The sequence below is a fragment of the Paramacrobiotus metropolitanus genome, unplaced genomic scaffold (genome assembly GCF_019649055.1).
Source record: "Paramacrobiotus metropolitanus isolate TYO unplaced genomic scaffold, Prichtersi_v1.0 Parri_scaffold0000228, whole genome shotgun sequence".
Lineage (NCBI taxonomy): Eukaryota > Metazoa > Tardigrada > Eutardigrada > Parachela > Macrobiotidae > Paramacrobiotus > Paramacrobiotus metropolitanus.
The window spans coordinates 1-119,278 of NW_026570448.1; the positions used below are offsets into that span (position 1 = coordinate 1).

General features: G+C 44.9%; 13 protein-coding genes and 1 long non-coding RNA gene across 14 annotated transcripts; 6 read left to right on the plus strand and 8 right to left on the minus strand.

Annotated features, from left to right (window-relative positions):
* Positions 1-2,991: 2,991 nt before the first annotated feature.
* LOC129601304 (uncharacterized) lies at positions 2,992-6,517 on the minus strand (the record flags this gene model as incomplete). Its single annotated transcript, XM_055500079.1, has 5 exons — positions 5,975-6,517; positions 5,759-5,923; positions 5,360-5,659; positions 4,466-4,729; positions 2,992-3,286 (listed from the first exon to the last, which is right to left on the minus strand). Coding segments are annotated over exons 1-5 (1,567 nt in total), but the record flags the coding sequence as incomplete, so codon positions are not given.
* A 3,825-nt stretch (positions 6,518-10,342) lies between these two features.
* Positions 10,343-13,235, plus strand: LOC129601301 (uncharacterized). The gene is made up of 4 exons (XM_055500077.1): positions 10,343-10,667; positions 11,274-12,374; positions 12,436-12,685; positions 12,800-13,235. The coding sequence occupies exons 1-4, from the start codon at positions 10,579-10,581 to the stop codon at positions 13,034-13,036; spliced, it is 1,677 nt and encodes a 558-aa protein (XP_055356052.1). The 5' UTR covers positions 10,343-10,578; the 3' UTR covers positions 13,037-13,235.
* A 3,526-nt stretch (positions 13,236-16,761) lies between these two features.
* LOC129601308 (galactose-3-O-sulfotransferase 4-like) lies at positions 16,762-22,741 on the plus strand. The gene is made up of 2 exons (XM_055500084.1): positions 16,762-16,840; positions 21,658-22,741. Exons 1-2 carry the CDS (start codon positions 16,764-16,766, stop codon positions 22,739-22,741), a joined length of 1,161 nt encoding a protein of 386 aa, XP_055356059.1. The 5' UTR covers positions 16,762-16,763.
* A 1,048-nt stretch (positions 22,742-23,789) lies between these two features.
* Positions 23,790-29,999, plus strand: LOC129601306 (uncharacterized). The gene is made up of 5 exons (XM_055500082.1): positions 23,790-25,065; positions 25,235-26,014; positions 26,153-26,348; positions 27,463-27,708; positions 29,357-29,999. The coding sequence occupies exons 1-3, from the start codon at positions 24,140-24,142 to the stop codon at positions 26,292-26,294; spliced, it is 1,848 nt and encodes a 615-aa protein (XP_055356057.1). The 5' UTR covers positions 23,790-24,139; the 3' UTR covers positions 26,295-26,348; positions 27,463-27,708; positions 29,357-29,999.
* A 647-nt stretch (positions 30,000-30,646) lies between these two features.
* Positions 30,647-44,289, minus strand: LOC129601298 (histone-lysine N-methyltransferase EHMT1-like). The gene is made up of 8 exons (XM_055500075.1): positions 44,092-44,289; positions 42,721-43,127; positions 41,299-41,858; positions 39,784-40,177; positions 34,371-34,593; positions 33,231-33,604; positions 31,660-31,897; positions 30,647-31,103 (listed from the first exon to the last, which is right to left on the minus strand). The coding sequence occupies exons 2-8, from the start codon at positions 43,092-43,094 to the stop codon at positions 30,960-30,962; spliced, it is 2,307 nt and encodes a 768-aa protein (XP_055356050.1). The 5' UTR covers positions 43,095-43,127; positions 44,092-44,289; the 3' UTR covers positions 30,647-30,959.
* Positions 44,290-45,820: 1,531 nt separating this feature from the next.
* LOC129601303 (ecdysteroid-phosphate phosphatase-like) lies at positions 45,821-58,878 on the minus strand. Its single transcript, XM_055500078.1, has 9 exons — positions 58,034-58,878; positions 57,028-57,268; positions 55,842-56,040; positions 54,436-54,608; positions 51,918-52,199; positions 50,679-50,922; positions 48,109-48,324; positions 47,014-47,268; positions 45,821-46,460 (listed from the first exon to the last, which is right to left on the minus strand). Exons 1-9 carry the CDS (start codon positions 58,318-58,320, stop codon positions 46,159-46,161), a joined length of 2,199 nt encoding a protein of 732 aa, XP_055356053.1. The 5' UTR covers positions 58,321-58,878; the 3' UTR covers positions 45,821-46,158.
* Positions 58,879-59,043: 165 nt separating this feature from the next.
* Positions 59,044-60,345, minus strand: LOC129601307 (uncharacterized). Its single transcript, XM_055500083.1, has 3 exons — positions 60,151-60,345; positions 59,566-59,992; positions 59,044-59,476 (listed from the first exon to the last, which is right to left on the minus strand). The coding sequence occupies exons 1-3, from the start codon at positions 60,202-60,204 to the stop codon at positions 59,286-59,288; spliced, it is 672 nt and encodes a 223-aa protein (XP_055356058.1). The 5' UTR covers positions 60,205-60,345; the 3' UTR covers positions 59,044-59,285.
* Positions 60,346-66,720: 6,375 nt separating this feature from the next.
* Positions 66,721-69,743, plus strand: LOC129601300 (uncharacterized). Its single transcript, XR_008692207.1, has 2 exons — positions 66,721-69,193; positions 69,303-69,743. It is a non-coding gene; the product is annotated as an uncharacterized LOC129601300 (long non-coding RNA).
* Positions 69,744-69,772: 29 nt separating this feature from the next.
* LOC129601299 (uncharacterized) lies at positions 69,773-70,971 on the minus strand. The gene is made up of 2 exons (XM_055500076.1): positions 70,691-70,971; positions 69,773-70,542 (listed from the first exon to the last, which is right to left on the minus strand). The coding sequence occupies exons 1-2, from the start codon at positions 70,800-70,802 to the stop codon at positions 70,130-70,132; spliced, it is 525 nt and encodes a 174-aa protein (XP_055356051.1). The 5' UTR covers positions 70,803-70,971; the 3' UTR covers positions 69,773-70,129.
* Positions 70,972-72,276: 1,305 nt separating this feature from the next.
* On the plus strand, positions 72,277-73,896 carry LOC129601309 (neuropeptides B/W receptor type 1-like). The gene is made up of 2 exons (XM_055500085.1): positions 72,277-72,910; positions 73,298-73,896. Exons 1-2 carry the CDS (start codon positions 72,277-72,279, stop codon positions 73,648-73,650), a joined length of 987 nt encoding a protein of 328 aa, XP_055356060.1. The 3' UTR covers positions 73,651-73,896.
* A 594-nt stretch (positions 73,897-74,490) lies between these two features.
* On the plus strand, positions 74,491-75,658 carry LOC129601305 (protein D2-like). Its single transcript, XM_055500080.1, has 4 exons — positions 74,491-74,699; positions 74,927-75,050; positions 75,161-75,298; positions 75,382-75,658. Exons 1-4 carry the CDS (start codon positions 74,613-74,615, stop codon positions 75,567-75,569), a joined length of 537 nt encoding a protein of 178 aa, XP_055356055.1. The 5' UTR covers positions 74,491-74,612; the 3' UTR covers positions 75,570-75,658.
* A 6,045-nt stretch (positions 75,659-81,703) lies between these two features.
* Positions 81,704-83,349, minus strand: LOC129601310 (galanin receptor type 2-like). The gene is made up of 2 exons (XM_055500086.1): positions 82,808-83,349; positions 81,704-82,115 (listed from the first exon to the last, which is right to left on the minus strand). Exons 1-2 carry the CDS (start codon positions 83,347-83,349, stop codon positions 81,704-81,706), a joined length of 954 nt encoding a protein of 317 aa, XP_055356061.1.
* Positions 83,350-83,901: 552 nt separating this feature from the next.
* On the minus strand, positions 83,902-84,831 carry LOC129601311 (somatostatin receptor type 2-like). The gene has a single exon (XM_055500087.1). It carries the CDS (start codon positions 84,829-84,831, stop codon positions 83,902-83,904), a length of 930 nt encoding a protein of 309 aa, XP_055356062.1.
* A 579-nt stretch (positions 84,832-85,410) lies between these two features.
* On the minus strand, positions 85,411-86,349 carry LOC129601312 (alpha-2C adrenergic receptor-like). Its single transcript, XM_055500088.1, has one exon. It carries the CDS (start codon positions 86,347-86,349, stop codon positions 85,411-85,413), a length of 939 nt encoding a protein of 312 aa, XP_055356063.1.
* Between the last annotated feature and the right edge of the window lie 32,929 nt (positions 86,350-119,278).

Consider the following 119,278-nt stretch of genomic DNA (forward strand, 5'->3'; position numbering starts at 1 on the left):
TTGACTTTGGCGACTCGTACCTTCCATGTGTTGAAATGCTCCGACTTCTGTTGGTCGGTCAAGTTAGCCAAGGTCGGTTGTTCGGTTGACAATTGCTGAATGACGATTGTTGGAGGTCGGAATCGTCTTGTTCCGGTTTACCTCCTCCGAATTCCACAAAGCCTTAAGTTGGTCGAGTTCCTCCTGTTGTTCGGAGTCGACCGGCTTGGGCTGTTCAGTTTGTTTCGGTTGCTCGTCTATAAATTCTGTGTGAACTATAGACCGCAATGCTGTAGTTAGCCGGACATCGAAGGTCGGTTCTTCGTCCTCCGATGACGAATCATCCGAGTCGTTTATGCTCGGTTTATCCGTCTTACAGTGTCGGACTGCCAGATCGAATTCTTCGTCGTCATCTTCTTCGGATTCTTCCGAAGGTCGGTTATCGGAGTCCGTGTCCGCCGAATCGCTCGTACTTTGTATGTCCGAGTCGTCCGACTGATAATCTTCGAATTCGACTTCCGATCCGTTTTCGGGGTCGACTTCTGACATGTTTTCGAATCCGACCTTTGTGGTCGGTTCGAGTTGGTCGACTTTATCCGTCGGTTGGGTAGGTCGACTTGCTCCGTCCTGATTCTCAAGGTCGGTTGGCTGTGAGCCTATGTTGCTCAGCCATCGGATGCTCGTCTGTTGGGGCTTCCGAAAGCGATCTACCTTCCGTTCCTGTTGCGGAGGCGACGGTGACGACGGTCTGTCGTCCGACCAAGTTAGGTCGTGATGAGCTTTTATTGCTCGTACTACCTCGTCAATATTGTCTTGACAGATAGCACACCGATAGGGTTGATCGGTTTCCTCCGGGACTACGTTTCCTTGAGGCTTCGCCGGGCTACTCGCAAACTTCACATTGGTTGGAGTGTGCGCCATCAGTGGTGGTAACGGTCTAGGAACTTGCCGCGTTATGGCGGTGTCCTCGCCGTACCGTTGCCAAAATGCAGTCGTTGACGATTCTCCGTGCAACCTTACTCGCTGCATGTAGGCGAAAAGTTGGGAGCCTAGTTCCTGGCACGGCATTTCTAGCGGGGGTGGTATGGGAAGTCCGTATTCCATATACTGTCGATGGATCGGAATTCGTTCATCTTCCCATTCCCATGCTTCGTCCTCTATGTCGTTCGTGAGGGCGATTACCGGTTCACACGTTTGTTGTGCGTCCAGTATCTGGTCAGGGGTTACCGCTCCGTTCTGTTGCAGAGTGGTCACTATCTCCGACGTCCGTTGGTCGAGGAAGTGTCGAACTCCCGAGAACCAAGTTCGGTACTTTTGTCGTACTTCCTCTCGGTTCATGGCATCCGCGTCAGCGGATGCCTCTGGTATCGGGATAGACTTCAGTACAGTCCTGGCCGGTCGTAATGTACCGTCGCGTATCCGTCTCTGATAGTGCTCTATCACGTTATGGAGTGCTAGTTCCTCCAGCAGAGTGCGGTTCGTATCCCGGCAATCGCGGCAGATGTTACGTGTGGAGTTCGCCGGGTGATCAAGCCGACTAATCCGAACTTCGTTTCCTACCGTGTCCGATGCCTCTGGTATCGGGATAGACTACTACCTTCGTTCCTTCTGGTTGTTCCGGAATAGGAATCGGCGTCAGAATGAAGGTGAATTTCGAATGCAGGTAGTCGCATTCGAGTAGCACTGGGATGTCCGCTTCGGTCGGCTGGACGTGAAAAGTGTGATGGCTGGTAAAGCCCTGCATTGTTACAGGTGCCGTACAGCAATGAGACACTACGAAGGCGACTTGTCCGCCTACACCGAGTATTTTGGTGTAGTGTCCGAGAGGTTGGATCGTTAAGCCGTTCCTCTCGCAAAACCGTTGTTCGATGAGCGAGGTTTCCGCTCCGGTATCCAACATCGCCAGTGTGGGCGTGGATCCGACTTGGATTTCGTGTGTCCAAGCTCGAACTGTCTTCGGTTTCTTGTGTGTTCCCTTCTCAAAGGTAACTTCCCGCACCGTTGGTTTGATGGGGATTAACGACACCGGTCCGTGGTCGGCTGACTGTTGAGTTGAACCTTGTGTAGATTCGACTCCGACTTCAACCACTTCTTGTACCTCAGGTCGGTTAGCTACTCCGTCCTCCGGTATTTCGGCGGTTCCGAACCGTTGTGCCTGTGACAATATCCGTTCCTCCATTGAGACTTCTGTTGGCCTCAATGTCGACCACATGTAGTCGAGGTTGAGGAATGTTCGAGAACCAGCTACCGTTCTGGTCGGCTGCTCTCTTTGCTGAAAGAGGTCCGCTTCTCCCGGCCGAGTAAACGGGTACCTGTGCTTCCAATGGGACTGTTTCCCATTGCTCGAATCCTTCCGGTTCTTCGGTAAGGTCGATTGCTGCCATTGTTGCAGCGTATCTATCCGTTGCGCGTCCGGATGATACATTGGGGAAGTTTCTGTTGCCCCGGTGCGTGGATCGGCGTCCCGGTCCTCCACGTCTTGGGCCTCGTCTGGGCTGCTCGGTTGAGTTTGTCCTCACCGGCAATCCGGTCCAACTTCCGTGGCCGGGCCGTACTACGTCACTTTGTGTGACGGACGGCGCAGTCGCATTGGTTGCGCTGCTTGGGTCGGGCAATTCCTGCGTTCCGACCTCCGACGTTCCAGCGCCAAGTTGATGCGCTGGGTCGGTTGCCTCGAGTGCCTGTTGCATCCCGGGCCAAGCTTCGACGGTGCCATTGTTGGCGTACACGCCGAGCTGAGCGGCTAACTTCCGAGCCGTTTCCGCCTCCTTTGTGGAGGTCGATATCGCTTTTGCGAAATCCTCCTCGGAACTGTTTTCGTTCAGTCCGAGTAGTTGGAGGATGGTTGCTACCTGTTGATAGCCTTCCTCGATCGTCGTAGGAAAGTTCAATTCGTTCCGGTAATTTAGCGATTGGTTAGTCGCATTATCCTTGTCCGGTGGTTCGGTCGGATGTTGGAGGTCGAATGAGTCACCGGAGCTCATCGACCTTGGGCGTTTCCCGGGGAGTTACTCCGAGCTGGCCCGTTGTTGGGCGACGCCAAGCCGAAAGGCTGATGTGGCGGTAACTGTTGCCGCCGTTCCGGAGATCCTTGTTGACCTCCACCGCTATTCCTGCGGTTGCCACCCGACCCATTTCCTGGGCCGGTCTGCCGGTTTCCGTTACCGGCGCCGCCCGAGCCTCCACCTTGTTGGCGTTGGCGCGGGGGCGGCACGACCAGTGCATAGTTCGGGTTGGCCGATCCCAACGGTCCTCCCGTCTGGTATCGCGTATGCCAATCCTCGAACCAACGGCGATTCGGGTTGTCCTGTACCCGAGTGCCGATGAACGCACATCGTGCTTGGTCGTGATTGCTGAACTTGCAGAAGTTGCAAGTAAAGCTGTCCGCTAACGACCATTGGAGGAACAGTTGTTCCATCCGATCCACGTAGGTCGTGTATTGCCGAGCACTTTGTTGTGCCTGGGGAGGTCGGTTCCCTTGTTGGTTGCCGCCTCCGCCGCGGTTAGGAAAGTTGCCGCGACCGCGTTTCCCGCCGCCACGTCCTTTTCCGCGACCAAAACCTCCGCCGCCATATCCCTGTGTGGGAGGTGGGCCGTATGCGGAGTATCCCTGGTTCGGGTTCTGTCCGTAACCAAAACCTGTGTTGTTTTGGTTACCGCCCGAGCCATAACCTGGGCCTCCGTAGTTGTTAACGGGGTTTCCAATTCCAGGTGCCGGGGGATTCAGGTTTGCTGCCGCCGCGCTCGCCCAAGTCTGTTGCTGGACTGGTGCTTGTTGCACCGGTGGCGTCGGCGCCGGACTCCGTTGTCCGTACTGTGCCGTTGGAGTTTGGTATCCCGGCATCATATGCGGCTGATATCCAGTCTGTTGTGGTATCGCCGGAGGTGGAGTCGGGACAGGTGCAGGTGTTGCTGCCCGGACTCTGGCGTAGTCGCCATCGCGTTGTCTGCGCACCTCGTACATTTCCTTGCCATTGACGAAGCTCCGTAAGTAGTCGCGGAACTCGATTGGTGTCGCTGGCATCCTGATTTCCAGGGCTTCCCGTAGTTTGGGTTCGTGGATATTCTCCTTGAGATGGTACATTATTATTTGATCGGTAATCGTGGGGACTTGGGACTTCATGAACATCATTGCGTCGTAGTACTGTTCCGGCGTTTCTTCGCCGAAACGAAATATCCGTTTGTTAATTCGGGATATCATGTTCACTTCTTTGTTCTTGTCCGCAAATCGTTGCTCGAATTTGGTCAGCCATACGTTGACTGGCCATCCACCGAGTGGTTCTCCGGCGGCTTCGAGGGTGTGCCATTCTTCCGCTTGGCCTTCTAGTCGGGCTACCAAGTCGGACATGAAAGTCTGATCGTCTTCATACCATTGTTGGGCTTGACGATACAGGCTTCGGATCTGTTTAAGCCACCCGTGAAGTTTGGTGTGGTCTCCGTCGAACGGCGGTAAGGGTTGCCGACGTCCGTGAGACATTGCTCGTACCAAGGCAATGTGTGCCGGGTCCTGTGCCGGGGGAATCGGGTATGCCACCGGCGCAGCTTGTTGTGCAGCCGGGGCGGGTGGCGGGTTGGCATATGGTACGTGACCTTGTTGGTCTTCGTATGCCCCCTGTTGATAGGCTTCTTCGTCGTAGCTGTCGTATTCGTCCTGTTGCGGATACCGAGCCTGGGCCTGGTCTTCGTGACGAGGCCGTTGTGGCTGTCCTCCATGCTGTTGTGGAGGGGGCGCTCGATTTTGTCTCGGCGCCTGCGGATAGAATCCACTCGGTTGGTTCGTAGAGTCTTCCGTACCGGTTGGGCTGTGTCCCCTGAACCGGCATCCGACCTTGTATTAGTCGGTGTGGGGGCACCCGACCTTGTTGGTCGGAGCTGTCCTCTCCGTTCTGTCCGTCCTGCCGCTGGTCGGTCGTGTTGAATGACCGAGCCCTTGCTCGTTCAAAGTCGAACGGCGGGTTCTGGCGGAGGAAGTTCGGATTGAGTTCGTCCTTGGTGGGCGATATGCTTCTATACCCGGTCTCAGTGACGGGACTGGGAGACGTTCGGCATCTGTTGTCCGATCTCCTCTCGCGTTAGGTACCGGCGCGTACGAGGTGCTGGTATATGCACCGGCAGACGTCGTTGTCGCCACGTTCGACGTTGGCACCCGCGGTGCCGCGGTCGACGTATTGTGTTCCGGTTCCGGAGCAGCCGGAACTGTTGGTGGTTGTGGGATTGTTCCCACGCTTGGGTCGGTCGTTACGACTCCGACGAAGTAGGAGGTGTTGTTCTCCTTCCTCGCCATCTCCTGGGTCGGACTAATTCCCCACAGGATGTCACTGATTGTTCGTGACGGCTGTTGATCCTGTGCCATGGACGTTCGATATGAGGGAGGTTCAACCCGGCTTTGTTCCCGGTATGGGGGAAGTTCGACCTGGCTTTGTTCCAGGTGTTTCTTCTCCTCCCTCAGACACCGTGTTTCCGTGTCCATCTCGTCCATTTGCCGCATCATCTCTGTGAGATTGCGGGCGGCTTGTTCGCCGAAGTCGTATAGTTCGACTTCACGAGCTTCCAGGTAAACGATGCGGCTGTGTTGCGCCTCGTTTACCTTTCGAGCTTCGTTCAGGTTGTACTCCAGTTGAGCTCGGATTTTCTGTTCCTCCTTGAGGACTTGGTTCAGTCCGTGAACCTGGTCGGCTAGCTGAGCGTTTGCTTCCACCAGGTCGACATCGGCTGTCCTTTGGTTAGGAAAGCCCATGTCCCGAGCGTTCGCATCGATGAATCGACGTCCCGTTCTAACAAGGAGAAGTTCCATTTCCGACTCGAGTTCGTCGGTTCGTTGCGTTAGACGGTCGATCTCGTTATCGGCCTTCTTGAGTTCCACCACATACCTATCGACTTCGTTTCGATAGACTTCGGCCTCTTCGTTGGCCTGGTTGAGTTGCTGGTGAAACGCTCCTGCTGCCTGTTCCGACTCGACCAGTGCGGTCTGAACATCGGCCAGGTCTTTTTGTGCTTCTTCGAGCGCTTTGTGCGCCTCGTCAAGCTCCTTTTTGATTTCGAAGACGGCTGCGGTTGAGCGTTCCAACATGCCAGTAAGTATGGCGATTTGGTCGTCTTCGTATCGACACGGTAAATCAGCTCGCTTCAATATGGCGTTGAGCCGGTCGATTTCCCGTTGTTGGGTGGCGATGCCCTTGTTGGCATCGGCCATGTCTCGTTCCCATTTCCTCCGTTCGAGCTTATGGGTGTCCTCCGAGTTTCGGAGGGATCCTTCCGCCGAGTCGACGATTTTGTCCGCCAAAACGATCTGTGTGATCAGTTTGTGGCATCTCGCTCGGAGTAGGTCGAGATCGTTGATCTTTTCGGGCGGTGTTGCCGCGATCCACTTCTTAGCCGTGTATTCGAGTGCACTGGCTTGGTATCCAAGGTTCTCCTTATCGGACTTGGGTGGTGTGGTAAAGAATCCATCCGCACTACTCGGTCTTGATGCGTTTGTTGCATCAAAGACTTCGTTTGTCGGTGACGGAGTACTCCCAAGTTCGCCAGTTCCGAACATTGGTGGTGACACCCTTAGATTCAGGTCGACAGGTCGACTTTGTGTCGCCTTAGTCGACTTCACCGTTTGTTGAGCTTCAATCGCTCGAGTCGACTCGCGTCCGGTTGGCGAAGGTCGGCTCAGCGGTGAAATTACCCGTTTGTTGGGTGCCGGCATGTTAGTCGATGATCCGGCTGGGTGAGGGCCGCTTCGTGGCGGTACCTCGGAATCTTTCGTTCCGGCCGGTAGTTTGGTCGGCTGGACGGCCGCATCCGACTTTGTGTCGGCTGGTTGCCGTTCCAGGCTAGTCGGTTGCTTGTTACCGACTTCCTTTTCTCCGACCTCTGTGGTCGGCATCTGTTGTCCGACCTTTGAGTTTGGCGAAATCCTTCCGACCTGTGTGGTCGGTTGGACGTTGCCGACTTCTGTTGTCGGTTTCTCCGTTCCGTTCGATGTCGGTTGTCCGACCTCTTTCGTTAATGGTAGGTCGACCTTCGGTTGGTCGACTTCCTTTACTGAGGGCTGGTCGACCATTTGTTGGTCGGTTTCCCTAGTCGGTGATTGGTCCCTGACTTCTTTGGTCGGAGATTTTCGCTCGACCTGTGTGGTCGGCGATTTCCGTCCGACTTGGTTAGTCGGTATGTCCATGTTGGACGAGGTCGGCTTCGGCACTTCCGTCCTGTTGGGTGATTGCCGTCCTAGCTCGGTGGCCTTTGTGACCGTTACCGAGTCTTGAGCTCTGTGTGAGCTCGACTCCAGGTCGGCATGAGACAATGTGGTCCCTGCCTGCAGCTGTTCCACATCCCCCCCCGGTCGGGTGGGACGGGGCTGCTACGTCAGCTGGGGCTTCCAGGAATGTTTTATCCCTGGCGTCCTCGAAACTGTCATCCGAAGTCGGATTCGAGTCGGCAAGGAGGATCCGTTCGTTGCGTCTCTCCTTCGCTTCGGCCGACTTAGTCGAGTCGGTTGAGGACGGCTGACTTTTATCCTGACCGGCGTACCGGAGTGAGTACTTTCCGGTCATATTCGCACGCCGAGAATAGTCAGTGTTGAACTTTCTCGCGTACTCATTTTCTCTCTGGTTCGACATTGTGGTCAAATCAGGTCGGCTCTGGTGGAGCCTTAAAAGGTTTTATCGGTTAGAAAGAGGAAGTCGAACAATCTTCTGTGTGAAGATGTTCGGCAAAGTCAGGAACGTCTTTTAGTTCAGGAACTTCCGAGGGTCAGGAACGTCCGGTGAGATGTTGTTGTTGTTGTTGATGTGTCTGTTGGTGACTCAGTACACAGGGTTAATATACAGTACTATGGTACAGTACAGTACGTTATAGTAGTACGGTGTAGTACGTCCTATACTACTGTGCTGACCAGTATGACGTAACAGGTTAAGTGGTCTTGCACTTCTGCCTACGTCACAGAATGCGAGCCGCGTGCAAAATTTACAAAAAACGATGAATCACGCCTATGTTAGGCTATGGGAACTTTCCCCTGCACTCTGATTGGCTGCTTCTTAAGTACTGATAAGCGGTCGTTATGACGTCACAAGGAAGTTCGAGAATTTTCGCGCTATTTCCCGCGAGAAAAACAAATTATTTTTGCTCGGCTAGAAAGTTTATCTAGTCGGATTTTTGAGTTTTTAACCGTTAGAAATTAGTTTTATGAATTAAGAAAATTTTCTGATGGTCGAAGGACCGTTAGAAATCGAAAATAAGAGAATTTCCGACCTGTTGCCGGTTAGCCTTTGTCTAACTGTCTAGACAGGTTCGTTGACCTAGCAGGTCGGTTCTCGACCAAAAGCAAAATTCCGAGTCGGTTTCTCCGTCGAAAATTACTTTTTAACCGTTAAAAAGTTAAATTTTACGGATAGAAATCGTTTTCTACCGTTAGAAAATGAAATGCCGACCTAGTTTCGGCTAAAATCGACCTAGAACCGTTACTTTACCCGTGTCGGTGTCGGTGTCGGTTCCGCTCGATTTCCTCCGTCCGAGGTCGGAAATCCGTCGTTTCCGAGTGAAAATCCGCCGTTAAAGTTGCGGGTCGGTGTTCAAACCGATGGTCCCCGTATTATAGGATTAATCCGTTCGCGCTGCAGACTCTCGTTCGAGTCTGATCCGTCAGTTGGGAGAAGAAAATGTCCGTGCTGTTGGGAATGTGCTCTTCAGTGTGGAAGAGACAGAGAAACTGTGCTCACCAGCTGGGTGAGAATCACTTCAGTGATCCTCGTTTTCCTCAGCTGTAAGACGGCAAGATCAGTCCGATCAAAGTCAGGGCAGAGATTACTTCAGTAATCGATCTGACAGTGACTTTCAGGTTCCTCACGAGTTCTCCGTAAATGAAGCCTTCACCGTCTCCTCAAAGGTTCCGTAGGAAGGAAAACCAGAAAAGATGCTGCTACCATGTAACAGATGAGCACGAGGAGATCACGAGTGATGCTTTATTGACAAATAAAGGGGGAACAATGCTGCGTAATAGCAGGAAAGCAAGAACATAGCAGTGATGGCTAAATAGCAAGTGTGTGCTAGGAAGGTTCTTGAGCGTCTTCAAGGCGTGTAAAGAAGCAACTGGCGGCAACACGTGCTGTGTGCCATCAGCTGTGTGATGATGCGCAGACTGGACTCTATCCAACGCGAGCGTATGAACGCTGAGTCATACTGCGAGAGAGGAACGAGAGAGCAAGTGTGGCTCAGTGTATGCGCTGCGTATATCCGCTTCAGCGGATGAGTGCAGTGCAGCAGCACACGTACGTACAGCGAGAGAGGTGGTAACGGCAAGCAATGGTGCAAGTACGTCCTGTGTGGACCGTACGCACCAGGCGCAGTCGTACGCCTCTGACAATATTAATCGGAGCATAAATGGGAAATTGGTCATTCTTTTAAAAAAAGGCTATTGACGGAAAGCATGGGAAAATCAAAGAGATATTGCTTAATTAAATTACATCTCGATTTACGTAATAACTGCTGCAGCTGTTCTTAAATCAGATTATGTTGTCCAATTAAAAAGGTTAAATGTTTGTAACGTACTTATTTACTTACTTACTTCTTTACTTACCTTCCCAATTAACGTACATATCGAATTATTTTATTCAGTGCCCGGCAGAATCTGGATCGCCCTACAATGGTTTACGACAACACCATGGTTTACGAGCATGTCTTGAATTTCTAGAACAAGTTTTGTTGTTTTTAGTAGCCAGTAAAATTATCTATCAACTGCATCTTAGTCTTTCAGTGGTAGTCGGTGCGACGAGTGGATCACGAGGAACAAGCAAAAAGCCGGGAAAGCTGTCCTGCTCTGCCACCCGGTACAATTATTAACAAACCCGCCTATTTTCCGGAGGGATTTCAGGGATCCCGCTTATTGAATTAAAAAAAAAAACATCAAGTACTCGTCGACCGCACGAAACGAGCATATTCAAATACCCGTGGTTTCGAGATCATGAGACGTTTTCTGGAGACTTGTGGCGGCGAAGGGCTTTGGCAATCTGGCACTACAGGGCATAACAGCGTATCATCGGTCGGTTTCGGTAAAAGTGCGAGTTCTTCAAGCCAAAGCATAACCGAATTCTACATAATTAACGGTAAGCGGAATTTCCGTTCGTGCACTAAGTGCGTGAAAAGTGAAAACGACGGTGAAATCTCGGACTGCTGCTTCACAATGCCGAACACCGGAGGATTTCCCCAATGTAAAGACAGGAAAATCCTAAGGTATACAGATCATCTAAATACTGCCGACATAATGAACAACATGCGCCCCGGGAGTTTTTACTTAAGCTGCGTATGATATACCAAAACCTGATTCTGCACCAATAATCACTGTTTTGCTGGAAAATTTATTAGACGCTTACGGTGTGAAGTGCAGACATTTATTGTTTGCGTTAGCAACACGCCTGTCACCAGAAGCGATTTACGATGGGAGCTGTTTGATCGTAGCACACAATCTTTGTCATAAAATCTTCAATTGTCTGTCGTTAGCATCTTCCTGTTTTTTCATTAACAGAACTGCCTTTGGCCTTATAGTCTGTCCATTGCTGTAAAAAAAAAAGCTGACTGGAGTATTTTTGCTGCTTTGAAGAGGGCTATTGTGGAAAAATGGAATCGATACCGATATATGGTTGGCTAGTCGCACTAGCAGCCGCCATGGGTGGATTTCTCTTCGGCTATGAAATGGGCGACATTGGGTAAACACCTTACCTTTAATGTGAATAACTACCCTACTCGTATGGTCGTTTAAGTGAAACACTATGGTATGTGAATGAACGATGGTCGTTTAGGTGTACTTAGTAACACCCGGATTATCAAGTTTCAAAAACCGATTTCCTTCCGGTGTTTTTCTTTAAGCGATTAAGCTGAATGTGCCCTTAACAAAGTACTTGAAATTTTTCAAAAACTTGAACCGCTTTGTTGCAACTGCGTCGGTAAAAAAACGTGACGACACGTTAAAGCCACGCCATGCGAGCCACACGGCCCACACCACTACGCCAGATAACTCAAGTAGCTGCTAAACATGCGCGGCTGCGCTGTCGTTTTTATGTGACAACTGTTTACCATGATATTGGATAAACTTACCGACCCATGTTAAGAATTATATACACCACAAGAATATACATATTAGTGAGTAATATAATCGTCCGGATAAAGAGAATAAAATTTAAATAGTCATAAATGATTAATTAATTTTTTTGCGAATGTCTATTTACTATTTACCCACCGGGATTATATCCTAATTGGATATATCATATATCCTGGCGTTTACTCTGGTTGTAATTGTACATTATGATCTGCAGGCAAGTAATGGGCATGAACAGCTTCGGTGTGGAATTTGGCATCCGAGAAGACGAAATGCTTAATGTTACCCTAGACGACGGCACACTCCTCAATGGCACCGACGACCGTCCCGCGATGCAGTACGAAAACGGTACACTCTGGGTGGACTTGGATGGTTCCTACCTGGAACTGACCAACATTACCCTGCCGCGGCTGCCGGAGACCCAGGACGCCCCGGACATCATGGGATCCATCCCGTTTACCTTCCTGGTCGGCTGCATCGCGGGCGCCGCCTGCGCCTCCATTCTGGCTGACTTCCTCGGCCGGCGCTATTCCATCTTCACCGGTTCCGTGTTTTATATGGTAGGTGGGACCATGCAGACCGGCTGCAGTCATCTGGTTACATTGTACATCGGCCGGGTGGTCTCCGGTATTGGTGTGGGACTGATGAGCGCCGTAGTGCCGTTGTACATCTCCGAGACATCTAAGACATCCATCCGTGGACGGTTAATCACCACCTTCCAACTGATGACGGCTTTCGGGGTGCTGGTGGCCTGCTCCGTCAACGCGGCGATTCTGATGGTGCTCCGCGGGGATTTGCAGTGGCGGCTAGCGCTGGGAATGCAGCTGATTCCGGCGGCGGTTCTGTGGCTGCTGATTATCCTCTTACCCTTTTCTCCACGCTGGCTAATTGATCGTAACCGCGATGACGAAGCGCTTAAGACACTGGCTAAACTGCGCAACCTGCGGCCGGATAATGAGAAGCTCTTGGCCGAATTCGCTACCATCAAAGAGAATGTAAACTATGAGAAGACAGTGGGTAACGCCACGTGGCTGGAACTGCTACAGCCCGGCATCCGCAATCGCGTGGCCCTGGGGATAACCCTGCAGTTTTTCCAGCAATGGACCGGTTGCAACGTAATGCTGTATTATGGCGGGAAAGTGTTCAGTGCCATTGGGATGCCGGTTATTCATGCCTTTGTCACGCTGATAATTCTCAATGCTGGAGTTAATTTCCTCTCAACATTTTTTGCCATGTGGTTAGTGGAACGGATCGGGAGAAAACTGCTGCTGGTTATTGGTGGTTTTCTAATGTGTCTGTGCCATGCCCTTATCGCAACGTGAGTCCGGAGAGAATCCCGAGTGTAGCGAAAATTGATTTGTACGCGGTGTTCTTTGTAGATTTCTCGGGTTGTCGGTAAACGTACAAGAGGATCTGGTATACGGCGCATTAGTGTTCATATACTTGTTCACCATGGTCTTTGCTGCCACCTGGGGTCCCGTGGTGTGGGTGTACCAGTCGGAGATCTTTCCCATGCGGGTGCGCGGCAAAGCCACGGCACTGTGCACAATGTCCAACTGGACGTGGAACGCTATCGTTTCCAAATTGACACCCATTATGCTGGAAGATATAGCGTATTATACCAACGTGGTAAGCCGCTTGATATGGCTTCTACTTTCAACTGTCAAATGCTGTTACAGTATCACGATGCAAAGTTTGCATTATAACGTTAGGCACACTGAACAACGCCGTCTTGGATTGCAGGTATTTTCCTCTTTCTGCTTAGTAATGGCCATTTTCGTATTGATTTTTGTGCCGGAGACTAAGGGAAAGAATCTTGAGCGCATGGATGAAATCTTCGGATCCATCCCGGAAGCAGAAGCTCACCTGGACATTAATCGCAACAAAAAGATTCGCAACATCATGGCACAGGAAGCCGACAAACTGGACGGCGAGCAGCTATATGAGCTGCAACCAGCCGCTCAAAAAGTCGTAGTGTGAGGTAGCATTTGCTGGTGCACAAGCTGAATTTGTTGCTGATCTCAAAAATAATGATACCTAGGCCTTTTGCTTGCTCTGTAAGGAAATATTGGACGTGCCTGAATTAAGCAAAGTTTCGTCGTTCAGTCATTTAAAGAGCGTTGTACTGCCTGTGTTGATTCACAGCACATACTCAATCCTGTAGGGAAGTGACATAATTATACAGATCTGTAGAATGTACTATATACATGTACCGGTACATAACTATAATAATTATTATTGAACCAGTGAGATTTGTACTGGAAGGATAGTGATAGTTGTTAGCGCTAACAACACGCATGCAGCTGAAAAAGCGTGAATGCTTCATGTAATCAACCGGAGCGCAGCGAAGGTTTTCTAATTAGCCGTACCACTTGATAAACGCCGTACGATGGGTTAAACGCCTCCCGTGGTGGCTGCCCATGACACAGAGCCTCCGTAGAGATTTAACATTGTGCTATGCAGAGTTGCGCTGCAGTCTGCAATGGTTTCTCTGCTAGTAACACTGCAGTTCTTTACTCTTTTGTGTTCAATTTTAAATTATTGAAATTGATTTCAATTACATTAAAATAAATTTTTACTAAGCACGATGGAGAATTGTGTGTTCGATATAAGGATAATCCTTCTTTGTTGCGTTTGTAAAGCTGTACAATACAGTACTGTAGCGTGTAGCCTCTACGGTCTATCCATGGCGAACTTGTGAGCAGATTTTGCTGACTTTACTTACTGTCTTTACATTCGGAACCCGGAATGCCAAATCATCCAGCAAAAGAACAGCAGATCATCCAGGAACAGTACACCAAGCTATCAAGAGAGGGAACTTCTGGAGTTGGGCAAAATAAAGTACTTATATAAAAGTGAGGAAGTACGCGATGGAACATTATACATCCATTATCTCTACCGTACAATACTTTGAAAATTACAAAGGGAAACCATTTTACTCCACCGTTTCCTTGTATCACTGCCGTCACTCGGTTGCAGTGTGACCTTAGTCCTGTACGACAGTACATTTGGTAAAATATGTAAGCGTCATGCTCAGCCACAAGTGACCCACAACGTCACCCTCATCGAGTGTCGACGGAAGTCTACGGAAAGGGATGAGTAGAATGGTTGTCGCCTTGTATTAGTCATTATAAAAAAAGCTTACATGCACAGGTATATATCAACTAAACAGAAATGTGCTTCGAATTTCACGCAAGCAGGAGTTCCTGTTTATGCAAAGTTGTAAACGAACTCGGCACCATGTACAGTACTAGGTCACATTTGCTCTCCGAGTCCGCTCTGAGTATTGAGAGTTACTTGCACGCGCAACTGATACAGCGATAGCCCTGCGAAAGTTTCTCGGACAAATTCACTAAAACGTTCGAACGGCGCGTCCTAAACGAATCTAGTTGACAAGTTACTGTCAAGAAACACCACGTAAATTACTTCGCCGATTCTTTGGTATTCTGGGGCTTTTTTGTCGCCCTTCGATAAACACACTTCCGCAGTTTCGCGACCGGACCAAGTATCGTCACATGACCTTCGTAAACGTCATTGCAGCTGGATAAAGTGTTTCATGTGAGGGTACCAATTATTAATGTTGACCAGGATATAGTCATGCAGCTCTCCATTTTTCAGAAGATGGCGAGTTATGTAGTTCGCTTCCACATGGGCTTGAGCCTTGAAAGAATTCGCTTATATACAATTGTCAAAAAAGCGTGGAAACACGTGAATTAAACGGCAGGATGCTAATACAACCCGAGAGAAGCTTCAGAGTCCTACTCGTACCTGAGAATCGTTGCTTAAGAATTATTATAATTATAATAAATGTCAAAAATCTACCACCCGGCAGCGGTAGTTATCATGGTCTATCGTAATTGTGCTGAAACTTTGCTCGTGTTCTACAAAAGAAAACGTCGACAACTGGTGAAATAACGGCAAAATCGGAAACATATGCAATCACAGAAAAGATGTTGCACAGCTTTGCTGACTGCTGTGCTATGTTATTAAAGTTTCGTTTTGAAATGTCTGTTAAACAATGCATATGAAAATGTTTTTAAAAATTACTAAGTAACCAAAAAATAATAGAGTAGTTATCAAAACTTCCTAAACTCGGAAAATATGCTCTGCCAAGCGCTGCGCTCCGGTCTTACAGCGAACCCATCGGTGCATTTCCTAGTTTATGATAAATTTTATTCCGTGCCTGACTACGGAACCAGCGCTTAACTTGTACCTGCAAAGTGTGAATTTGAAAGAAATATAGCTGCATAAATGCAATATTATCAATAATATCAGAGTTGTACTTTGTACAATGTACTGTGATTCGGCCGCATGTTTCCGCTGGTTGTTAAATTTATAATGTAATGTCTTTTGTAGTTGTTTAATTGTTTCTGTATTCGCACGTTTAACGAATAAAAAAATGTGCTCGGTACGTATTTGTACAGTCTATGCACAGTAACGCACTTCGGTAACTTTGCGGGAATACTTTTATGCGGCACATTACATTGATTACAACACAACTTACTCCACGCCAAATACTTTTATGACGCTAATAAAATCATAAGGAAGTCATACGTTAATAAAAATATGTGTCATATTCACCACGTATATTACGGATGTAATGACAAAGAAAAACATTTAATCGATCACCATGTGCAATTTTCTGGCGCTTCCCGCCCCTGGAGTTGGCGTTACCGAGATCACCGACACAGTTGCAACCACATTCGTAAACTGCGTCCGTATGTGATTATGTGACGCTTTGTGTAATTCTATAAGACGGCGGAGACAAGCAGTTAATATTTATAATATATCAACTGGATCACAATTTGAATTAGTGTTTTATCGCTGAAGTCTACGGGTATATCGATCTTGCAACAGACTGCATTGATTAATTTACTCCGCTTTACCATAGTTCTATCTGACTTTGCATAAGAGGATTAGGAGCACTTTATGCTGGACACTGAAGGAAGAAGCTGGACATCGACGTACGGGGTACATGCATACGTACGTTGCGCATGCAGGACGTATGAGATATCTGTATGACTTGCAATATGTCCGACGCTGGCGAAACCTTTCTTTTCTTATGAAAGCATATTTATGCTGCTTTCGTGCCAGCAAGTGTGTCTTTTGAGATGTCAGTTGACAGGTTTACCATACGTGTGCACGTTTTATAAGTTGTAAATTCGATTCGAAGCTACCACCTCATAAATTTTTCAAACAGAAATCTTCTGCACAATATATTACCAGGAAATGGCAATAATTATTTGAGGTGAGTAGGCACCGAATATATTTCCTTCACGCATTTGCAAGATACGTATGCGCTATTTCCATATAATACTTTACGGTAAGTATAGACATTGAAGACTGGATCTTCGTATTAATATTATGGAACCATATATCCGAAGTTTAGGAATACGAGAAGCGTAAAATGTTTCGAATTCCAAAATCCGTAAAACGGTATTTGTTATTCCTGGTTCAACCTTAACAAGATGGGGACACTGGTGACTGTGATTCAGTAACCCACGGCGACTGTACCGACCTATTGACGTTTAATAACACTTAACGCACGCTGGTGCGCTGGCAGAAGTCATTGCTGGCAGACGGTTTTCGCCTTGTCCCTGTTATATCAAGGTCACCGTTCTCCATAATGGCCGTTATTATCAGTATTGCCATTTCTGCAACAAAAGGCATCCGCAGCGTAATCGTCGTGGGTTTATTATTCCTGTTGATGCTGCTTACCTTATCCCTGGCCAGGTATCGTGCATTTAGCTATCGAGAAATATTCCCGACATCGGAAACTCTCAGGTAAATGCACTACGCTACACTGCAATGTGACTGCATAGCATCGCATAGTTAGCTTATGAAATACCAATAGCTGGAAAAAGGTATCGAGGACGCGGGATAGAGTGCAGTGCGCTAAACTGCTATGGAATGCGAAACTGCTATAGAGTGCTAAATTGCTATATGATTTTTTTATTATCAACTTGTACAAGCCAATGCCATTTACGTTAAAACTTTAAATACCCAATAATCAGAACAAGAAAAATAACTCTTCTAACTCTCGAGAACACTCGACCGTCCCCAGGACAGAAGCCGCGTTTCCGCGCTGAATTTCCACACTTATACGTTGCCACAAATACTGAACAGCGCGCGCTTCTCCCGTTTGTTCTTTGATACGCCGGCCGACTTCATTGATGAACTGGTGGGTACTTTCGCTACAACTTCCCATAGTTTCGAGTGCCACTGGCTGGAAAAAATGCCGATCAGTGAGTTCGGAATATAGGTTCCGCTTCCGCACTTCCGCGTCTTCAGCAGCCGATCCCGCTGCTTCTGAACAGCCAGCTATATACGAAGTAGCGAATGTGTCACAAACTGTTACATCCCATATCAGAGGGAGGCCATTTCTCCATGGGAAGAGTGATAAGCCGTCTGGCCGCTTCCCGTCCAGTCTGCACAGTCCGGGAGGCTCCAAGATTGACGGCACCTTTGCTGATCCCAGGCTACGCTGAATCACGCTATTCAGACTCGCATGCCTCCTGAACCTTCCTTGGCTTTTGACGCACGACAATCCATGTAAGCCGCATGTATCAACCATTTCACCACACCGACATTTATGCTCTTTACAAATAGGCGCCCCCATCCGCAAAGCAACAGCGATCCGCAGACCGGCATCGTCCAGCAGTGTGCCAAGGCTGGCGACCGGCAATGCAAACAACCAGGCACTGGCATCCTTAGCAGAGGCAGCCAACAGACGAGCAGAGGCAATAACGTCGGCGCTCTCTTTTAAGGCTTCCAGTTTCCCGGCAGTCAGCATATCCGACCACAAGCGTTGGTTGCTCCGGTCTTCCATCGCAGGTGCACTCTTTCCTGTACGTTCTTCCCAGCACAGCTCAACGTCAGACCGCTCGTCGGGGCAATCTTCGGGCACAATAGTGCGTACTAGCTCGTCGGTAAAATAAAGCGAGGAGAGATAGGCCGGCGTAGCGATTTCTTCGGCTTTAGGCAAACCCAGGCCACCTGATTTTACCGGCAGAGAAGCTTGCACGTAAGTACAGTCGTCCATCACAACATTCGTAATCTCCTCAGCTTTTGACCTAATCACTTCGTCAAACTCCCTGAGCTTCTCTGGATATTTGTAGCAAGCGGCCGCTCTTAGAGTGTACATGAGTCGCGGTAATGACAGACTGTTTCTTAGGAGAAATAACGCTTGCTGCGCCGGCAAAACGCTTAATATAAAAATTCAGTTCTGTTGGTTTATCGCAAGTCAGTCTTACCGAAAGCCAAGCTGCTGTGAGTAACAGTAAATGATGCGTAAAAAATGCCCCAATAATGTGATACCATACCAACTGTCACTGCCACGATAAGTGAATGACCTGACTTATAATAAGTCAGACTGTTGATAAACAACCGAGTACGTGTATGCATTCTCACATCGCACATGCAAGAAAAGCGCGCGAAAAATCAAAAATGCATAATTTGTTTGTCAAAAATATATCACTTCAGCAGGCGACTGTTACAGCTTCACTTGAATTTTGAAAATGCCGCGCAAAAGTAAGCGCAAATTAGCAATAGACCTGATAGAAAGGTTAATTTTGCAAACTGCCGCATACAGCAGAACAAGTTCTTTACTTCAACCGGATGATGACACTTCGCTATCTATTTTTTCCCGCGCCAGGGACGATGATGAATTACGCTATTAATTATTCGGTTTTATCTCGAGCACACCCGCTATCCCGATCCCCGATTAACAGTGCCAAAAAGTGCTCATTTTACTTTCCTTGCGCGGATTGTAGGCAAAGCAGTTCGAACTGGTGTCGACATTTAACTTACATGTGTTAGCAGTAATCCGATAAAATACCAATAATCGCAAATAATAACGAATAAAAAAAAACAGCAATCAGCTTACTCTAAATATTTAAACTGCACAGTTTTTGTGTAAAGCATTGAACGAAATTGTTGGCAATTTTGTTTACACTGGTGTTGGTAATAATGCCACAAATTTCCATACGTACAAAACAACTTGGCAATGCTAGACTGAATTGGATAAGTCAACGATGCCATACGGTAAATCTACTCTAGACTAGATTATCTTTTGGCATGTTTGCCTTAAAGGGGGCATGTGTTGCCGATATGTATCATATTTTGATATCCAATCTGTGGTCTTCTTCTTATCTCATGGTGATTCACATTTCATAACTCATATCTGCCCAAGCGTTGGGCACACTGGCCACATCAGAACTGAAGGACCTAAATGAGTCTGTCAGTTTTTTGATTTGGCCAATTTTACCGTCCAAGCAGTGGCCGATGGACGAGTCCGTAAGGGGAGCACCGAGCAGTTCCAACGTCTCTGGGGTTATCCTCTTAATACCAGGTGCGACTGCGGCAAACCGGTCGTATATGTCTTGTTGTTCCGCTTCAGACCCGCCATAAACATACAGCTCGCACTTTGCGAAGTTGAGTTCTAGACCGATTGTTGGCGCATCATTACAAACTCTGATAAAGACTTCCAAAACCACTTCTGGGTCTCCTCCTGCTGTCCCATCGTCGAGAAACCAGGCACTGAGATCGGACTAGAGACTTTTTGCCAGCTTGTACGAGGCAAGGCAAAACAGCAACGGGCCAAGTGGGTCACCTTGCTGCACCCCATGGGCGGATGGCATCGTAGTTTCGCCGCAGAACAAGGTAGAGGAATTCCTATAACACTGGGAAATGAAATGGAAGTATTGCGGTAATTTGTCAGCAGCTTCTTTCAGAACGACATCGCGACGAATGGTGTTGAACGCGTTACGAAAATCAAGCTTCAACAACACGGAAGGGCTGGCTGGGTGGGCTCGAAGAAATTTCCGGGTGGCATGAACAGCTGCTTCTGCTCCTCCCGGTGTTCCGTAGCCAAACTGCACTGGGCGAGAAAAGCCGCCCAGTTCCGACTGTACACGTCAGCTAATCAATTTACCACACAGGCGTCTTATAGTGCAGCCAATCGCTATGGGCCGTATCCCGCCCGCTTTCTTGTTGAAAGGTATCAACGTGGCGCCAAAAAGCACTGTGCGGACGCTATCGGGAATCGGGTTGAAAACTACGTGATTCACTAACTTTGTAAGCGCCGCTAAAAACACTTCTCCGCATTCGCCAGGTACTTTAACTAACTCTTTTAAGTGCTGTGCTCGCAGTCCGTCAGGGCCAGCTGAAGAACCAGCAGGGAAAGATTTCAACGCGGCTAAAACTTCTTCTGCCGTGAAATCTTGGGGAGAGCCAGCTGGAGGTGCAATGGGAAAATCCAGATCTGCAGGGGGACCTGGGTGTTTTTCCTTAAGAGAATTAAAAACTTCATCTGTCACCGCTGCCACACAGTCGTCTGACGTTAATAGTTTCACAGCGCCACTAATATCGCCATCTTGTAGCTTTGCGTTGACGGCCCTTCTCAGTGCTTCATCGTTAGACCGCTTCTTTTTTGATTTCTTTGGCTTGCTACTCAGACTGGTGCCTTGTAAATTTGCTTTCACGGATGCTGCTAACGTAGGGCCTCGACCAGAGTGCGACGGGGGAGCGTGTAGGTTCTCTAGGGCAAAAAGCAGCAGTTTTGCCCACGCGTCGTCATCGTTCTTTTCGACGCAGTCGACGAAAATCTTGCGTAAGGCTTCCGCACAGGCGCGTCTAGCTCCCGCAGGCACATGGCGGAGGACGGCATGGATTTTTCGTAACTCAATAATTCGATCCTGGAGACTGGAACTGACTGCTGGTTGTGCGAGGTTAGGTTCTGCTGCGGGTCCCTGACGGAGAGCTTTAACGCGGGCCTTCTTGCACACCAGTGAATCACGGTGCATGGACAGTCCATGAGCGGTTTTCACGACTTTTCCGCACAGATCGCATTTAAACTCCATGGTGCGTGTTAATTCCTAAAAACAACTGCCAAAGCCAGAAAAGGAACCAACAAAACCGAGTGAGAACGCATAAGCAGGGAACGACATACCCAGTTTACCGAGAGCCATCGCGATGGACTCAACGGTAATAGATAGCAAAAGCACGCGTTCTCCTCAGGGATAAGTACAAGAGGTTTTCGTTTGGAAGACACATGGGGGTTGGGATCATTTTAAAACAAAACAATCCATTCCCGTTGATGAACAAAACAATCCACAAACGAATATTATTTTTTTCAAATCATACCAGTATCATGTTGATTCTCTGCAGGCGCAACGATTAACAAAGATGAGATTTAGTGGCCTGTTATTTTGTAGTCATTAATTTCCTTCTTTATCGAAAATTAATTTAAAGTAAATGCTATATTGCTATGGAGTGCTAAATTGCTGTATTAAAGTAAGGATTTTAAGGAGAAGACCCGGTATATGCCTTTCCTGGGTCTTTTCCTTTAAATTCCTGCTACATTGGTATTTTATAGTACCCAGTATCATTTGGTACTACGCACAAGGCACACAGCTTTCGTTTTCACACTTTGTATACGAATTTTGCATATATCCTGGGTCTTCTTCCCTTAAAATATGTAATCCTGCCACCGGTGACTGGCGGGGAGTGTAGGACTTCGTTCTCGAAATGTGCAGTACTTGTGCTCGAGTATCACGCATACCTAGCGCTTTAAAAATCACTGCTATGTACGGTTTATACAGGGACATCCGGAAAGACAGTATTAATTTTGCTGCGGGCAGGATTTTTCACGGCTCACAATGCCAACCAACTCACCACATTATGTTTGTCAAAACCCACAAGTGCGGCAGCTCCAGTATCCAGAACATCCTGATGCGTTACGGGAACCGCTATAACTTGACCTTCGTTATCCCCTGGTTCTCCAACAATCTCGGGAACTTTGCGAACTTGGAGCGATTCCGTTCCGACATGGCACTGCCGGTTCCGCGACAATCTTATCCACACTATGACATTTTCGCGCATCATGCACGCTACAATAAAGACGTGATACCGTCACTCATGCCTAAAAATACCGTTTACATTGCCATCGTCCGCGAACCGACAGCCATGTACCAATCAGCGTGGACATATTTTTCTCTTAACCAACGATTCGGTGTTTCTCTGAACGATTTCGCAGCCGATCCACACCGGTTCTATTTCAACAGCACTGATAATCGTTCGCTACAGTTTGCCAGGAATCCAATGTTGTCGGATTTCGGGCTGGAGAAAGAAGATTTCGATAACATGACGGTATTGCAAGAAACCATTGATTATATCGACAAACGGTTTGCGCTGGTGATGATCAGTGATTATATGGATGAGTCGTTGGTATTACTGCGGCAGTTGCTGTGCTGGGAATGGGATGATGTTGTAGAGTTCCATTTAAACCGGCAAAATAACCATCCAACAAAGCTGACCAAAAAGGTTACGGACAATATTTTGGCTTGGAATAGTGGTGATAATATGCTGTACCGGCATTTTTTGATGCGCTTTCGGGAGAAATGGGCAATGTATGGCGATAAAAAAATGACCGAAGATGTGAAAAAATTGCGGTTATTACGGAAAGATTGGAAAGAGAAGTGTAGACGCGCTAGCGGATTGCATAACGCGGTGGGGGAAAAAGAGAGGGAGAACTGCTGGTTTCTATGCATGCACGAATTGGAATTTACGGACAGAATCCGTGTAAAATTGTGGCCGAATTATGGATTTGAAATTCAGTACGAGAATAAAAAATCTGATGGCAAATACTGTTACAAAAATTTCCGTGTGGCAGAGGCGGTGAGGTGACACGACGAGTATGCACCAAACTGTCAGAGACAATAACCTGTCGTATCGTTCCATGATCCGCATCCAGGGAACCAGCAACACTATATGGCCGATTTAGCGTCGAGTTCTCGAGCTGGTGATCTTCGATAATTACCAATAATACTCGTACATTCGAAAACAGCTTATAATTACATTGGTTACTAGCTGATTACCACCGGCTGCGTTTAACCGCGAAGCTAACATGTACAAAGGTGTGCCAGATATGCACTCAAGGTGTCGGCATCGCTATCACCTTAACGGTAGAATAATTATGCTACTTACAGTAATTGTAATTTCGTACGGACTGACCTTTCTGTGCTGTTGTGCTTGTTGGACTCCTACTTCCGACGAAGCAACAAGTAATTGTAATTATCTCTAGTATCTCTCTATGCTTATGTCATTTTTCTATTTTGTTTTGCTTATCTCATTCGGAATCGCATTCGGAATCGCATCATTATGCGTAGTTTCAGAACGTGACGTGACACTACCGAAACATTTGAGTAGTCATTCGTTAACCGTGGCAGCATAGTGCGACATTCCGTACTCCTACAGGAACGGCAGTGAGGATACAGTACATAACTGTACAATACGGTACATAACTGTACAGTATGTCTACTAAAGTCTCCATGCATTGTGCAGCATATGGCACACTGTAGGTAAGAGAGTAGGGACTGTAAGAGTATATTTCCGGCCCTTTATATTATGGGCCCAATCCTGTACCCTATGAGTAGTTAACTTCAAAGACACTGCACGTCCAGCAAACGCTTATCGGCGATCAATATCAACAAAATTAAACAGGCCTGCATTCTTGCCTCCTCCCACTGCGCCCTGGTGTGCTATGCCGGTCTTGGAATAAAACGAATTATTATTGATTGACATTTGTGCATGGCACGCATGCCATGCACACGCATCAATACTTCTATCACAGTACCATTACTTTGTATGCCAGCTGTTTATATATCCCGTCCAGCACTGGTGGTAACGTTATAAACAACGGCTTCGCACAGCTACTAACATACCAGCTAGGACTTGGAACCCGTGCTGCATTAGTGGCGTGCAACTTGTAACAACTCCTCTCCTTGTTTAAAGCGGGGACATATTCTGCTGGTTAACTGTCACTGTCACTTTTTCCATTGACTTTTGTTCACGTGCTTGTCTGGAGATCTCGGGTTGAAGATGGACTGGAATGGTGCATCTATTGCCGTGCAAAGCGCTTTATTATTTTCGCATACAAATCGCTGTGATGGACTCCGGCGAAACACATCACATAATATTATATAGATATGATATATCGTACCTCAAGTTAAGCACCGATACACCCGAATACAGATCAGCAATTATTTGCGCTGGTCGGACGGGTTGCAGCGCTAGCGCGGGATCATGGAGCTGGACTTGGAATTCCAACTGGAAGTGGGCTTTGAACCATGGCCGTACCGGCGCTTCGGCCGCAGTGTCAGCAGCGGCAACACCGTCATGGTGCTGCTAAACAACGCCTGGTACCTGGGCTTCATCGAGGACATTTCCGACGACCAGCAGCAAATATTTGTCAACTTTCGTTGCAGCGAATTACCGGCCGCTTGGTTGCCCGCCCACCGTGTCTTCCCCCACGCCCTCTTCACGGAAGCGGGCGGCAGCTTCTACACGGTGCTGGCGGCACTGCGCAGAGAGCCCAGCGCACCGCTGATCTTCCGGCCGGCCGCCGTTGTTGGCTTCTGCCTCAGCGGCCCCGGGTTAATGTGCTGCGTGCAGACAAGGACTGATGCCGGTGCTCAGCGCCATCTCCTGCATCCACTGCAGATTGCCGCCGAGCGGCCGCCCCGTCGACCGCTGCTACTGCTCCCACCATCGCCGCGCGAGTGCGTCTACGCCGCCTACACGACGGACACGGTGGACGTGGCGCACATCAACAGTATCGATGAGAACCGGCTGCAGTTTGAGATGCGGCGTGCGGTGTACGCTGCGCAGTGCCGTGCACTTAATGGCCGGCCACGGCAGACATACGGCGGGGTCCAGGACATACGGTATTACATGCGTCTAAGCAAGGATTCCGTCAAGTTTCTCATCTGGCAGCGTCAGGAAAGCGATTATCCGTGGAATCCTGAGATGCTCTCGGAATGCGTCCGTCGCTGCTTGGACAGTGGTATATTGGCCAACAAAAATATCAACGCTGCAGCTTTTACAAGGCTTGGCTGCAGTGCAATTTCGCATGAAGCCGACGACTGCGGGCGGTTGACTAGTCTACCGTTGGAAATCGTCGAGTGTCTGTTTGACATGATGGATATTGTCACTCGCACCACAATACAACGGTAAAAAATTTATGTGTTTTATAAGTTGTTAGCCACATCATTGCGCGAGGGCGAGTCGATCTATTGAAATTGTGGAACTGGAAAGTGTTACGTGACGCTCTTCATGGCATTAAGCAAATTTTATGCTCTTGATGAAGGCTTTAATTACAGCTTTTTGCTGCGCTTGTAGGGTTAGTCCAATCTGGAACGGCGTGGCCAAGCGCTGCTGCTTACTACAGCGGCATTGCGTCATCGATTTGGGCCTGCGCGTACGCAGCGCTAACATGTACGACGAAATGTACCGTCTCGGCCAGCAGCTGTACTACGGCCTGGGCAGTGCGGTGCAGACCCTGGTGCTGACGCGGTGGCGGCCCGGCGAGCACTGGCTGGCTGAGCGAAGTCACTACATTGGCAACAGCGACGTGACCGTCATTCGGCAGATCGTCAGAATCCTCCGACCTGTCCCGGCCGCCATAGCCCCAACGACACGGCCAGTGCAGCGTATCGTCTGCCACCGCTGTGTCGTCAGCGGCGATCTGCCCACAGACTGGTCGATGGTCGGTGACTGGCCGGCCAGCGCCGATACGCCGCTCTACTTTCCCCTCTACCACTTGTCGCCGCTCATGGACGTGTGCTGCGGCCAGCTGATCCTGCTGGATTACGTCCAGAACGACGCCCTGCAGCACTTTCATCATCTGCGGCCCTTCTGGCACCCTGCCGACTGGACCCCCTTGACTGATGAGCCCTATCAGAGTCGCGACCCGGCGCCGCCGCTGCGGGTGGCCGTGCCCTTCCTGCGTCTAGACTGCACCGACCAGGATGCTGTCGGGCTCTTATCCACCATGCGGGCGGCCATGGAGGCCGCCCTCTCGGAACCGTCCCCGGAGATGCGGCGGATGGCCACGGACATGTACGAGTTCTGGCGCACCCGGGACACCTACTGGCCCTTCCTTCGCCATCTCTTCACAGCGTAAGTATGAAAACATCCCGCGTCTGAAACGTTCATGTCTAATTTGTGAATCGGACCCGGCGTCCTGGAGTAAAAAGGAACGTCACCGTGTAAAGTACATGGCACTATATGCACGTAATCGCGTGCGTTGTTTTGCAGCACCGAGCCGGGCGGGCCGACATGGCAGCACGCCGACTTCCCCAGCACGCCACTGCCGCAGTTGAGCCGCTTAACCGTCTTCGCTCTGGACTCTATGTGGTACGCGTGCAACAGTGCCGCTGGCGACACGGAACCGCAATAATAATCTTCCAGTGATCCAATATTTTTGACCAATCGAGAACAATTAATTACAGAGGTACAAGCATATATTCCCCAGTTACACTATCAGTTTTATACTGTCCATCTTTTCGTTCTGCATGTTCGTTCGTATGTGCAAATTGTATATCAGTATATGTAGTCAGCATTTATAATAATGTACCTAGATACTCGTAGATGTTACCTCGTAGATCGGAAATACAATAACTATACGTCCACAATAATGCTAAAAACTCGTCATATACGAACTTACTGTACCGCATGGGATAGATTACACCTTAGCTCGAAATTTGTGGAATAGAGGCGCCGGCAGAATCATTTCCTAATCAGCATACTCTGTATATTATCACAAAGAACCTGTTTAGTAATTATTCCATTTAATGAAAAGCCCGTCGATTTAAGCTTAAAATTGTTATTTTGCTACAAATTTGTTGTAAGAAAAAAATTAGTAACAGTTGAATTCAACGAAAGCAGCTATAACTTGAAGGAGGCAGCCGGCGTAATTACTTAATGTTCAGCAGGTCGTAGCGCTTGCCGCTTCATAGTTCTTGGCGCCTCGGATTTTGACGCTGCCACTGCACTACCATATTTCACATTTTTACTTGGTGCAATTGGAGCCAGCGTAGTAGTTACAGATTAAAAAATTTATAACACGACTGCTTGTTGATGACTTCCTTCAATGTCGGTTTCAAAATTTCTTTCGTAGTAAGTCAGCAATGAATTAGACTTTACTTTATACCTACGGTGGCCCGTCTGTACTGCCGACGCAACTGATTAGCTTTGCTGAGTAGCTCTCCGGATTTTAACCTTTAGCTGTCCTGTTTTACGTAAATTAGCAAATAATTTTGCGAACAAAAAAATAATGAAGAAAAATATTGAACAAAAATAATTTAAGTTTTTCCCAAACCCCGTTTTCTAATATTATGCAGTACCGTAGTTAATCGATCAATAGAACTGTAGTTAAGTATCTGTTGGCTACTCTGCGGTACGGCATGCATACGCACTTCGTTAACTTTATACAACAAAATATAAGGCTAATAAAGACTTAGTCATAAGGAAGTAATACGTTAATACGAGTAAGAATAATATGTGTCACATATATCGCCATGAACATTATTTTACTGATAGTACACTCTCTACGGCACTCTCTATAGTACACTCTCTACGGCTATTCCAGTATACTGCGCCTGGAGAACTCATTGCTTGCCGACTTTCCGATGCCAAAAAGGACAGCATTGGTCAATATGACCGTAGCTGATTTATCTGGCGACCTCTGCAAAACGCCCTTGCAGTGCAGTTCTCCTGGGATTATCGCTGCCTTTAATACTCGTCACAGTATCCCTTGCCCGGGATTATGCATACGACTATCGAAAATTATTTCAGCCGCCGGAAGCGGTAAGGTACGTTTGTACGCTGTTAGAATGTCGCGCGAATTTTTTTAAATTAATGTATCCGGCAGTCACAATTCCCTTAATGTGCAAAGGCACGCTTAAGTACCGTTGCAAATTGTACCAGCGCCTACGTGGCTTTGTGTACTTCTTAAAACGATGCTCTTAACACTCGCACAATTTCTACTAAAGGCGCAATAAATGCTAACAAATTTGAGAAGAAATTCAGTAGCTGTGTCATGTTCCGCAGCCTTACATGTATTCCTAGAAAATTCCATGATCTACAAAACTGACTAAAACTTCATGAAAATATGCCTACCGTGGCAATGTTAGTAAACAAAAACGGGAGAACTTCCCAACCGGAAGTGATATGCCTTTTTCGTCTCAACAAGAATTGCTCATACAGCGCTTCCCGGGAGCATTCGGCTGTTCAGGTTTGGAAAGAATGCGAGGTCACGAAGCAGGTATGTTTACGATTACCAGGATCGAGAAAAACCAGTTTACTCTGCGGCCAGAACGCAGGCGAAACGACGTCCCGTAAGAACAGAGGAAGAAACGAAACTAAAATAGGTTCAGAAATAGAATGGGCAGCTTCCGATAATGCGTCTAGTCATGCTACGCTCAAGCGCTACGCTCAAGCTGGTCAGAACAGACAGTCACAACATGGTGAACCGCTTAGATAACACTCATCCGCTTTAATATTTGGTTGCGAATTTTGGGATCGCTATGACTGCGAAAAAAAAAGGCGGAAATCGGCGACAGCCAGCATTCTGCTACAGCTTGTATATAAAGCACAATAAAATATGTTCGGGCTTGGTGTTAATGGGTACTGGGTATTATTATTAAAATAGACAGATTGTCGATTTTAAAATAGACAAGTTTCAGTCGACTGGGTTCTTCTTTGTCTGCCACTGGACTACGATCATACTTCATACATAGTACTTTTCACTCACAGTAACAGAACGGTCAAGAAATTAGAGCACTGGACGCTGTGGGCAAGATGTGAGTGAGGAAGCGGAAGAGACAACAGGACCATTAATAAACCCCGCTACTACTTTGTCCGTCTCAACTTCATACTATTTTGAAAGTATTATCGAATGAACATGATTACTGCTTATTAAACAACCCGAATTTTGCGAAAAACAAACTGAAAATGTGGCTCTCATTCCTTGACCTTTAAGTTTTCGCATAGAAACACAATTACGAAAGGTGCTGAGATCAGGATCTCTCACGCGAAAATAGAAGGACTATGATGAAAGCGGGGGAATTTTCGTTACTGCCCCACTTCGCTGCCCTGGGTTGTAGTAGAATTACGTTATGTCATCCACCTTCCCAATCGGAGGTTGCGCAAATCCCTTTTACTCTAATCTACATGTACATTTGTGCCTGCAAAATGACAGAAAACAGCTTTGGGTGCGCGACAGTTGCCCGTGCATGTACATGAAGGTGGTACCAATATGTCCCTTAACCGTTTGGTAATCGAAATAGGTCACGATAACACTGCACCGAAATACCGCAACGTTAGCAATCGAGACTACAAAACCTCACACGGAAAACTGACAGCGTGACACACACCCCGCTGTCCGGGTACGGTTTATGTGACTGTCCGGTGGCGGTGCCCTACAAAACACGTTAATTTCTACTATGCATTTTTTTATAGGAATATCCGGAGCTACAGCATCAGTTTCGGTACGAGCAGAATGTCTTCCGGTTCACACTGCCAACCAACGCGTCACATTATGTTCGTCAAGAAGCACAAATGCGGCAGCTCCATCATCCAGAACATCCTGATGCGCTACGGAAATCGTCACGACCTGACCTTTGTCATCCCCTGGTTCTCCAACAACCTCGGATCATTTGCAAACTTTGAGCGATTCCGTCCCGACATGGCACTGCCGGTTCCGCAACAATCTAGTCCACACTATGACATTTTTTCTCACCACGCACGATACAATAAAGACGTCATACCGGCACTCATGCCTAAAGACACCGTTTACATCGGTATCGTTCGCGAACCTGCATCCATGTTCCAATCAACGTGGACCTGATTTATACTAAGGTCCAGAGTTACTATTAGCGATTTCAGCGCCAAGCACTTTTTTGCACTGTCTCTAGATAATTCCGGTACAAAACCATTCACATTGCAAGCATTGGGTCGCGTAACCGGTATTCTTTGCAGCTGTAAACAACGTAATACAAAACACATACTGACAGCAATTGCAGAGTAGTGACTGAGAGTACAGCAATTACCGTAGTGCAGTGGTACTGTTTTCATCCATATGTACTCCAACCGTTGTGCTAGTGAGTAGTAAACACAGGTTGTGGTCGGCCATTAATAAAATCAGACCGATTTCTACGTGTTTTTTTGCTTTTTCTATTACTCGCACATGAACAGAGCACACTGTATTAATTAAGGCTTTTTTGCAAGTTTCTAAAATTCGAAATTTTAATCGTGCAGTATGAGTCACAGCTGGCGAATTGATACGTTGATACTAATAGTTGATAATCGATACATAGTATTTCAAAATAAAATAAAACATGCCATAAATGTGAAAATGGAGAAATCTGCGCGAATTTACATGTCGACAAATAAGAAATCTGAACAAAAGCATTTGACCGGGAGAGAAAACAGAAAACAACCATAGAAAAACGTAGTTACAAAAGCCGGATAAAATATACCACATTTCTTTCATAGAAATAGAAACCTCAAACTGGCGCTGAAACGCGATAAATAGTCAAAGAATTTCTGGAAACGGACGCAGCGGGAAAATACGAGAAAATAATATGTAACCAAGAAATAAGAAAATAATTATAAAACATTAATATATATGCAGCGTGAAAACATGTAATACGAGAAAATACTAATGCGGAAAATATGTATTATCGTATTATTGGTTAGCCAGCGCATCGCGGTGATCCATGATTACGAAGAAAACACAAATTGTTTTTAATTTCTTTCTGAGAAAATTTCCCTGCTCAGTTGTAAACCTGCCACAATGCGTCTGTACAGTAAACAGTTAAAAGAACGTACAAAAAGTTCAAACCGATAAAAAAACGCGGTAAAACATGGAGAAACCGAGTAGCCCCGCCCCTGGGAAAAAATGTCCAAAAACAACAACCAGCCACGATCACAAAACTTTGCTGCAAACCTGAATGAGCAAAACGCCCCGCGACACCCATTGAAACAATAAAAACAACTAACAAACATTTTTTTAAACAATAAAACAATGAATAAATAAATTATTGCAGCTGCGGAAGACCACTCAGCACAGTCCGTCGTTCTCCTCGCATCTGAAATCCTTGAAGCAGTATTCGCGCAGTGCCCGCGTGATCCCGTCGAAAAAGGTGGTTTTGTCGTACGTTAACGGCTCATCTTTACCGATCCACTCGGCGGCGAAGAACGCCACCTGCGGCAGAAACGAAATATACTTAAAAAAAGCGATATTAAATTTTTAAAAAAATTTCCAATGGTATGTCTTAATCAAATTTTTCGGTTTGAGGAGCTGAAAAAAACTTACAATGAATAATTTCTCGTTCAGTTTCCTTTAGTTTCTAAATATATGTTGAATATTATAGAATATGATTTTATTTATGTATGTCATAAAATAACGGGATTTGTCAGCTTATAATTTAAATTAAACAATTTTGCTTCTGATTTGATATTTTATTTTATTTCAATTTACAAATCATCAATAAATTATTTCATATTATACAATTTATACTGACCTATCAAAATGAAGTACTGTATGTCACAAAATATTAATTTCTTAATACGGTAACATAGCACGGCTTATAATTGTGAATTAAGCAGTTCCTCTATAATTGTTGTGCATTTTACTTATTATTTCCATTTGATCCTTATTGATTGATCGATCCGTTCAGATAATTTCCGACAATTAATTTCGTAAGGAATTTTACTGTGTGAAGTGAGAAACGAGGAAATGAGTTGCCGTCAAAGGTCACCTGCGGGGGTTTGCGGCAGTCGAACTCCTTGACGACGCGGATGGTGAGGTTGGGGCGTTGGCTGTCGGCGAAGAAGCGGGAGGCGTTGGCGCGCCGCGAAATGTCCACGAGGAGGCCGCGCGAGAACAGCATGTAGCGGTGCGCCTTGTCCTTCTTCACGAAGCGCGCGTGCACCAGCTCCCCGCCCAGGAAGCTGACGAAGGCGCCGCGCTCCAACTCCACCTTCGATTTGGCCAGCCTAACCGACAAACGCGCACCATTGGACTATAAACTGCGATGAGATAAGGGCGCAAAAAAGGAAATCAACTGCCTAATAAAAAATAATTTATACAAAAATAATAAGACAAAAAATTGAAAGAATATTACAGAAATAATAATACCGGTAGAATGAATCACTAATCATACAGCTGAACGGAAAACCGTTATTTTGGCATCTTGACCGCTGGTCCAACAACTGCTCGCAACATACCATTGAACAGCAACAATATGTGATGGGGTACAAAATTGTAGTGTAATGGCACGAAATTTCGATCGTAACGATCATGGTTGTGCGTAAAAGAAATCAAAAACTGCGTTGCAAATTAAAATTATTTCCTTTTTGAACTTTTTGCAGTTAAACTGGACAACTGCTCAGGCAAAGCGAGTAATCCAACAAAACTGCTATAAAAACTTTCTTTTTTATAATAACCTTTCTTTCAAATGGCACGCCGGTGTTTAGTCATTCTGTACCGAACAACATGGTACCGTACAGCAACAATCAACACCAGGGCGAATATTGTAGTACAGAGGCTCACAATTTGGCCAGAACTCATTCTCCTCGCGCGTACACAATACATACCGAGCAAAATACCAATATTTATTTAGCTTAGTTTTTACAAAAAAAATTATAAAGTACCCGTGCTGCGTGCAAAACATAACACTCATTTTTAATTATAATGGTACCCTTTAAAACAATCATTAAAAAAATAATTTTGTTGTAAAGAAAGAACTGCAAGTCAACAAGTCAACAATTTCACTTCTCTCATGGTCAGTCCACACTCCATAAGCATCATAATGATACGAAATTAAGTCTAATCACAATAACCGCCCATCAAAGCATAACAAAATACGATTTTAATATAGAAAATTTAGTACACCATACAGAAAATTCACACACCCTCTTTCAAAATTACTACGCCATATATTTATGCGAGTAACGAGATTACCAACAATAATAATAACTTTATCGTAGCACATCTCCATGGGCGGGGCCAAAATACATTTTTATGTTAATTTTTATATTTGCCTATTTTAATGTACGTAATTTAATTTATACATAATTTAACTCTAATTAATAGTTAAATAATTTAAAATTATTAAACAAATTCGCGCTAAAGCACGGCCTTACCAGAGCCCCTTGACCTTATCGAAATAAATCTCCATGGGCGGGGCCAAAATACATTTTTATGTTAATTTTCATATTTGCTTATTTTGTTGTACGAAATTTAACTTATACGTAATTTAATTCTAATTATTAGTTGAATATTTTGCAGATATTATACATATAAATTCGCACAAAACCCCGGCCTTACCAGAGCCCCTTGACCTTATCGTAATAAATCTCCATGGGCGGGGCCACGGCGTCGTGGAGCGTCTTTAGCGGACACTCCGCCCCGCAACGGCACATGGCCGGGCACTGGAGGATGGGCCGGCCCTCGGGGTGGCTGGCCAGCAGCCGGCCCCGGGCGTCGAACACCGCTGAGCCGCGGTTGGCGATCTTGATGCAGACGCAGGTGCGCACGTTGCAGACGCCGCCGGCGCACTTGCAGTACAGCACCGGCCACTTGTCCTGCCGCGCCGGCGCCAGCTCGATGAAGGGCTCGCTGTCGGCGTGGATGGACAGGCCGAACTGGTAGTCGAAGGACGGACGCCGCTCCACGTCCGTGATGTTCAGCTGGATGGTGCCCTGCACGAGCCGAAATATCCCTGGATTAATCTGGCAAATTTTATACCGCAACGTATCATTATTATTTTATAAATGCATTACTTTCTCAGTAAAAATCCTTGTTTTATCAATTTTTATTTTTAAATTATTCTCTTATTTAATTCTTTTTGTTTTATTTATTATTTACTATTCATTGCTTCTTACCAGTTTAACTAGCTGAAATTATCATGCAGTATCTTCTGTTAATAATTATTATTTTAACTTTATTTTTTCTTTTTTCAGAATGATTTTATTTCAGAAAACTCTCGTATGTTTTCAAACATTTTTATGCTGTTATAATTACACCACCGAGCTGTTTATGAGAAAAATGTATACAATCGAAAGATCCTTATTTTGTCATTTTTACATTAAAATGTTGTTGTACATTAATGCTTATTGATTTATTTATTCACTGATTCGTTTATTCTCTTATTACTATTTTACTTTACTAAGCATTATTTTAAATTTAATCTTTCCTTTTTTAAAATTATTCTGTTGTAGAAAAGTTTCTTCTATTTTTTGACATCGCTATTTTTTTAGAGGAGTTTCTGAAAAAAATTAGAGAAAAAATGTTGAGAGCTATCTGCAACCTCAACAGAGCAATATTGTAACAGAATGCGATGTCTTCAAATTTTGGTGTGTACAGCGCCATTTCTCTACGATTTTCTCTGGATATTTTGACTCCCTCTGGTAATACATATATAGCGCATTTTGTCACCCCGTCGACCGAGCGCTATCTTTCTCCTACCTGCGAAGTGCGCTGTTTGGCGGTGCCGAAGGTGAGGTTGGGGTGGACGGGCATGAGGGTGACGGTGGTGGTCTTCTTGACGGGGGAGGGCAGTTTGTAGGGCAGCGGGATGCTGGCCGCCAGGTCGCTGGGCGCGTCCTTCTTGGTGTTCAGCGGGGTGGCCGGTGTGCCCGCCTCCAGCAGATCCAGCGCCATCTCCTCGTCAAACCCCCCGCGCACCAACCTACCCATGCAGTCGAATTAATCCGCTATACCCAAATGCTCAAAATTAAAAGATAATAAAAATTATTAAATAAAGAAGTTATTAAAAAATTAAAGATAAATCATTAACAAATTATTAACAAATAAATTAAATTACAAACAACTGTATAAATTATTAAATTGTTTGATTTTAAATTATTAACAAAAGTTAATCATTAAACAATTATTAATGTGGCTGTATTATTCATTAAAAATTGTTTTAATAAGTAAAAAAAGTAACAACAAAATTAAAACTGGAAGAATATGAAAAATATTAATAAGGTACGTCTACAGAATAATCCAATGCACAGGCTGTCCCAGTACCGACTGCGACCGCATGACATTTTGCGTTAATCGTCGATTTCGACGTCGCCGGCTACCGTGACATTCGATAGCGACGAAGCCATTGCAAAGTCAGATTTAATAAAACCGCTCGCATAAATTGAATGAAAAAATTTTAAAAAATTATTAATTTAATTTAGTCAAACAACGTATTGCGTTTACAACACTGCAACAACACTTTCTACAGGACTGCGCACATTACGCCAAACAAATGTTTTGGCCGTAGTGGATTGATTGACTGTTATGTCGCTGGGTAAACAAAATAAATATCTCGTTATATTAATGTTCATCATATTGCTAGCCCATTTGTTACATTGTCTGCCAAAATTCTCGGATACTTATAATGCTTTTATTCTTTAACGTACTGGTGGACAGTATGTATGAAAGAACATGCAAATAAAAATTAGAAAATAAAACAGATTACTTCACATAGAAATGGGAGTAATAAACATTGCAAAACTATAATCACAGGAAAATTAATAATGTTTTGGGTCTGGATTACTCCAAAGAAATAATCTGCGCGCCGGCCCCTATTTACTGCGAACTTTCCTTCGCGGTTCTGAAAGTGCACTTGAGTAAAATGTCGAAATTGCACGATAATTGACGGGCAAAATAGATTATCTCATTTTGTTATTACTATTAAAATTAATTCAACTTACCATTCAAAAAAATATTCACGATTAAAAAAAAACAACAGTAATGCTCACGGGAACTGCTTAAATTAGACTGGCAGTTGCCTTGATTTTTTTTGCGGAAGGACAAAAGTAAAGACCATGCAGATTCTGAATGTTATCACACTGCTGCCTGGACGATAATGTTGCCGGAAGTGCTGCAATCTAAAATGAATTCCGGCTGTTCGAAATTAAAGAAAACGGCCATTTGAATTCCGAGTAATCGGAATTATAATTGCCTTTTTCCAATTGCGAGTACTCGGAATTCAGATGGTACCGGTTTAATTTACGATTACTTGAAATTCAAATTACGGTATTTAAATTCCGAGTATTTGGAATTCAAATACAGACCATTTAAATTTCAAATACTCGGAATTCAGAGTAACTTGGTTCAGATTCCGAATACAGGCATTGCACATTTTTAGAGACTTTAATTAAGCATTATTTCTGGTTTTCATGCCTGGAATGTAAGTACGCGACGTTGTGTTCTTTTCCCACTTCTCCACTCTGTAATTTGCTACTGCGCGACTTTATGAAATGGTGCCATTCGTTTAATTAAAAGTTATACTGAAACTCGCTTGGTGCAGATGCTCGTTTTTGTGTTTTGTCGACCGGACAGTGATGTATCCTGACGTTGCGTATGTCCAATCTGAACGGGATGTCTGTTCTTGTGAAATATTGAAAACAATAATAATAACAATGATCCTGCATTAGTGCAAATATTTTCAAGATCATTTTAGTCGGAAAAATACAATTTATCGCACAAATATCTGCGGTAGTGCGCTGATGAACACATAAGAAATAACTGTACTTCTAACGACTGACCAAGTGCAGACATTTATTTTTTTCATATTCAGTAAAATATGGTTGTCATGTGATTAATTTGTTCACTGGACTTCTTATAAGTGTCTCCACCCACAGCTGATAGCGCTATGCGTATAGACTGGTATGCGTAAACATTATTTTGAGTCCAGTACGCACAGTTGTGTACGCGCGGGAACTCAGTACTCCGTTGTCGGCTCATTTGAGCACGTTTACTGATAAGAAATACACGAATCAGAGAATCGCGCTGAATCATAGATCCACGTGCTCGGACAAAGCAAAGCCGACCACATGCAATTATGCACATGAGCTGCACACGCTGGTGTAAGTCGGGTGTCACTTTCATTGACATCGGTCCAGTTGTGTGAGGTTCTTAATGAAAGTGTAGGAAATTAACGCATTCGCAAATTTTACAATGCCGTACGCGTGGAGTGCATTTTTTTTCTAAATTTCTACTGATTGTACACAATGGCATCTGAATCTCAAGAGAGCGCAGGCGGCAGTGAGGTTTTGCGCGGCAGAAAGCAAATCTGGCAACAAACTGGGAGATTTGAGAACGCATATGGTCGCGGAACGGTCAAGGTCAACGTTGGAAAACGAAATTGGGCGGTACAAAGCCGCCAGTTACCCGGAATTTACTGAACAGAGCGATGCTGTACGTTTTTGGAAGTCATCACATGGCAAGGGCTTTGAAAAGCTGTCGAAAATTGCTGCTGCCGTTTTAGGTGGGTAAAATATATAACACTCTGAAGCAAATAGTAATGTCATACAAGAAAACAAATCAAGCAATTAAGCAGTAAGAAATCTTAGCTGCCTAAGTACATTCTATGTTTATTCGTTACAAATTTACGTAATATTTCTGCAAGAGATAAACACAACAGGTGACAACACCATTGAAAACTTTCATTCAGTTCACTACCCTTTCACCCGTTCACAATTTCATTTTTACGTTTGAAACTGAGCAGAAGTGAGACAGAAAGTATTAGCCATTTATTTTCCACACCAGCCTTGCGAAGCTGAAAAATATTACCTAATAAAATTGCGTACCATTATACATACCGTAATTATCGAATTTGTGGCCCTGGGGTACAAATAGTTCAAAGGTCATGGTCGCGGGGGTTATTTCGGGGCGGGTGGCATTAATTCTCATACGGCATGTTTATGAAGGAAATATTATATGTGTTTCAAATAGCTGCGCGTCGTTTCCAAATGAAACTGAACATAAAGCTCACGGTATAAGCAACTAGTGCAACTACACAACTTTGGGGGCATCATTTGGTAGCTTATTTCTACCTATACTAGTGTTTGCTAACAAACACCACATAACGTTTATGTTCGCACAGAATTACCCTTAAGTTATACCAACTGTATGAAAACAAAAATTGAGGTATACCTATCTTTTTGCAGCACTTGAGATTTATTAACCCCCCCAGAAGCGCATTTTCAAGGGTGTTCTGATTTATTAAACACAACCGAGCAGCGGCGCTTTTTGTTCGAGAGGGACTGTTTATTACGAACGAAGCCGAATTACTTTACATATTGAGTTCATGGTTTCGGTGTCCATAACCTGATTGTAAAAACAACAGAAATGGCAGTTTTCGTACTATCTTTAAGGTAGCGGCGTCATTTTGTAACATGTTCACAGAAAGTGAATCGAAAACGTTTTAACACACAGCTGTGGCGTAAATTGAGTAACCAGTTGACGTAAATCGCTTAGTACTTGCCAAACAAACAATTAACGTGAGGATAAGTGAGGAAAAGATTGTACACGGAACGAAAGATACTGTCGAAAGTACTTGGTGCAAGGTGCTGTGAGAGGTTGTGAAGCGAGTGTAAGATTGTGAAAGGCGTAAACGGAGTGTCAACAAAAAATTATAGAGGTACCGTATGCTTGTGTACAAGTGCAAACACGTAACTGTAGTAAACCAAAAAGACTAAGTTATTATAAATTTAAATTGGTGAGGCCATTTTCACAAAGATTTTAAAATGCAGGTGGAGTTGCTACCAGCACATCAACTGAACAGCTGTTCTCGGTTTCCGGTTTCCAGACTGTTGGACGGAGAAATAGACTTGGCGGGCACCGATTGGAAGTAGAAACGCTACTGAACAAGAACTTGTCTTTCACGAAGATTCTGTGTGAAATTTCAGTTTTAGATTAACACCATTAAGGCGTCAACTAGATTCACCCGGCAGCCTAAGTAGCTCACGGCAGCCTAAGTAGCTCAGCCTAAGTAGCTCAGTATGAAAATGCCTGTACTTGTTCTTAAGTTTTTTGCACATTTATTTAGCGTTGAGTTTTACTGATAAAAGTCGGCAGAATTCGCAGCGGCTCTCGTGCTAAGTTACAGCCCTAAGAAAGAATCTTATAAAATCTCACAGTCCAAATTGACAATAAAAGCGATCGTAACTGCCGTGCATTTGCTAATAATATAGACTACAAGTACAGACTACATTGTTTCAACTACAGACTACAGTAAAAGGCTACTGTTATAATAATTTTAGGCTTTAATTTGCGTCTTAAGTATTAATTTGGTGCCGCAGAAACGTATAGTCGTCGTACAGGTCGTCGTGAATTATCTTAATAAATGGTATTTTAATAAAAGGCAAGCTTAAATTGCGAGCACTTGCGTTCGTAAATACCGCAATTTAATTTCGAATAATTGGAGTTCGAATTTGAGGCATTTTGAATTCCGAGTAATCGAAATTCAAATTTACATATTATAAATTTCGAATACTGTAATTGGAAATCAAAGAAATTTTTATTAGATTACTCGGAATTGGAAATACCCGAATTTGAATTCCGATTACTCGGAATTGATATCGAAATTCTTTCGCGTGCAATTTCGAGCACTTCCGGCAACACTACTGGACGACATTAAACATCTCTCGGCGCCACCACTCTACGATTCTCACAATATTCGACAAGCGGTATGAGATAGACAGACTTGTACGAAAATTTAACGAACGGCTATTTATACGAAAAGTTAAAAACAAACGAGCAACCATTTTGGAAAAAAAGGCGGTGTGGAAAGCAAATATCCTGAAGAACAGCAAAGATTTTTCGAAGCTGCCAAAACACTAAATTATCTTTTCGTTTCTATTTCAAAGACTCGTAGTAGGCTTTCCTGAAAAGCATCATAAAAACATTTCTAAGGAAAAATCCGTATAATAAATTATATAAAAAACATTTTAAGATAAAAAAAAATTCTTCAAACATTAAATCGTCCATAAATGACTATCAGTTGTACTAAAAACGAAGGATAAATTAGAAAGAAGCCAATCTACGCAAGGCTAACCTTAAGCCGAATATTCAACATTTCACCCCAAAAGAATCATACTTGTGCAGGACGGTCTCGTTCATCTGGTCGCGCGCAGAGGGATTGGCGCCGTACTCCAGCAGCAGCCGCAGCGTCTCCCGCGACAACTTCTCCGCGGACTCCATCAACGGTGTGCGCATATTCTGGTCCAGGGGGTCCACGTGCACCCGCGGGTATTTTTCTAAGAGGAGACTCAACGCCCGCAGATCGCCGCCGCGCGCCGCCACGTGCAGAGCGGTCTTCATGTCCGCGTCGCGATTCAGCGGCTCCGCGCCGTGTTCCATCAGCAGCTCCATGCTGGCGTAGTCACGGGCCCGCACCGCGTTCAATAAGGGGGTATCGCGGGTGGGCTCCGTCAGGCCGGTGTTGGCCCGGCAGAGGCGCAACAGGCACACCAGCAGGACGAATTTCTTTCCTGCAGATTTAAAAATAAATCAAATTAAAAACCTTGGACATGAATATCATTCTTGAAATAACAATAATATTTTTTTATTTATTTTTTATTCTCAGGGTTGTTTCTGATATCTGATGTAGTATCCGGACGAATTTCTTTCCTCGCAGCTTCACGGCGCAATACAGTCAGGCATCGACAGAAATAATCAGCAATTTCAGTGTTCCAATACTGCATGGTGTCGCCGCTATTTAATTTAAAATTTGCGCTACATCAGGCATATTTCTTTAGGCATAAATATGTTTACGTAAGTATGTTTACAAATTAAAAGCAGCCAAATACGAGTATGTACTGTATATTAATTTTACGTGAATATATACAACTAGCACTAGTACATCAACCGAACTACGCGGCAACCAAATGTAAGTTATGTAACACCGTGGACTGTGGTGACATCGTAGTGTGGTGGCACAATAGTGATTCGTATTACTCACACGTGTGCAGCGTTCTATGGTCGAAACATTACTCTAGAAAACTAAAACAGGAAAAACAATGAATTTTAAAAAAAAAGATTTCGTTAAATTAAAAATCCATTTGCAAGCTTCAAAATTTAAAATGTACTTCTATGGAATCGGCATACTCTGGCTTCCCTGTTCGTGTCCAAAACAGTAACAGAGTTACGAAACTGCGAAAATATAAATTTAAAAAAAATAAACAGATAAAAATTATAAAATGCAAAACAATTTACGCCGGCTGATCCTGGTATTCCTGTGTGGTGTTCAATAAAAGCAATAAAATTATGAAATTCAAAAAATAATAATTCAAAAAAAGATAAAAGACAAATAAATGAATAAAAATATAAAATACAAAAACATACGCCGGCTCACCGTGATCTTCGTGCTCTGTCTCCAGAAAAGTAATAAAAAATATAAAATTAAAAAATAAAAATTCAAAAAGTGTGAAAGATATGTATTTAAATAAAAAAACTGCAAAATATAAAAATTATACGCCGGTTCACCCTGATCTTCCTGCTTGGTGTCCATAAAAGTACTAAAATAATAAAATAAAAAAAATATAAATTCAAAAAACATACAAGATGAATAAATAAAAAAATTATAAAATAAAAAAAATATACGCCGGCTCACCCTGGTCCTCCTGCTCGGTGTACACCCGTCCAGCCCAATCCCACAACGTGGCCGTCAGCTGCGGCACCGGCAACCCCACGGTGGCCCGCGCATCGATCACCATCTTCAGAATCCGGCTCATCTCCCCGGCCTCCTCCCCGTCCCCCTCCTTATGGACCCGTGGTCGTTTCCCATTGACCAGCCGTCCTCCCATCCCCTCGCTGCTCTTCCACTCCCCCCGCCGCATCAGCTCCTCCACCCCGCCCAGGAAGCCCTCCATCCAGGCCACCGGCATGGCCTCGGGGGCGAAGACGTTGAAGTAGGCGCGCGCCTCGTCGGGGGTGCGGAAGGGCTGCACCTTGAGCGCCACCACCCGCTTGTCCACGGGCGGGGCGTGGTCAGGCGGGTCGTGGGCGGCGCGCGGGCGGAAGGTGATGCGGTCGTCGCGGTCGGCGCAGATGGTGAAGCGCTGCAGGAACTCGATGATCCACCATTCCACGTCGGCGAAGCAGGACAACGGGGTGTCGGGCGGGATGATGTACTCGCCGGTGGACGGCGCGAAGACTACGGGGATGATTAACCTATAAAGAATTCTTTTTTGGTAAAGAATTACAGCAGTTATTTATAAATTAGTATAATTTGAATATTTTTTTGAGCCGGTTATAATTCGGCGGGCCTAATGATCTGAATTTGCGCTGTTTAATTTTCAAACAAAAAATCGTTTGATCTCGGTTTCTTTTAAATTCCATTGATTCTCGGTTTATTTTAGTTTTAGAAACTGCTTAAAAATTTGGTTTCTCAGTTTAAGCACAAATTCTCTTGATTTTCAGGTTTTTTATTCAAATCGATTTTAAATATTTTACATTAATTTCTAACATTTTTTAATCAATTTCAGCCTTCAACTAGTGAAAAAAATTAGAAAATCCGAAAAAGCAGGCCAAAAAGAATCCGAAACAAGAAAGAATAAAACAACATACCGTGATAATAGAATCGGGAAAAGGTATACATATTATAGCGTAAGCAATCATAGAAATGTCGACAGTCGACTCGCACCAGACAACATACATCCCCTTGCTTGGCACTGAGCCACTACACTACGTGTCGCACGCACAGCAGTGCGTCGTGGTGCAACGAAGCTTGACAAACTCAAATATTTAATTTAAGTACTAAAATTAACTGAATAATTAATTCATTACAATTTATTACCATTTTTATTAGCATAAATACGTAATTCTTCCATTACCAGCAGAAAACCGTATTTACACCCGACCGAGCATGACTACTGCAGATGCTGAAGGAAATTAAAAAAATCTTAAAAATATTGAAGCAGGCTTGAACCTCTTAATGGAATTATACTGCGTTTTTCGCCTTGCTAAACCAACGACACATTCGACCTGTTTTTAACCGTCGAGCACGGATAAATAAAAGCGTTACGTATCTTACCTGAAGACCCCATCGACCTTCTTCCCCCCGATAGTGGGGAACTTGGGACCCCCGCGTTTATGGAAACCGTTCTTCCCGGGGGGATGATTCGGGGGCGGCCCCCCGCCCTGGAGGAGCCCCTGGAGGATCCCCGGGAGGGGCAGATTCTCCGTGTCCCCGCAGGGACGACGTGTGCCATAGCGTCGGGTAACGCGCGGACGGTGGAGGCGCGGGGGGAGGGGGGTGGAGGGGGTGACGTCGCAGCGCTGGTTCAACGGCACCCAGATCCAGTAGCGCCCCGGGGGCCGCCCGGGGGCGCGCTCCATGCGCATGGCGTCGTAGTACACCGAGAAGACGGGCTCGTAGTCCGCCTCCGCGGAGGATGCATCCGACATGATTGGCAATCGCGCTGCGCACTCAGGATGCGACTATCAACAGCGTCCATGTAACATCGTCGTAAAATTTGAATACTTAGTACAGCACAGTTCCTGGTCCCGCGGGAGATACATCGGGGAATGGCGATTGGTGTGGTTGCAGTTTTATACAATATTTACAGATGCAGACTAGCATATGCAAAATTTAACAAAATATTAAGTAGTCATTGGATAGTTTTGATTAGTGGCTACATGAAACTGAATGAAATAATATTTCGTACAACCTCTTATTTAGAAATGCTGTATGCAAAAATTCAAATGCAAATATCCATTCCGTGTGAAATAGGTAACTGCCGCCCGTCGGCAGCGGCTCTGTGTGACATACACTGGCATTGAGCGGGAACGCTATTTAAATGGGGTTAAAGTTATACTGTTAAATAAGTGTAATTTAACGCCGATTTTATCGACGCTCGTCCTTAATTGTATGGACAGTCTACAAAGTTTGTACTTTGTACTATGTACCATACTATGTACGGACTTGTACAAGTACTTCCTATGTAGGTACTCATAGCAGCGCTTTTCCTAATATGTGACTATACATGAATTATAATAATAATTTGTTATCGATATTATGCAAAATGACAAATAACAAATACTACATATCTGTGCTCACTTTGTCCCGGAAACTGAAAATCTCTGATTATCTGATTCTATTACAATATCATAAAATCATCAGAGATTTTTTGTTTCCGGGACACGTTATATTGTTTCCGGGACACGTTATATTGTTTCCGGGATTTTTTGTTTCCGGGACACGTTTTACTTCTCTACGTTATATCATATTATCGTTTTTTATAGGATTTGATTTTAACAATCCTGAGGTCGTAATTAATAAATGAGAGTGTAAAACTAGATTATATCGCATAAAGCTATATCACAGTGTAATTAATTATACCGTAAAAAGCTATACTTCTATGTTCTATCAGAATGTCTGTCTTTTTTACCATTTATCACTTACCCAGTACAGTTATGATCACTGGTGGAAAAATGCCACAAGAAAACGTGGAACTTCGGCGGAAGCACGTTTTCGCACATCAAACAAGTGGTTTCTTCAACTAACCGCCAACATCCATAAAAGCTGCTGCATTTCTGAAACTTCAACTGTACTGATCTTTTATTACAACCGCATCTCTTGAAAGATCGTTTGGAATCAAATCTTGACCAGAGCCATAATAAAATTCCACCGAGCCCACGCGCACATGCAGGTCGAGTTTCAAAATCTAAAATTGCCCCGAAGCGCCCCAAATGAGAACTGCTCAACAATAAAAGCCGGTTTGACCGTGACATTTTCGTAGCGTGTACGTACACTTGTACATGCGTACCCACGTACGATATGCATGCTGCACAGTGCATGTTCTATTGGCTTTTAAATTGAATTGATTTATTTTGAATTTTCTGTTTACCTTGACCGGATAACGTACAAAATGTACAAAATGACCCTACGTTCAAAATGTACACTTGTATCTTCGATTGCTATCTTTGTAGTGTTGTGCTCTTCGGATTCGTTGCTATTGCGATCTACATATACATACAAAAATTATATTGTTTTTTTTCCTTCCTTTTCATTAAATAATTTTCATACAACAACTTGCAAAATATACTCGTAATATATGTCGCATCGACTAAGCATCTAAAAATAAATACGGTACGTACCCATTCTAAATGAAGAGTACACCTGTTTAAGCGACAAAAATTATATAGTCTATATGCTAGCGCTACAGCCATTCTACGGCATATGTTTTCGCCACATCGTAGTTCAAAGTCTTCACGAAATCTTATCAGTCTGTATGTCTGTGTGGCCATTGCACTACGATAGCTAGCTGAAAGCCTTAAAAAGAAACTGTTCTACCGTTTGTTTACTGTGCGTTTCGGCTATGCATTCTCTGTGTCCTTTTAAAAGTACTATTTATGTTTAATTTTATACAGTATATAATTTTATGTACAGTTAATTTAATTGATTTTTAACAGTATATACTTAATTTTTAATGATTAGCTGCAATTAAAGGACAAGCGTGCCGGGAAAAAACTTAGTACTTAAAGTTTATATCGGTGTGTACTGTACACACGGTTGTCTAAGGTTATGTCTCTATTTGGACAAGCAATTTACATTTTGGCTTGTACAGTATTTGGAGAAGCTTGTACATTTGGCTTCATAACGTCAAAAGTCTGTTTAGATATCATAGATATTCGCAATTAGAGTAGACTTGTAAAATGTTTAGATTGTAAAATGTTTAGATATCATAGATATGCGCAATTAGAGTATTTTACAAACATTTTAATACTGTTTTTTTTGCTTATTCGTATTTATTAGGAATTTCATAACTTGGTAAAACTGTAAGTAAGCATACATTTCTGACCATACCATACATACGGTATGCATACCTATTTCATCGGACAAATTTTCTACGTTACTGGTTTAAGCAATCTGGTTAATGTTTCTTTCAGGTTTTATTGTTTTATTATTTTTCATTTTAAGTGAAATTATCTTTATTTTAGTGGTTTTCTTCGTCAAGAGTGTTTTTATTGTGAGTTGAGTTTTCGCTATTTTGTATTATCAGTGGAATGGCTTTTCCCATAAAACAGCAAAACAATCTTCCTTTGGAAGTGTCCGCCGAGATACTGGAAATTCAGCCAACGGCATCATTACAGCAACGTCTCATCCAAATTTGCGAATTTATTATCGGCAAAGTTTTATTAGATAAAATTTCATTCCAGCACCGGCCTTCACCGGAACAATTTTTCCAATTAAACCACATTAAAACTCTATCCACCAGTAAAAAAACAAATCAACAAATTCCGCACTTTTCCACAACAGGCGTCTATCACAGTTTAAAGCACACACATTGGCCAGAAAAATGGAGAAATGCAAATTCCCGCACACCGATCATCCGGGGAATTATTTTCCATTTATTTTCCCATCCACATTTGAATCAGGAAGTATTCCCATTTATGTAGGAATTTATTCCGGAATTATTTCCCATTTATTTCGGAAATATTTTCCATTTATTTTCCATCCACATTTGAATCAGGAATTATTGATATTCAGCCGGTCGACGGGGCCGGTGAAGGTCTGTACGGCGTTGAAGCGGATGTTTCCGCCGTGGGTGAGCGAGGGGAACGGGGGATTTTTCAGCAACCAGTTGACGCCGTGATTCCCGTGACTGCCGCTGTTAGTGACCGCCTCCTGCACGCAGGTGACCACGGCGCAGTACGGCACGCGCTGCGTCACCTTGTTCATGTCGAATTGGTTGCGCGGCGCCCCGCCCACCAGCTGCCGGGTACATGTATCCAGGCTGGACGCATGCGCCACAAACAAGAGATTCCCGCCTACAAACACCACCAAATATTTCCAATTTAAAACATTTTATTATACGGTTTTAACATGCAGTTATTACTTCATTAAATTTTACTATACATTTCTTAGGTCAATGTTTTAAAATACAATTAAAAAATTTAAACAAATATGCCGATATGGTAGTATGTTCAGAGATGGTAGTATAGTGGCTCTAGCAAGCGAAAGTATCGCACAAGCGCTGTTCAGCGTAACACCCTACTACTTGAATGATCATAGCTGACATGGCTCATCACATATAAATTGTTTATCATCTTTTTTTTATTTTTTATTTATTATTATTAATAAATTAAGTTTTTTTAATTTTTAATCAATGTTGCTACATTATTCCATAATAAATCGGCAATAAAGGCAGCTTCCATTAAAATCTATGCAAACATATAGAAAAACACCATCCAGTACATGAAATACGGAATTTTATCCACAGTCACCAGGTAAGAGCGGATAAATTAATTTTTCCCGGAAATCCTTGACAAAAATCCCGGTATAATTTCTCACAAATTTATTTCCGGCCCCAGCGTCACTCACCTTCATGCCCACAGGCTTCCAGGGCCCGTTTCACCACGAGGCCGTTGCGCATGTAATATTCTTCCGTGGTCTCCTCGTAGTTGAGCTGTTTGACCTCGAAGACCGGCCGGTAGTCGAGGTCCACCGGGATGCCGAAGGCGTGCAGTTCCGCCGCCGTCAGCCACTCCGGATGACCTTCCTTCACCCAACCCAACCATTCGTACAGTCCCGGTTCGACACATAATTTAATGGGCCGCCGTTCCGGACAGGAGACCGCTGTCAACCGGATACACGTGACATATTATCCTTTAATTTCTGACTAATTTCTTACGTTAATAATTGTAGAAATGCCGGTAAAAGTGATAGGGAGTTTGCGTCGTAAAATATCCTTTAATTTTCCTGATTTCTTAACAATCTAGCGGTTATATAAATTATAAATGCCGGTAAAAAATAAAATTACAAATGCATGGAATCATTTTTCGTACAATAATTTAATGGTCTTTAACAATCATATTACTAGATAATTCCTTATAACTAACAATTCAGCGAATATAACTGCCGAGAAAATTTACAGCAGCGTTAGTAAGAAGACAAATTAGACGATTTCTTCTATAATTCCGAATAAATACAATAACTGGTGGTGCAGAGTAGCAAAAAGTTCAATCCATAACTTATTTACACGAGTTTTTTATGCATTTCGTCACCGTTTGTCAGTGGCACATCTAGACGGCAACCGCTGCACTACGAAAGCTGATTGTGACAATAAGTATTGCAGGTAATCACGTACAAACATGAGGTACGACCAAACAAATCAAATGAAATTAAACTAAACATCTTTATTCAAACGGTTAACATGTATTACTACACAAGTTTTATTTCCGTTTAGTTGTTTCATTTTTTAATTTTATTTTAAAAATTTTAAAACTATAATTTGATATTTAATTACAAATGAGGTGGTAAAAGCAGTTCACAATCCAAACGAACTCGATAACACAGCGCAGTCATACAGATATAATACGTTACCCACAATGTACTTAATTTAATATTGGAAGAAGAAATGTATTTCAATGATATTAAATTCACCATCTGCAAAGAACCGGCGCATGAATGACTTACACTCCAGCACGGCGGTGGCGGTCTGGACGGAGCGGAGGGCGGGGGAGACGAAGATGCGGCCGAAGCTGATGCCGGCGTCCTTCATGGCCTTGCCGGTGATCTGCGCCTGCAGCAGTCCGATGGCCGTCAGTGGCGGATCGCGGATGTACGCCTGACTGCCGGTGCGCCGCTTCGGCACCGCTTTCGGCATGTTGAGGTCCACCCGCGAGAAATTCCCTACAGCATTCGCATAATCGTGATCAGTCTAACGAATTCGTTTAAGCAAACCATCTGAGCGCTGTCTATGATAAACTTATAAGGTCATATTTCGAGCGCCTGCCCATAACCGTAATTTGGAAATCAAAGCCAAGGGAAAACAAATTACTGATTCACATTTACAAGTATGTTTCTTGCGGTGAAATGCGTAAATAATTTTGTCGCCAGAGCCTACGGCCCTACTGCACAGGTTGAGACGCAGCTAGCGTAGTGCAGTGGCACGGTAACGAGCTTTGCGCAAACCGAAAAACGGCCGTTAGTAAACTGTAAAGCAATACGAGTCAAATCATAAACTTCAAAAACTATTTCAAAAATTTACTTTTCCTCTACGATTTAAAAAAATATATTCATCATCGTGTACAAAAAATTTTTATGCTGCATTTATTTTCCATTTTATTTTGCCGAATTTATTTAGAAGTATATTCAAAACCGATTACTGATGCTACACACGCAGTGACGCACAGGATTAATAGTAACAAGTACTTACTATAGTGTGAGAAGGACTGGTAACCAACCGTTTGACGTCATCACTCTCGCATACACGGGAGGGCGGCTGCCATGGTGACAGATGCGCGTTTTTCACAGTTTTCTCAGCAGATTTCTCTTCTCTTCTATTTCTACCCCCCGAAACTGGGATTTCTATATTCACTATGATCTGTTAAAATCTTAGAAAGCTTTTTATGAGAACGACATGTCAGAATATCTCTTAAAAGGTACAACAAAGTCTCTGGGACTATGGAAAGCATTAACACAGCACTGCTTTCTGTATGCGAAGTGATGACGTAGTCGACCGTTGCGCAGTCCGTTCCCAGTTCTTCTAACTATAGTAAGTTCTTGATAGTAACTAACGTAGTGCACCGGCAATGGCACGAAAACGCCAAATCCTGATTAGTGCATAATATCAAACACAACCGCCTTCAGTGGTAAAAATTATTTCCCAAATATTTTTTCCCCGGCTATTTAATCAGGTTATATCTGTATCATGGCATAAATAAACGAGTTATTATTGTATTTATTTTTAATTTTATAAAGTTTCTTAAATACACATTATTTTATTACAATATTTTATATATTGCCAACATAGTATTCCCCAATTTGACCGCAACCTGTCCCTGTTCTTCCCCGAATCCACCGACTTCCGGTGGACGCATCAACAACGCACCGCATCGCCGAACAGTCACATCAATAACTCTGCACAGTCAGCGTAAAACGGGATCAAGAGCAACGATTTATGCCCCCAACCAGAACCGCAACGCAGCCCACCGCAACCGGGGTTGATCGTGGACTTGATGAGGTGCTAATCTCCCTCTCTCTCTACCGTTATATTCGCCGGCGCTGATCAATAATCCAACGCCGGCCACAATCACATTTTTCCCCCGCACATACAGGAAAATATGCCGGGGAAAATATGGCAATTCAATGGCCGCGCGGTTTTTAATATGCTGGCCCGAGTGTTTTTATGTCCTTTTGAAAACCGGCTTCCGCTGGGACACTGGCTGTCCGTGCCGCGTGCTGTGCTGCGGCCCCCGCATGACAAAAGCGACGCGCTGCGTTAATCAATAATATTTTCCTTTCCTTCGTCCGCTTCAGGAAATTTTTTCATTATTACGTCGATTCAATGGCGCCAAAGGTGCGTTTTTAATCCCGTTAACAAGGTGAAAATAAAATTTTACTGATATTATTCAGTATTTCTTCGTCGCGTTGGTCTGGTTATCACGTATTTATTTTTTTCTGGCATAATTTTTCCAGTGATCCAGTTCGCAAAGCAAATAAATTCCAATTTTTCCAGGAAAATCATAAAAATGAAAAGAAATGTTTTTCTTATTTTTTTCAGAATGTCATACACCATACGAGGGGGACAATTTTTGGAGCATTTTTAAAAAGTTTCAATTAAGTGAAATAACTAATTTTAATTAAATTAAAATTTTAGAAAATCTTCAAAAAATGATCCTCGCGGCAGTTACTAAAATCGAAAATCTGGCTGTCACTTATGACTTATATTACTACTGTAACGTCCGCTGGCATTTCAATTTTTAACCCGTAGATCGTCTGCGCCACTGTACTACGATAAACACTGTAATGTTCACAGTTCGTGCAGCATGCGATGCTCCTAGTAATCTTTGCCGGCGCTTTTACTCCGTTTTTTTTCTACGCGGAATATTCAGTTTTTATTAAATCTTAAACAAATCGCAACGACAAATTTTCACTGCAGACTCTACACTATAAAATTATACAGTATGCAGCTACTGGTACAAAAATTCAAATCATGGGATCAAAAATTGTAGAAATAACTGTGAGAAAATTTTTCGCCGTACCGTCGGTATCGAAGCACTTTTTGATCCAGTCCCAGCCGAAGACAAAATCCATCCGCTCCCCGTGGCGCATGACGTACACCGTGCAGTGACTGTCCGCGTTGCTGCGCCGGCGTCGCGGAGTCGCTGTTTCCATCGTCAGCCGGCTCAAAGAGGTCCCCACACCCCGCACGCCGCCTCCGCCGCTGCTGCTGCCGTTCGCCACGGATAACCAGCGTTTCCGCTGCGCAGGAGGGTAATGCATCATCTACCACACAACACACAAGCATACCTATTCATACCACGATATTAATCACGAAGAAAATTTAATAAATAATTCAAACAAAAATCAACACAGCGCTGTGCATTTTTGATACCAGAATCGCATAAAACGGAAAATTTTGACGGTTTAACAATACGACGAGTACCGTCAAGAAAAAACGGCAGAGCCACATTGATGCACGTAATATTACTGGCATCAGCTAACGTAGTGCAGTGTCACATTTACATCGAAAACCATGATCGCATGCGATAGTGTTGGACATATGGAAAGTAGATAGATCTCGAAAATAAGATTTCAACATTTTTTTCCTTTTCGTGTATTTTTCTTTACTCATGTATGCATAATTTTATATATATAATATATACGAAAACTGAAATACGAATAACCAGAATTTAATGAAAATTACCAGAATAATACAGAAATCATCAACAATAAACAATAAACACCAAAAATTTATACACAGAAAAACTATATAAAATAGAAGAAATACATACCCCATCGAACCAGCAGAAAATCATGAATAAATATACAAATAAATAAGCACATATATTTTTTTGCATTTTGACAAACATACCTTTTTCAGTTATTCTTTCGGTTAAAATCTTTTCTTTTTTCTCCGAACTGACGATTTATATTTAAAACATAAATCGCCACTTTGGAGAAAAAAAAACGATTTTAATCGAAAGAAAAAGCTGAAAAAGGCAGTAGAAAAGGGATTTTTACACCTCAATTGTGCGTAACAAAAGTTCGCTAACAGAAATTACAAAATTCAAAACCAAAAACCTCTGTAAATCGCAAAATACTACAAATTTAGCGGTTACATTAACAGAAAAACACATGGTCGTCATCGAAAATATCAGCTGTATAAACGTCTAGCATAAATTACGCACACAGCACCTGTCCGTTGAACAAAAAATGCGGTCGCCAAAATCGCCAAAAAATGCGGACGGAAAATATGAAAAAATCATGGCGATTCGTACCTCAATATTGCTGACCATGTCCTCCTCGTCCAGTTGTCCGCGTGTATTGTAGGGGATACTCCCGTGCAGAATCCACACGTCGGAGTCGAAGCACTTGTGCAGATGCGACAGCGGCGCCCGCCCCGAGAGCCCGCTGGCCCAGCTGTGACCGTACACGTAACCGGTCGGGGAGCCGTGCGTTTCGTTCTCCTTGGGCGAGACGTACAGGTAATCGCCGCTGGCAAAGTGCAGTAGATCGTCCACTTCGGGATTATTGTGCCATTCACCGGCCATCTCGTACACCTACCCCGACATCACGCTGTACTCATCGTAGATTTTGTTCTTATTTATTTTTTTATTTATCCATCTATTTCTTTACCGATATGCGTTACTGTGGTGTCTGTGCAGATTCGACAGCCGCGCGGGTATAAAATAATGCAGCGCCTTTTTCAAACAACCCATGACCCATGTAAAATAACAGAGACTTCCAGGAATTTCCCACTGTTCCACGTTATACACTATAATTTTACAAAAATATATTATTTTGAAAGTTTTATTTACACATCCGTGTGAAACGTCTCAATGCAGCAGCTTACGTCACCAACTCACTGGGAATGCCAGCCATGACTCTACGAACTCATATTTCACATAAAGACTGATAGACTACAACGTCAGATCCACACGACTTACCAGACAGCGAAATTCAATTTATTTATCAATTAAAACTATTTTCATCTGGTAAGGATGAACATACGCTCAGAAAACCAATGTCGTGAATTTTGTACAAAAATGCTCGGTGCAAAAATCCATCGGCGTAAACTGTGCCTAGAACTATAAAAAATTAAAATGGTTTCCGTGGAAATTTCCCGCAAAATTCTCAATATCAGTGAAACAAAATAATTCTCTACTAAATTAAAAATACAACGAAAAATTCAAGCAACCGGAAGCCAGTTTTTGGTGTAGATTTAAATCCCGCCACATGCCGCGCATGGAATTTCTTCCCACAGTAAATCCGGGGATGCGGCGTCTTCCCCGCAAACGACCCGGCAATTAAACGGGATTACACGGAGCGGGAGAGAGAGAGGAGGACAGCCGGTTTGCTAATTTGCAATGCGTTTTAAAACAGCCATTTCCATTTGAAAAATGGACGGGCGCGCGATTGTATCGCTCTGTTTCACCGCGCGACAGGGAAGATGCCGGGCATTTTACGGCTACAAATGGGATACTTTGTAGCCAACTGTATCCCGGGAATCATACACAGAGCCTACTCTTCGCAGCGGTATCGATTAATCGATGCCGGGATGCAGCGGACAGGCCAACCAAAGAACAACGGAAACAGTCAGAAACAAATCGGAATTAATGCTATGCTAAACACCATCACAGTTCAATGCCCATCACACCCCAACGAGCAAACGCAATACAAACAAGAACCGCTGGAAAAAAATACGTCTTCAACTACTCATCATGCACTTCGAAAACTTCACTCTCAAAATTTACTACCGAGTTATAGCCGTAAAAATTATCCAACTGAAAAATGCAAAGATAATTTTTTTACAAAAAAAATAATAATCTAAATTCGTTATAATAATACCCATATTACACTAATAATAGAATAATAATAATATTAAAATAATTTGAAAATAATACGAGGTAAAATAATTCAAGCGGCTACAATTGCAAATTAGCATAAAATAAAATGTATAGAAGTCGCTAAAAATAGGTACTTAACTTCTGATGACGCACGTCGAACATGTAATGCCAAAATTAACACCAGATTACGAACGAAAGGCTTGGTGTTCAGCTTTGTGTGTGGCTGTAGTGGATGAGCTTTCGTAGTACAAGGGCTGACCATGGCTCAGGACGTGGATCCTAATTTGTCTCGGCTGACGCTCGAATACGCTGTAATGTTAATTCTCAGTGTCTCACTGCGTAATTTAAAATCTCTTCGAGAAATTAGCCAAAGTTTTGTTCGCTAATGAGTTGAATATTTTTCGAAAAAATTTACAGGTTGGAAACAAATCAAAATTCTGTTATATCTCTATCTTTACGAAGCTACAACTACGCAATAAGGCGCAATTACTCTAATAAAAATCATAAATAAAAAAAATTAAAAATAATAAATCAAAAGTTATGATAAACAAAAATTCACAAAACACTAATAAGACGAATAAAATTACAAATAAGATTATTTTCGATTTTCTTGTGAATAAATCCTTTAAGCAAACAGAACTGCATCGCAAAAAAATATATCCATCAGCCGAAAAAAGCTGTTACGAAATGTATTACGCGATAACGAATCTCCCGGTAATTTCAAAAGGCATTAAAATATTCACAAAACGCAAACGCTGCAATTCGCTCGCTCATAATTTATTTCCATTTTCCGCCAACACAACCACATCATCGGCACACACCCCCGCGCCCTCATCGGCCGGCCGCACACACACCATCCATTGACATTTCTAATTAACCTGCGCGTGTATCGCTGCAGTCAGCGCATGGACTGTACTGCATATCGCATGAGGATGATACCTATGTGTACCTCGTGCGTATTGAAGCGGGGATCGCGGGAGTAGAGACGGAAGTGCCAGTGGCAGGGCGCCTTGAGATCAATGCGCTTGGCCAGGTTCAGCACGGCATCGTAGTCCCCCGGCGCGAACTGGTAGGCCAGGGTCAGGTGGAAGGCCTTCTTGCTCGTCTGCCCGATATCCTGATCTATCAGCCCAAAATGTATCACTTAGTCGCGGGGATTTTTAACCAGTGCAATAGCTTATTGATCATACTGCGGTTTATTGAGCGCGTGTGCGGAAATAAATACTATCCAAAGCAAATAAAAATTCAACACTGTTTTCCATTACATAAAAACGCAATTAAACATTTTAAAAAGATTTTGTTGTTGGAACTAGCTCTGTTTTCTTACAAAATTCGCTCAATGTGACTGGCTTCAAGTGGATTGTGCTAATAAAGAGAGAGATTAAATATTACGCAGACCATAAATGAAACAAAACTGTTCGGTACATAAATAAAAATACAGTTTAGTAAAACAAAACTCAGCAAATGCAAAGTAAAATTCTGTGCGGCAGATTAATAGTTAGGTAAAGAAAAAATTAATAATATCTAGGAAATAAATACAAAAGATAAATACTGCTCTCTCAGTGCTTAAATAAAAAAAACTGATACTGCTGGATAAATAAACAAAATACTAAGCAGTGCAAAAAATAAAAACTGAATACTGCCCAGTCAGGAAAAAATTACCAAGATTCTACAGTGCCGGAGGAACTACCAGTAATTTGATTTACGAAAATTTCATTACGACTTGGCTTTTATTCAATTACTATATTGATTTTCTGGGGTTAAGTACGGTTATTAATTGAAGCACATGGAAACCTTTTTTTTGCCCAGGTAACATAGAATAATTGCACCAGTTTCTTTAAAAATTTAATTTTTAATTAATGGGATCGGAAAATTACACTCAGAGATACAATTACAAATTAATCTGCCATAAAATGAATACTCGTAAAAGCGAAGCTTCCAAAAAGCATTTCGCAAACAGGCTTTTCCAGAAAAAAGCAAAGAAAAATCAGTAAAACAAATATAACAAAAATTCTAAATAAAATTCTTATTAAAACGATAAAAAAATATAAAAAAAAATTAACTGTCTTAAATTACTGTATGTAAAACCATTTAAGAAATATCACAAAATGCCGGTTTTCTAATTTGTATCACTAATCGCCATTATGACGTCTTTGTGTTGGCATGATAAAGGTCAAAAATCACGATTTGCGTATTTACCATTTTCCAATTTTCCGCCTCTGTAATTTTTCACGCCATTATATCAGAAACACGCATTATCAGAGAAAATAACCGTTTTTAAATCGCTAATGAATATTTATCGTAAACACATAGGGCAATACCGATGCGCGTCACGCCATGGTAATTAATATTTACCGCTGGTGCTCTGTAATTCCTGAATGAGACACTGCGAGTATTCCTTGAGAATCCGCTCCGACTGATTATCCAGGAATAATCCGATGAAGTTCTCCGATGCGTATCGATCCAGAATTAATTTATCCGGTAATCGATCGGCGATGCGCTGGTAGGCGCTGCGCATGTGCTTGAGAATCACGGGGATCTGGCTGTCATCGGCCTGTGTGGAATGTGTAATGTGTAATCAGCAATAACAGCACAACTGTCAGCAAATCACCACTTATTATGCTCCAACAAATTGGCCCATCCCCCACCAGACAAATACACACGGATTTACGCAACTAATAAAATAAAACATTATCACTGTTCAATATTATTATGAAAAGATTTCGCCGGAATAAAATTACTGCACAATATTTCCGAATAAACTTTCATTCTCGCCTAACTCACCAGAGAAAATAAAAACCTTGAAATTTCCTTAAATAAATTAAAGTGATCGACATAATAAACCCGAAATAAATTTTCCATATTCCATATATTTTAAAACATTCAAAAAGTTGTGAATTTAAGTAATCGCTGCGAACGAGAAGAATGAAAATTGTCTATTAATTTTAGCCAACTTAAAGAGATTCTCCGAATGCAGTGAAAATGTAGTGCAGTGACATGTGCTTTCATAGTCTGGACGGAAAATACACGTGTAATACTCGTATCCAACAAAACTAAATGCATCATTTCGCAATATTCGAACTTACTTTTGTTAATTCTATCAATTTTTGCGTTCCTCTAAACTATTAAATTTGTACTATACTGCATGTACGAGTATCACTTATATTTATCGTTATCAAAACTTATTTTAAAACTTAACGCGCACATTTTTTGCTCTACTTCAAGGGAAAATGTGTAACGCCGTATTTTTTAAAGGAATTTGTTTATTTTGCGTATTTGTTGCACATTTGCGCGTGAAGCACAGCATAAAATGAGCGCGTTACGGTTAATTTTTAAAATGACATCTTTAAATAAAAAAAATAAATTCCTTATTTTTTAAAGGAATTTTTGGTTTATTTTGCTTATTTATTGTTTCATGCGTTATCCGTGAGATAAGCCAAAAATTAAAATTAAAGAAAAACCAAAGAAAAATATCAGCACATAAATACGGCATTCTAACAGTATTTTCGGAAGTTCTTAATTATTTTCAATTTCGCCGCACCTTAAAACCGTGGCACATGGTGATGTGGCTCAAATGCAAATGAGCCCCGTTGAGTCCGCACTGCTGTGCCGTCCGCTCCAGGAAGGTGTGGATGTGCTCGAGAAGTGGTCCGGATGGGCATAAATACACAAGATACTCGCGCTGCTCTTTCTTATTCAAATACGGATTGTCTTTATGCGCCAGAATCCAGTTAACCGCCGCCGCCACTCCGATATCACCGGTCCACGCGATGGCTTTCTCCCTGTTTTAACACCACCACGACACTGACGAGCAGGAAAGAGAGATGAGCAAAAAAATGTGTACAATCAGCAACCTCAAATATTCCGCCTATGTCTGTGTCAACAATAAACCGATACCTGAAACTTCAATGAGGAAAAAAATAAATACTGACACACACCAGAAAATAAAAAAAAAGCCCTGCGGAAAAAATCGCCGAGTTCTCTTGCAGTGCGATGCAAGTACTCGGAATACCAAATATTTTAAAAACCAAAAAAATAAATATAAATATTTATTATATTATACAGAACAGGGATTTCCGCTTTTCGCCACAGTGAAGTTCCAAACATATTCCGATTTGCTAATTCAGTTTCTATTTATTAAGGAGAAAATCTGCTTTGCCTCATTTTACATCTATTATGATTCATTTTTTTCGGTTTCCACAAATTTAGCAAAATTAATTTTATAAATCAATTTCAGTATCACGCACGAAAATTATTATCAGCGAACCTGGCTGCAAGATTTTATTTTAGTTTTAATTTACTTAAACAATTTAGAATTTAATCTGATTTTAAATAAAATTAACTTTTTTTCCAAACTGCGATTAATCAGAAAGCAGCGCGCTACTTCGGAATACGAAATTAAATTCTGAAAAAAATAAATAAAAATTTCAGGAAATTCTCAAAAACCTGCCACACAGTATCCCGCTCGCAAATTTTGGTGGAAAAAACGTCATACAAATTCAGCACAATTTACGCTACAGAAAACAAGCAGAAAAAACGGCACATACGCTCGGTCTTTGGGGAATCCCATGCGGACGAGCGCCTCGAGATCCCGTGAGGCCTGCGTACTGTGGGAGAAGAGGGAGGTGCTGGTGGAGGATGTGGAGGTGGCGTCGTGCTCATTATTGCTGACATTGGCATTAACCGCGTGATTAGCATTGTGCACGGACGACCGCTGCGGATGCGGATGATGCGTCGACGAAGCGGCCGCATAGTGTGCACCGCTCGGCGGATGTTTACCCGATTTTCCCTTGTTGGCCGAGGCACTCGGGCTGGAGTGGAAGTGGTTGTTCATTGGATCACACACAGGCAGAAATCACCAGAATAAATCCGCAGATTCAATTACTAATTAGGGGCATCTTCACGGCTTCAGGTTGATCAGATACGGAGGCATGATTACGTGATGACAAGGCAGGCAGTATGTATATATTCGTGTTGTAACGTGCATGGCAGCATGCTTGGTGCGTCAACAGTCTTCAATGAAAAGCGGATTATGATCTATCTATCCATTTCGCGGTTACTCGCTCTCTCTCGCTTTGTCTGTCTGCCTGCGCGGTTTAAAGACGGACTGGCATTAAAAATGCACAATCTGTGAAACGCACACACTTTACGGCGTTTACGCCAACTCGGCATTTGGGCCGGCTTTATCGAACGGCAGCGGCACTGAACGGCTTCGCATCGTCGGCAGAGACGCTGGCCAGGCAGACTCGTGCCGGGCCCGGTGGCGATGAATGGGCCGTTGAGAGTGCAGGCCGGATGTAATCAACTGTGGTGAGCAGGTGGAATCAACTCGGTGGCACAATAAAGCACGACGTAACCCGCGTCTTGGGGGTTGAGCGTAATCCACCGATTTCATACCGCCACTACCGTCTTGAAGCATTGCGGGAAATACTGTAATAATTGCGTAGCGTCCTACCGCCTATGCGGTCGTCTGCGTTTGCTGGTTTTCGTCAGTAATTCAACTCAAAATCAGCTGCACAAAAAGCATGTTTGATCCCATGCAAAGTGCAAACTCAAGCAGACAGCGAGAACGTTTTACTGTTAATTACTACTGTATAGTTCCACTTACAAAAAAAGATACTGCAGTTACATATGTATCTATCTGTACAGTCTGTACCATGTACGCCTTTAGTTCACCGTTTTCTCGTTCAGCGTTTCGTATGTTTTTTAACAACGAGCAGATCGTGCAGCTATATCATACAAATAATTCTCGGCTGCAGACGAGAGACAGGAGCATGAAAACGTTGGGCGAACAGACGGTTATCCGGACCGAGTGCGGCACCAGCGGGTAACGTCCTGTCCGTTAAGATACCACCATCTGCCGCAGTTATCACAGTCGACCACGCACTGTGCACCCGGCACGTTCGGACAGCGATCAAAGCGCGGATCACACCACGCTCGTATTGGGAAGCATCCCGGCTCGCTGTTTGGGGGACAAGACGGGGGTGCATCTATCAAAAAACCCAAGATACTAATTAACGGGAATCACGAATTAAAAACCACCCATCCAACATGCACCACCCAGGAGTCCAGGACCTACCGGATGTTTGGTTGCCAAATTGTGTAGTACTAGCAACCGTTGTGGTACTGGTTGACTCGGGAAGTGGATGATGCATTGGCCCATCGTACACCGTATCCCCGTAAAGTGATCCGTACAGCGGCTGTTGCAGACTGATTCCGCCCGTTGCACGATATCCTAACACTGGTAGGTGTCCTTGCCCAGGACGGCCAGCTCTGTACATGCTTTTACGAGTGTAATATTCAGGATAACCGACTCCTGGGAATTTCTGGCCAATATTCGCCAGTGGGAAGCGATAGATGGAGGACCGGCTGGGATCTCCTCGCCGCACTGACTCGACCTCATAATGCAGTCGCCGATCCGGCCGAACCGCATAGTACGGGCCGTTCTGTCGCATGTAGATGAAAAGGTCATGGTTTTGGCTCTTTTCCATACCCGTCGTCGCAACCTGAGAAAAACCACCCTGTAAACTACAAGGCGATTGAAACTTAATAGATTACATTCAGTTTTTAGTCTTACAGCGTAATCACCGGTAAAAACAACTGCTATTAAAATATTCGATAGTGTTTGAAAATAACCGATTTTTAAAGTGAATCTTCGCGTTACCGGAAGCATAAACCACTGGAAGAGGAAATACACGAGAGAGCAGCCAACTTGCATTATGTTAAGGATTTTTAAAGGAGAGCTGTATCCGTCCGAATCAGGCCGATATAAAAAAATGTACTCTAAAGACTAAAGCATGTGCTTTCGAAAATGTTCAGAAAGTGCATTACAGGCATGTGATATTATTTACGACCACAGACGGCGTTAATTAAATTTATCAAGATATTAAACCGAGCTTGGTAAATCAAGATATACCGATCCACTTTTACCGGTATTTGCATAACCAGTACAGCTTTTTGCTGCTACCAGAGGAAAGTGCATTTCGGCGATAAGAAAACGTATCGCGCACGATCTGATTATTGCATAATATCACGCACCTAGAGAGTTACAAAATTCAGGTGAATTTAATACATGACTGGGTGCGGCACAATCCTAAGACGGACAATTCACAGTTAAAGCCAAAAAAATTGCGTTTTTACTGTTGGAAAATTGATTTGCCAAAAGCACCATACAATTTTTAATAAAGTAGTGTATAGTTACGTGCCATATATAAAATTTTCTCGTTACAAAGGCTGCCGTTACCGTCAGTAGTTATCAAGTTGCAGTAACATTCTTGCCGGTATCATCTTAAAGAGTTCTTTGCACACGTCTTCCCGCGGCACGGCTCTACAGAGCACTGGAGCGGTACATTTGTGGGACAACTATTATCCGGTGGGCAGATGGTTGGGGTGCGGACGGTTGTTTTCGACGGATAGCGTAGTGAGGAAAGATCCTGCCCATTCAGGTACCATTTCATACCGCAGAGATCGCAGTTAACGACACACTGCGCCGTTGGGACACCGGGACAGTGGTCGAAGCTTGGATGACACCAGGCGCGGATGGCAACATAGGCGGGTGTGAATTCCGACGGCGGGCAAGTTGGGATGGAACCTATGTTAAGGGAACCAGCTTTACAAACTTTTGCCAAATGACTTCGCAACGCAATACATCCCAGTATTCATAGGGTGCTCATAGTATTCATATTCCTTAAGCGCGCTTTTTCACAGCATTAAGCCCAATCTTCGTTAAAAAACTGGTAAAGGTAATTACATGGTTGATTCGGTAAACCGTTGTCTGCAAGAAAGAAACTTACGAGAAAACAGCAGACCTTATACAGTACTCGTTTGATCATATAGATATGGCGTCGACTGGCACTAATTTTGGAATAAAATACTAGAGTAGTATGTACAGTGGACTTCATAAATGTGGTTACACTTAGCCACCCGTACACATAGCGCTATCGCCTTTAAGTGTAACCACATTTATTAAGTCCATTGTAGTACGCAAACACAGAATTAAACCACAATAAATTTCGTTTCAGTACGATTATTCCAAGTACAGTAGTAATAGAATAACTATAGAAGTAACCGTTGTGTAAAAGAAGGAAACCGTTGTGTTGCTGCGCAGTGTTGTTGTGTACTACTTAGTTATGGAAGTAAACCGGGTATTGTCGACTTGTGGTAGCGTTTGGCGTCGCAGTGTAACAAATCAATCAACGTTAACAGTTAAAGCAGTTAAACAAATTACACAGGAATTCATTCATTGCATATACCGGAAGTAAGAACCACTGGAAGACGAGAGACGTAACTGAGTGACCAAAATCCATTAGGCCACGGTTTATAAAGAAGCAAGAAGTGTTCGGCAGCGAGCGGTTTTTTACGTAGCGTACAAAGCGTAAGCCGGCGTTTTTGTTTATCAAAGTAGATTAAAATGATATGTAGGCATATGGTAAAATTTGAAGTAATATAAATTAGGAATAAAGACGGCGTACACAAAAATAATCGCATTTGACGAAACTCGATGCGGCGAGGCATTTTGCACAACTAGCCACCAACGTCGCGTTTTATTACCTGAAAATTAATTTGTCCAAAAAGGACATACAGTTTCAAATCATAATGTAAGTCTTTGCCGTTATGAAAGCATCAAATATGCACGAAGGCAACACTTTACACGTAGGCAATGTGAAATGCACCGGTACTTAACATGAAGCAGTAACATTCCTTCCGGTATTATCATAAAAGTACGCATTACAGCCTCCGCAGTAGTTATTACAGCACGTCGCGTAGGAGTTATTGGCGCACGTCTTCCCACGGCACGGCTCTTCGAAACACTGGACAACCGGCGTCCCAGCAGGGCAACTATTCCCCGGTGGGCAAACTGTAGTGGGAATCGCGGTACTGGTGACGGTGGCATTAACCCAGCACTGCGAGGAGACATCCTGTCCGTGCAGGTAAAATTTAAAACCGCAGCAATCGCAGTCAGCAACACACTCCGCCGTTGGCACACCGGGACACTGGACGTGCGAACCACACAAGGGTCCAAATTGCACGCAGAGGGGTCCGGGATCCGGAGGGCAGTTGCCTAGTACGTTAAGGGACCGTGGGCTTAATAATTAGTTTTAGCGCAACGTGATGCAAGTACAGTATACATAGGGTACACACAAAGGCTCGTCTACTGATCACAAGCTGTATGCTGTATTAATTATTCCGAAAACAAGACAACTAAACGCTATCTGCAGAATTACCTAGTTGTACGAGAGCTTGACATTGCACCATTAAGATCACCCAGTGCAAATCTGTAACCCGAACAGGGGTTGTTTGGGCCTGTCAAACTCCCCTGTTCGGGACCAGAAACCAAGTCCGAGGTGCCATTGTGCGGGCCAGAGAGCTCAGGCCTACCGGCAAACGGGCGGAAGGCCTATTTGTAGACCCACTCTGAGCAAGTTCTGGTTCCGCCTGGGCCTATCCAAACACGATATGTAACAGCATTCAGGCCCAGTCCAGACATTAATTGACTTTGATTTACAGTAGCTTTTTTATTTTATATTTACTTAAACCAACGCCTTAACACGACTTAGAAGCTTTATTATTAAGTGATATACAATTAGCAGGCTTTATTAATATTTATATAACATAATGAGCATGTAGCGCATCACATGCAGTGATCACAAAGCTGCTTTAATCACGTCATAAACATGTAAAAACAAGATGCACAGCGTATATGTATGTGTACAATCATTTCTCAGTATTTCGGCTCAATAATTTCGTAATTAGCATTCACATCAGCTCTGTTCGAAGGCGCCTCCGACAGTCCGACCCGATGGCATACAGCTTCTCTCGCAACTTCTTGTTGGAAATATTCGGCAGCTTCAGTGGGTTCATGCGCGTGCTGGCTGTGGGCAGGCGTTCTTGAATAATGTTCATCGGGAAATGGGGAATTTCTGCGAAAAATCCTGCAATTAAATATTTTACTTGTTAATCCACTCATTAGTCAATAAAAATAATAATTTTAACACTTTAAATCAATAATTTATTGCAGTTTGAAAATAACAAAAATGGACTACAAACAATCAGGTTTTTTTCCACAAACTGCAATTCACACACACGCGAAGTAAATTATCTACAATAAGGTGCGACAATAATAAATTATTTAAAAAATAGAACAACAGTAGTATGTAGTTTAATACGCGTTGTAGTTGCGTGTCCCATCAGAATAAATTTAGTGTAAATAGTTCCCATCAGTATTTAGTATAAACAGTTACGTGTCTCATCAGTATAAATAGTTTCCCAGTGCAAATAAACTATACGAGTATTTCTGCTTGTTTGCATATACTGATAATATTACTGTATTCAAATTACTTTTAACGCTACGCACGCACCTGCACGGGATCATCCTGTTTTCAAATTTCTATCAATTTCCACATCTTTCGGAACATTTTTGCTTGATCCTGAGCCGTGGAAGGTTTCGACAAGGCGGTTTCTCAGTGGAAAAAAGGGTTTTGACGATCAGACAACTGACGCAAGTCGAGAGCTGGCAAACTCCACGAACCGTTGGAACAGCGAAGGCTGAACTGCACGAAATTACAGCGCAAAAACAGTGCTCTCAACCAAGTCCCAAAAGCAGTCGTAACAAGTTTAATATGCAGAAAAATGCCTTCGTGATTACAACAGTTAAGTAGAACTTGAACAAAGGATAAGATAAAATCAAAGTAGAAGGAGAGCAATAATTATTGTTTAAAAGTTTGCAATTGCCAGAAACCAACACTGTCAGCACTTAGACAGTGATGTGCAATAAGTACAGTATGGTGCAGCTAGAGCAACGATAGTACCGCCTCCAAGCGCGGGAAAAGCGAACTACCCCGGCTGGCAGTTTCCAAATCGTCCAGCAAATTGTTTCAGTAAATTGTATTACAATTTACAATAATATTTCTTTAATTGCTTGCATGATTAATTTTGTTGATGCAGTAATAGTTTTTAACTTTGGATTTATGGAACCATGCTCATAAATTCCTTTTAAATAATATAATATAGATATTATTATATGCAGTGACTGCAGCGCGTTGTGTCAGTTTAAAGCAGTTATGAATTATTAGTATATTTTGTTATAATGTAATAATAATTCATAATAGAGCGCCGTAATATTAAGTAATAATATTATTATTTCTTATTATTATTGGGCTCTATTCGGACCGGATATACGACATTATACGTACGTAATACAATATGAACATTGCATACATGTGCTTACATACTGCCGGTCAATTATCATGGCTTCTGAATCAATAGGAATTCTGTAGCTGACATCGCTAGATTTTGTTGGCTACCTGAATTAAAACACCCAGATAAAAAAAACTTTATTTGTGGGCCAGAACTACGATTTTCTGGGCCAGAATATTTCAGCACCACGCTGGGCAAGTTCTTCCCACGAAACTGAACCAGATCTGGCCCACAATACGTTGGCCCGGAAATGCCATTATCCTGGAACAGAAAATGTTCCGGATAGGCCAGAATGTTTCGTGCCCCGATCGGGCTTGATTTCGTTTCTAGAAATTGCACTGGGCAGTGATAGCACTATAGCGGTAATACCCAGGACAATGGATAACGCTTTATTCCTCCCGGGCATATTATAATAATCTTTATTGTTAGGACTTTTAAAATCTGGCTACGAGGAGCAACAATGGCAAAAATTCTGGTTGAACAATTTTATGTTGTAGCAAAATTGCACTGATATGTTGTACGCAGCTCGCTGGAAAATTGCAGTGGGTTATCAGCCGAACATAGCCACGTTTACTGCATGGATTTTTACGCGTTCTTTGGCAGCCTTAGGTACATTCTTCAGTAAAAAAACAGTGAAAAAATTGTAAAGGGTTATTGACATCGTTGTTTTGTTAAGCCGTCGTTTACTTGAAAGATACGAGAGTACGGCAAATTTTATGCTAGTACTGTACTCTAAGCAGGGCGCAATCCGAGGGAAACCGAGAAACGGCTGAAAAAGGCGCCGATGGGGGAATCGAACCCCGGCTACGTCGTTAGATCCGCGTAGGCAGTACCACTGCACCACGGCGCAATAAGTTGAAATCCTTTGAAAGATTTTGTCGCTTTACGTGAGCCGCTTCTCGCCTCACACCCCCTTTGCAGCTTTCGCTACGTCCTCGTAGCGAGACTAAGCGATCCTTCAAGCGGCGGCTCCGGCTCACCGCATCCTCTATTCATTTTATCATTTTATTCGTTTTTGCTCTGTTCCTCCCGTTCGAGGTTAGCACACTGGTCTCATAGGCGAAGTGGACGTACCGAACCTTGATCTGCTACCATCTAAGCAGGGCGCAATCCGAGGGAAACCGAGAAACGGCTGAAAAAGGCGCCGATGGGGGAATCGAACCCCGGCTACGTCGTTAGATCCGCGTAGGCAGTACCACTGCACCACGGCGCAATAAGTTGAAATCCTTTGAAAGATTTTGTCGCTTTACGTGAGCCGCTTCTCGCCTCACAGTACATTACTTGTTTAAACACACAAATAAGGCGCTAACCATCATGTACAAGGTAGTACGGAATAGCAAGTTATTGCACTTGTTTGATTGCGAGGTATTGTGCAACAACGTTAAAAGAAGAAAACCGGTGTGTAAGTAGCAGCAGTAAGTAGCAGGTGTGTAAGTAGGTGTGTAAGTAGCAGTGTAAGTTATTGCACTTGTTTGATTGCGAGGTATTGTGCAACAACGTTAAAAGAAGAAAACCGGTGTGTAAGTAGCAGCATATTGTTGCGTACGCGTACCTGTATGATTGTGTCCTCAATAAGATTTAAAACTTTTCTTGGACACTTATTATTGTTATACGAAATACAAACCGCATCGTTATCGTACTATTTCGCAAATTCAACGTACGCAGACATAAAGATTCTGTAATAGACATAAAGATTCTAGTACTGTACATGAGCTTATCAGCTAGAAACTCAGCATTAAATACGTATACGGCCAGAAAAGCAGCGTAGAATGGAAGTAATGCTCTGCACAATAGGCGGATCTAAATTTCATATTGCGCCTGTATATCAGGTACCCGGATATGTTTTATTGGCTCTATATGCATTCCCACTCGAACATTGAGGTAAACATCGAAATATTTTACTTGGATCAGCAAATTTTCGGCTCCATACCATTTTTCACCGTTTCTCTTTTTAGCGGTAACAAGACGCTTGGACACCGTATAAGACTGCAGGTTATGCAGCTTATTATTAGCCATATTAGGAAAGTAATTCTAGACGGGAGAGAACGCGCTGGCTGTACTAATAGTTACCGATATCCGGACCGAGGGCGACACTAGCGAGTAACGTCCTGTCCGTTAGTGATCCGCACAGTGGTCGCTGCAGATTGATTCCGCCCGTCGCACCATAACCTAACACGGGCAGGTGTCCTCGTCCCGGGGGATCTGATCCGTAAAGGCGCTTACTTATGTAGTAATCAGGATCAGCGGATTCTGGGGATTTCTGGCCGGTATGTTGGATTGCCCCGTCGTAACCGCCCCGTTAATGTAACCGCCGACCCGCGTAGTAATGTCCGGTAGGTCGCATACAAGGGAAAATATCGTGGTTCATCGTCGTATCTATCATACTCGCCGTGGGAATCTGTGAAAAGCACCCAGTAAACAAGGAACTGCATCCACCGGACCTTTGTAAGCAATTAAAGTTTATTACACGTTTAACACGGTCCGTGCGCATTTATTTAGCAAATCAGTGTTAATATTTGAAGAAAAGAGTGGCAGTATGTAGTGAAGCAGTTGAAGAACTAAACAGAAATTCAGCCATAGCATTACGGGGAATATGGACCATGGGAAAAAGAAAGGCACAAGAAAGTGAACAAAACCCGGTTGAGAAACAAACAAATAACATCTGTCCAAAGCCGAAAAAATGTACTCTGTTCGTATCTTCAAAACGTGAGCCGGTCGGCGTCTGTGTTTTTCAAAGTTTTATAGAGTGGAATAATATAGGCATGTGATAAAGTGAAAATTATGTCTAAGGACGGCGTACATAAATTAATCAAGATATTAAACCGCGCCTGATAAATCAAGACACTACCTTTTTTTTGAACCGGTATCTCCATAAGTGATACACTATACGGCTTTTTTTTAAATTCTAAAATCATTATTACCAAAACCACTGGAAATTCGTGGGCAGGCTGCAAGAAAGATGGTCAGCTTTTTTGGGCGGCTGATAAGTGGAAGGTCTTGGGAAACAGATGTGCGGCTTTCTTGAAACAGTGTATTAGTCTCACCATAATTAAAGGCAATGCACGCTTGATAATACTAACGATTTTGGTTATTATTCCACGCTTAAGGAAAACGGCCCGGTACATGGTGTCAGAAATGGGATACATACACTAAAACTTTCGCTTTCGCGCACTTCGAATCACTTTTTTTGTGATACTTTACGTCATTCTACAGCTAAATGATTTTTATCATTGTTCCGAAAACCATTTGCCCGCGCAACATCCGGTTGTCGAGATATGGCGAATCAAATTGGGCGAAAAGTTTAATGCATTGTTGTGTACCAAAAGTCTGGTTATTACCCGATCTTCTTTTTTTTCTTTTACCAGCCAGATCAGTGCATTGCTTATCAGTTGTAAAAATGATTATTGCGTAACCGACAATAGTCCCGTTTTCGGAGGCATCACCTTCGCTTTGCTTTCGTCAAATATTGACAATAAAAAATGAAATCGTTTTAATCAATTCCAATACAAAAATAAAAAGAAGAACAAGAAAAGCTAAAACTTCGGCGCTTTGTTGATACCCATTACCGAATCGAAGTCGGTAGCGCCATACGTATGTGTGGGTATGCTTTAATTTCAAATTGAAGGTTACTGACGCTAGGATAGTAGGAAGTGTCGTACATGCTGACTTTTGTACGAGTTTACGATTACTTCTGTTGTCGCTAATTGGTGGATAATTCATGACTCACTAGCGCTAGAATGATCCCATGTTAAAAGCGGTTTTATCTCTCGTGAACTTGGGTGTGCAATTAATTAGTCTTGACTGGAAAATCTTAAAAATTGCAGTTAAATAATAACATCCTGAATCAGAGATACTGTATTTGGTGTCTTCTCGTAGCGGAAGCATTAGCGTGTACCCACAGGAAGTCACATCCCTTTTAATAACTCTGGATAATTACATCTTCCAGAAATCACTCGTGCACGTAGGAATAGGTAGCAGTTTGGTAAGTAGAACTTTGACAGAAGAAAACATTTATCTTTCTTATTTTCCCACTTTGTCGATTGAGTAAAGTTTGGTCATCTAGTGCGGTAGTCGTAGTACGACTTCCGCATAGCATGTCATTACTGTGCAACGTACGAGTACATGCGCCCACGATGAGTTCTTGTCAGCTGCCAATGCAATTTTGTTACCTATTCCTACGTGCAGGGCCCATCCGATGTTTGGAAAACACTTACAGTTTCCAAGCTTCGATTTCTGGAAAACTATTACTTAAGCAAATTCCATGAATGCCTCCAAAAGTCAGCATTATTTTCGCCAAGGTTTGGAGAGCTCAGATCGGCAGAAAACGCAAGCGTTGTCTCGCAGCCATTCCTATAAAGTCGTTTCTTTGCGTTGGGTAAAATACATCTTCAAAACAATCACTTCTTGATCGACATCATTTGATTTTTTTGGAACGTTTTCTCTATTCCACATCTGGCATTATGAACAACTTCGTAACATTGCCTCTGCTGGCCGCCTTCCTGGCGCTTTCGGTAAGTTAATTACGCAAACTGCATGCGGTTTACAGAAAGGTAATTACATCAGAATACGAATACAAGAAGCGCGCGCAGTACATAATTAATGGAGGTTTATTTAATCCAGGGAATATAACGAATCGCACCCGGTGATATCCCCATGTTTTGCCAGAACGCACTGGGAAAGGGCTGCATCATGACCTCCTCAGGCGAATTTGTGGAAGTCCCGGTCGACTATATACTCGTAGAAAAAACTAAAAGCGAAGCAATATAAAACCTGACCATCCTAAACGGCATAGACAATTAGTACCAGATCCCAAAACGCCTAAACTGCTGACTCAAAACTTTATTCGCCGATAACATGATTTCCAAATTACCAGTACCTGTATTTAAAATGACTTGCCGATTTAAGAAAATGAAAATCATTTTGTCTTCAGAATTACTGAATTTGTATATCTGAAATGCTACGTTGAATCAATTGGTAAAGTGCCTATGTGACTATGGTCTGTACATACATTGTACAAATATACCTGTACTTGCGCTTGTAAACAAAAGTTTTTCTTCTGTGCTTGCTTTCGCAGGATGTACAATCAGTATCAAACAAAAATTATAGCCTGATTTCTTAAGTAGTTTTTGAAGTAATAACAAATTTTATACATAGAATTCCGGTTGCTGAGATTTGGCAAATTAAAAATAACAAAAGGTGTAAAAAAAGAGATGAGCGTCAACAGGAGAATGTTCGATGTAGTAACATCAAAAGTAAATGCTGATCGGGATGGAAAGTCATAAATACAGCTAACGAAATTACGTTTTCTTACTGGAAAACTGATCTGCCAAAAAAGCTGTCGTACAGTTTGAAAATTACAATACTTCTATAGATCTTCACCGCTATAAATGCTTCAGAGATGCACAAGATAACACGATACACCTAAACCATTTGAAATTCACCGGCCCTTAACAAGTTGCAGTAACATTCTTGCCGGTATTATCATAAAAATACGCGTTACACCCTCCACAGTAGTTATTACAACACGTCGCGTAGGAGTTCTTTGCACACGTCTTCCCGCGGCACGGCTCCACAAAACACTGGACAACCGGTGTCCCAGCGGGGCAACTGTTCTCCGGTGGACAGACAGTGGTGGGAAGAAGAGTGGTAGTGGTGGGAAGGGCAGTGGTGACGGTAGTATTGGCCTGGCACTGCGCGGAAACATCCTGTCCGTTCAGGTACCATTTAATACCGCAGTTATCGCAGTTAACGACACACTGGGCGGCTGGCACACCGGGACACTGGTCGAAGCGCGGATCACACCAGGCGCGGATGGTCAGGCAGACGGGTTTGGAATCCGGCGGGCACGTCGGGATGTAACCTACGTTTACGGGAACGTGGGTTTAATAAACCTCTGCCAAATGATTAAGCGTAACCGTATTGCATTTACATATGCATAGGATACACATGGTACTCGTATAGGTTGATAGGAACTGTATTATTTAGAAAAGATAGCAGCTGAACGCTACCTGCAGAATTCCCCGAGCTGGTGGGAGCTTGACATTGCACCGTAAGGATCAGCGATAATACTGCACTGCTAATAACCGGTACAACGGATAACTTCTTACTCCACTCGGCCATGATGTATTAATTCTTAGGAGGTTTTCCAATCTGGTTACAGGGAGCAGAGGGGGCAAAGTGCTGGTAAGGCAGTTCTTAGATTGTTGTTCAGTTATATTGATATAGTGTTATGTTGTGCAGTAAATCATTGTACATTGGTTAAGACCGTGTTGTCTTGCTGTTCAGCTTGTTTTCCAACGAAAATAGCAACGTGTAACTACATGGTTTCTTTAACGCGCTCTTTCCCAGCCTTAGGCACCATCTTGACCAAAAAAACTGTCAAAGGTTATTGACATGGTTGTGACTGTTGTGCTAACCCGCTTACTAGAAAGATTCGAGAAACGGCAAAATTAATGACTTTGTTATATTAGTCGTTTAATCACATACAGAGTAGATATGGCACTAATGCCATGCGCGCGGAGGCGTACTACGGAATTAGACCGCACTTGTTGTAGTACGCGAGTATTGTGTAGTATTGTCCGGTAACAGCATTGTGCAGTCATAACAGGATTGAACCGTCGTATAACAGCGTTTTATTAGTCGTCAAAGCGTCATACTGTGTAAGTAAGCATTGTACGTATAATTGTACGTATGTATGTAAGCATTGTACGTATGTATGTACGTATAATTTTACCGCATATGTACTTATGATTACGAGTACTAAGTAGCGATTATGATCGTACTACTGTAAATAAAATTCAACACCTTTTCTTCGACAATGTCATAGTACACAAGGCACCCTTAAATATTTTATCGGAATATTTCGCGAATTCAACGCATTTCGGATGCAAACATTCTGTAACACATTTTCTGGACCAGAACATCAGCGCTAGTACGACAGACTGTACTTGCACGGACGTAACGTAGAAGTAAGCAATAGGCGGATTTCCAACTCCAGAATGTTCCTACGGAATAACTACGCAGATACCTACTGTTGACCCTATTCCCTCCTGAACATTGACGACAGACACTGGAATACCTCCCTTTGATCAGCAGATTTATGGCTGCATGGTCAGATCATGTTCCAGATTGTACACAGCTTCGTCATCTGTCACGGTTCAAGGCCGCTGTACCATAGTGGGAGAAACTCACTATTAATAGCAGAGACAGCTACAACAATTATATTGTACAGCATCTACTGCACGGTAGTAAATACCAATAACATTGCATTTTATTGCTCCTCTCCGTCCTCTGAGATCCCATTATCCGACAAAACACGTCACACAGTTCACTATCAACGCCGATCAGCGCATTAATGCACACTGGAACCAGCTAAACATATAGGAGCAAAAGTCACAATCGTGCTTCGTTGTAACGCATACTGCGCAGGCCAGCGTATACCTCTGCAGCTCTGGCTCTGCTCTCAGCTCTGCTGGAACTTTGTACTGTTGGAAATTTGTGTGCATCGGCTGTGTTGCTGCTATTATTCAGTTTTTGAACCGCAGATCGGTTGGCCATTTCTACTTTTTCAGTCCTACATCGTGTAGTTGCAGCAATGTCCAATTCGTCCAACGTGACCGAACTGCAATGGAACGGCACCGCCACCTCCCAAGCCGTCTTCTCCGCCGTGACCTTAATCATCAACGCCTACGTCCTGTACCTGCTGATCCGCCACGACAACCTGCGGACCCCGTTCAATCTCTACCTCATCAATCTCCTCAGCGCCAACATCTTCCTCACCCTACCCGATCCATTCCGCGTCATGAACGCCGTGGAACTGCGCTGGTCCTTCACTTCCTTAGCCTGTAACGTGGTCATCTACAGCGATTGGGTGGGCAGCGCCGGGGTCCTGCACGCGCATCTGCTGATCACGTTAAACAGAGTGTGGGCGTCCACCTTTCCCATCTCCTACCGCAATTATCACACGTTTAAAATGGCGGGATTGTTGTGTATTTTAATGTGGGGATACAGCCACTTATTGCCGGGTCCGTTGTTGGTTATTGACTACTTCTATAACCGACCGAATATGGAGAACACTACGGAGTGCTCTGTGGTTAGTGACCAGCAGCCGGGATATGCGAAATTCTTGGAGATTTGGGTGTACGATGCACCAGTGTTTTTGATCTTTTTGTCATATCCGTTTTTATACTGGAAACGGCGCCAACGCGCCAAGGTTTGCGTGGGCCAAGGTAGGGTCGAGTTTCAAAATTTTTAAGTCATCTCCAAAGGGCTTGAAATAAAATTTGGTTTAAAAGAAAGCGAATAAAATAGCATTTTATAGTACTTCCAAAAAATATTTTACAAGAGCAATTTTTTGGCTTGTTAGGTTTAAATGGTTAAACTAAACGATCACGTGTTTACGAGTAGTTACAAGATTCTGACGAATGTTCTTTTTTTGTTACTCGAACTTATGTGATTTCGCTTGAAGTAACTGTTTCATCAGAATTTCTTATACATATTTACAATTTTTTTTCCATTTCAAATTATTCAAAAACGCGGGAGTCCGTTCCATTTTCGAATGCATTTGGTTTGACCTTTGACGTTTTAAATTTGGCATGTTTTAATTTCAACACTAGGGCAGGGATCCACCACCCTCCACGCAGCGTCCAACACTGAAGAGGGCGGAGGGAAGCGAAAGGTCAAGGATGGGCGGCACGGTTTCTGGGTGCTGACGGCGTTGACCTTGAGTATCTTCCTCTGCTGGACGCCGACGAAAATCAACGGGATTCTCACGGCATTCTTCGATAAGGATCTGCCAGAACTGAAGGAGATCGGTGACGTGCTGTACTCACTACAGGGAATTCTAGATCCGCTGTTGTTTGCCATTACTATGCGGGACTTGCGCGAAGCGATTCTGCGAAGCGTGGGGTTAGACAAAGCGCCTTGTTGTGGGAAATCTCTTGCCAGGAAGGGAACGGGAAAGTATTGATTGCGGTGCCGGTTCGATGCTGCCGTTGTTAGTGTAGACAATTGCCCTGTGTACATGCTTACTTCCTGGTTGTCTCGACAGACATCACAATTATGGTTGCTGTACATAAAAGGCTCTTTATGTTTCCAAGAATTGGAGCGGTCGGAATAACGTAACGTCACTGCGGCTTGCCTTATACACGATGCTGTACATGCTTTACATGCATTACCAAAAAACATCCTATTTATATTGGCCATCCTCGCATGTTGTGGCTTTCTGTGATCTTTGTGAAGGCTTATCGGCTTCAGTAAAAGTTTCTGTATTTCACTTCAACCGTTGCCGTTTTAAATCGACGTAGCCGAAAAAGCTACCAAATTGATGAGGTTCTCTGAATTAATCTAATAACACTGACATTTCTAGAGGCTGCATTAGCTAGCGATGAAGTACTGTAATCATGGTACGTATGTGGTTCACCTCCAATAAAATAATAATTCTACATAGTACTCCGCACGACTCCGCACGACACAGTCTACAGCATATAAAACTAACCGGTTTGCAGTATTGCACACTATATGCTGTTTCAGTCAGAACACTTTCTTCTATCGGTGCCCAACAGAATTTTAAAAATTAAAACACGTTTAATGACATTTGATCAGTACAAGTATATTCTGTATGCACACAGCACATGCACGCAATGATACCGTTAAATCGTCATACGGTAAATTTGCCAGTCATACTGTACTTATCAGCTGTCGGTATAAAGAACAGGTATTCTGCACAGTCATCTACAATCAATGGTACGACCACCGCAATGCGCACATGAAAAATACCGGCTCGGCAACAACATCTACTTGTAGAGTCTAAGAGATAAACCACATCGATTGACTGCATTCCGCACTAACCGTAGCGTCTGTAAAAATTATCGGTATCACGTTACGTTGGTATACCTGTTCTTATCAGCCTTTAAGTCTAATTCTAAAACCATGGCGCACCAAGATGCAGGGAAGAAATTCGAGGAAAGCGGCCTTGTTCCAGATATTTTGGATAGTCCACCCGGCGAGGCTCTTAAGGTACGGCGTAATCTTTAGCGTCACAAATTAAATAGCGTGTAATATGTGGTTCAAACGACTTGAATTGTACCATTTTTTGCACGGTTCTCCAGACTTTGTGCCATACGCAGTGTGACGTATTCGCACTGCATTCACCTTCTTTGCTTTAAATAACGAACAATTAGGATTATTATAGCGATAAGTAGCTGTACGACAATCGTACGGAGCCCGAAAATTGGATTCTGCAGGTTTCTTATCCGTCTGGCGTGGCACCGGAATTCGGCAACGAACTGACGCCGCGACAAGTCAAAGACCAGCCGACCGTCACATGGAACGCCAAAGATGGCGAACTGTACACGCTGCACATGTCCGGTACGTCATAAAGAATGTTGAATGTTGTCTACGAGCAGCACATGCTAAACACGAAGGATTTCCGTTATTTCCTAAACAAAACATGTTTGTACCTGATAAATATTTTACAGATCCGGACGCACCCAATCGACAGAACCCGGAAGTCGGACCGATTAACCACTGGCTGGTAGTGAACATTCCGGGAGGTAATATTCAGGCCGGCCAAACTATCACGGAATACCGTGGAAGCCGGCCACGCCAGAATTCAGGTAAATGATTCGTTCATGTTTCTGCCATAGCAAAACTGCACTTTTCTATCAAAAAGTGGTTATAATGGGCTGATTTATTGTAGGTCTGCATCGCTATGCGTTTATGGTGTTCCGTCAGACCGGCTCCATCACTGTGGACAATCCGGATCTGGCTGAGAATCGCCGCAAATTCCCCATTCGGGATTTTGCCAAGCAGCATAATTTGGGCCAACCCATCGCGGGCAACTTTTATGTGGCACAGTTTGACGATTATGTCGCCAGCGTTATTTAAAAAGGCCTCGGAAGAATGTTACGTAATTGGCACTGCCATGCAAAAGCACCATTTTGTTGTATCATGCTACATTAAAAATTTTTATTTCGCATCGTTTGATTATGGAATGAGCCGAAGAAGTATCGGTATTATATTGGTACTAACCGCTATTTTACCGATCTACGTTGGCAGCTCAACTTTTAAAACAGGGTCGTTTTTCATTAGGTAGCTGCAATTACATCCAATAAAACACCACGTTAGCAGCTGCTAACTCGCCCACTTTGGCATTCGAAAGCCATACATATGCAAACATTACTGTAGCGGCGGTTTCAAGTTAGACCACAGAGTTTGTTTACCGGAAAAATGCGCACTGGATATACCCACGCTGCACGGGCAAAATTCACGATATTTTACCAGCAAATCAAAATCAGAGTTCCTTGAGCTGTTGAGCAACGTTCATGTTTTAATAATTCATTTAATTAATTAATAATATCTTGAAATGAAAAATCAGCTAGAATCTGTATTACAGAAGGCTGAAAAGTAATGTATACAAAGCAGAGCTCTGATGACCATGTTGGTTTGTTGTGGTTTTTGGGGGGCCCCTGCACGGGGGAGACGGTTTTTGGTCAGCATTGGTGAATAAGCTTACAGGATGGGCGCAAAAAGGCGATGATTTTCAGAGCTCCGATTTTTAAAAATTTTTGGTGAAAAGTAGTTAAAATTACGTGGAAATTTGCTATCAGAAATAAGAAAATGTAAAATGGGATTTGTGTCGTGAATTTTTCCCGTGCAGCGTGGGTGTATCCAGTGCGCATTTTTCCGGTAAACACACTCTGTGGTCTAACTTGAAACCGCCGCTACAGTACTTACTGCAAGTACTGCGAATAATGTTAATAATGTGGTCAGTCTCTTTACTTACCCTATGGCCTATTCCACAATATCCCTCGCGTTTTCTCCATCTACCGTTAATTATCCCGAGTTCCTGAGATTTTGTATGCTTTCTTATGTTATGTTTTCTTATGGCTCTTAGGTTTTCCTATGCTTTCTCATGCCTTCTTAGGTTACTTATGTTATTTCATACATAGGTTGTCTTATGTTTACTTGTCTTACAGATAGGTTTCTTGTCGAGATACCTACATGTGACATGTGGATACGTAAAACTAAGAGATACTGCCGAGATACGGTGAGATAAATCATACGGCAATGACAAAACAACTTCACAAAATTAGGAGAATACATGGGGGATACGTACCGAATACCGTGGATTACAGCGGGCACTGTAGATACTAATAAAAAGGTACCCTAAAAAATTTAACGTGTAGGAAGTCCAAATCGAAAAATGTTGGCCAGTACTCAGTAGTTTGCTAGTAATTCAATTCTGAAAACATTACCTGCCGCCCTTGCCAGAGTGTTTTACGACGTGAGTCAGGGAAGTAATCGACTATTTGGTTATTCGGATCTAATGGATTATTTGGCGGTTTGCATGACATTGAAAGACTTGCCGGAGATTTGTCGGGTTGATGTACAGGTACCGGTGTGCTCTGTGTGGAAGAGGAGCGCGCTGGCAATAGAATTTTTGGATAGACTGTCAAGAGGAGATTGGAGAGGTCAGATATGCGTCAAGGAACTAAATAGCAGCGATAAACTAACATCAACAAACGCATCTGGAGAGGTCGGCAGGAGAGGACTTACAAATGATTCGAGAATTTGTACCATTAGAGCAGCCCGACGTTGCAGAGTGAAAAAGCGCCCGTGTGCCAACGGGCTGAGCGAAAGCACAAGCAGATCTGACAGATGACAGCTCCGTCTGACTCTGGCGTGAGCTGACTCTGAATTTAACATCAGTTAGCAAGCAAATCGACCTTTTCAATATAGTCGTACAGTGCACTGCGCTGCATGCGTACGGAATGTGGATATGTGAGTGTGCGACCATTTTGTCCTACGTTGTAGCAACATCAGTAAACAGAGCATTAGCGTTATCATCGCACTGCCGATTTGCTCCAGACATAATCGCAGATTGCACAGTATGGATGTAAAGTATTCAGCGCTGCTGTAGAAATTCCATAACGATTAGAGGATCCTCCAGTCTTACAAAGATATTGGCGTATAACAGATTCATTATATAAACACCAAGTTTCGGCTTGTCATTAAGCGCCATAGCGGTAAAATGTATCCGTTGGACAGCAGCTTTACCGCAGCAGAAACGGCTGCCGGCGCAGCCGAGCCGCTTAAATCGAGATTGTTGGCTGTGGTATTGGACGGCATCCTAACCTCCGAGCAGCTGGCGCAAGAAGAACAAAACATACAATTGAATTTCTTGAACTCGATCTTATAATATGTGACTTTGCAGTTTTGCATTGTAAGGGTGTAACGTTAAACCTGCTGTTATTTTTTGAATGTTGTTACTTTACAGTATGCAAATACGGTTTGTGTATACGCATTTTCACACACGAATCCAGGGAAACAGCAAAACTACACCTCGTATTTCTGGTGTTGTTATGTTGCAGTCAAAGGGCATCACAAGATACAGAAGAGCGAAATTAATAAGCGTTCTGTACTTTATCACGAACTCTGTACTTTACCTGCCGTAGGTAAAATTTATTCCATCAATTTCCCGGCAGAATCATTGACATTTTTATTATCACTCAGTTTCTATGTAGAAATTAAATCCGCAGATGTAGCTTAGGATTAGATACTTAGATCAGCAAAATTTAAAGACGGATAACAGGTACTACAGTAGCCTAAATACTGGTATGAATTACGATTAGGAGCAGAAGTAATTATATTCACCGGTAGGACCGAGTATGGTTTTGAAAGTCAGTATGAGAATGGAGTTTTGATTGTGAGTATGAGCATGATAAGTTGAGAAAGGTTATGAGTATGTACTTGTATTAGGTTCATCCCTAGCCTACCTGTCTCATCTTTTTTCAGAAGCTGGTTGACATATGGCCACTGCGACACGCATGGTGCATGGATATAATTCGTAAATTTTGGAAATTCATTTTAAAATCGGAAAAAAATGCTATGGATCTGGGATTGGTTCACTTTCGACTTGATAACCTTGAGTCTTTTACAGCAAAGTTAGAAGAAGATCGGGTAATAACCAGACTTTTGGTACACAACAATGCCTTTAAACTTTTTGCCCATTTTAGTACGCCATATTCCTTTAACCGGATGTTGCGTGCGCAAACGGTTTTCAGAACAATGTTTACAAATCATTTAGCTTTAGAATGACATAAAGTATCACAAAAAAGTAATTTGGAGTGCGCGAAAGCGAAAGTTTTAGTGTATGTATCCCAGTTTTGATACCATGTACCGGGCCATTTCCCTTAAAGCATATCGCACAATAGCAAACTGCATGTGCGGTTTGCGTGCGGTTTGTGCTCATTTACAGAGTACACAATTGACTGGCTGAACGCTTGCGGCTAATAGCGCTAATTTTCTTGTGTCTGTATCGTGTGACCAATTTGTGCTTCCGAAAGGAGTAAACACATCAGTTACACATCCATGAGCATAAGACGTGATTTAGCATCCGTAGAATCCAGGAAATTTCTATGGAAGTAATTATTACAGCTAACAACAGGATCATAATTACTCGTCAACGTAGAGCCTGCTTTTTTGATGTTTTAAACTAGGCACTTTGCGCGAGCGCATTGGCAGTTTTAATCACGTAGATTACCTTGCAAAAACCATAACAGCCAGCTGTACGTGGCGAGTACTGTAATCCCGAAACCTGTATCCTGTAGAAGACGCACGTTCCGTGATACACTGCAATTCTGACATCCTGTGACAGCCTAATTTACCTTATCTTATTAAATTTTGGTATTTGATACTCTTCTATACAGTAATATTGAGTGTTCTCGTTCACAATGCAATTTTAACTTTCTTGTTAATACTTCTATGGGCAAGCTTACAGCGGAACCAGTTCATCGGCATTATTATTTTTTTTTAAATTTCGCACAAAGTTTTGCGATTGATGAAATTTCAGAAAACAACAGTCATAATAACACATTATACTTGTTATTATTATACTTGCTCAAAATTAGATTACATAAAGCAAGCTTTTCGAAAAGGTTACACTTTTCACAACAAGAGCAATGCACAAAAACAAATCCGTTTTGGTTAACACTCGCCCTATTTTCACTGCCTTTCGGCACATAAACTCGTTTGACAAATGCCGATGTATCGAAAAAAAAACGCTCAACCTCAAAATTATAAATGAACAAAATTTAAGGACTTTCGGTGCTCGAAGCGATCACCACTGCCGGTGGGGCAGCGTATTTCAGTTTTCATCTTGCAAATTTCTGAAAATTCCCATTCTTTTCGTTTTTGATTTTTCTCACAAAAAGTGTTTTCTTTTATATTACTTTTGTTAAAAAATTGAGAACAAATGGTGAGGAATCATTTTTAGTAAAAATGTGTCGATTGAAACTCGGCTGGTGCGAAACCAGTCTTTATGCCTTAACGGCGCATAAAAACTCAAACAGGCATCATAGCTCAAACAGGCATCATCACGAGTGTTAAATAAACGAATATATGAATATATGGATATACGAGTATGGATGTACGAGAAAAAAATTATCTGACTGATTTCCCGTTCGCCGCTAACACGTTGTTTCGTCTTCGCTTCTTTCACGGTACCAAAGCATAGGCAAACTGCGCAGTGCGTACTTATTATATAATAATCCACTTTACAGTAGGTATACAAACTGTTATAAAATATACAACGTAATACGTGATGAAGTACTTACGCGTTATGTAACTTGCATACGAAAGAGATGCACCTTCTTAGATCTTACCGACTCAATCGATAGCCGTGCCCGTGTTCAATGTCAAGGCCAGATACTCAAAATCGACAGCAATGTTTAAAAGTAGTGAAATCATACTTACTGATAATTTTTGCAATGTCAGGGCCAGAGACTCAAAGTCGACAGCAATGTTTAAAAGTAGTGAAATCATACTTAATGAAGTTCAGACTTGTGCATGCGGGCACTGCAGTTCACATGTGCTCAGAATATTTCAGAGTCATTGATTGCATGGGCATCAATGCCGGAGTTAATTTTGCGTTCGTTATACCGCGTTGCGGAAAGTTTATGACTATCAGACAGAGAGTGGAATGTAGAGAATTAATTTCTCTACATTCTGATATGTAATGCATCAAGTCTAACCTTATGGAACGATTTTAAAATGCGTTTGAAGGAAATAGTCCCGTTTTGCTTTGCTGCATCGTACTGCCAAACGAGGATGGTGGCAGTATAATAAGAGATTTGGAATTTGGATCGTTTTGGTAAAGTTCTCCTTGAAACGCTTGCCTCAATTTTTCTTGGACACTTTGAATAACAGATTGTAGAGAAATTAATTTCCTACATTTTGGTGTGAAGTGAGCAGGTAAAACTGCTCCAGAAAACTCAGTAGGAGCGCAAAAGGCTTGTACCACTACATACGTGAATGTAAAATCTGACTCTGAAATATCAGCCGCGCAAGTGTGTACAGGGAATTTGCCAGGCCCGTCTGCACAAGACTAAAGCGGCTGTTAGAGTTAAGAGTCATTTCTGGTCGCAAATGTTAAAAGGACGCTGTTAGAGCATCTCAACGTAAACTCTTAATTTACCGCTTTGAAGGAGTTTCTAGATGTTTACTTGGGAAACAAGTGGGAGGTTATGCAGCTATGATTTAGGATTATCAGTATCAAGCAACTTTAGGTCACGGTTCAGTATATTAGGCGGTGAGCTCGTCCTTTATCTTAAGAACGAAAGAGCTAAAACCCACAGCCTCTTCTTGAAGCAGTATTCGACTATCTGTCATTCGGGATCAGGTTATGCGTATCCTGTTAATCTGGCTGGGACTGAAATTCCAGCCTTTTTGAGCCACCTCCGAAATGATCTGAAATCAGATTCGAATCCTGAACAGAAAATATATTCGTTGCGTTTATACTTTACAGATGCGATTGAAAATTTGTAATTTTCTAATTCTTCTGTAGGTATAGTCATAGATACACATATAGATACACATTTTTGCCGCTTGCACGTTCATAATGAGAAATCCCAACAGAAATTGTCATAACCGAATACCTCATCGTACCTACAACACCGCTGCGAAAACTATGCGTACAAGGAGAACAGAAACATCGCTACGGAATGCCTGGTTGAGAAATCCTATCGTGGGCGGCGCCCGTAACACAGAAGGAACGCTGTTCGCCATTGCGCTATAATCACCACCTTCAGATCCTTCAGGGCGACGGCAAACAGCAGCGGATCAAGCACCGTCTGCACGGAGTACATCAGATTCGCCGCTTCTTTCAGCACCGTTACATCCACACCCCAGAACGCCAGCAGCATCCAGTAGATCTTCTCAGGCGCCCAGCAGATGACAATACTACCCGTCAACGCCGTCAACACCCGGAAACCATGACTACTGTCCGCCGTCGCTTTCCCGTTGGGAACCCCGCCGTTTGTCACCGCCGGACTCTCCGTGACTTTCCCTAACTGTTTGCGTTTCCACAGCAAATACGGATACGACAGCAGCATGACGAGCATCGGAACGACGTATACCCACACGTCTACGAACCTAGATATGGCACAACCGGTAAATACATTTCTTTTTGTGTATGAAGCATTTTTAGGGAGAAACTACGAAAAAGAATCACCGAAATGACATACCGAACGCTTCATGACTACGGTCTACGGAGACAGCAATACCATCCGAAGTGTTGCTATTTCTGTATTTCTAGAAGTACAATGTAGGACTAAATGGTCGCATAGCCCCATACCCAGCATTCTGTACGCAAGCGGTGCAGTGCACTTGTACGAAACGGATATTTTGAACTCAGTCGTACAGTGCACTGCGCTGCATTCGTACTGAATGTGGAGATTTTGGGTATGCGACCATTTTGTCCTAAGCTGTACGATCGATGTTGTCTGTATGACGAAAAAGTGGAGATTTATCAAGGCAATCGACTACCAGAGTGCATGAGCAACAAAAACTTACCCAATGCGAATAAATCGCCTACACTTAATATAAACAGAAAAACGTTTGTTCGCACCGTATATGCGTTCAACCAGGCATTTATTTTGCAGTAAGTAAGTACATGACTGTTCTACAAAATATTGCTGTTTCGACGGTACATGTAGTTCCAGCTGGTTCTGTCATTCTAGTAGAGGAGAATCTGTCTAGTCGAGCAAAGCGAGCCATAATTTGCACAAGAAACTGTTTTTCTAATACATGAAGAAAAGCAACGTTGTATATGCTTTGGCACGAACCCGGCATACTGCGGTTGCGCGTCCATGGCAATGGTGCACTCCGTAGCGTTCGCCATCCCGGGGCGGTAGTACAGATAGTCTATTAGCAGTAGCGGCCCAGTTAGCAGGTGACAATATCCGAGCATCAGCAGGCAAAACAACACCGCGGTACGAATGGAATGATAGTTGCGGTAGTGGATGGGGAAGGTCGACGCCCAGATGCGATTGAGCGTGATAGTCAGGTGGCTGTGCAGAACAGCGGCCCCGCCCACCCATTCACTGTAGATGGCCACACTGCATAAGAACGAGGTGAAGTACCAGCGCTGTCGGGTGTAGGTTAAAAGATTGAGCAGATCCGCGAACGTCTGAAAGATGTTGGCGCATAACAGACTGATTAGGTACACTGCGAACGGGGTGTGCAAGGTGCGTTTGATGGCGAATAGAAGGAGAATGTATCCGTTCATGAGCAAGGTCAAGACGGTGAAGATTACTAGTGATGTTGTGGAACCGTTCCATTCGTACTTAATTTCGCTGGAATTATTGGCCATCACAAAACTCTCCATATTTCTTAACGTGGACTTTCTAGTTTCCCTCAATAATGGCAGCGTTAAAATATTGCATAGGCTTTGCTGGAAGTGATAGTGAATTGTTAGTGGTCCGGATGCGAGTTTTAATCAGTGAAGTTGCCTTCCTTGTTTACATTGAATCCCTTAAGGTTTCCGTAACAAGCGTTTGCAGTTTATTCAGCTGTTTCGATGTGTTAACTGGAATGAGTACACCTCCCTGTTTCAATTCATACTGCCGTAGTATCACACAGACATTCAGAATTTCGACCCGCAAAGCTCGTTAATACATCGCCTTCCTATAGTACAGTATAATATAACATTGCGTACCAGTACAAAACAGTGATGAAATGTTGAAATGATTGTATGCAGTGCACAAGCACATTAACGAAAATAACGGTGCTGAACGTATATCAACAAAGAAAAGCAATATGCATATGTACTTCTTCCTTCTAGTGTCTATTTAAAATATAATATGCAATGAAATATGTACATGATTATTACCAGTGTGCACGTTCTGTAGTCAACAAAACCAGGAAATGTCTGAAATTGTTATCCACGACGGCATATTAATCCTACTTTGGATTTAAATGCCTTACGAAGGCTTTTAAACGATAACGTAAGCAATATGGGATCCAAAACTTGCTGCAAGGAGTATATCACATCACCAAAGACTATCTGTAACACGTCCGGTATCGCAGTATCTCCGAACACCTTAAGAATCCCGATAATCTTGGTTGGGGTCCAACATATCAGTGTTATGAATGTAGTCGCCGTAAGGATCAAAAACGCATGCCGGTTTTCTTTCGCCGGTCTCTGTAAACTACTCTTCCCAATGATGGCAGCTTGACAATGGAATGTTTTCCCAACATCCATGGTTCTGCATAATAAATACGGATATGCCGCTAAAATGATCAGAACCGGAACATTATTGATCCAAATCTTTAAGAAGCGGCGCAGAACCGGCTGGGCGCTGCTGACTACCTCGCACTCGGTGGCGGTCTGCATATTGGGCCGATAATACAGAAGATCCTGTAATAACAACGGCGATAGTAATACGTGACAGTAGGTCCCCATCGTCAGGCAGATAACCACCGCGATCTGCGTGGAATGGTAGTTGCGGTAGTTCAGTGGGAAGGTCAACGCCCACATCCGGTTTAACGTGATTAGGAGATGCGCATGAAGGTCCAGGGCGCTTCCAACATGGTCAAAGTATATCTTCATATTGAACAGGATCGAGGTGAAGAACCAGCGCACCTGCCAGGATTCCATCATGAAGAACGGGTCCGCCAGGGTTACGAGGATGTTCGACAGGAGCAGGTTGATCAGATACACGGTGAAGGGCGTGCGCAGGCTGCGGCTTTTTAGGAAGAAAAATAGCAGGCATCCGTTTAGCGCCAATTTCACGACAGCGAAAACACCCACTGCTATAACAGGTCCGTATAATTCCACAGTGCTGGTGTTGGACACATTGGAAGACATGTTTGTGTCACTGAGACGCTTTCGATTTTGTCACTCAGAAACGTAATGACAGTGGAAGAGGATTTTTCCTGCATGTACTCTGTAAATACGTAGGTAACGTGGCTATAAATTGTCATCGCGATCCTGAAAACGCTGAAATAGAGGTCGATACAAAAAAAATGGGAAGCCGCATGAGCCGAACAACAACTACATTAAATGTTTGCCAAAGGGAATCCCCCAGGATTGCAGTTTTGCTTGGCCGTCGTAGTATTTCAACAGCCGATGACTTCAAAAATAGTTTTAATAACGATGCGGCCACGATGAAAAGGCTTTTCTCAAGTCGATGCATTTTATTTAATGTGGGAGCTGTACTGTTATAATTATTAGATTCCCTGGAAAATTAAAGACTTTTTCAAGAAGAGCGATGAGAAGTGTGCAGCTTAATAATTTAAGCACAAGTACATTATCAAGAAAGACAGTTTTATCAGCGAGTTTTTATTCCCTTCAGTTATACGCCTACGTAAGCATTAAGTTGAAGTTTGTCAAGTTGAGCGCTAAACATGCTAGTTATCCAAGCAAGCTAACGATTGGAGGGGACATCTACTGGCAGCTGCACAATCGGTGTAATGTAAATTTGACCGTTGCACGCAGGCGTTGTAACGATAATGTAAAGAGTATGGGATCCACTATCAGCTGCAAGGAATATAAGACATCATCCAGCACAATTCGCACCGATTCCGGCACCGTTACATCCCGAAAAATCCTCAAAATATTAAGAAACTTGGCTGGGCTCCAGCAGATTACTATACTGCCAGTTAAACCGGTAAGGATCCAGAAAGCATGCCGGTTTTCTCCGGATGCAGCCTTCTCTTTCCAGATTTCCGCGAAGTGTCCTCTGCCGCGGGGCAGTGGTGACGGAACCGTTCTGTCCTTGGTTTTCCATAATAAATACGGATACGCTGACACATTTACCAACATCGGGGCTGTATTGATCCAGATTTTCAAGAATCTGCGCAGAATCGGTTGGGCGCTGCTGACCACCTCGCATTCGGTGGCAGTCTGCATATCGGGTCGGTAGTATAGAAAATCTTGCAATAATAACGGTGATAGTAAAACATGACAGTACGTCCACATCGTGGCGCAGATCAGCACAGCGGTTTTCGTGGAATGGTGACTGCGGTAGTGCAGGGGAAAGGTCAAGGCCCACATGCGGTTAAGCGTGATCAGAAGGTGGGCGTGAAGAGTCACTGCACTGCCAATATGGTCCAGATACATTTTTATAATGCACAGTATCGATGTGAAGTACCAGCGTACTTGCCAGGATTCCAGCATGAAAAAGGGATCCGCCAGGGTAATGAAGATGTTGGAGAGGAGCAGGTTAATTAAATACACCGTAAAGGGCGTGCGTAGACGGCGGTTGTTTAGGAAGACAAAAAGCAGGCATCCGTTAAACATAAGCTTCAATATCAGGAAGACTCCCAGAGAGATGGCCGGTCCTGGGAAACCCTCGACAGTGATGTTGGATAAGTTGGAAGGCATCTTCTTGTACAGATAACTTAGTCGCCGTTTTCAAAAACGTATTGATAGTGCAGATGTGATACTGGCGCATACTTTGCATATGTCTAACTATTAACTGTTACCGGGATTAAGGTAACCGTGGATAGATATTCTTTCCAAAAAAATGTGCAGAGTCATTCCTGCTGAGCTAGAGAACTTTTACCAGAGTAATTCCCTTAGGAACGCCGCCCAAAGATTCGATTAAATATTTCAGCAGCTTCTGGCTTTAAAATTGACTATAGCATTTTGCATTCACAATATTACAGGATCTTTAAATAACGATGAATTTTGCTAATATTCCAATAATGCATGACGTATGCCACATCGTATACATATTGCCAGAAAATTTAGAGTTACTGTAGAAAAATGCGTTGAGAAAATTGATGTTATGATACTGTACAGTTTACAGTTACACTGATAAAAAGAGAAACACACGACTTAAAAGCTATAGCTGTATTAGCTATTTTGCTCACCAATAAAGCTTTATAATGGTTATCTTTCAAATTCTTTAACTTTGTTAGAATGTTATCCTTGTTTACATGCGTAAGCGTCTAATTTGTCTAAGCACTTTCACACCATAAAGGCTTGGGTTAGTTTCTCTATAATTTCAAATTATTTGCCTTGTAATGGTAGCATTGCCGCGCCCTGGACTATGGTTATAACTTGCTGACTCAAGTTTCTTGATGGTTTGCCCAGGGGATTCTTAACAGTGCTGTCTTAACGAATCCACAACGGAATATTGTTAGGTAATCAAGCAGGAACTCTGTTACCTGTCTTCCGCACGATCAATACCTGCCGATAATCATACAGCTTTGAAGTAGGTGCCATGCAACACCAACGAACGAAAGAACAAACAAAATTATGACAATGTTTTAATGGTACAAAACCGCTTTAAATGCTTTATCACACGGGTACGCACACGCGTCAGAGAAACCGTAAAAAGCATCGGATCCAGGATCATCTGGCATGTGAATATAACATCGACAAACGCTATATCAATCCATCTCGGCGTTTTAACGTCACCAAACACTTTGGCGATACTGATGACTTTGGCCGGGGTCCAGCAAATGAAAATACTGACAGTCAAAACGGTCAGCACCCAGAAAGCATGCAGGTTTTCTCTCGATTCCGCTTTCTCCTTCCTGATTTGCACGCGTCGCTCTGTTCCACAGTTCATTTGAGATGAAATTGTTTTCCTCTTCGTGTTCTTAGTTTTCCATAACAAATAGGGATAGGGTAACAGGATAACCAGCGCTGGCATTGTGTTAATCCAGATTTTCAGGAATTTCCGCAGGACTGGTTGGGCGTTGTTGACCACCTCGCATTCGGTGGCAGTCTGCATATCCGGTCGATAATAAAGCAGATCGATCAACAATAACGGCGCTAACAATAAATGGCAGTACAGTGTCATCAAAAGGCAAATGAGGATAGCGATTCTCTTGGAATGGTAGTTGCGGTACGACAGAGGAAAAGTCAGCGCCCAGATGCGGTTCAGGGTGATTAGACAGTGGGCATGGATACCTAAAGCGCTTCCCATATGGTCTAAATAAATTTTGATGTTACACAGTAGGGATGTGAAAAACCAGCGCAGTTGCAAAGATTCCATAATAAACAAGGGATCCATTGAAGTTTTAATGATATTCGAGACCAGTAAATTAATCAGATACACGGCGAACGGTGTTCTTAAGCTTCTGTTGTCCAGGAAAATATACAGCAAATATCCGTTCAGCAGGCACTTTACTGCAGCAAAGACGGTTATGGTCACAGCCGACGAATCGAATTGTTTATCCGTTAAATTGGAAATATTCACAGACCTATTTTTCATGAGGATACATTTACAGGCATCTTTTCTTAGCCTAATAATAATAATCATACATTTAATGTTAATTGCCTGTGAGCAGAGAAGCGGCTCACGTAAAGCGACAAAATCTTTCAAAGGATTTCAACGTATTGCGCCGTGGTGCAGTGGTACTGCCTACGCGGATCTAACGACGTAGCCGGGGTTCGATTCCACCATCGGCGCCTTTTTCAGCCGTTTCTCGGTTTCCCTCGGATTGCGCCCTGCTTAGATGGTAGCAGATCGTGGTTCGGTACGTCCACTTCGCCTATGAGACCAGTGTGCTAACCTCGAACGGGAGGAACAGAGCAAAAATGAATAAAATGATAAAATGAAAAGAGAATGCGGTGAGCCGGAGCCGCCGCTTAAAGGATCGCTTAGTCTCGCTACGAGGACGTAGCGAAAGCTGCAAAGGGGGTGTGAGCAGAGAAGCGGCTCACGTAAAGCGACAAAATCTTTCAAAGGATTTCAACGTATTGCGCCGTGGTGCAGTGGTACTGCCTACGCGGAACTAACGACGTAGCCGGGGTTCGATTCCCCCATCGGCGCCTTATTCAGCCGTTTCTCGGTTTCCCTCGGATTGCGCCCTGCTTAGATGCCCATAGCCTAGTGGTAGTACGTCTGGCTTTAAGATTGTATGTCCTGGGTTCGATTCCTAGGTGGGTAACTTTTATCTCATAAAATCAAACCAAAAAAAGTATAAAATTTTCAAAGTAAACAAAAAATTTTCCAATAGCCTGGTTTGCCCAACGGTTTTCACCTGAGGGTAATAAGTCTCCGTAATGGAGTTTGGCTACTGTAGTACGATAATAATAATAAAAAATAATAATAATAAATTAGCGGTGCACAGGTTTACGAGACACATCTGCATTCAGTAGGTTTCCAAACTAGCTCGGCGATGGTAACTGTACTACCCACGCGATTTTAGGCGATGACAAAGTTAAAGTTGTTTTCTCTGTTGATGACCGGAACAAGTGATTGCGCAGCTGCACTAACGGTACACTGTCATTCGTGGCTTTAAGCAAACATGCCAAACTTTTGCATTCAGCGGAGAAACTAGTTTCCGGTGCCCTCAGTGGAAACTAAGCACGCTGGTCACTTTACGAACAAAAACAAAGTAAAAAGAATTATCCACCATCCGATTTTTGTTCCGCTTGTTTATTTTGCCTGCTGAACCATTTTTATCATATACTTAAGTAAAATAATAAACATAGAAATACGAAGCGGTCTTTGGTTCCGCATGCTGACTTTTGCATGGGTTTTGAAAAAAGGCAGTTGGTCCAGTGAATGAATGCGACCCTTAGTGGCTGCCCAACAAAATTGTCCAAAGTCAACAAACTGATCGATGTTCCTCTGTATTATGTAGAAAGCACCTCCGACAGAACGCAGAACCGGCAGATTGACCACGCAAACTAACCCGTATCCAGTACTGGCGGAGTCGCCGATACGGGTTAAAGAAAATGAACCAGTACACGGTGTCAAAAATGGTATAGGTACATAATATATTAAACTTTCGCTTTCGCGCACTCCGAATCTTTTTTTGTAATATTTTATGTCATTCTAAAGCTAAATGATTTGTATACATTGCTCCGAAACAGTTTGCGCGCGCAACATCCGCTTGCGGAGATATGGCGGCCAGAGTCAAAAAGAGGGAGGAATTGTGAGAGGGAGGAATTTCTGCGTGGTCAAAAAGAGGGAGGAATTTTTGAAGCGAGGAAGGGAGGAATTTTGATATGGTCAAAAAGAGGGAGGAATTTTTTCGAAGTTCAAATGAAGTACTTAGGGACCTCGAACCCAGGTCTCCGAGGTCGCCACCATTATTTTGCTCATTATATACACGCTTACAAGGGATGAGTCGAACTGAAGTACTCGGGACCTCGAACTGGGTTCCTGAGGTCGCCACCACGAGATGTATCACATATGCACAGTTTGCTGTGCTGAGTCGATCTGAAGGGCTGGGGGTTCTTAGAACCGCGTCTCCCAAGTCGCCATCACGAGATATATTTTATATGCAAAGTTTGATGTGCTTTATCAAACACTGCTGGAGGACGTAGAAACCAGGAATATTTCTAAATAACCCAAAATTTCTAAAAATTTCTTAATATTTCTAAATATTTTCGCTGATATTTCTTATTATACATCTACATATCCCTAAATATATTTCAAAGTAATCCAGATATTTTTCGACGTATTCCTAACTATATTTAACATCTATAACTAAGAGCCCAACCTGCAACGCCGATCCTGCAGCTTCAGCGCATACGTGTTACTGCTTACGTGTTGATGCCTTATAAATTTTAAATTAAACCGCTCTCCGTTTGCCTTAAGGGCGTAGGAGACCATATACTAGGGGATATTACATATTATACGAGATTTCAATGAGTTTTACAACAAACCGGCACATCAAAAAGTCTCATTATGAAACATTATGTCATGTGTCGTTGTGTTACAATGCGTCATTCGCAGATAAAGGAAATGCGCTGTTGATTTGCTTTAAAAAATCAGTGTTTCAAATACTTAATACCGTTTTAGCAATACTTCGTTTTTCCACTGCAGTTTTAGAATCCAAACAGTGATAAAATAAAGAAACTTTATCAAAATATAGTATGAATTTATGATTCAAAGCTTGCGGTGACCATTAAAAAAATTTGATCTGAAGTGGTGATCGAATTTATCTCTACAGTAGCATTACATAAAGTAATTTGATTACAACATATTCAGCAGGGATAAAAACGTAGAGGTTCTAGATAAATAAAGTTCGGCATGCTAAATATTTTGATACTTAAATGTTTAGGTATTTTGAAGTGAAATGACAGTTTTAAAAAAGCTTGTTTTATTATCCAGTTTTATATTTGCGGTATTTTACTTTTCCGATATACTCAAACACTCTAATCAGAGTTTTAACGTCTACGGTTTACGTAACACAAAATAGCAGAGCTATTAAGGCCTCGTCCAGAATTTGAAGCGAATTTCGTTGCGATACAGCAACTCCACCTCGCGAGGTGGCTTCGCGTAACGTATCTGTAGGCGTGGCCACTGCCTACAGCCACTTCGTGCGGTTGAGCAACCGTACCATAACGAGATTCGCTTTGAATTCGGAACGAGACATAGAAATTATATTCAGCCCTTAACATTGGCAGTAAAGTTCTGTTGCGAATCGCTTTTCATCATTGTGTAAGTGATCCTGTGCAGATGAATGTATACGAAATATATAGGAAAAAAATTCAATGTAACTGTTATATCGGTGTTTCAGCGCAAAATTTTTGAAAACCAGATTATTGCCTCAGATAATATTCGTTTTGAGTTTAGGCTATTGTACCCGACCAGTGCTGAAGTGGATTTCGGGTAGCTACTTAGATTTAACCTAAGATAATGAGCCTTCTTATGGTTTTAAAGATGGCAGTATGTATTGGTAAATCGAGATTAGGGCTATTATTTACTTCGAACTTTGGCTTTTCGAGATACTTAAATCTACATACACATCTAAGGTATTTTGGCATCTATATTGAACTATTCAGATATCCCTTGTTTTCAGTAATTTTGATATTACTATATTATAGCCACCGGCCTTGATATTCGTGTTCGAAGATTCAAATATCTATGTAACTGTTAAGTTTTTTTGTTGTTTAGGTTTCTTCACGTTTTAAACAATTTTAAAAAAAATAAAAAAAGTGAAGTTTCCACTCGTATGGTGATTTAAGTGAAACACTATGAAAATGAATGAGCCATGGTCGCTTAAGTGAAACACGCGAAACAATGAATTCCACAAATCGATTTTCCTTCGGCGAAGTTTAGGTACTTAGGTGTGAGGCATTTTAAAAATATTTACGAGTGGAAGTTGTGTTTTTAGATCTGTTCAGATACTGTAACCAGAAATCTGGAGATCCGATAACCGAAAATTTAATAGATTCTTAAAAAATTTAGAAATATTTGAAAATATTTAGAAACAAAAATATTTAGATAGAGATATTTAGAAATAGAAAGTCTTTAATAGGCAATAGCCACCACGATAACAATGACTGCAAGCGCCGGTACACTACTCAATAGTTAAAATTTAAACATTAAAAAAACAGACATTTAAACATCAAAAAAACAAATAGAAATATTTGGAAACACTTAGAAAGATTTAGAAATAATTAGAAATATTTAGAAATATTTAGAAATATCAAGAAATATTTAGAAATATTTGGAATATATGGTACATATCGTGATGGCGATCTCGGTGACCCAATTCGAGAACGCCCAGCACTTCTGTTCGACCCAGCACAGCAAACTGCGCATATGTGGTACATATCGTGGTGGCGACCTCACGGACCCAGTTCGAGGTCCCCGAGTGCTTAAGTTCGACTCATCATGTTAAACTATTTAGGATTCACCATGTAAATCGGTGGCGACCCAAAGGTCACGAGGAGACCTAAAGGTCACTGGCACTTCCATTTCATCGAACCTCAACATGTCTTGAATTACGACCCGGGCGAGCGAAGCGAGCCCGCTTGATAAAGTAATTTTGGTGCGACCTCGGGGACCAGAGTTTGAGGTCCCCGAATAATTAAGTTCGAGTCAGCCCTTCAAACTGTGCATATAATGAGAAAATCTTGGTGGCGACCTCGGAGACCTGGGTTCGAGGTCCCTAAGTACTTCATTTGAACTTCGAAAAATTTCCTCCCTCTTTTTGACCATATCAAAATTCCTCCGTTCCTCGTTTCAAAAATTCCTCCCTCTTTTTGACCACGCAGAAATTCCTCCCTCTCAAAATTCCTCCCTCTTTTTGACCCTGGCCAATGCGACGATGGACGCGGATCACTCGACTGCGCCACACACAAGTCTGTAAACAATAATTATTATCAGCATTTCAGCTAAGTAGTTTCTCGGTCGTAACCGCGGTGCACGAGTTAGTAAATTATGCACTATACTTCTACCTGACAGATAACTTTCTTTAGTTTGTCCGCTTTCTTGGAATTCCCGCCCACTTTCAACCGCTGGAGTAGCTTCTGCAGTTTCTGCTCACGCCGCATCGGCAGCGCCGCCTCCAGTGCAACCCACACTGCGCATCCGAAATTAGCAGTTGGCGCCAGGCGCATGGTAATGTGGATGTCCTGCCGCGGGCGAAATTGTTATGCTTGAACGTCTTCCGTCCCGGTCCGCTAATACGAGAGACGCAGTTCAATCCCACGACACATTCGACCATGTGGATGGTCTCACACGGCAGATTGTGTCAATCGGTAATAAGGAAGTCCTCGGGCCAGCAATATTCGACCGCCGGATCTACGTTCACATGCTGCTGCCGATGAAAGCTGCATTCGGGAGAGTAGGTAATCTTGAAGTCCAGTTGGACGCGGTGCAGAAGCACGATACGCAATTTAATGGATGGTCGGTGATCAGCCACTTGCTGTATCATGTCGCACACCATCTTCGTGCTGAAATCACTCGTCCCTCTCCGTTCATCGCGTGCGTAAGGACAACGCGCTGTGTGTCGGGGCGTAGGCAGTGGTAAACCGTTGCCAGACGAAGGAAATTGGAATGTCCACAAGGGATGACAACGGTGGAGCGCAGCGCTGGCGCATCCATGAGACGGTTGCACACAGCCCGCAGCTCCGTCTGTTCTAAAGTTCCCAAGTGGGAAACGGCCTCCTGCCACAGTTCCGCCGGGAGTACCATACGGTCATCGGTGGCCGGAATGTGTTTAGGTGAGTCCTTGAACAGGCTGAGCACCGTTTTGCGGAAGCGGTTAACGATTTCCCGATCTCGGCAATGAACTCTACAATTCTACAACACACATGGCGTGGGAACCATTCGCTAAATGTACGAGGAGGGAGCAAGCATCTTCGGTAGCGCGTTCGAATAGTCAAGACTCTTTGAACACTGTGCGTAAAGTGTGCGACAGCATTATTCACTTAACAGCCACTCGTGGAATGTTGCCCATCTGCGTTCACCTCACCGTCAACCGTGGATGGGTGCCCTGATGGCCTGATCGACAGTGGCCAAGTTAAACGTGGATTGCCAGCCTTGCGCGGTTGACTGTTAAGCCAGATTTGCAGCCGACGAGTCTTCAAAGTGTCTTGACTATTCGAACGCGCTACCGAAGATGCTTGTTCCCTCCTCGTATGGGAACCATTCGCTTACTTACCCACGAATCGCCTTGACAGACGCTACATCCATCTATCTGCACTATCGAGATGGTAGACGTATTGCGGCTTTCATTCCACAAGACAGGTAATCGCCGTGCAGTCGCTATGAAGGCCTCTGCATCTCCAATGATCAGCGAACGCAGTTCCTGGCCCAGCACCACACTACACTTGATGAAAGTGTCTGGACCGATGCTATCGTATTATAAGGCACTATTGGTGCCATCACGAACGGAGCGAATGCGTACGAGCGGGACGAAATCGGTGCAGCACCCTCCGGCGTCCTGCATGCTTTAACGGACAATGAAATGGCCCCATCGTAATACCCGAGTTCGTTCGTGCTCCCTACGCTGCTCATGTCACCAAGGACCTCAATCCACGGATCCGACGGCGTCTCCGGCACCAAAATCTGCACCGGTATGGGTGACAGTTGTCCGGTGTAAAAGAGGCCGCGATTCAATGCGTGTCCCAGAAAGACCTGCCAAATGAGCATATTTCCGGCGCTGATTGGGACAGAGTAGATCGACAAATACACAACCACTAGCAGACCCCGCGCAAATTGCGCGGTGTAATACTGCAATGGACAAATCACCACTCAGCGCAAAAATAAAACTCATAACTGCAGGTACTGTGTGTAAATATATATGTAAAGTGTAAACTCATAACTGCAGGTTTTATGAACGAAGCGCAGAACTCTATAATACATACACAAAATACAGAAAAATGTCCCTGCACATTGCACAGTTGATGTCACTTGATAGTATCTACTGGAAAATTTGCCTGACAGTTTAATTGACTGCATAATGGCCTAATACCTGAAATGCGAACTTTTAAAGTTTTTGCTCTCCCAAAGACGGGTGAACTTTTTGTCTCCGATCTGTTTCTTTATTTCCAGATCAGCCGCCATTAGTTAAATTTCGTGCAGTTGCAACATAGGGACCCTGTACTTTATTAAAACTTGTTCTCCCCTCTTTTTCTTACCATTCTGAGGTTTTTCAACGAATCCGATAACACTTAACAGTTTACTTTACTTTAAATCCCGGTTTGAACACTAATGCACCACTGCTGCTGCCCTTCCACAATCAGTACACTAATAAGTGAAAAATGAAAACAGTACCTAATAGTCACCTTTTTTACTGTTACTAATTTGTTCACAGAACAAATTACTTTGTTCACAGAACGAAGTTAAACCACTTCAGTTAAATAAGGACATAAGCATTTCGTTTGTATTTCCTTCTGCGCTGTTAGCTCTTTCTAAAATCGAGGACTTGTACGCGAAATTTCTTGCATGCTTGCTGTCCGCTCGCGCAGCAGCTCGGCATCGCCTGAGGCTCCGCCTTCTATGACAAACTAACGGAAGTATTTCAAGTTTCCCGAAAATTCTCTTGTTCTCAGTAGTCGCTGGTCAGTAAGGAAGCATGCATCTACCTTGCCCGGTACGTGGTACCAAATTCGTGTATCTGTGCGAAAACTTCCACTTCCGCGCGCTCCCAAACCCTTTTTTGCTTTGTTTTATGACAAACTGCGGCCAGATGATTTGTATACATTGGCGTAAAAACTGTTTGAGCGAGCAACATCCGGTTCGCGAGCTATGGGTTTATGAAATTTCCAAAAAGTTTAAACGCGTTCAGGTGTACCAAAAGTCTCGTTATCAACCGATCTTCTTCAAAGTTTGCAAGTAAACGCAACATATGCATGAAGATGGTTTTTACACGGAGCCACAGTTCCGACATTTTTTTCACGTTCTCAAACGGATTTTAAAATTAAAAAAAAAACGGTGTAACAGTGGTTCGGTGTTAAAACGATCTTCATGGTTATGCGCATTTTGCATTTATCTGTAGTATGTACCGGGCCAAATCGCTTAAATGCAATTTTCGTCTAATGACAGCCAAGCAGTCGCTCAAATGTGCAGCTGCCAGCTTGCTGCCCTTTAAATCAGCCCCAAACACGCAATTCCGCCTTTCTCGAACATAATTTTTCCCCGAATAAAAATTAAAAGTACAGTACTCGCAATTCCGTAAATTTTTAACTTCAAAGCAATTCAGTGCAATTCAGTTGCAAGTTTTCTTAGGCAACCACCCGTGGAAGCGTGGCAACTTTAAACGGGTCAAACCACTGCGAATGACAGCTCCTTGGGAAATAGTTTTGAGCAGTTTCCATGCTTGAAAACTTTGTTATGTCTTTTTGCTCAAATCATTTTTCTTGAAGCCAAATACCGTTAAAAAATTTATAAATTCATTCAAGACCACGGAATAACACGTAGTCGTGATTCAAGAACAAAAAAGTTTTCCCGAGTCTAACTTGTAGGTTGCTAAATTCGTTTTGGCTGTCGAGACAGTGGTGGGATGGTCGGTTTGGCAGTGGTGGATTCTTAGCTTTTCCCATAGGCTTGCAATGTTAAAGTTTTTGCAAGTTTTCTTTCAAAAGTTTGTTTTTTTCTCAAATTCGACTTTTGCTGGCAAATCTGTACGTTAAGGGCTATCGAACGACTTATAGATATTGGAGTTTGGTTGAGTGCAGCGTTAATGCATCGATGACACACACGGAATTTTGTTAAGGCTTATCCTTTTATTTATATAGAAGATTGGCAATGTCCACTACGAGACCGTAGCGCATCCGTTGATCGCTGCCTAGAACGTAAACGGCTGTGTCACAGTGCATTCCTCTCGGCATGGTTTACAATGTTTGGCATGAAATGGGTTCAGGGTACTAGTAATTATGCGATGGAGATTGGCCAAAACTGGATACAGTGCGCACTGAGCGGTATTCGGCAAAACCTTGTACGAGTACTGAAGTAAGTATTGGATCCGCAAGCCGGAAGCCCAAATGGTTTGCTTGTTTAATCAGCTTAATATCTACAACAATCAGAACAACCCTGCACGACGTTGTAGAGGTTGCGGGAACGAATGCTATGTAATTTCAGTGTTTATAAAACCTAGCACGCACCAAGTATGGAGGTTTTTGATCTTTTCTATCCATGCCCCTCCTAAGATCCGTTTAGTGAAAGCCTGTTTGACCATGATGATCATCTTCAAAGTTTAATACAGTTGCGTTTTTGCGATTTTTAAATAAAACTAATACTGTACTCGTACTGCTTCTCCATTCTCAGTTGGGGTAGATGTACATACGCGAGTATAAATTGTTCCAATCTGCGATTACCGTCCAAAAAGTAAGATGAGAGCTGTCCAATCAAAACGCTTGTCGGGCAGTGCCCGCACTCGCAGTGGAATCATCTACTGGCATATTAAAATTGATGTCGTAATTGCCAACCCAAGAGCTGGTTCCACTTATTATCAGTCTGTCTGCATCACCAGACACCAGTCCATCATCATTAATTTTTATTGCTGGTTCAAATGACCAGCTTTAATTAAGCGGCCTGCCAGCGTTTCACAAGAATCTGCTGGTGCCTGTTTCAATTGTTACCGCGTTGTGATCGAACAGGGAACTGCAGGCAGATCTTTCATCAGAGTGTGAAGGATTTGCCCGGTAAGTTGGGAGCCGTGACCTTTTGAAAGCTGCGATGTAGTTCGAAACTATACTGCGCTCGCTTCGTACTTTGTGAAAATATTTCAACCTCATTTCTGATTGTGTCGGGTCAGGCGAAAAGCGCTCTAAAATCGACCACACGAAAATGGAGGAGCGATTTGACGTTGTCGGGAAGGGGTTCTCGATCTGGCATTCGACGGAACACCACCTGGGCCATGAACTCGAGGGCAGCTGCAGCGTTGCCAAATCCTCCGAATCCGGCAGCGCCGCTCTGCCCGGCGATCACCTGACCGAACAGCAGCAGATGGAAAAGGGAATTTTGGACTTGCTGACCGATTAACAACTGGATAATATAAACAGGACGGATTTCTTGAGTTGCCGTGCAATGTACACCTTTACGATGGAATTACAGGACTTGCACACGGCGGCTTGGAATGACTACGGTTGGGGGAAACTGCAGCGCGTGCGTGTGTCACGGATTGGCTGCGAAATCTCCCCACTGCCAGCGTGGTTGACAAATGGCGTTGGACTACAAGTATTCTGTGAGTGACCACCCTCACCGTATGTCGTATTTGAATCTTTGCCTACCGGTGCCACCATCGAACTAATTTACAGTGCCTCGCTAAGGCAATTAACCTTGATGCTTTACGGTGCAGGAGAAAGTATCGACAAACCAACCGCACTCTTCTGGTGACAATTCTAAGCGTGGAACAATTTCATGGAGAGCCCGAATCCACCTGCAGCGAGTTCCCGATGAGCGCAGCCTGACGGAAGTACAGCTGGCGTTCATTAATCCGGACAAATGCGCGAGCCCGACTGTCTACATTAACGTGAAGCGAACGCATGCAACCAACATGGGCCGCATCAACAACGTCCTGCAGAATGTCTACGGGCAGACCTACTCCGAGTGCCGCCAAGAACTGGGTATTTTCCGTGAAGCCTAATGTTTCATCATCATGGGTGTCCCACTGCGGCGCTTCCTGGGGCAACTGCTCAGCGAATTCTGGCAGACCATTCCAGACTGTACCGATCAGCTGCACGGGACTGTCGGGAAAGGAGCGGATAATGTGGTGCTGAAAACGCATCAGGGAGGTTGGAGAGCGATCGCCAGATCCTGGCTAGTGTGTCCCCACAACGCGGTTTTTTTTTGGCCGGCGGCGACCAGAGAAAAGTCAGTTTGTAATTTGTATGCCTTGGATTACAGCAAGGTGGCCGTTGCAACCGTGGTGGGCGCGGCAATGCACAAGCACCAGTCTCAGCCCGTTGATCCAAGTCTAGCGGATCCGTTCTTCCTGTACGAGGTCATGAAGTTGGCGTTAAGCTGGGAGATTCCGCAGCTGAAACTGTGGACGCAGGTGGCGTTCGTGGAGCGCTTGTGCCACCCGATCGCCAAACTACAGGACGTCCCTCTCCTGGATGATGTGCGTAACATCCGAGGCCATGCCGATCTTCGGACGTTGGGCAGTCGGATTGTTCTCTGTGGACTGGTCAGTGTTATGCGCATCCTGTATTCGCCGACCCCGTCCTGGACTCTGGATGAGTTGCAGCAGTTAATTGCGCCGAGGCCGGGAGTGTGTTATCCAGCTGCCGTGTCTGGTACACGTCTGGTACACGTGAGTTTCGCTAAAACTTGATAATGTAATGAGCCAAAAAAAGCGAAGACAAGGAAGAAAACGAACTGTAGTGAAACGCCAAACTACATTCATATGATTAAAATTTAAATTACCCGGAAACAGCGCACACCTGAGACTCTGAACCAGAGATTTCAACGTTAGCGTCCAATACTGAATGTGCACATAGATGGACTCGATTTGTGCGGTGCCTTACAAAGAACACCATCCTTTGCGCGTCGTCCACTTGTGCAGTTTAACGAGGAAGTACCGGGCAACGTGCGACAACTTCTCGCATTGCAGATCTTCCAGGCCATCCACGCACCACTTCCTCCCACGATAATGCGACGACGGACGCGGATCACTCGACTGCGCCAAACACAGTGTCTGCAAACAATTATGATTAGTATTTCAGCTCACCGTCAGTATTTCTTAAACCATAGCGTAGCAAACCAATGTTACTGCATGTTTACCTGACAGATCACGGCTTTCAGTTTGTCTGCTTCCTTGCAATTCCCGCCCACCTTCAACCGCTGGATTAGCTTTTGCAGTGTCTGCTCTCTACGCATCGGAAACACCGCTTCCAGTGCATCCCACACTGCGCAGCCGAAATCATCACTCGGCGTCGTTCGCACGGAGGCAATGGCGATGTCCTTCCACGGTCGAAAATTTTTATGCTTGAACTTTTCCCCCTCCGGTCCGCTAATACGAAAGACGCATTCTAGTCGCACAACACTGTCGACAATGCGGATGGTCTTACACGGCATGCTGCGCCAATCGGTGTCCGTGAAATCCTTCAGCCAGGAGTAATCGCCCTCTGAAGTGGATGTCCTTGGATGCAGGCCGCATTAGGGCCTGTAGGTGATCTTAAACTCAAGTCGGACACCGTGCAGCAGCACGGTGCCCAGTTGGATGCCGGGTCGATGAGCAGCCACGTACTGGATCATATCGCATATCTTCTTCGCCCTGAAATACTCATCCCTTCCCCAGTCCCCCAGCACGTTAACACAATGCGCAGCGTATCGGGGCGTAGACAGTTGTATGCTGTTGCCATTTGTAGGACGCCCTGTAAGGCATAAAGTAAGCCATAAAAGGGCATAAAGGGGATGACCACGGCATACAGGCATCAAGGGGATGACCTCGGTGGAACGCAGCGCTGGCGCATCCAAGAGGCAGTTCCATGTTACGCAGACAGCCCGCAGCTTCGTCTGCTTCCCAAACAGGAAAGGACTTCCTGCCACAATTCCGCCGGGAGCGCCATACCGTCATCGGTGGTGGCCGGAGCAGCAGCCGGTGGTGGACGAGTAGGTTCCTTGAGCAGATCGAGCAGCAGATTACGGAAGCGCTTAACGGTTTTCGGATCTGGGCGACGACAAACGCTGCCATCCTGTAACAAGCACATACAAGCCATTATACAGTACTGCAAGAACAAACAGTTGTCGCCGGAGAACAGATTGAATGCTTACCCGCAAATCGCTGTTACAGGCCGTTAAGGTGTCTCTAACGTCGAACTGGTAGAAATATTGCAAGTTTCCCTCCACAAGGCTTATTGCGGAAATTTCGGTCGTGCCGAGATTCAGGTAGTACTCGCGTTTTAATCGCTGGATAAACGCCTCAGATTCTTCCGTGGACAGGGAGCGGAATTCCTGGCCCAGCTCCACACTGCTCTTGATGAAAGTTTCTGGACCGATGATAGTCCTCTCACCCTTAGCGGAGCGAATGCGCGTAAACGGGACGAAATCGGTGCAGAAACCTTTGGCGTCCTGTCTGCGCCAACGGACAATAGCCCCATCGTAATAGTTCGGGGGGTATGTGTGACCAACGCTGCTCATTTCACCAGGGACGTCCATCCACGGACCCGTTGGCGTCTCCGGCACCAAAATCCATACCGGTATGGCTGACAGTTGTCGGGTATCAAAGCGGCCGTAATCCAATGAGTCTATCTGAAAGACCGTGCCGAATGGTGCAAATTCCCGGCGCCGATTGGCACAGAACAGATCGACGAAGACACCATCATCGGCAATGTCCACTACGAGACCTTTGCGTGCCCGTCCATCGCTGCCCAGAACGCAAACCCGCTTTCTTAAGGAACTTCCCGCCTGGTTTGGCTCGCAATGCTTGGCACGAAATTAAACTAGTTCTGCTGCTGAGAATGGCCTCAAAACTGGGTATTGTGCTTGCTGAACAGTGTCCGAAAAAAACCTTGTTAAATAGGTCCACAAAGTCCGAAACACAAATGGTTGCAGAACGAATGCCAATTACAAAATTTAAGAAGTGCTCTTGAATCGAGAGGCACAATATTTAGTGGGCACCAGTAGAAGCATTTGCACGGGCCAGTGTGGTTACTGCGCCGTGTTTGGATTGGATAACTCATACCTTAACTTACTGAACGCTGATCGTAATTCGTAGTTTATAAACGCGTATGTACGTCCATCTCAACCGAGTCAAAATACGCGGTGCGTACTACTTACTTCAAAAAGCGAACAGAGACTACGGTATTAAACAAACTTCGACAATTATTAAGGTCGTGGCTTAAACCTACACTGCTAAACGGATTTTGGGAGGAGCATGTGCAGTCAGTACAGAAATAGTGTTGGGTCGGCCCGGCTCGAGCTTCGGCACGCCATGTCGTTACCGCGCCGCCATGCAGAGCACAGTACGGGTGTCGCTAAGCAGGGGACTACAGTAGTACTGTACCTTAAGTCCTTTACCAAAAACAGGCGGATATTTACCTACAAAGACACAACACTGCGAAAATTCATAAAAACTCGTCAAAAGGACTGACTTTCGGTAAATTCCGATGAAAGTTTTCATTTTCTTATGTCAGTTTCATATTTGTGCTGGCTTCGACCCGGGCCGCGGGCCCGCGCGGCCCTCGCCCGCGGATCGAAGGCCGCGGCCCAGGGCCGGGCCGGCCCAACACTATAGACAAACCAGAAAAAACTTAAAAAAAGAGCGGGTGAATAGTTAGCTTCCCTACTTTAACTGCACGCTCTACCACGCTAAGCGTGGTAGTGCGTGCAGTTATTTTCATCATCAAAAGCGCATATCATTAATTATTTTCATTGCTGGTTCAGATTATCACTGGTCCGGTCGACATGTATCTCATTAGAATATTGGATGAATCTTTTTCATGTCAGCGCACTGTAAATCCGTAATTAAACAGCGAACTGTAGGCAGATTATTCGTTGGAGTGTACGGATTCATCGGGCAACCTCACACAAGACCGTTAATACTCTGTATACTCGTAGTTAAGTTCTAGTCGGAGTTTATAACTTTATGTGATAATGAAATCAATGGGAATGCGGCTCGGCACACTTTTGCAGCGATCACGCGAGGCAAAAAATTATCCAGTGCAATTAAGTAATTGCATCCTTTGCTTACCACCTACCCGCGGTCACCGTTCAGTGAATTTCCTTTGATAAGTCTGACAGCATGTTTAGCGGGAGGATCGACCTTCCTCCAGGGGCGTCCATAACTGACTTTTCACTATTTTATGCCCTGACGATCTAAGCACACGGCGTTTGAAAAAGGCTCTGTTGTTTATTTATAAATTGGTGTTTCGAGTAATTCCGATGGGAGCATTATTCGTACCACCGCTCCTATTGACGGCTGCTGTGCTCGAGTCTGTTGCAGGTAACACCCGAGCATCTGAACGTTTCCTGAAGCATCCATGTCCAATTATGCCGGCTCCAACAATCTTTAATTTTGTGGAAGAGCAGTTTCAGCCACCCATGAATCGTATCTCAACAGACTTGTGTCCGTATGGAATGACCTTCCGTTACAACCCATTGCTTATGTGATGCTGAACACGTTTACCGAAGCCCTGAATACCGTGAAACTGAAAGATCTGCCATCAGTGAAAATCTGGAAAGAAAGTGTTCAATGCGGTTATCTGATGTTTTTATGCTTACTGTTCGTGCAGTTTAGTGTAAACAGCTTTTACTTTCTGTTCCTATTTTATGGTTGCGATATAGTTTGCACAATACTTACTAAAAGGCGATTACGTGTGTAAGTGTCGGTGCTTTCCTTTTCCCAACGGTTTTTATTTTTCGAAAATTATCAGAAATTTGATAACTACACTATAATGTCAGAGGCGTACGACTGCGCCTGGTGCGTACGGTCCACACAGGACGTACTTGCACCATTGCTTGCCGATACCACCTCTCTCGCTGTACGTACGTGTGCTGCTGCACTGCACTCATCCGCTGAAGCGGATATACGCAGCGCATACACTGAGCCACACTTGCTCTCTCGTTCCTCTCTCGCAGTATGACTCAGCGTTCATACGCTCGCGTTGGATTGAGTCCAGTCTGCGCATCATCACACAGCTGATGGCACACAGCACGTGCTTGCCGCCAGTTGCTTCTTTCACGCCTTGACGGACGCTCAAGAGCTTTTCTAGCACACACTTGCTATTAGCCATCACGGCTTTGTTCTTGCTTTCCTGCTATCACGCAGTATTGCTCCCCCTTTATTTGTCAATAAAGCATCACTCGTTATCTCCTCGTGCTTGTCTGTTACATGGTAGCAGATTCATAAGGTTTTCGATCTTACGGACCCTTTGAGGAGACGGTGAAGGCTTGAATTATGGAGAACTCGTGAGGAACCTGAAAGTCACTGTCAGATTGATTACTGAAGTAATCTCTGCTCTGACTTCGATCGGACTGATCTTGCCGTCTTACAGCTGAGGAAAACGAGGATCACTGAAGTGATTCTCACCCAGCTGGTGAGCACAGTTTCTTCGTCTCTTCCACACTGAAGAGCATCCCAACAGCACGGACATTTTCTTCTCCCAACTGACGGATCAGACTCGAACGAGAGTCTGCAGCGCGAACGGATTAATCCAATAATACGGGGACCTTCGCTTTGAACAGCGACCCGCAACTTACACGCGGATTTCAGCTCGGAAACGACGGATTTCCGACCTCGGACGGAGGAAATCGACCGGAACCGACACCGACACCGACACTGGTAAAGTCACGGTTATAGGTCGATTCTAGCCGCAACTAGGTCGGCATTTCACTTTCTAACGGTAGAAAACTATTTCTATCCGTAAAATTTAACTTTTTAACGGTTAAAAAGTAATTTCCGACGGAGAAACCGACTCGGAATTTTGCTTTTGGTCGAGAACCGACCTGCCAGGTCAACGAACCTGTCTAGACAGTTAGACAAAGGCTAACCGGCAACAGGTCGGAAATTCTCTTCATTTTAATTTCTAACGGTGTTTCGACCACCAAAAAAATTTTTCTTAATTAATAAAATTAATTTCTAACCGTTAAAAAACTCGAAAATCCGACTAGATAAACTTTCTAGCCGATCAAAAATAATTTGTTTTTCTCGCGGAAAATAGCGCGAAAATTCTCGAACTTCCTTGTGACGTCATAACGACCGCTTATCAGTACTTAAGAAGCAGCCAATCAGAGTGCAGGGGAAAGTTCCCATAGCCTAACATAGGCGTGATTCATCGTTTTTTGTAAATTTTGCACGCGGCTCGCATTCTGTGACGTAGGCAGAAGTGCAAGACCACTTAACCTGTTACGTCACACTGGTCAGCACAGTAGTATAGGACGTACTACACCGTACTACTATAACGTACTGTACTGTACCATAGTACTGTATATTAACCCTGTGTACTGAGTCACCAACAGACACATCAACAACAACAACAACATCTCACCGGACGTTCCCGACACTCGGAAGTTCCTGAACCAAAAGACGTTCCCGATTCCATCGAACATCTTCACACAGAAGATTGTTCGATTTTCTCTTTCTAATTAATAAAACTTTTTAAGGCTCCACCAGAGCCGACCTGATTCGACAACAATGTCGAATCCCAGAGAAAACGAATACGCGAGAAAGTTCAACACTGACTATTCTCGGCGTGCGAACATGACCGGGAAGTACTCACTCCGGTACGCCGGTCAGGACAAAAGTCAGCCGTCCTCAACCGACTCGACTAAGTCAGCCGAAGCGAAGGAGAGACGCAACGAACGGATTCTCCTCGCCGACTCGAATCCAACTGGATGACAGTCTTGAGGACGCCAGGGATAAAACATTCCTGGAAGCCCCAGCTGACGTAGCAGCCCCGTCCCACCCGACTGTGGGGGATGTGGAACAGCTGCAGGCAGAGACCACGTTGTCTCATGCCGACCAACAGTCGAGCTCACACAGAGCTCCAGACTCGGTAACGGTCACAAAGGCCACCGAGCTCGGACGGCAATCACCCAACAGGACGGAAGAAATGCCGAAGCCGACCTCGTCCAACATGGACATACCGACTAACCAAGTCGGACGGAAATCGCCGACCACACAGGTCGAGCGAAAATCTCCGACCAAAGAAGCCGGTGAACCATCACCGACTAGGGAAGTTGACCAACCGAAGGTCGACCTACCACTAACGAACGAGGTCGGACAACCGACCTCGAACGGAACGGAGAAACCGACAACAGAAGTCGGCACCGTCCAACCGACCACACAGGTCGGAAGGATTTCGCCAAACTCCAAGGTCGGACAACAGACGCCGACCACAGAGGTCGGAGAAAAGGAAGTCGGCAACAGGCAACCGACCAGCCTGGAACGGCAACCAGCCGACACAAAGTCGGATGCGGCCGTCCAGTCGACCAAACTACCGGCAGGAATGAAAGATTCCGAGGTACCGCCACGAAGCGGCCCTCACCCAGCTGGATCGCCGACTAGTATACCGGCACCCAATGAACGGGTAATTTCACCGTTGAGCCGACCTTCGCCAACCGGACGCGAGTCGACTCGAGCAACCGAAGCTCAACAAACGGTGAAGTCGACTAAGGCGACACAAAGTCGACCTGTCGACCTGAACCAAAGGTTGTCACCACCAATGTTCGGAACTGGCGAACTTGGTAGTACTCCGTCACCGACAAACGAAGTCTTTGAGGCAACAAACGCATCAAGACCGAGCAGTGCGGACGGATTTTTCACGACACCACCCAAGTCCGATAAGGAGAACCTCGGATACCATGCCAGTGCACTCGAATACACGGCTAAGAAGTGGATCGCGGCAACACCGCCCGAAAAGATCACCGATCTCGACCTACTCGAGCGAGATGCCATAAACTGATCACACAGATCGTTTTGGCGGACAAAATTGTCGACTCGGCAGAAGGATCCCTCCGAAACTCGGAGGACACCCATAAACTCGAACGGAGGAAATGGGAACGAGACATGGCCGATGCCAACAAGGGCATCGCCACCCAACAACGGGAGATCGACCGGCTAAACGCCATACTGAAGCGGGCTGACTTACCGTGTCGATACGAAGACGACCAAGTCGCCATACTAACCGGCATGCTGGAACGGTCAACCGCAGCCGTCTTCGAAATCAAGAAGGAGCTTGACGAAGCGAACAAAGCGCTCGAAGAAGCACAGAAAGACCTGGCCGATGTTCAGACCGCACTGGTCGAGTCGGAACAGGCGGCAGGGGCGTTCCATCAGCAACTCAACCAGGCCAACGAAGAGGCCGAAGTCTATCGAAACGAAGTCGACAGATATGTGGTGGAACTTAAGAAGGCCGATAACGAGATCGACCGATTAACGCAACGAACCGACGAACTCGAGTCGGAAATGGAACTCCTCTTCGTCAGAATGGGACGTCGATTCATCGATGCAAACGCTCGGGACATGGGCTTTCCTAACCAAAGGACAGCCGATGTTGACCTGGTGGAAGCAAACGCTCAGCTAGCCGACCAGGTTCATGGACTGAACCAAGTCCTCAAGGAGGAACAGAAACTCCGAGCTCAACTGGAGTACAACCTGAACGAAGCCGAAAAGGTAAACGAGGCGCAACACAGCCGCATCGTTTACCTGGAAGCTCGTGAAGTCGAACTATACGACTTCGGCGAACAAGCCGCCCGCAATCTCACAGAGATGATGCGGCAAATGGACGAGATGGACACGGAAACACGGTGTCTGAGGGAAGAGAAGAAGCACCTGGAACAAAGCCAGGTCGAACTTCCCCCATACCGGGAACGAAGTCGGGTTGAACCTCCTTCATACCGGACGTCCACGGCACAGGATCAACAGCCGTCACGAACGATCAGTGACATCCTGTGGGGAATCAATCCAACCCAGCAAATGGCGGAGAAGGAGAACAGCACCTCCTACTTCGTCGGAGTCGTAACGACCGACCCAAGCGTGGGAACAAACCCACAACCACCAACAGTTCCGGCTGCTTCGGAACCGGAACACAATACGTCGACCGCGGTACCGCGTGTGCCAACGTCGAACGTGGCGACAACGACGTCTGCCGGTGCATATACCAGCACCTCGTACGCGACGCGGACAACAACGTACGCGCCGGTACCTAATGCGAGAGGAGGTCGGACAACAGATGCCGAACGTCTCCCAGTCCCGTCACTGAGACCGGGCATACAAGCATATCGCCCACCAAGGACGAACTCCAGCGAACTTCCTCCACCAGAACCCGCCGTTCGACTTTGAACGAGCAAGGGCTCGGTCATTCAACACGACTGACCAGCGGCAGGACGGACAGAACGGAGAGGATAGCTCCGACCAACAAGGTCGGGTGCCCCTACACCGACTAATACAAGGTCGGATACCGGTTCAGGGAACACAGCCCAACCGGTACGGAAGAGTCTACGATCAACCGAGTGGATTCTACCGCAGGCGCCGAGACAAAATCGAGCGCCCCTCCACAACAGTATGAGGACAGCCGCAACGGCCTCGTCACGAAGACCAGGCCCAGGCTCCGCAACAGGACGAATACGACGGCTACGACGAAGAAGCCTATCAACAGGGGCATATGAAGACCAGCAAGGTCACGTACCATATGCCAACCCGCCACCCGCCCCGGCTGCACAACAAGCTGCGCCGGTGGCAAACCCGATTCACCCACAGGACCCGGCACATATCGCTTTGGTACGAGCGATATCTCACGGACGTCGGCAACCCTTACCGCCGTTCGACGGAGACCACACCAAACTTCATGGGTGGCTCAAACAGATCCGAAGCCTGTATCGTCAAGCCCAACAGTGGTACGAGGACGATCAGACTTTCATGTCCGACTTGGTAGCCCGACTAGAGGGCCGAAGAATGGCATACTCTCGAAGCCGCCGGAGAACCACTCGGCGGATGGCCAGTCAACGTATGGCTGACCAAATTCGAGCAGCGATTTGCGGACAAGAACAAAGAAGTGAACATGATATCCCGAATTAACAAACAAATATTTCGTTTCGGCGAAGAAACGCCGGAACAATACTACGACGCAATGATGTTCATGAAGTCCCAAGTCCCCGATTACCGATCAAATAATAATGTACCACCTCAAGGAGAATATCCACGAACCCAAACTACGGGAAGCCCTGGAAATCAGGATGCCAGCGACACCAAGTTCCGCGACTACTTACGGAGCTTCGTCAATGGCAAAGCAAATGTATGAGGTGCGCAGACAACGCGATGGCGACTACGCCAGAGTTCGGGCAGCAACACCTGCACCTGTCCTGTCCACATATCCGGCAACAAACCGGATATCAGCCGCACATGATGCCGGGATACCAAACTCGACGGCACAGTACGGACAACCGGAGTCCGGCGCCGACGCCACCGGTGCAACAAGCACCAGTCCAGCAGACTTGGGCGAGCGCGGCGGCAGCAAACCTGAATCCCCGGCACCTGGAATAGGAGCCCCCGTTAACAACTACGGAGGCCCAGGTTATGGCTCGGGCGGTAACCAAAACAACACAGGTTTGGTTACGGACAGAACCCGAACCAGGGATACTCCGCATACGCCCACCTCCCACACAGGGATACGGCGGCGGAGGTTTTGGTCGCGGAAAAGGACGTGGCGGCGGAAAACGCGGTCGCGGTAACTTTCCTAACCGCGGCGGAGGCGGCAACCAACAAGGGAACCGACCCCCAGGCACAACAAAGTGCTCGGCAATACACGACCTACGTGGACCGGATGGAACAACTGTTCCTCCAATGGTCGTTAGCGGACAGCGACACAGCTTCTGCAAGTTCAGCAATCACGACCAAGCACGATGTGCGTTCATCGGCACTCGGGTACAGGACAACCCGAATCGCCGTTGGTTCGAGGATTGGCATACGCGATACCAGACGGGAGGACCGTTGGGATCGGCCAGCGAACTATATGCACTGGTCGTGCCGCCCCGCCAACGCCAACAAGGTGGAGGCTCGGGCGGCGCCAGTAACGAAACCGGCAAACCGGCCCAGGAAACGGGTCGGGTAGCAACAGGAGCGGTGGAGGTCAACAAGGATCTCCGGAACGGCGGCAACAGTTACCGCCACACCAGCATTTCGGCTTGGCGTCTAACAACGGGCCAGCTCGGAGTAACTCCCCGGGAAACGCCCAAGGTCGATGAGCTCCGGTGACTCATTCGACCTCCAACATCCGACCGAACCGGACAAGGATAATCCAACTAACCAGCCGCTTACCCTACGGAACGAGCCGAACTTTAATCCGTTACAAAAACGGATAGCGACAGTCCTAAACATTAGGACTGGACTGGACCAGTTGCACGGAGGAGGAATTCTCGGCACTGTCAGCCCCCACAAAGGCCGCCCGAACTAAAGGCAGCCGAACTCGGAATTTTCATCAACAACGGTGAAATCGAGTTCCGGACCGGAACGCAAGAAATGCCCGGCCGAACCGACCCAGCGCACCGACATGGCGCTGGAACAACGGCGATATGGAACGAATCGAACTTTCCTACAACGATGCAGGAAAGCCATCAACAAATAGCCACCATCCTTCAACTACTCGGACTGAACGAAAACAGTTCCGAGGAGGAATTCGCAAAAGCGATATCGGCCCCCACAAAGGAGGCGGAAACGGCTCGGAAGTTAGCCGCTCAGCTCGGCGTGTACGCCAACAATGGCACCGTCGAAGCCTGGCCCGGGATGCAACAGGCACTCGAGGCAACCGACCCAGCACCTCGACTTGATGCTGGAACGTCGGAGGTCGGAACGCAGGAACTGCCCGACCCAAGCAGCGCAAACAAGGCGACTGCGCCGTCCGTCACACAAAGTGACGTAGTACGGCCCGGCCACGGAAGCTGGACCGGATTGCCGGTGAGGACAAACTCAACCGAGCAGCCCAGACGAGGCCCAAGACGTGGAGGACCGGGACGCCGATCCACGCACCGGGGCAACAGAAACTTCCCCAATGCATCATCCGGACGCGCAACGGATAGATACGCTGCAACAATGGCAGCAATCGACCTTACCGAAGAACCGGAAGGATTCGAGCAATGGGAAACAGTCCCACTGGAAGCACAGGTACCCGCCTACTCTCGGCCGGAGGAAGCGGACCTCTCCCAGCCAAAGGAGCAGCCCACTAGAACGGTAGCTGGCTCTCAATTCCTCAACCTCGACTACATGTGGTCGACATTGAGACCAACGGAGGTCTCGATGGAGGAACGGATACTGGCACATGCACAACGGTTCAGAACCGCCGAAATACCGAAGGACGGAGTCATGAACCGACCTGAGGTACAAGAAGTGGCTGAAGTCGAAGTGAGCCTACACAAGGTTCAATTCAACAGCAAACCGACCACGGACCGGTGTCATTAATTCCCCATCAAACCAACGATACGGGAAGTGACCTTCGAAAAAGACACACAAGAAACCGAAAACAGTTCGAGCTTGGACACACGAAATCCAAGTCGGATCCACGCCCACACTGGCGATGTTGGATACCGGAGCGGAAACCTCGCTCATCGAACAACGGTTTTGTGAGAGGAACGGCTTAACGATGCAACCTCTCGGACACTACACCAAAATACTCGGTGTAGGCGGACAAGTCGCCTTCGTAGTGTCTCATTGCTGTACGGCACCTGTCACAATGCAGGGCTTTACTAGCCATCACACTTTTCACGTCCAGCCGACCGAAGCGGACATCCCAGTGCTACTCGGATGCGACTACCTGCATTCGAAGTTCACCTTCATCCTGACACCGATTCCTATTCCGGAACAACCAGAAGGAACGAAGGTAGTGCAGTCTATCCCGATACCAGAGGCATCGGACACGGTAGGAAACGAAGTTCGGATTAGTCGGCTTGATCACCCGGCGAACTCCACACGTAACATCTGCCGCGATTGCCGGGATACGAACCGCACTCTGCTGGAGGAACTAGCACTCCATAACGTGATAGAGCACTATCAGAAACGGATACGCGACGGTACACTACGACCGGCTAGGACTGTACTGAAGTCTATCCCGATACCAGAGGCATCCGCTGACGCGGATGCCATGTAAAGAAACGACTACGACAAAAGTACCGAACTTGGTTCACGGGAGTTCGACACTTCCTCGACCAACGGACGTCGGAGATAGTGACCACTCTGCAACAGAACGGAGCGGTAACCCCGACCAGATACTGGACGCACAACAAACGTGTGAACCGGTAATCGCCCTTACAAACGACATAGAGGACGAAGCATGGGAATGGGAAGACAAACGAATTCCGATCCATCGACAGTATATGGAATACGGACTCCCTATACCACCCCCCTTGGAAATGCCCTGCCAGGAATTGGGCTCCCAACTTTTCGCCTACATGCAGCGAGTAAGGTTGCACGGAGAATCGTCAACAACGGCATTCTGGCAACGATACGGCGAGGACACCGCCATAACGCGGCAAGTTCCTAAACCGCTACCGCCACTTATGGCGCATACTCCAACCGACGTGAAGTTCGCGAGTAGCCTGGCGAAGCCTCAGCGAAACACAGTCCTGGAGGAAACCGATAAACCCTATCGGTGTGCCATCTGTCAAGACAATATTGACGAGGTAGTACGAGCAATAAAGGCTCACCACGACCTAACTTGGTCGGACGACAGACCGTCGTCACCATCGCCTCCGCAACAGGAACGGAAGGTAGATCGCTTTCGGAAGCCCCAACAGACGAGCATCCGATGGCTGAGCAACATAAGCTCCCAGCCAACCGACCTCGAGAATCAGGACGGAGCGAGTCGACCTACCCAACCGATGGAGCAAGTCGAGCAACCCGAACCGACCACAAAGGTCGGATTCGGCAATATGTCAGAAGTCGACCCCGAAAACGGATCGGAAGTCGAATTCGAAGATTATCAGTCGGACGACTCGGACATACAAAGTACGAGCGATTCGGCGGACACGGACTCCGATAACCGACCTTCGGAAGAATCCGAGGAAGACGACGACGAAGAATTCGATCCGTCAGTTCGGCACTGTAAGACGGATAAACCGAGCATAAACGACTCGGATGACCCGTCATCGGAGGACGAAGAACCGACCTACGATGTCCGGCTAACCACAGCATTGCGATCTACAATTCACACAGAATTCATAGACGAGCAACCGGAACAAACCGAGCAAGAAAAACCGGTCGACTCCGAACAACAGGAGGGACTCGACCAACTTAAAATTTTGTGGGAATTCGGAGGAGGTAAACCGGAAGAAGACGATTTCCGACCTCCAATCATAGTCGTCCAGCCGTTGTCAACGGAACAACCGACCTTGGCTAACTTGACCGACCAACAGAAGTCGGAGCATTTCAACACATGGAAGGCACGAGTCGCCAAAGTCACGACAATCGAAGAGTTGGACCTGGTCAACAAATGCCCAGAAATTCACCACTTAAAGCTGGATCCTTACGTGGAGACGAAAGCGTTAGACCGACAAGTTATCTTCAACAGCGAACGAGTCTCCCTCCCACCATGGTCAACATGTTCGATCAAGGTACGGACGGCCAAACCAATGGATCCGAGAAGACGAATTTACTTCTCTACCCTACAGCGGGTAGCCCGACCTATTCGGCCAATCGGAGCCAAGATCGACATCCGACCTCAAAACGACACGGCATGGATAAACATCCAGAATACGACTCACCAAACAAAGGTGCTAAAGAAGGGCGTACGACTTGGCCACATGCAATACGCCGACGTCTACGAACCAGAGATAAATAACGAATTTGTCGAATGGGAACTCCCACACAAAGTGGCGAAGACATGGCCCCATACTCGGGAAGCAAAGCCAAAACCCCAGTTCGAAGTTTTCGAGGCAACAGGAGTTCGAGCCCAACGGAAGGTCAAACTCATTCCTCGAGCCGTCACCATGGTAGAAGTCGTCCTGGACGTACCGGTATCCATGGACCAGAAACTTATGTACCTAGGTGAATCCGACCCCAAACGAGACGGAGTCGAATTCATGGACGGCGTAACCAAACATGACGGGAAACGATTCACCGTCATGGTGGTAAACCACACTCATCGAGAGGTAACCTTACGCAAAGGTGCCCCGATGGGCCGAGCCGAAGCATTCACAATGATGACGGACGACCAGAAGGTCGAAGAAGCACGAGTCAACACGGCGGAGGTAGAAAAGGAAGACGCCGAATCCCAGGAGGAGCGACGGAGAATCATCGACTCCATGAACTTCGGTAAAAACTTAACCGACGAGCAACTCGCCAAACTAAAGGCAGTTGCATGGGATTACCGGACCGTATTTCCGACCTCGAAGAAACCCTACGGAGACGTCAAAGGGGTAACACATACCATTGATGTCCAGGGCGCACAGCCGATTAAGATGAACCCCACCAGGACAAGCTGGAAGGGACGTGAATTCATCCAAAAACACGTGCAGGAGATGCTCGACCAAGGAGTCATCGAACCGTCATCGGCTGCATGGAGCTTCCCCGTCGTCTTAGCCGCGAAACGGAACGGAGACGGCACGGTAGGAACACGCTTCTGCATCAACTATATCAAGTTGAATGCCGTCACGAAGAAAAACAACTACCCACTACCGAACCCGGACGAGCTACTGGACCGATGCGCCGGAATGGAGTATTACGGCAAGGTAGACTGTCAGTCTGGTTTTTGGCAAATTCCCATGGACGAACAATCCAAAGACTACACGACCTTCGTAACACCCGAAGGCATGTGGCGATTTAACCGTATGCCATTTGGAGTCTGCAACGGACCAGCCACCTTCCAGATGCATATGGATAAAATCACAGCATCAGCTCGGAAGAAGGGTGTGTTCGCCTACATCGACGACATCATCTTCTTCGGAAAAACGTTCGAAGACTTCCTTGAGGCTTTCCGAGCGACTCTCGAATGCCTCGGCGATGCTGGATTTACGGTCAAACCCTCCAAATGTGAGATCGGAACGGACAGACTGCTGTTCCTTGGACACGTTCTTAGCAAGGACGGGGTCCAGACCGATGACGAGAAAGTGGCCTGTATAGCAGAACAAAGCTGCCCGAGAACCGAACGACAACTCAGGTCGTTCCTCGGATTGGCCAACTATTATCGTAAGTTCATCCGAGGATACGCTCAGAAAACTTCGAAAATGTATGAGCTCCTCCGGAAGGACAAAAACATCAAGCTCGATTGGACGGAAGCCCACACGGCCGAGTTCAACGACATCAAAAAGGCGCTAACAGAAGCACCTGTACTGGCGAAGTTCGACCCGACTAAGAAGACCGTCATCGAATGTGACGCAAGCGGAGCCGGACTTGGCGCGGTGATCTCACAAGACGATCATCCAATCGCTTACGCCAGTCGAGTCCTACGTGGACCGGAACTCAACTATGGAGTTACCGAATGGGAATGCCTGGCTGTGGTATGGGCCGTGCAGAAATTTAAGCACTTCATCGACCACGGACCATTCACCGTAAGGACGGATCACCGAGCATTGCAGAATCTGCTCCGATGCGAGTCGAACCGACCTGGCATCAACCCTCGACTAACAAGATGGGCACTGGCTTTACAAGGACGGGACAAGCCATCGAGTACAAGCCAGGTGTATTCTGCGACAATGCGGACGCCCTGTCGAGATGGCCATTGGAACGCAGTGAAGACAAAGATCCACACGAAGAGTTGGGCCAAGTCCCCAACTTCGAGGACTTCAAGGACGAAGTTAAGGTCTGTACAATACGGACTCTTAGACGTCTGATGGCGAACGCCTCCAAGAGGAAGAAGAGGGATAAGGAAAACCCACCGAAAATCCCCTTTCCACCGGTTCTCCCTGGATGCAACGTCATAACCGACTGGGATGACTTGAGTACCACAGAGGTCCGAGTTATCAACATACCAGCACTGGAGACACCGGAACCGACCATTCGGACCGTCAACACGGCCGAGGATGACGAGTTGGAAGTCGAAGAGACACTCCCACCTCCACCCGAACCGAACACGGAACTTCGGAAAGCGCAGTTGCGAGACCCACAGCTACGCAAAATCATCGACGAACTGGAGAATCCAGAGAAACTCGACCATAAGTCGAAGCATCTGGAACACTACCAGATGGCGCAAGGAGTACTGTACAGACTGAAGACGATCAACACAAAGTTGGAATGTTGCTTCGTCGTACCACTCTTTATGCGGAATCAAATCATCCGATCGCTCCACGACGGAAAAACCGGAAACCACTTCGGACGGGAGAAAACGATCGAAGCACTGAAGTTGCGTTACTTTTGGACTCGCATGAATAGCGACGCCATTGCCTACATCGAGAATGCCGACAGTGCATTATGACGAACAAGCAACGATGCCCACCACCCGGTAAACTCCAAAAGACGGAAGTCGGTGAAGCCTGGTATCGCATCTATGCGGACTTCAAAGGTCCTCTTCTTCGGACGGAGACGAAGGGATACCAGTACATCGCAGTGGTAACCGATCAGCTGACAAAGTTCACCGTAGCCCGGGCAACAAAGACGAACACCGCGAGAGAATTCGAAAGGTTCTTCGTCAAAGACGTCCTACTGAAGTACGGAATGCCGACCTTCATCCATTCGGACAGAGGGACTCATTTCACAGCGAAGACGTTCGCTAAGGTCGCACGGATCTTCGGCATCCAACATACGTTTGGAACTGCCCATCATCCGGAAGGACAAGGACAAGTCGAACGACAAATGCAAACGATATGGGACGGAATAAGGAAGTTCTGCGATGTAAAAGACGGACACCGATGGCACAGAGCCTTGGATTACGTCGTCTGCGGAATGAACCGAGCCGTCCATGCCGCGACAAAATTCTCACCGTTCTACATGTTGTATGGTCGAGAAATGACCATGCCACAGGACGTAGTGGCCGGAACGAATACACCGGAAACCTACACGGATAAGGAACAATATATCCGGCGGATTAAGGAACGACTTCAACGCTCGCATGAGATTGCCCGCATCAACATTGATGAAGCATTCGAACGAAATGCTGAGCACTATAATAAGAAGAAGTCGACTCCGACCTTCAAACCGAGGGATAAGGTAACGGTGGAATTCCCGATCAAGGATCCAACTCGGAAAGAACGCTACGACGGAGTTTGGACGGTCATCAACTACGTTGGCCCAAACAATCTGCTCCTTCGATGCGAGGACGGACGTGAAGACACGGTAGCCGTCGACCGAGTAAAACATTGCCGAGTCGAGACAAGTCGACCAGCAACTCGGTCAACCGGCCCGGCAGCCGACCCGACAGAAGGGAAAGCTACACGGAAGCCGAACAAGAAACAGGAAGAAACCGTCGACAAACCTTCGGATCCGACCAACGACGCGGATAAAACCGAACCGACGGCAAGGAAGAAACGAGGTCGACCTCGGAAGAAACCACCGACCGACTTCGAGACACCTGCACTGAAAGAACTCCAGAAGCAAGATGTGATAGCTGCTGAACCAGCACCGACCTTAGACGAAGCTGAGAACAAAGCTCAGCCGACCACGGAGAAACCGAACGAGTCGGAAGACAAGTCGGAAACGCCGGTCCAGCCAGCCAACCAACCTACGGATGAACCGAAGCCGGCGATGAAACCAGCTCGGAAGAAGAGGACGGTTAAGAAAACCGACTCGTCGGCACCGACCACAGAGGCCGTTGTAGCCGGCTCGGCAGTCCAACCGACTAAGCCCAAGCGGAAGTATACAAAGCGGAAGGTCGACATACCCAACACATCGGCACCGACCACGGAAGTCGTAGTAGCCGAGCAGCAGTCGAACCGACCAAGCCGAAACGGAAGTATGGGACAGCTAGAAACCGAAGCTGACAGCACAACAGATGCTGGAGGAAACTGAAGTCGCTGAAGATGAAGCCCACAAGGAAATCCTCGAACGAATTTCGAAGGACGGGCGGACTCCGGAGAAACCAGTCAAACAGCAAATCCAAGACACCCAAACAGCAGTCACAACCGGAACAGACTCAGTCATAGGGCCATGGAGTAGAACTTAAAATAAGTTTTAGGTAGCTTAACAGTAGCTAGCATAGATGGACCTTTGGTGTCGAAATGGAATCTCTTCAGTTGACCGGAACATCTTCAGTTGAATGTACGGGAGTTAGTAGAATTCTAACGCGCCGTATTTCCTTTCCTGACAGCAAGCAACAATGTCAGGTCGTCACCGACACGACCCACCTTCTTAGCGGATCTAATAGCGGACGTAGCGGTAGCGGATCGAACCGATCGCAGCCCTACCCGACTCATCGCTCGACATCGCGATCGGATAATTCGCGGTCGGCCACAGACGCCTTTACCGCAGGTAGACAATCCTCAAGCTAACGTAACAGCTAATGTCTTAGCAGGTCTTACGGTCAGGCCCCAACGTGAACGATACCACCGCAGATCCTGCCACCGAACACAGCAGTCGATAACACAGGCTGCTTGTGGAACCTCGGAACTGGAATGAGTCAGACGAGCTCCGACAACGGCAGCAGGCCCATGGCCAAATGCCACCTATCAGTGGCCGGTACCGACTACAATAGTCGGGCCGACCAGCTCGGCATCGACAATGATGACCGAGCAGTTTACCCGACACCCACAACGGTGCCAGGGATGGCGAACGCGCTGTCTCATTTTATCCGACACCGACAATGGTGCCCGGCATGGCCAATACTACAGTTAGTCCGATCTACACGACGCCCACATTGGCGCCGAGTAGTTTCGCATATAGTGGCTCGCCGATGCGATTTGTATCGGTCCCGCAGACGCCCGGAATGCCACCCCCAGCCGACGATCGCAACGATGGTATGGTCAGCCGGACGGCACAATCTCGCCACCAAGGCCAGTATTGCTTACGCCACCGATCTCGCCGACTCATCTCGGACAGCCCAGACAACAGAACCTCTGGATGGATCCGAACGCGACGACCCACTTAATGAACCGGCTGAACCAGCACAGAAGTCAGGTCGGAGGACAGAGCCAACAAGTGCCTGTTTCGACGACGGCCACACAGGTCGTAACGTCGATGCCTCCACCTTTTGCGGTTGTCCAAGAAATCAACACTAACGGCAGAACCGAAGCAGAGTTGCGTCAACAAGAAAAACTGGCTCGTGCTCACATAGACACGATCAGCCAAGCACTGACGCAGACTTCACAGATGGATCTCGAGCCACACTCCGTACAGAACGAGGGTTGTTGGCTGAACTGTCGTATTACGAGAACCGCTTGAACGACGCCAACCTAAAGCTCCATGCCGAGGAACAGACGTCCCTCCGAATCTGCCAGCAAGCGGTAGCTCGGCATGTTGCCCAGAGACTGGAGATCCTGACCCAGGTCCACCGGCGATAACCACACAGGTTGTCACGCCGACCTCCCAGGCAACTCAGCCAACTCCGTCGACTTCGGCAGGCCAACAAACGCCTGGCCGAACACCTTCACTGGAGATCGGAAAACTCCGTGTTCAAGGAGGAGGCTATGAAGGAGGCAGTGAAACTCAGAATGAGTTACTCCAAGATCCCCCACACGGCGGAGAACTACACCGCTTTGAGATGGGAAGGACCACACAGGCGGTGATTGACGAAGAAATTCGATTAGCCCGGCTGGACGCTTTGAATGAAAGCGCAACGAATATCTCCACGAGATAAACGAGGTGAA

Coding starts and splice junctions, on each gene's coding strand:
- LOC129601307 (XM_055500083.1), bottom strand. CDS start 60,204: ATGCAAGTTGGCTGCTCTCTCGTGTATTTCCTCTTCCAGTGGTTTATG. Junction 59,993..60,150: donor TCCAGTGGTTTATGCTTCCG/GTAACGCGAAGA, acceptor GGTTTTTCTCAG/GTTGCGACGACGGGTATGGA. Junction 59,477..59,565: donor ATTTGGCAACCAAACATCCG/GTAGGTCCTGGA, acceptor GTTTTTTGATAG/ATGCACCCCCGTCTTGTCCC.
- LOC129601312 (XM_055500088.1), bottom strand. CDS start 86,349: ATGCCTTCCAACTTATCCAACATCACTGTCGAGGGTTTCCCAGGACCG.
- LOC129601309 (XM_055500085.1), top strand. CDS start 72,277: ATGTCCAATTCGTCCAACGTGACCGAACTGCAATGGAACGGCACCGCC. Junction 72,911..73,297: donor CAAGGTTTGCGTGGGCCAAG/GTAGGGTCGAGT, acceptor TTTCAACACTAG/GGCAGGGATCCACCACCCTC.
- LOC129601303 (XM_055500078.1), bottom strand. CDS start 58,320: ATGAACAACCACTTCCACTCCAGCCCGAGTGCCTCGGCCAACAAGGGA. Junction 52,200..54,435: donor CCCGCTTCAATACGCACGAG/GTACACATAGGT, acceptor ATGTCGGGGTAG/GTGTACGAGATGGCCGGTGA. Junction 46,461..47,013: donor GGAAGCCTGTGGGCATGAAG/GTGAGTGACGCT, acceptor TGGTGTTTGTAG/GCGGGAATCTCTTGTTTGTG.
- LOC129601306 (XM_055500082.1), top strand. CDS start 24,140: ATGGAGCTGGACTTGGAATTCCAACTGGAAGTGGGCTTTGAACCATGG. Junction 25,066..25,234: donor ACTCGCACCACAATACAACG/GTAAAAAATTTA, acceptor CTGCGCTTGTAG/GGTTAGTCCAATCTGGAACG. Junction 26,015..26,152: donor CTTCGCCATCTCTTCACAGC/GTAAGTATGAAA, acceptor GTTGTTTTGCAG/CACCGAGCCGGGCGGGCCGA.
- LOC129601299 (XM_055500076.1), bottom strand. CDS start 70,802: ATGGCCGAGTGGAGTAAGAAGTTATCCGTTGTACCGGTTATTAGCAGT. Junction 70,543..70,690: donor CAGCTCGGGGAATTCTGCAG/GTAGCGTTCAGC, acceptor CCGTAAACGTAG/GTTACATCCCGACGTGCCCG.
- LOC129601311 (XM_055500087.1), bottom strand. CDS start 84,831: ATGTCTTCCAATGTGTCCAACACCAGCACTGTGGAATTATACGGACCT.
- LOC129601301 (XM_055500077.1), top strand. CDS start 10,579: ATGGAATCGATACCGATATATGGTTGGCTAGTCGCACTAGCAGCCGCC. Junction 10,668..11,273: donor TATGAAATGGGCGACATTGG/GTAAACACCTTA, acceptor TATGATCTGCAG/GCAAGTAATGGGCATGAACA. Junction 12,686..12,799: donor TAGCGTATTATACCAACGTG/GTAAGCCGCTTG, acceptor CTTGGATTGCAG/GTATTTTCCTCTTTCTGCTT.
- LOC129601308 (XM_055500084.1), top strand. CDS start 16,764: ATGCTGCTTACCTTATCCCTGGCCAGGTATCGTGCATTTAGCTATCGA. Junction 16,841..21,657: donor CCGACATCGGAAACTCTCAG/GTAAATGCACTA, acceptor CGGTTTATACAG/GGACATCCGGAAAGACAGTA.
- LOC129601298 (XM_055500075.1), bottom strand. CDS start 43,094: ATGTCGGATGCATCCTCCGCGGAGGCGGACTACGAGCCCGTCTTCTCG. Junction 31,898..33,230: donor GATAAGGTCAAGGGGCTCTG/GTAAGGCCGGGG, acceptor TTTGTCGGTTAG/GCTGGCCAAATCGAAGGTGG. Junction 31,104..31,659: donor ACTGCCGCAAACCCCCGCAG/GTGACCTTTGAC, acceptor TTTCTGCCGCAG/GTGGCGTTCTTCGCCGCCGA.
- LOC129601310 (XM_055500086.1), bottom strand. CDS start 83,349: ATGGAGAGTTTTGTGATGGCCAATAATTCCAGCGAAATTAAGTACGAA. Junction 82,116..82,807: donor GCGCAACCGCAGTATGCCGG/GTTCGTGCCAAA, acceptor TGCCATATCTAG/GTTCGTAGACGTGTGGGTAT.
- LOC129601305 (XM_055500080.1), top strand. CDS start 74,613: ATGGCGCACCAAGATGCAGGGAAGAAATTCGAGGAAAGCGGCCTTGTT. Junction 74,700..74,926: donor CACCCGGCGAGGCTCTTAAG/GTACGGCGTAAT, acceptor TGGATTCTGCAG/GTTTCTTATCCGTCTGGCGT. Junction 75,299..75,381: donor CCGGCCACGCCAGAATTCAG/GTAAATGATTCG, acceptor GATTTATTGTAG/GTCTGCATCGCTATGCGTTT.